Below are 144,179 nucleotides of genomic sequence, written 5' to 3'. Positions count from 1 at the left end.
AGTCCACATAATGTGCCACATACGTATAGTTGGAGATTTTACCTTGTGCATGGCTTTATCTTCGCCAAAGTTCTACAATCATCCTCATGGTCATGAAAATGTTGTCTTAATAGTTTTGTACTTGATAAATATTAACACTTAAAATCTTTGCTCAGAGGTCTTCAGTCAGTGTCCATAAATAATGGTAACCTTGGTCAACTTGAAGATGCACATGAAGCTTCATATTTGATGTAGCTTATGTTTATTCATTCATAATTCTGGCTATAATTTCCAGATTTATGCCTTTGCTTGAAGTCCTAAGTCAACTTACACATCATATTATGACAAAATCATATATTTTAATGTTATAATTATTCTTTGTCTGGTATACATATGTTTTAGTTATCACATGATCTGTTTGGCTGATTATGGCCACTAAGTGGCTGAAACTAGTTCCAAGACTGATGTACTGATATACTATATTGGAAAGGTGGACCCTCTTGTCAAATTATTTCTTTTATTTAATGTAGCTCCTTTGTCAGACTATTCATGTAAGGGTAGAGGAGTGGGTAACATTGTAGCTTCTGTGATCATGAGATTCTGTTAATGTAAAATGTTCCACAACTGATGCAGCACTTGTGAGCTTATGGTCACTCCATGAAGCATTCATGACAGTCAGTAAAATAAATGATTTAATTACTTTAGACCTTTTCAGTCAGGAATATAAGTTAGCAGCATTTTGTGTCGTGTGGTACACCTCTTTAAAGATGTTGGTGGCCAATGGGCCTTTCAGATTCCACTGCAAGTGTCTTTCACACTAGGAGCTAGAAACTTAACTTTTGATATAAAAGCCAAAGGCTGATATTTAGCCTATAGAAAGTGGAGATACATATCCCCCCTGGAACACTCGCTACATCTTCAAAGGACGCTTGTAGTGGTGTCTCAACTCCATGCTGGTCGCCAACAACCTTGAAGGGTGGAACAGTACAGCTAATGAGTCTGCTGCCAGACTGGTAATTCCACAACTGAGAAAGCCCAAAGAGCTTGAATATATTATATTCTCAATTAAATAATGATTCCCTTCTGGGAATTTAACTTCTTAAATTCATCTTCGTCAAACACTTTGTTCAGATTTGTAAAAGGATTGATAGTATACAACATTACTTGATATATATTGTAACTAGGTTTCTTGCAGTTGTTGTGGCCTTCAGTCTGATTTACTTAAATAATTATTTTCTTGTTCTGTAATGCTGCATGACTGATATTTATATTATAGCCTGTTAACACTTTGGCACATACTGTTGTGAAAGCTTTTGCTCATCTTTAAATGTAGTTATCTTGGTTAGCATTGGACTATGGTAGCAATTCACATTTCAATACACAACACGTAGGCTATTTCACATGTGCAACATGGCATTGAATTTGTACTGTCCCCTTAATCATGGTTGACAAAAAAATACAAATTCGTGACACAGTGAAGTTCTTCTCTCCAGTAGAGACATTAATTAAATATGAACATGCCTGATTCTATTATCAAACGTGTGGCATCTATTTATGTAACCAGTACACACAAAATATCATTTTTCAAAACAGTTGATTTGACCGGTCTTTGCAGCGAGGTCTTCAATTGATCACTACGTTTTTGGAAAGAAGGCACCGAAATGTCCTAATACATATTCCATCTGAATTCAGAACAACTCAACAGAAAGTTTTATTGAATGGAGTGGTTCATTAAATTTAATGTAATTATGCCAACTTGGAAGTGATGAAAATATAAATGTTCAGAACAAAAATGTTTAGACCTAAATTATTGAAATTGTATAAGAAGTTAAAAATACCTCAAGATTATTCCACTTTTCCAGACCATTTCTCCTTGGAAATGACATTAGTTAACAAAACAAATGGTTAATGTTCTAGTTCTGAAGGCTAATAGCTTGATTATTTTCTACAAAATTAAAAGAAATTAGTTGGCAACATGCCATTGAATGTTGAATAAGCTAGTTATATATTCACTAAATGAAAGGAATCCTTAGTTGTCGTGTATATGCATAACAATTTCACTTCATGGAAATTTGTGGCTGACCATATTTAGACCATAATAAACTGTGGTAAAACTGTGAAGCGCTCAGGATGGTTTTATGTTAGCCTAGAGGATGTGTCATCACATGCTGTGTAATTGTAGGAATACTCTGAAAGAACCAAAAAGTGGTAAGGGGACTAATAATGTTGAACAGGTAGTTCTTTCAGACTTTCATATTGTTCACAAACCAGTGCACGTATTGTCAACATTGTGTGAATGTGAAATCAGAAAGCTGTGCTTGGTGTCCTACTGTTTAGGAACACTCCAGGTTTTGTGAGTCAGTTGCTCATATTTTTAAGCTACCCTAGGTGATGTACCCATTCTCTGCTGCAGTGTTCTACATTGTATACAGTGTCGTGACCTACCTGTCCTGTGAGACGATCTCGTAGGTTGGTCACCAGGCCGTTGGATGTTGAAGAATTACCTGACCTGCCGAGCGGAATGTAGGAAGGTAATTTGTAGGTATGACTCGTCCCGCAACTCCCAAAATAAAAGATGAAATGGTTTCCCTGTCCTTTATTGCTGAGGACACTAAAACTACTATGTACAGTATATTTACAAGTCTGAATGTAATGATCTATAGAGAGAACGAGCTTGTTCCACGCGCCTACTGTTCTACTACGCGTCTATCTGAATCTTGCCCTGCGGCACTTGGGCTATGCTCGAAAAGAATCTTGTTCTGACAAGTACGAACTACTGGCTGGAAGAAGGCCCCGCGCCATCTTGGCCAGGGGTTATATCTCCGCTCCTGAACTCAAAGTTCTATCCCTACCTCCTTGGGTCTTACGGGCATTGCTAAACTGATCATCCAGTCACTAGCGCCCTCAAGTGGCTATTCTCAATAGTTGTCACAGTAAGTGCTGCTACCTAGGCACTACTGTCTTCTGTCTTACTTTTGTCCTCATCTTTCCTTGTTTCCCTAGTGCATCTGTACTGACCCTGAATGGCCTTGCACTGGACTTTGTTTCTTTGTCGGTTTCGGCGGCCGCCTGGCTCGCCGACATACTACCTCTGTTTGTCGATACACAGTAAATAACTTGTTGTGATCAACAAGTCCCCGCTCTTAGTCAACACTTGTGTAAGCGCACTTCGCAAGCTCTCTCCACTACATGTAACTTCTTGAAATATTTCCCTTTTCTTACAGTAACTAAATCTGACTATAATTATTAATCAATTACCTTAATGCTACAAGGTGTCTCCTGTCTTTGATAATCATTCTAACACTAATTAATCTCCTCTGACACCTTGAGCTCTAGACTCGGCTGCGAATCCCGGCTGCCTTCCACCTGGCAGTCCGCCGGTTCGAGTCCGTGGGAGGTCGGTACACGACATCTCCCCCCTTAGGGAAGAAATGGATGCAACCATACGTTGCGTCCATTTCTGTCCTACACTATTTATACTCTGATGTTGCCGGTACGTAAGGATCGGCGACCCTGTGGTGAAGGGGAAGGTTGTTCTCTACTCTGATTATCACTTGCGTCTATTTCTATTGCTTCTATAGATCTCACAGGCGTACTAGGGCGTCCCCCAGCAGACCTGGAGTGTAATTCCATGATCTCCGCAGACATCTCCGGGCGTCCCCGGATCCGCCTGGGACGTTGGAATATAGTTAAATCCTCATCTGAAGTCTTAACCTTATCTCCCTTCGTGATTACCGTTTGTTTTATACATATATTAGGGCAATGAGCCCGTGCATCATCAAACCATCTCTTTGCTGAAAACCCTAGTTTTGGACAGCAACAATTACAACAATAACAAATTAAAATTAAACTTGTGATACCAACAACTATCCACACAATATATCTGTATACATTAATATGCTGATAGACCATTTGTCTTTGCAGTTCTTCTTCTTTTTGTCTCACCATATCTTCCACTTCTTGTGTCTTATGGGTAGCCCATTGTAAATCGTTAATGTGATTTAGCAAATTATTTAAGGACAACTTATTCATTTCGGGTATCTGTTCTAACTTGATTTCACTACCTATTTGTTCACAACAGTCATAATCAAGTGTGACTTCTGGTACAAAGTCTTTACTTTGTGTAGTGTTCACTTCACCTACACCTTGTATTTTACTATGTGGCCCATATACTGTGCAACCTGCACTTAAAACAAGAATACCAGTGCCTGTTAACCTGATATCACTGGTGGTATCCTTACACATACATGTTACTTTAACTTCTTCTGGGGATACGTATATATATCTGTTAGCTCTGATAGGTATCCACATGAGCTGTTGAACGGGAAGTACTCTTTTATCACAATAATCTGGAATCTGACTAACTCCTAAGATAAGCTGGACTGCACAACTCTTTTGAGTGTACACTGTATTAATAGGGAATTTAACATGACATAGTTTCCAACTGGGTGTTACTACCTTACATTGATTTACCTGATCTTTATCTAACTGAACATAAGTTTGTTTCTCTTTGTCCATAAGGATATAGTCCTTGGTTTCTTGAAGATAAACAAAATGGTGTGGATTACTTTTCATATATGTGGGGAATGGAATCATGTGATACAATGTATAAGTTACCCTATCTGTAAGGGGTGTCTTGATGACGTACACTAGATAATTTTTGTTAGCGAACACTTCCACTGTGGCTACTTTGTAAATCAAGTAGCCGTAAGCTGATTTTAAGTCAAATGGCAAGGACAATCCTTTAGGGAAATCTCCCTGAGCTTTCTTATAACCTTTAGTAATATCATCTGGTGAAATTATTTGCACCTGAATGACTCCTACCTGAGCATTCATTATACCTGATAATACAACACTGTAATGCTCATACAGTTGTATGAGAAGGCCTTCAATCTCAATTAAATGCCTATTCACTGAGTTTTCTAATTCTACTTGCTTAAGTGCTTCTGTAATCTGAAGCGTGCTATTGGCAAGATATGATCTAATTTCTGCAATGTTTTGAGTTAATCTCTGCTCATTGGCTGTGACATCGTAAATGGTGCTGTTCATAGATTGCAATGTTGATTTTACTACTATCATCTGGTCTTTTGCAATTTTCATAATTGAAAGCTGTTCCTGCTCTAACTCACTAATTTTTTACTCATATTTATCGGCATCCTCTTGACTTAATGTTCCAAATAATGCCTTTGCGATGGAACCTACTGCATTAATTAAGCCTCTTTTTCGCCTAGTGTTATCCGTTTCCCCTATTGGTTTAGTAATCCTCGTAATTAATTCCTTCGATTCCTTAATTCTATCTAATTGTGCACTTAGCATTTTAACATCCTGTTGACATGTTAGGTTAGTACTTCTTTCTAACTGTGTACATATTAATTGAGTCCAGTGTATGTGTCTCTTGACATTTGAAAATACATCACTTAATTTATTCAGGTTTACATAGGTAACTAGTGTCCATTCCGTATGGTATAACTGTATCTCACCCTGATTGTCGAAGTATGCCCCTGGAGTACTCTCATATGGTGTCACCTTGACATCCAGTACTTCTCCGGCTATTCTGTAGCGGTGTGACGTCACGACTATCACTGCTACTACGATGGACAACAATTCTAGCATTCGCGCCATATCTGCTGTCTACCTGCAAGGTAAAGACAGGATGTGTGTTACCATTCGCTTCCCAGTTCTCGTTTCTACAAGTACAATTTCAAACGATTCTTATGTACCTTAACCCTTTTTCCCTTCTTGTTCATCTGTAGGGTGCAATTCACCCCTGAAACATCTACTATCTCGTAAGGACCTTCGAATGGTGGGCTTAGCTTTCTGGATTTTCCTCTTCGCAATGCGTCATTGCGCAAGAGAACCTTATCACCTACCTGAAAGATGACCTCATTTTGCTTTTTGTCGTAATGTTCTTTCTCTAATTCCTTTCGCTCTATTAAAGTCTTTCTGGCGGCCTCGTGATTTCGCCTAAGCTGTGCCGTCAGTTCCTCCACCACGTTCTGGTGTTCATTGTAATTCATTTCAGGTGGCTTTTGCAGCACACCTGGGATATTTGCCTTCCTTCCAAAAATTAATTCGTAGGGTGTGAACCCTGTACTTGTGCTCTTTGTGGTATTATACACAAAGCTAGCTGTAGGCAAATACTTGTCCCAGTCATTCTGCTCCCCTGAGCAGACATAATGCCTTAGGTACTCCGTGAGTACCTTATGGGATCTTTCTATGGTACCGTTCGATTGTGGCCTGAAAGCCGTAGTGTGTGTTTTACGAATGCGCAGCATTTTACACAGCGTCTTAAACACATCACTCATGAAATTACTACCCTGGTCAGTGAGAATCAGCTCTGGTATCCCGTAGATACTTATTACGTTATTGATTAGCGTCCGTGCCACGGTTTCTGCCTCCTGATTAGGCATGGCACTCGCTACTAGGTACTTTGACAGCTGATCTTGGCATGTCAGTATGTACCTGTTTCCTGCCTCTGTCAACGGAAGAGGTCCAACTACGTCTAGGGATATCTTCTCAAAGACTGTGTTCGGCGTATCCGTAATTCTCATGGGAGCCCTGACGTCTGGTCTGGTCCCTTTATTCTTTTGGCAGGAGGGACATGTGCGTACATAGCGCTCAATGTCCCCTTTCATGCCCTTCCACTGAATTCGTTCACGTACCCTGGCGTACGTGCGCGCTATTCCTTGGTGGCCTCCCACCAAAGAATCATGACATTCTTTCAAAATGGCTAGCTTTTCAGCTTCGCCTAATTCGTTCTCTTCCTCAGATAAGCTACCTTCGGGCGAAATCTCCTCTGCGTTAGCGTCCTCGGAAACCTCGCTACCGTCCGCTTCAACTCCCTCTGCCGTAGCGTCCTCGGGTTTTGAAGACAGTACCTCCTCTCTATTCTCGTCTGAGGCCTGAGTTTCTACCGTTGTCTCTGAATGAGACCTGTGTTGAGCCGAGTTAACTACTCGCGCTTGGCACTTGGGTTCAGTGGGATTCCTACTCAGGGCATCTGCATTGCAGTTCTGTTTGCCCTGCTTATATACGACGTCGAAGTCGTATTCCGCCAGCTTCAGCCTGAACTTTAGCAGGCGTGAAGACGGATCTTGCACGTTGAAGACCCACTTCAACGGCTTATGGTCTGTCACAACAGTGAATTTTCTACCAAACAAATATGGTCTGAAATACTTTACTGCCTACACTATTGCCAACAATTCTTTCTCAGTTACGCTATAATTCATTTCTGCTTTGTTAAGCGTTCTACTTGCATAGGCTATTGGAAGGTCTTTCCCGATAGGTCCTTGTGACAATACTGCCCCAACCGCTTCGTTGCTCGCATCAGTGGTAACAACGAATGGTTTTTCAAAATCCGGATACTGCAATATAGGTTCCTCAATTAGCTTTTGCTTTAGTATCTGGAACGCTTGTTCCTGATCGTCTCCCCATACAAAGGGAACGTCCTTCTTCACTAACTGATACAGCGGTTTCGCGATTTTGCTGTAGTTAGGTATGAACTTCCTATAGTACCCACTCAGTCCGCAGAACTGCTTGATCTGGCGGCTAGTGGTCGGCCTCGGAAAGTCCTTAACGGCCTGTACCTTACGTGGGTCTGGTAAGACACCTTCGTCAGTAATTACATGTCCTAGGAACGCTACTTCGGTTCTTAGGAATTCACACTTATCTGGCTGGAGTTTCAGCGTGTTCTCTCTCAGCCTTTGAAATACGTCTCTTAGCTTCGCATTGTGCTCCTGGATTGAACTTCCGTACACAATGACGTCATCCAGGTAACACAGACATTTTATACCCGTTAACCCTGTGAGCACATTGTTCATCAGCCTCGTAAACGTGGCTGGCGCGGCCATCAAACCCATGGGCATTTTCCTGAATTCGTACTTGCGTCCTAGCGCAGAGAATGCTGTCTTTGGCCTGTCTTCAGGCTTCAACAACACCTGGCGTTAGCCACTCGCGAGATCTAAGGTCGAAAAATATCTCGCCTTGCCAAGGGCGTCTAACAGTTCTGAAATTAATGGCAGGGGATAACTGGTTCCTATCGTTATCTCGTTTAATTTTCGAAAGTCGATCACGACCCTCCATTTTTGTTTCCCTGAGGCGTCTAATTTCTTCGGAATTAAAAGTAATGGCGCATTCCAGGCTGATGTGCTAGGTGTGATAATTTCATCATTCAGCATCTTGTCTATCTGAGCTTGTATCTCCCCCTTCTGTGCTTCGGGAAGTCTATATGGTCGTACATTAATTGGAGGTTGATCTTGGGGTGTAGGGATCTCATGCTGTAGTACATCAGTGTGAGTTAGTTTGTCTCCCTCAAGATGGAAGATATCATTGTACTCAGCACAGATGGCGTATATCCCTTCCTTATCTACCTGCGTGAGGTGATCAACTCGCAAACAGTCTATCACCCGCTGTGATCGGGGCTTCTGAGTGGCCGGTTCTCTGTTTGCCACTCTACTGTTCTGCTCTACCTTTTGCACTTGTGCCAGGCAGGTTTTATCTACCTCCTGTATGTGCACTCGTGGACTGTGTAAAGTCACCGCCTTTTCAGTGGTATTCATCATGCTAACCACTGCTTCATGGTGCTCTGATTTGGTTAGGCACCCTGCGAGGTACACCCCTGGTATCACCTCTTCCTTCTCAATAATTTCTAAGGGTAGATTCCGATCTACTTCTATAACAACGACCTTCTGGGTCCTTGGTTCGAGACGGATCACCTTCGTCTCTCGTGCCCCCATAGGGTATTGTCGCCCTCTTATGGTGACATGACCTTCCCTATAGTCAATCACACTATCTGTCAGGAGGTCTCGCCCAACTATACCATCCTGTGTTAATTGGAAGTCACTCCCTACCACATGAAATGTGTGACTTGTGTTTCCAATGGCAAAACGTACAGTACCCTGGGTGTAAATTATTCCCTTACTTACACCTGCTAATTCAATTGATTTGCTCCCGTCAATCAGGCATTCCTTGGGTACCGATTGCCTCTTAACTAGGCTGACATCGGACCCAGTATCTATCAAAAATCTCAACGGTCTTCCTTGGTTCGCAACCTGGATCAGCACCGTGCCTTCTACGTCAGAATTCTTGGGACCTTCTGGTGTGCGGGCCTCCGTAACTGTCCCCTTGCTACGGGCCCGTTCTAGTTTGCCGCCTGAGCCGCGGAGGCTTTCGTGGCTTGCGTACTGCCGCCCTTCTTTTTGAACCAACAGTCTTGGGTTCGATGTGACCACCTATCACAATGTTCGCATTGGGCTCGGTATCTTACGGCCTTGCCCCTTATGCGATCACTCTGAGTTTGGCCTTTCATGGCCCTGTTGCCCGTGGACTTGCCTTGGGCTTTTCGACAATTTCTTTGGATATGGCCCTGTTGGCCACACGAATAGCACCTGCGGTTATCCGTACGCATCACCGGAGTGTGTGCACCTTGACTGCGTGCATCTTGTCGACAATTCACCTGTATGTGACCTTTTCGGCCGCAACGATAACAAGTTCTGTTTTCACCTGTCACTGTGTTTGGTTGTGTACGTACTATGCGCACCGTGTCTCGTACCTCTGTTTCCTTGTCCCTCTGTTTCTTTCTACAGTCACGTTCAATGTGTCCTGTTTTCCCACAATAGCGACATTTTAATTTACTGAATGTGCCCCCTGTAGCTGTATTGGAACTAGCGGTCTGTGTGGTGTGAGCCCCCTGCGTTCCTGTGTTCTTACAGTTCCTTGCTATGTGGCCTTCCTTGCTACAATTGTAACAGACCACCCTAACACTAGCATGTGTTGGCTTAGTATGCCACTTTGGTGCTGCACTGTGCTCCTGTTCTGGTTTGCGCTTGCTAAACCCTGAGCTACGTTTGTGTTGTAGGCCCTCTCGTGCCTTCTTTGACATTATTACGGTTTCCTCCTGTTGAGCAAGTGCAACTGCCTTTTCGAAAGTAATGCCCTTTTCTGACTGAACCTTAGCGTGTATTCGAGGGTTGGCTAACCCTTGTATGAAACTAGCAACACATATTTTTCTCGTTATTTTCAACTGCGCGTCACGATCCTCCTCTAATTCATCCTCAAGTATTGCCTCTCTAAAAGAAGCTGACAATGTTTCTATTTTGTGCGCCCAAAGTGCGACTGATTCTCGCGGGTCCTGCGCTGTTTGGAACATTTGACAAATGTACAAATCTAACGTCCTTGCTGGCCATAATATTCTATCAATGCCCGCTTGGCTTTCTCCCAGTTATGTATATCACGTCTGTACAACAACTTATCTCGGGCTCTGCCCGTAACCTTACTTAAAATATACTTGAAAAACAACTCTTGATCCTCATCCTTAATCATACGAACAGCAGCATCTACGTTAGCTATGAACTCATGCAATCTATCTGGTTGACTGCCATCAAACTCTCGTCCAATGAGACGATGTCCTTCTACTACTGTAACAAAAGGCCCACTCATACTTACTGATTCCATCTCGTCAAGCATCTCAGTGCCTTGGTCTGCTGGTACTGAACTATTCTGTCGTGCCATTTGAAATAAATATTCAGCTTACCTTAATCTGCAATGCTGCTTCACTGCTGGGCTGGATGAGTAGTCGGCTGTATTGCTGCGTCTCCACCGGATGGCGTTGTCTGCTACTGGACTGCTACCCCTCTGCTGGGCTGGCTTAGTAGGCTGCGGTAGTGATGCTCCTCTTCTGCGATGCGCGGCACATGAACGAAACTACGCGGTAGCGCGGTTCGGACAATCTTCTGCGAAGTCGCGATTTTCTCACACGGAAATCTTCTGCGAAGTCGCGGTTCTCTTACGGACAATCTTCTACGAAGTCGCGATTCTCTCACGTCATTTCGGTGAGTTGACACTGTTCGAGGATCGAACTCGGGACCTTGCACTACCTGACACCAAATTTTTATACGTGCCTGTCGTGACCTACCTGTCCTGTGAGACGATCTCGTAGGTTGGTCACCAGGTCGTTGGATGTTGAAGAATTACCTGACTTGCCGAGCGGAATGTAGGAAGGTAATTTGTAGGTATGACTCGTCCCGCAACTCCCGAAATAAAAGATGAAATGGTTTCCCTGTCCTTTATTGCTGAGGACACTAAAACTACTATGTACAGTATATTTACAAGTCTGAATGTAATGATCTATAGAGAGAGCGAGCTTGTTCCACGCGCCTACTGTTCTACTACGCGTCTATCTGAATCTTGCCCTGCGGCACTTGGGCTATGCTCGAAAAGAATCTCGTTCTGACAAGTACGAACTACTGGCTGGAAGAAGGCCCCGCGCCATCTTGGCCAGGGGTTATATCTCCGCTCCTGAACTCAAAGTTCTATCCCTACCTCCTTGGGTCTTACGGGCATTGCTAAACTGATCATCCAGTCACTAGCGCCCTCAAGTGGCTATTCTCAATAGTTGTCACAGTAAGTGCTGCTACCTAGGCACTACTGTCTTCTGTCTTACTTTTGTCCTCATCTTTCCTTGTTTCCCTAGTGCATCTGTACTGACCCTGAATGGCCTTGCACTGGGCTTTGTTTCTTTGTCGGTTTCGGCGGCCGCCTGGCTCGCCGACATACTACCTCTGTTTGTCGATACACAGTAAATAACTTGTTGTGATCAACAAGTCCCCGCTCTTAGTCAACACTTGTGTAAGCGCACTTCGCAAGCTCTCTCCACTACATGTAACTTCTTGAAATATTTCCCTTTTCTTACAGTAACTAAATCTGACTATAATTATTAATCAATTACCTTAATGCTACAAGGTGTCTCCTGTCTTTGATAATCATTCTAACACTAATTAATCTCCTCTGACACCTTGAGCTCTAGACTCGGCTGCGAATCCCGGCTGCCTTCCACCTGGCAGTCCGCCGGTTCGAGTCCGTGGGAGGTCGGTACACGACAACAGAATTCTAGGTTAAGTAGTGCACACGTTGTGGGTAATGATGTATTAAATTGCATAGCTCTTAACATTTACCTAGAAATGCGACGGGGAAGTCGTTTCTCATGTGAAGACTCGGTTAGGGAATTTTCAGTGTAATGGCAAGCTCTCCTGCCTACTATCTGTCACAGTCGAGTTGTGCAGTTTTCATTACAGTGGCAGACACTCGCTCTCCACCTGCCTTTCTATATCCTCAGAAAAACTGTCTTTGTGGCTTTCCCAGCTGAAATCAACATAGGTCATTGTAGTGACCTCAGTAGGAATGTTGCATTGAAAGCAATATTACCGTATGAAATAATTGATCAAATGAAAAACCACACATCTCACTTTTAACAAAAAGTACTAAAGTGCCAGTCTAATAGTGCAAAGTTCCAGAGCTGGAATGACCAAGCTGCAGACAGCTGTGAATACTCCTCTGCCATTATTCCATTGTCATGCCCACAGTGCCTCAGAGTAGGAATCGAATAGCTGGAATACTATGATGAAACAGCGTATTATGTACCAGTAGTATGAACCAGAGGAATGGCATTGTAAAGAATAAAGTTTCCCGGGCAAGTTAGCCATGCAGTTAGAGGCGCATCCGGGAGATAGTGGGTTCAAACTAGAGGATTCGATCCCGGGATCCCGGAAACTGGGATCCTGGGATCCCAACCGCTTTTCAATCCCGTAAATTTCGGGATCCCGGGATTTTCGGGATTGACATTTTTTAAAATTTGCAAAATAGACTGCGTGAAGCGAAACACTCAGTGCGTTATTTATGCGTCTTTTCGGTGTGTAAATGCCTGTTCTTGTTTAGCGCATGAGTCCATCCCCTATGTGCGTAAAAGTCTGACCACAATTGCGTGCATTGGTACATTACCTCTCCCGTGTGAGTGAGATGAGTGAGTGCCTTCTTGAAATTTAGCGTCAAAAAGGCGCTTATAGCTTTGAATAATCCAGTGCAGTTGGAAGAGTCCGATTTCAAGCTCATCGATGAAATCCTTGAAGTCTTGGCTCCAGTCAAATTAACTGTAGAAGCACTCTGTCGCAATGATGCGTATTTATGCACAACAGGTGCTAACGTAAAGTTTGTTTTTAAGCTGTTAAATGACAATAGCTCCAAGTTGGCTTCCAAATTCAAGACACATTTACACAAGCGCATGAAAGATCGCCGAAGAAATGAGTTGAGTGGCGTATTATGCTACCTCCCAAATCCTCATAGTGACAACGTGGCGTTGGCGTTCGTTGATGAAATAAAGCGTACATTTTCAAATCTGAGCAAAGTCCTGCTAAAAAACACATTTGGGCCGATGACCTTTGATGTTAGGCCCCTTAAAACAACAAACATCACAAGCAAAAACACATTGTTTCTTTAATTGAGAGATTAAATGGTAAATAAAGACGAAGAGGAAGATCAAAATATGCAAGTCTTGCCTACAAATACAGAAAAAAAAGGGATTTGACGCTCAAAGAAAAACTTCAGCTGGAAATAGAAAACAGCAAGAAAATTATGTCTCCTGGAGCATTAAATGAAAATGAATTTTCCAGAATTGTTAAGAAAGAAAATAACCTATACAAGTCTTCAAATTCTACTCGGAGCTATAACCTAGAGCAGGCTTATAAGTATTTACTAACGATTCCTCCAACTTCCATCAAACCTGAACGCGCTTTCTCAGCAGCTGCATATATGTGCAACAAATTGAGAAGCAGATTTGGTGATGAGACACTGGACGCGTTGTTATTTCTCAGATCATATTTTTGCAATTCAAACTAGAATGTTGCTATTAAATTAGTTTTCTTTATATTTAAGAGAAATGTGAAATGTGACTGGTTAATGTTATTTTTAAATACTTTTTGCTAAGAAACTTTCTACCTACTTATTATTTTGTTACATGATTGTTGTTAACTTCTAAAGTTTATTTGCATAATTTGCTACATAAGGGTTTTTGAACTTTATGTAAGTTTAAAGAGATCTCACTGATTCTTGGAAAATAATAATTTTAACATAGAGACTGAGTGATTTTAAATCTGGTTAGTCTGACTCTAAGTCTGATTAGTTAGAGTGATAAGATTAGCTAGGTGTATACCGTAAAATATGTTTATTCTGTCTAAATTTCGATTTTCTGATTAAACAGCTGATTTCTGTGAGAATATCTTGTTTTTTTATTTGTAACTTTCAATCCCGGGATAATCCCGGGTTCCCGGGACTGACCAAGTGTAATCCCGAAATCCTGGGATTAGAAATAAGGGCTGGGATTGAATTCCATAGTTCAAACCCCACTGTCAGCAGCCCTGAAGATGGTTTTCTGTGGTTTCTCATTTTCACACCAGGCAAATGCTGGGTCTGTACCTTAATTAAGGACACAGCCACTTCCTTCCCAGGCCTAGCCCTTTCCTATTCCATGGTCACCATAAGACCTATCTGTGTCGGTGCAACGTAAAGGATGTAGCAAAAAAATAATAATAATAAAGTAGTCTAATTCCTCAGCTACTTCCCGTCAATGTTCAGGCAGGCTGTTATGCTTGGTACACAGCAGTAATCCCATCTACCGGAGATTAGTGGCAGCAGAAGAGAGAAATCACATCACAACAAACAATGGTCAATACAATGTTATTGTTGATCAGTTTTATGAACTTTTGATATTGTGGGCTTTTACATTTAGTTTTAGTCGGAATCTGTGATACCTACTAGGGCAGACTCTTTCAGACTCCCTCTTGCTGTATACTTCAAGCAATCATTCCTTTATGACTTCTCATTTTTATAATCATCTCCATAATTTTCCTAGCCTATGTGGACTGGAAAGGAAAATGTAGAGTAGATGATAGGAAAAGACAGGTGGAACAGGGTCATGGGAAGGAGAAAAGGGAGGAGGAAGTAGCTTCTGCAGTTATCAGGAAAGATAGGGCTGACCAGGAGGGGAGGGGATCAAACGAGGTGGGTAGGGTTGAGGCTCTGGTCATGGGAGATTCCATCGTTAGACACGTGGGGAAAGTGTGTGGAGGAAAGGGTACCAGGGTAGAGTGTTATCCAGGAATTAGGTCGAGGCAGATGTTGAGGAAAGTAGAAGAGAGGGAGGAGGGGAAGGAGAAGGTGGTAGTGTTTCACGTTGGTACCAACAACGTAAGGCAAGCTGATATAAGTACCAACATAGTTGGAGATGTGTGGGATCTGGTAAATGCAGCACGGGTGAAGTTTAAGAAAGCAGAGATTGTTATTAGTGGAATACTGTGTAGAAGGGATACTGACTGGGGGGTGATTGGGGATTTAAATGAGACTATGGAGTGGGTATATGGGAAACTGGGAGTGAAATATCTAGATCCTAATGGGTGGGTAGGAGATAGGGATCTGCGATCAGATGGCCTTCATTTAAACCGCAGTGGTACGTATAAGTTAGGAAATTTGTTTGGAACAGTAATAGGGAGGTACATTCAGGGAAACGGGACGGCCTAGGGAGCGGTGATAAGGGAACAGGGAACTGGAAATCAAGTAGGGATGACATAAAATTCTTAGTGTTGAACTGTAGAAGTATTGTAAGGAAAGGAATAGAATTAAGTAATTTACTAGATATATATTTACCAGATATTGTAATAGGAGTTGAATCATGGCTGAGAAATGATATAATGGATGCAGAAATTTTCTCACGGCACTGGAGTGTGTATCGTAGAGATAAGATAGGAAGGGTGGGAGGCGGAGTGTTCATTCTGGTGAAAGAAGAATTTGTAACCTACGAAAAAGTTAAAGATGAGACACATGAAATTCTAGGTGTAAGGCTCATTTCTAAAGATAATAGGCAACTTGATATATTTGGAGTGTACAGATTGGGAAAGGGTAGCACTGACGCGGATTCGGAATGTGGGAAACGACATGGAAAGAAATGTGATTGTAGCGGGAGATCTGAATTTGCCAGATGTCAATTGGGAAGGAAATGCGAACAACAGGAAGCATGACCAACAAATGGCAAATAAGTTAATATGGGAAGGACAGCTGATTCAGAAAGTGATGGAACCAACCAGAGGGAAAAATATCCTGGATGTCGTGCTGATAAAACCAGATGAGCTCTATAGGGAAACTGAAGTAATAGATGGTATTAGTGATCATGCAGCTGTTTTTGTGGTAGTTAAAAATAAATGTGATAGAAAGGAAGGTCTTAAAAGTAGGACTGTTAGGCAGTACCATATGGCTGATAAAGCAGGCATGAGGCAGTTTCTAAAAAGTAACTATGATCGGTGGAAAACGGTAAATAAAAATGTAAACAGACTCTGGGATGGGTTTAAAGAAATTGTTGAGGAATGCGAAAACAGGTTTGTACCATTAAGGGTGGTAAGGAATGGTAAAGACCCACCTTATTATAATAGAGAAATAAAGAGACTAAGAAGGAGGTGCAGACTGGAAAGAAATAGAGTTAGAAATGGCTGTGGAAGTAAGGAGAAATTGAAGGAACTTACTAGAAAATTGAATCTAGCAAAGAAGGCAGCTAAGGATAATATGATGGCAAGCATAATTGGCAGTCATATGAATTTTAGTGAAAAATGGAAGGGTATGTATAGGTATTTTAAGGCAGAAACAGGTTCCAAGAAGGACATTCCAGGAATAATTAATGAACAAGGGGAGTGTGTATGTGAGGATCTTCAAAAGGCAGAAGTATTCAGTCAGCAGTATGTAAAGATTGTTGGTTACAAGGATAATGTCGAGATAGAGGAGGAGACTAAGGCCAAAGAAGTAATAAAATTTACATATGATAACAATGACATTTACAGTAAGATACAAAAGTTAAAAACTAGAAAAGCGACTGGAATTGATCAGATTTCTGGGGATATATTAAAGACAATGGGTTGGGATATAGTACCATATCTGAAGTACTTATTTGATTATTGTTTGGTCGGAGGAGCTATACCAGATGAATGGAGAGTTGCTACAGTAGCCCCTGTGTATAAAGGAAAGGGTGATAGACATAAAGCTGAAAATTACAGGCCAGTAAGTTTGACATGCATTGTATGTAAGCTTTGGGAAGGCATTCTTTCTGATTATATTAGACATGTTTGTGAAATTAATAACTGGTTCGCTAGAAGGCAATTCGGTTTTAGGAAAGGTTATTCCACTGAAGCTCAACTTGTAGGATTCCAGCAAGATATAGCAGATATCTTGGATTCAAATGGACTGTATTGCGATTGACCTGTCTAAAGCATTTGATAGGGTGGATCATGGGAGACTACTGGCAAAAATGAGTGCAAATGGACTAGACAAAAGAGTGACTGAATGGGTTGCTATATTTCTAGAAAATAGATCTCAGAGAATTACAGTAGGTGAAGCTTTATCTGACCCTGTAATAATTAAGAGGGGAATTCCTCAAGGCAGTATTATCAGACCTGTATGTTTTCTTATATATATAAATGATATGAGTAAAGAAGTGGAATCGGAGGTAAGGCTTTTTGCGGATGATGTTATTCTCTATAGAGTGATAAATAAGTTACAAGATTGTGAGCAACTGCAATGTGACCTCGAAAATGTTGTGAGATTGACAGCAGGCTATGGTATGTTGATAAACGGGATTAAAAGTCAGGTTGTGAGTTTCACAAGCAGGAAAAGTCCTCTCAGTTTTAATTACTGCGTTGATGGGGTGAAAGTTCCTTTTGGGGATCATTGTAAGTATCTAGGTGTTAATATAAAGAAAGATCTTCATTGGGGTAATCACATAAATGGGATTGTAAATAAAGGGTACAGATCTCTGCACATGGTTATGAGGGTGTTTAGGGGTTGTAGTAAGGATGTAAAGGAGAGTGCATATAAGTCTCTGGTAAGACCCCAACTAGAGTATGGTTCCAGTGTATGGGACCCTCACCAGGATTACCTGATTTAAGAACTGGAAAAAATCCAAAGAAAAACAGCTAGATTTGTTCTGGGCGATTTCCGACAAAAGAGTAGCGTTACAAAAATGTTGCAATGTTTGGGTTGGGAAGAATTGAGAGAAAGACGAAGAGCTGCTCGACTAAGTGGTATGTTCCGGGCTGTCAGCGGAGAGATGGCGTGGAATGACATTAGTAGACGAATAAGTTTGAATGGCGTTTATAAAAGTAGGAAAGATCACAATATGAAGATAAAGTTGGAATTCAAGAGGACAAACTGGGGCAAATATTCATTTATAGGAAGGGGAGTTAGGGATTGGAATAACTTACCAAGAGAGATGTTCAATAAATTTCCAATTTCTTTGAAATCGTTTAGGAAAAGGCTAGGAAAACAACAAATAGGGAATCTGCCACCAGGGCGACTGCCCTAAATGCAGATCAGGATTGATTTGATTGATTGATTGATTGATTGATTGATTGATTGATTGATTGATTGGTTGATTGGTTGATTGATTGATTGATTGATTGATTGATTGATTGATTGATTGATTGATTGATTGATTGATTGATTGATTGATTGAGACACCTTACAACAAAAACCATCACCAGTTAACATTATTGAACCATATTTCCATGTCGGCATTGATATGGACTAAGCAACAAAAGCCTAAATTCATGTACATGAATTCTCTTATAGTCAACTCCCTATGGGTGCGGGGCCATATAACAATACCCCTGCGTCTCTTAACAGGCCACCAAAAGGGAGGCTCTGAACTTGGGAGTGTGAGTTGCTGACCGCAGGACCATTAGCATTGCTTCCACTTACTTGTACTGTCATCTATCCTCTCCTATCTCCTTTGGTCAACTCTTGCTCTTTTCTGACCCCGATGGTATTACTTACATAGGCCTAGGGAGTCTTTCATTTTCATGCCCATGGTGGCCCTTGTCCTTCGTAGGCTGATACCTTAAGTGTCGGACCCTTTCAATTTTTTCTTTCTGATTACTGTTAAATAGAGGATTGTTTTCACTAAGCAACCATGATCACCACAACCGCTACTCTTTTCATTGCCAGTACGATAAAAATGAATAAGACATAAATGATCAGAAATGTAATTCTCTATAACTTTTCTTATGCAGTATTTATCGATAGGACCATTAATAACATAAATATTTGAGAATAAAATTTTAGGCCTACCCCTAAATTACCATTTCACTCAGCGTGAATAAAACAATTTATAGCCTAGATGGGTCGTAAGCGTCTCACTCTAGGACAAAGTGAGAAATGACCATTGATTCATGGTATGGGTTACTATAGTCATGTCCTAGTTTGTCAACCATGGTGGCCTAGTAAGTGGTCCTGAGTGTTGGGAATCCAGTTGTCACGGAATGGGAGTGGGCATTTTGGACGTATTCTGAGTCGTGGCCCTCTTTGTGCTGGGCAGTTAGGACTATACAATCCCCTGGTTGTCCCTAACCTGTTAGAGGAGAGGACTATGTGTAAGTAAGGGTAGCATTTACCGAGCTCAGAACATTTTAGGCAGGCCTCGGACCTATGGGAGTAACGGAGTCCAACTCCCATTTGACAGGTGAGGGACTCCTTGGAAAACACTTGGCGAATGAAATGGAATTTGATGGGGAACTATCAATATTAATGGAGCTTATGGAAGAAAGTAGAACTGGTTGAGTTAGCAAAGAAGCTGGATCTGATAACAAGGAAGAGATAGAATTATAAAGTGTACTTCACAGGTGTTAAAAAGGGAAGGGCAGAGTGTGGGGTAGGGCTGTTGATCAGGAATACTATTGCATGTAACATAGTTTCTGTTAGGCACGTAAACGAGCGAATGATGTGGGTAGATTTGGCAGTTGGAGGAATTAGGACTAGAATTGTGTCCGTGTATTCACCATGTGGGGGTGCAGATGAGGATGAAGTTGACAGGTTTTATGAAGCATTGAGTGACATAGTCCTGGTCAACAGCAAGGATAGAATAGTGCTAATGGGCGATTTTAATGCAAGAGTTGGAAATAGAACTGAAGGATGCGAAAGGGTGGTTGGTAAATGTGGGGAAGATATGGAAGCTAATGGGAATGGGAAGCATTTGCTGGACATCTATGCTAGTATAGGTTTAGCAGTTACAAATACATTCTTCAAGCATAAGGCTATTCACTGCTCCACATGAGAGGGTAGGGGTACCAATCTGTAATAGACTATATCTTAACCAACTTTGAATTCAGGAAATCTTTTAAAAATTTACCCATTTTCCATGGATTTTTCAATGATACAGACGACTATCTCATCTGTAATTAACTATCTTGAGGCCTAGGATAGGGAAAGTGAAATCTGTCTGTAAATGAATAAAGGTAGAAAATCTTCAGGACGAGGAAATTAGACAGAATTACATGGATATGATTACTGAGAAGTTCCGAACAGTGACAGTAAGCAGGGTCAGGGTATAGAAAGAGAATGGGTGGCATACAGGGAAGCTGTAGTAGAAATGGCAAGTGAATGCCTTGGAACAACTGTGTGTAAAGATGGGGAAAAGCAAACATCTTAGTGGAATTATGTTAGAACTATTGCACTAGCATTATGTTACTCTGCCAGTGAATATGCCTGTTCAGCGTGGTACAAATCTGCCCACGCGAAACAGATTGATGTAGCACTCAATGAAGGCTGTAGAATAATTACTGGTGTCCTGAAGCCAACTCCTTTCGAGAAAATCAATTACCTTGCCGGTATTGCTCCTTGTGACGTCAGGAGAGAGGTTGCTGCTAATCACAAAAGGCTTAAAACAAATCTAATGCCTTCACATCCACTCTTTGGATACCAACCTGCCAAACGAAGACTGAAGTCCAGGAAAGCCTTTTTAACATCTTCAGAACACCTGGAAGGATCATCAGACAAAGTCAGGATTACAACAAAGACCCCTGGCCTCTTGAAATGAATGGAACCATGGGAAGTGTTGCCTCCTGGTCACACTGAGGACTGGTTGACGTGGAGGTCCTTAAACAGACTTAGATCTGGAGTGGGTAGAACCAGAGCGAATCTACAAACTTCCCCATCGATACAGCCTTTTGTGACTGTGATGAACTTCAGGCAACCGAACACCTGCTATGCTGCCCCCTGTGTTCATCAAACTGCACAATGGAAGACTTGGTGCCAGCCAATCCAAATGCCCTTGAAGTGGCCAAATTTTGGGCCAAATCGGTGTGTATGGCATATTTTGTTGAAGACCTTTTACTTATATATATAGTTTTTTTTTTTAAATGTAGTATTATTCTATTGTACTTCTGATTTCAATAAAGAAAGAAAGAATGTCAGAGCAGCTTGTGAACGTAAAGAGAAGGCGTATCAGAAATGACTAAAACAAAAGCTGATGCAGACAGGAAATTGTACGCAGATGAAAGAAACGGAGCGGAAAAAGGGAGTTGTTGAATCCGAAAAGAAGGTGTGGGAAGATTTTGGTAATGTGGAAAGGCTTGGTCAAGCAGGAGGGGAATGCTTTTTTGACAAGAATAAAGAATCTTAGGAAGGGAGGGCAAAAAGGAAATGAACAGTGTTTTGGGCAATTCAGGTGAACCCATAATAGATCCCAGGGAATCATTGGAGGGGTGGAGGGAATATTTTGAAAATCTTGTCAGCATAACAGGAAATCTTCCTGGTGGTGTCACGAACAACCGAGCTCATGTGGAGGAGGAAAGTGATATTGATGAAATATTATGCTTGAAGAAGTGGGAAGGATGGTAAATAAACTCCATTGTCATAAAGCAGCAGGAATGGATGAAATGAGACCTGAAATGGTGAAGTATAGTGGGAAGCAGGAATGACATGGCTTCATAGAGTAGTAAAATTAGCATGGAGTGTTAGTAAGGTACCTTCACATTGGACAAAAGCAGTAATTGCACCTATCTATAATCAAGGAAACAGGAAGGATTGCAACAACTATCGAGGTATCTCATTGATTAGTATACGTGGCAAAGTATTCACTGGCATCTTCAAAGGGAGGGTGCGATCTGTGGTCGAGATGAATATGGATGAAAACCAGTGTGGTTTCAGACCACAGAGAGCCTGTCAGGATCAGATTTTCAGTATGCGCCAGGTAAGTGAAAATGCTACGTGAGGAATGGACAGTTATGTTTGTTCCGTAGATCTACAGAAAGCATATGACGGGGTACCGAGGGAAATGATGTTCGCCATATTGGGGGATTGTGTTCAAATTGTAGATCATTAAAATCAATCAAAGGCATTTATGTTGACAATTGAGCTGCAGTGAGAGTTGATGGTAGGATGAGTTCTTGGTTCAGGATACTTAGAGGGGTTAAACAAGGCTATAATCCTTCACCTTTATTGTTTGCACATGGATAATCTGCTGAAAGGTATAAAATGGCAGGGAGGGATTCAGTTAGGTAGAAATGTATTAAGCAGGCTGGCCTATGCTGATACTTGGTCTTAATGGCAGATTGTGCCAAAAGCCTGCAGTCTAATATCTTGGTACTTGAAAATAGGTGCAATCAGTATGGTATGAAAATTGGCCTTTGAAAGACTAAACTGACATCATTAAGTAAGAAATTCAAGAGAACTGAATGTCAGATTGGTGATGCAAAGCTAGAACATTAAAAGTTAATGAACACATTCTCCCAATAATTGATCAGTAGATTCTAATTCATGCATTGTCGCCATAAGACCTAACTGTGTTGGTGCAATGTAAAGCCACTATATAAAAATTTAAAAAAAATTAAAAAAAGATCATTAATGCGTTAAATCTGTCATTTACAGAAATAAATTAATGTGGTGAAGCATCCCCGATCAAAATTTGGTTGATATTGATCTCCCAAACTCGGTGATCTATGTTGTTTTCAGAGGTTAAAGATGGAGACAATATTGTTGCGTTCACCACAACAGTGAAGACGAGCCATTTACTTCACTAAAACAATGTTACAACATTACAAAGTATCATTGTACTGTTCTCGTAACATTTTTGTGATGCCAGATGTCTTCCTTTTCTCAGTGTCAGTGTGGAAGACAACTAAATACTATTAGAGATAGACATGGTCTTGACGTAGGCCAACTCTTGCTGATGAAAGGGGCTGAGCGCGTCAACATGGAGAATATGATGCAATCACTTCAATGAATGAAGGGTATTTTTCTGTAAAAGGTGTAGAAATCGTGCTCGTGAGAGGTTCAGTTTAAACTAAATCTGCTGTCAGTTTCAGTTCTTGAAACATTCGCACTTTCTGAAAATTTCTGCGAAGGACGGATAGACATGCTGTCGTCGGTCTGATAGCATGTAGTTGCCAATGACGACCACCTACATTGGCCGCAGAAATTACACGTACACCAACATTTGTACGTATATCTTGTACAGCTGAAAACAAAATGGCTGTACTTTGTCAGTATATCTGATTTCCACTTCAGATCCCGGTGATGTTACATGATGTTTACGCTTGTAGATGCTCGGTAGAATCAAGTAAGTGGAACTAGGTGAACTACGCTGAACTATGGTACAGTGTTTAAGGAGGAGACATTTGATATCTGCTTCTCGTGGAACAGTGGTAAAGCGCTCGCTTTATGATCCTATGCTTGCGAGTTTGAGCCTTCAAGTCATCACTTTTATGTTATTGTTAGTTAGAATTATAAGTAATATAAATGTTAGATTTGGAACAATACAGCTGTGTATTATTACTGTTGAGTTTTTCCTTCTTATTACATTATACCAGCATGTAACAAATAAAACTAAAAGGACCAATGGGAATTTGAACCAGAGACGTTGCCATGTAAATTCACTGAGCTATACAGGATTTATTTTGTACTGATGCAATTAAATGCGTTTGCAAAATCACTAAAACCTATAATTTTTTAAAGATTCCATTCTGATTGTTTAATAATGTTATACAAGTAGTTTTATTTTATGATAGTAACATATTTTGTGGTAGCAAAATATCTTAGAGGTTGACGTTAATCAGGAACTAATATTTAGAGGCCCCATGAAGAAAAGAACATATTTTGTAGTTTGGTAGCATCTGCAGTCGTAGGAGTACTTCTTAACATAAAGCAATGATTAAGGAATTATTTTTGTGGACACAGTTACTGTACTTTTGATACAGTTCTTGAGGTCAAGGTAATGAACTATATATTGTACGAAATCTTTAGAATTTGTGTCTGTGAATAATACAGTAATTGAGGCTGTAATTGCAGTTAGTTCTTCGGCATATGTAGCGGCTAAGCGTATTCACATTTCAGAGAGGACAGCTTAGAGATCAGTGCAAAATTTTTGATGCTTGGGTAATTTCTCCTGAACAGCTGTAAGGGGTAGGAAAATTTCAACACCTCAGCAGGACGTCACATTAGTGGCAGAGGTTGAAAGGAAACCCCTTCATTCCACTGCTAATTTGAAGGCAGTTGTTACTTTCCCTGACCACGACCAGACACAGTTGTTATGTTATATGGTTCTTTATACTGGGTCTTTATATCCAGATGGAATTCTTCAGTTTCAGCAGAATATTCATCCAGCACGCATCTCTCAATTGACTTGACTGGTTTGCAAACACAGAATACTGAATTGATAGGCTGGCATCATTGCTGTCGGGACTCTAAGCACAACTGAGAATATACGGGCACAAGTATAGGATATGAAGAAAAAATGTCCCAATCCCTCTCCAAGATATCCTGATAATTGTAGAAGCTCGTCCAAATACTGAATAAAGCCTGGGATGCTGTGTCTAACAACAGTTGTTATTTGAATTTATTTATGTATCATATGGCATACATGAAAATTATTTATAATTCTAGATCAAGATTACAAATGTCTTGAAGTGCGTGTGTTGTCCCTAGGAAGAAGTCTTAATTCACCACTGTAAGATGTTTGTGGACGTCTTTGAACTAAGTGCCTAACAGTCTGTCTTACAGCGCCACACTCGCAACATGGTGAATGTCTTTTCCTCCACTTGTACAGGAGATTCTTACACACACCGTGATTGGTCCAAATTCTATTTAATTTTGACCGGATCTTTCTAGGTTGAATGAACCATGCAGAGCATTTCTGAACTCTCTGGAGGGGCAAACGATTTCCAATCATGAGACCATCTCAGCCAGATTGTGCAGGTAGGTGGATGTGGTGAACGTAATCGTTTCACATGTAGATCAGCAACATCACCATGAATAAGTAGTTATTTGTTGGTCTGGATCTTCCGATGTTCCCTTATCAGAATTTTGTATCGCCGCAAATGAGGTGGAGGGATGTGGCTGAGCTGAGAATAAGGAGCCATTGTGTGGGAGTTGACATAATTGTTCCTGCAATCACGTGCGTGGTGTTATTCAGGATTACATCTATTAAAAGAAATAAGTTTCATAATGATAGATCCGTATTGAACTGTGATTACAATAGAGTAAACTAATATATTATTATTGGTCCACCTTTTCAATACAAAATGAAAATTACATAGGGACTAGTTTCGACCTAGTAATAGGTCATCATCAGCCTGAAGTAAATTAAAGCGTAAATATCGAAGAAAAACATAAACAATGTAAACACAAGTACAGTCTTTTTAAAGGTACATACCATGTGGGAATTTGAGTAGAGATATATTAAAAATAATAACTCTTCCAATTGACGAAGCACTGAGCGGAAGTTATGTAAAGTTCGGTGCGCCGTATATTATAAAAGACCACTGTGCACTAAATGATGTAATAAAGAAGAAGAGTAGGTTGAATGCTGGCTTCTTCTTAGCTGTTGTATATTCGAAGAAGATTACGTCGTATTTTGTAAGGTATTGAAAGACGTCAAAATACATGGATGTTGGAAAGGCTCTTCATTTTTTGGAACAAGGCAATTGTTGCGCGAGGAGGCTTAGGAAACCAGAGAAGCGCTATATTATGTTAAAAAATAGAGATCCTTAAAAAAGTTCCGTGCGTCGTATAAATTGTGGAAATGGAAATCGAAAAAACTTGGTTCTTAAGCGATAATGTTGTTCATTCAGAGATCAATTGAAAATAAAGAATCGTAACATTGTCTTCTCAAGATGTTTATAAAGTAGAATTAATAGACGATGCGAAGTATGATACTAGGAGAAAGCTCTTCTGCTTCTAGAATCTTGAAGGACGATGGATGTTTCACGAGGTGGAATAACATATATGGAGTTAAATAAAGGTGGATATAAATTCGCAGTTCAATGCGGACCATAAATTTGATTCTGAATAAAAGACAGTAAGATTTTTTTTTTTTTTTTTTTTTTAGCTGAAGAGAGAAACGGAGGTAGGTAAGGATCAAAGGAAAATTTTAGAGGAGGTAAAGGAAGGAAAATAAAGGTATGAGTTTTTTTTATTATTATTTTTTTTTATTTTTATTTTTTTTAATTAGCTGAAGAGAGAAACGGAGGTAGGTAAGGATCAAAGGAAAATTTTTGAGGAGGTGAAGGAAGGAAAATAAAGGTATGAGATTTTTTTTTATTTAGCTGAAGAGAGAAACGGAGGTAGGTAAGGATCAAAGGAAAATTTTAGAGGAGGTGAAGGAAGGAAAATAAAGGTATGAGGTTGTTTTTTTTTTTTATTAGCTGAAGAGAGAAACGGAGGTAGGTAAGGATCAAAGGAAAATTTTTGAGGAGGTGAAGGAAGGAAAATAAAGGTATGAGGTTTTTTTTTTAATTAGCTGAAGAGAGAAACGAGGTAGGTAAGGATCAAAGGAAAATTTTTGAGGAGGTGAAGGAAGGAAAATAAAGGTATGAGATTTTTTTTTATTTTTTTATTTTTTTATTTAGCTGAAGAGAGAAATGGAGGTAGGTAAGGATCAAAGGAAAATTTTAGAGGAGGTGAAGGAAGGAAAATAAAGGTATGAGGTTGTTTTTTTTTTTTTTTAGCTGAAGAGAGAAACGGAGGTAGGTAAGGATCAAAGGAAAATTTTTGAGGAGGTGAAGGAAGGAAAATAAAGGTAGAGATTTTTTTTTTTTTTTTAGCTGAAGAGAGAAACGGAGGTAGGTAAGGATCAAAGGAAAATTTTAGAGGAGGTGAAAGAAGGAAAATAAAGTTATGAGGTTTTTTTTTTTTAAGGTGGGGCTGAGGGATGTGGGAATATGGAAGAATGATTAAGAAAAGTAGTAAAAATAGAATGAACAATCGGACCTTTAATATTAGGTTTTGATTGTCTGAAAAGTTGAATTAGCAGGTCAAAAAGAATGTTTGATTTATCGGAAATGTCATTGAGATTGAAATTGGGATTGAAATATTGGTCTAAATTTATAAAGCAATTCTCTGTTATGTTAAGGAGGGGTCCTTTATTCATAATTTTGAGAATTGTCATATATTGTTTAATGTCAGTAAATTTATGATTATAATCATTCATGTGTTGACCAACTGCAGAAAATTTATTGTGTTTTTGGGCATTGACATGTTCAAGGTATCGTATTTTAAAGCTTCTTCCTGTTTGTCTGATATAAGAAGAATTGCAGCTGTTGCATTTGAACCTATATACACCAGATTTTGAAAAAGGATCAGTTCTATTAATAGATGATGAGTTGTGTAAGACATTAGCGTTATTATTGTTGGTTCTGAAGGAGATTTTAACATCATGTTTTTTGAAAACGTTAGTGACCTTGTAAATATCTTTATTGAACGTGAAGGTAGAAAATGAAGAAATTTTTGGTTTTTCTTTTTTTCAGAGTGGTTATAGGACGATGTTTGTATTTATTGATAATACTTTCAATGAAAGAACTATTGTAACCATTGAGTTTAGTGATCATACGGATATTGTTTAATTCTTTTTTTAAGATCACATTCAGACATTGGGACTGTATAGGCTCGATGAACCATACTATTATAAGCCGCTCTTTTATGGATTTGTGGATGAGAAGAAACTTGATGAATAGTGGAAGAAGTTTGGGTAGGCTTTCTGAAGATGTTGAATTTTAAGGAATATCGTTGCCTAATGATGGTTAAGTCTAAAAAATTTATTCTTTGTTCAGATTCAGATTCGAGCGTAAATTTTATGTGTGGGTCGATATTATTAAGGTTGATAAGAGTAGAAGCTGCGTCTGTTGTGCTTTCATCTAGAATAACCAAAGTATCATCAACATATCTAGCCCAAAAAAGAATATTAATGAAGTTATTATTATTATCAATTTTAGTATGTTCTAAAAAATCTAAGTAGATTTCAGCTAAGATGATCCTTACCTACCTCCGTTTCTCTCTTCAGCTAAAAAAAAAAACTCATACCTTTATTTTCCTTCCTTCACCTCCTCAAAAATTTTCCTTTGATCCTTACCTACCTCCGTTTCTCTCTTCAGCTAATAAAAAAAAAAAATAAAAAAAAAATCTTACTGTCTTTTATTCAGAATCAAATTTATGGTCCGCATTGAACTGCGAATTTATATCCACCTTTATTTAACTCCATATATGTTATTCCACCTCGTGAAACATCCATCGTCCTTCAAGATTCTAGAAGCAGAAGAGCTTTCTCCTAGTATCATACTTCGCATCGTCTATTAATTCTACTTTATAAACATCTTGAGAAGACAATGTTACGATTCTTTATTTTCAATTGATCTCTGAATGAACAACATTATCGCTTAAGAACCAAGTTTTTTCGATTTCCATTTCCACAATTTATACGACGCACGGAACTTTTTTAAGGATCTCTATTTTTTAACATAATATAGCGCTTCTCTGGTTTCCTAAGCCTCCTCGCGCAACAATTGCCTTGTTCCAAAAAATGAAGAGCCTTTCCAACATCCATGTATTTTGACGTCTTTCAATACCTTACAAAATACGACGTAATCTTCTTCGAATATACAACAGCTAAGAAGAAGCCAGCATTCAACCTACTCTTCTTCTTTATTACATCATTTAGTGCACAGTGGTCTTTTATAATATACGGCGCACCGAACTTTACATAACTTCCGCTCAGTGCTTCGTCAATTGGAAGAGTTATTATTTTTAATATATCTCTACTCAAATTCCCACATGGTATGTACCTTTAAAAAAACTGTACTTGTGTTTACATTGTTTATGTTTTTCTTCGATATTTACGCTTTAATTTACTTCAGGCTGATGATGACCTATTACTAGGTCGAAACTAGTCCCTATGTAATTTTCATTTTGTATTGAAAAGGTGGACCAATAATAATATATTAGTTTACTCTATTACATCTACTAATCTTACATGAGGATTGTTTATCCACAATCTTCATTTTGGCAACAGTCGTTCGCAGATGCTCTGTCCAGTGTTACACCCAAATATTTGGGATGTCTGTTATGGCGAAGGAGGGTGTAAACTTAAAGTTCCTTTGTTGCCATTGTATTGTTCAGGTGGAAACAAGGAACTTCTGTCTTAGTGATACTTGGTTGAAGTCTCCATTTTCGGAAGTAGTCTCCCAGAACAGAGAGATCATTTGTCAGCATCTCTTCTGTTCTCTCAAAACATGGATCTCTAGCAGCAATTGCCCTATCATCAGCATATCCAAACCTCCTGGATTTTGTGGAGGATAAATCTGATACATACAGGCTGAACAAGACTGGGGCAAACATTGATCCTTGATGAAGTCCAATGTTTAATTTACTTGGCTTGCTGATTTCACTGCCAATGATGACCTGGAAATGTCTATCATTCAAGATGAGCCAGTGTCTTACAAGGGATAACCTGAAGTAGTTTGTAAATAATACCCTCTCTCAAAACCGTGTCATAAGCTGGCCTTAAGGTCTATGAATGCCACAGATAGATTCTGGAACCCTGCCTCAATGTATGTGGGTAATGAGAGTACTTCGTCCGTGCAACTTTTGAGGCAATTTTGTTAAGGATTAGTCTCTCAATTAACTTATAGCATACACTCAACAGTGAGATAGGTCTATATCTGTCTAGTCTGTCACTGGGTTTCCGAGGCTTCAATATGGCAACGATCTTCGTCAATTCAAACAAACGAGGTAGCTTGCCAGTCTGAACAATATTAGTGGCTAGCTTCGATAGCCAAAGTTGAGCGTGTTTGCCACAATTTATCAAGAATTTGGGATGTATTCCGTCAAACCCTGGTGCCTTACCGCTTTTGACATCTGTCAGAGCTGTGTCAATGTCCTTGGTGGTGAAGGGTCTAGTATATTCTGAACCAGAATTACTTGTGGCTTTTAGGTTGGCCAGGCCTGTCTTGATATATCTTGTGTGTTTTCTGTCTCTAGCTGTTCGAGACATAGAAACTATATGGGTAGCAATCATTTTTGGGGTGACAGTTTGACTTCCACGAGCAATTAGGATACCTCCTCCAAGTTTTCTGAGGAGTGACCAAGCTTTCCTACTGCATTTACTGAAGTTGATTCCACAGTTTCAACCCACTTTTCCTTCCGAGCATTATCAAGGCTTCTAAGTACACTGATTCTTCTGCAATTTCTTGTTCACCACTGGCCAAGAACTCTTTGCACAGCTTTTCACTTGTCAGTCCATCTGGGGTCATATTCCTCCCAGAAACCTCTTGGAATGTGTTTTGGCTGTGGCAATTACAGCTCCTACAAATCTCCCATAATCATCACTTGTTGGGGCTATCCATTGGACACATTTATCTAGTTCTTCTGAGAAAGCTTTCCAGTCTGCTTTTTTGAAATACCAGCGTGGGCTAGGATGTGAAGTCACAAGAGGAATCTGTATTCCAACTTCAAGATAAACTGGCGGTGTTGACTGGGTGGAAAAGCTGGAAGAACTTTCTACGTAGCACACAAATACCAGGTCTGGCTCTTATTCCTTTTTCCAGGCAGCTGATCTAAATGTGCCTCTCTTTACATCCACCTTGTGTTCGATGCTAATGTTCCTCAGCACAACTCATGAAATTTTCTCCATTGACATCATACTTCTATTCCTCAAAATTGCCTATATAAACAGCAGGATGGTCTTGCACCTGAATGACTTGAGGTAGCCATGTAGAGACTGAAGGCTTATAAACGTTAGTAATGACGATCTTTATGACAAGTGTATGAATGTTGTCATCGATGTTAGCTTTCAACAGTGAAACATTATCAGTGGTACTCTGCACATAGGTGGTATGTTGGGCCAATTATATCATATCCTGGTATTTGCTCTCTTCATCGCAGTTGGTCTTCATCTGCAATATGAGTTTCCTGAATGACAACTGCATCTGTTTTTTCACATAATAAGAATTTTGACAAATATTGGCACTTAGAATTTGTCAACTACTGTAAATGTAGAAGGCCTAAGTAAATCCGAGTGTAGGTCGTATACACTTTGTTAGCTTGTTGTTGGTTCTGAAAATAACCTTTTGTATCATGTTTTTTCATTTTCATGGTTGATAGCCAGGAGATCATAAGGATAGTCTGGCTGCCTGATCGCTATTGCTCATTTAGCACCACCTGGGGGTCACGTGTAGGGCAATTTAAGGTTATACCTACGGACGAGAGCAATGTTCAACCCCCTCGTTATTTGAAAAGTCTAGTCAACTCCATGCCCACTTGACTGCAAGATGTAATGGTTTGGAGGAATATGGACTAAACATTGAATCATGTCTTTGTGTTTTTAAAATTATTTATGCTATAAAATATATATTTGTTGAAAATAAAATGTTTTATTCCTTCTATTTAAAGCCCAAATGTCATAATAAATGATGGTCAAGTCATTGCATAATGAATTTGTGACCTTGGTGTTAATTACTAAGAGTCACAACCATTTGTTTTCTCTTCCAACATATGACCTTATGAATACCAGTGCAACATGTTAGCACTACGCCCCCATAGTATCTGGTAGAGCGGCTCAACTATAGATATCAGGCTATGACAGTCTTTGGCTCATTGGTTGTCCCTAAAGACAGGTGAAGGGACCCAAAGGAGACTTACCTTCAAGTGGTCATGAAGTGACATGAAGGAAAAAAACACCCTCTGCCGGAAATACTGAGAAAGAAAAAAAACTCTATGTACAACACCTATTAATTTACAATGATCAACAGAGAAATGTTTTTCAGCCTACCAAGCTGGAACTGATACAGTAGGACACGCTAAATATTTTGTGTGCAGTCCTGTAACTTTGACGAATTGCTCCAAACGTCGTGTATTGTTCAGAGAGAGCACCTCTTTAAGATATGTGCTAGGAGAGCTTCGCCCAGGTCATCCCAGAATTTCTATACTGTGGCGGATTAACATATGGTCATAAATCATCTAGGGACATTATCAATGCTCGCTCTCAGGTTGTTAAGCAACAATAATTCTTTGGATCATTGTCAGCTGGAATCAGGAACTGTGCATATTTGTAGGTATCCTTGTTGAGAGTTGGGAAAATTCATAACTGAATGAATGGGTAAAACATTACATCTTAATGATAAATTGAACAACAATTACACTGTAATGCTAAACTGTTTATAATTAAGACAAGTGTAATGGAGTGTGCTAGTCAACCGTCAGAAGATTAATATTTAATAGTAACAGTAATTGGCAATTAATCAACAGTTTACGGTAAACAATAAAACATTAGTAAATCAACAAACCAGTTCCCCTCACTATGTATTCCCATCATTTGAAATTATCAGTTTCTGCATTGTTCTACCTCCAGGATGACTTAAAATGATAATTATTGGAGAAGTCTCCTTTGAATAACACGAGTAGTTTTCTCCTTGAAAAGTAAAGAAATATGAGCGAAATTATTCATATGAAGTATTGCATACTGGATGTCTATCCCTGTGAAGGTTAAATATATTTAAGTCATATTATTATATTCTTAGAGAACAATCCACTGAGCCATAACAAAAATCAATCAATCAATACTGATCTGCATTTAGGGCAGTCGCCCAGGTGGCAGATTCCCTATCTGTTGCTTTCCTAGCCTTTTCCTAAATGGTTTCAAAGAAATTGGAAATTTATTGAACATCTCCCTTGGTAATTTATTCCAATCCCTAACTCCCCTTCCTAAAAATGAATATTTGCCCCAGTTTGTCCTCTTGAATTCCAAGTTTATCTTCATATTGTGATTTTTCCTACTTTTATAAACGCCATTCAAACTTATTCGTCTACTAATGTCATTCCACGCTATCTCTCCGCTGACAGCTCGGAACATATCACTTATGATATAGATGTTGATTCCCATAGGGAATCTGAAATATTTGTCCTGAATGAGCAAATTTATAATACCAATATAAATGGTCCGTTATTGGACATTATAAATTTTCCAGCTAGCTCATTTCAGATTCCCTATGGGAATCAACATCTATATCATCTGATGGCCAAGCAGGCATCAATTTTTAGTGATGAGACAAAGTCTCTTAGTGCATTGGCACTGCCGGTGGCTCCAGTTAGCCTACGCAGTGGCCTCTACGGTATGCACTAACCAGCGTATTGGTAGGTGTGCTAGGTACCAACTGATGAGCCCACCCTAGCACACGAGGGCGAAACGCTGGCAACCAAGAATGAGCTAGCTGGAAAATTTATAATGTCCAATAACGGACCATTTATATTGGTATTACATATCACTTAGTCGAGCAGCTCTTCTTCTTTCTCTCAATTCTTCCCAACTCAAACATCGCAACATTTTTGTAACGCTACTCTTTTGTCGGAAATCACCCAGAAAAAATCGAGCTGTTTTTCTTTGGATTTTTTCCAGTTCTTGAATCAGGTAATCCTGGTGAGGGTCCCATACACTGGAACCATACTCTAGTTGGGGTCTTACCAGAGACTGATATGCACTCTCCTTTACATCCTTACTACAACCCCTAAACACCCTCATAACCATGTGCAGAGATCTGTACCCTTTATTCACAATCCCATTTATGTGATTACCCCAATGAAGATCTTTCTTTATATTAACATCTAGATACTTACAATGATCCCCAAAAGGAACTTTCACCCCATCAACGCAGTAATTAAAACTGAGAGGACTTTTCCTGCTTGTGAAACTCACAACCTGACTTTTAACCCCGTTTATCAACATACCATAGCCTGCTGTCAATCTCACAACATTTTCGAGGTCACATTGCAGTTGCTCACAATCTTGTAACTTATTTATCACTCTATAGAGAATAACATCATCCGATTCCACTCCTTTACTCATATCATTTATATATATAAGAAAACATAAAGGTCCGATAATACTGCCTTGAGAAATTCCCCTCTTAATTATTACAGGGTCAGATAAAGCTTCACCTACTGTAATTCTCTGAGATCTATTTTCTAGAAATATAGCAACCCATTCAGTCACTCTTTTGTCTAGTCCAATTGCACTCATTTTTGCCAGTAGTCTCCCATGATCCACCCTATCAAATGCTTTAGACAGGTCAATCGCAATACAGTCCATTTGAATCCAAGATATCTGCTATATCTTGCTGGAATCCTACAAGTTGAGCTTCAGTGGAATGACCTTTCCTAAAACCGAATTGCCTTCTAGCGAACCAGTTATTAATTTCACAAACATGTCTAATATAATCAGAAAGAATGCCTTCCCAAAGCTTACATACAATGCATGTCAAACTTAATGGCCTGTAATTTTCAGCTTTATGTCTATCACCCTTTCCTTTATACACAGGGGCTACTATAGCAACTCTCCATTCATCTGGTATAGCTCCTCCGACCAAACAATAATCAAATAAGTACTTCAGATATGGTACTATATCCCAACCCATTGTCTTTAATATATCCCCAGAAATCTGATCAATTCCAGCCGCTTTTCAAGTTTTCAACTGTTGTATCTTATTGTAAATGTCATTGTTATCATATGTAAATTTTATTACTTCTTTGGCCTTAGTCTCCTCCTCTATCTCGACATTATCCTTGTAACCAACAATCTTTACATACTGCTGACTGAATACTTCTGCCTTTTGAAGATCCTCACATACACACTCCCCTTGTTCATTAATTATTCCTGGAATGTCCTTCTTGGAACCTGTTTCTGCCTTAAAATACCTGTACATACCCTTCCATTTTTCACTAAAATTCGTATGACTGCCAATTATGCTTGCCATCATATTATCCTTAGCTGCCTTCTTTGCTAGATTCAATTTTCTAGTAAGTTCCTTCAATTTCTCCTTACTTCCACAGCCATTTCTAACTCTATTTCTTTCCAGTCTGCACCTCCTTCTTAGTCTCTTTATTTCTCTATTATAATAAGGTGGGTCTTTACCATTCCTTACCACCCTTAATGGTACAAACCTGTTTTCGCATACCTCAACAATTTCTTTAAACCCATCCCAGAGTCTGTTTACATTTTTATTTACCGTTTTCCACCGATCATAGTTACTTTTTAGAAACTGCCTCAAGCCTGCTTTATCAGCCATATGGTACTGCCTAACAGTCCTACTTTTAAGACCTTCCTTTCTATCACATTTATTTTTAACTACCACAAAAACAGCTTCATGATCACTAATACCATCTATTACTTCAGTTTCCCTATAGAGCTCATCTGGTTTTTATCAGCACGACATCCAGGATATTTTTCCCTCTGGTTGGTTCCATCACTTTCTGAATCAGCTGTCCTTCCCATATTAACTTATTTGCCATTTGTTGGTCATGCTTCCTGTTGTTCGCATTTCCTTCCCAATTGACATCTGGCAAATTCAGATCTCCCGCTACAATCACATTTCTTTCCATGTCGTTTCCCACATAGTTGACCATCCTATCAAATAATTCCGAATCCGCGTCAGTGCTACCCTTTCCCGATCTGTACACTCCAAATATATCAAGTTGCCTATTATCTTTAGAAATGAGCCTTGCACCTAGAATTTCATGTGTCTCATCTTTAACTTTTTCGTAGGTTACAAATTCTTCTTTCACCAGAATGAACACTCCCCCTCCCACCCTTCCTATCCTATCTCTACGATACACACTCCAGTGCCGTGAAAAAATTTCTGCATCCATTATATCATTTCTCAGCCATGATTCAATTCCTATTACAATATCTGGTAAATATATATCTATTAAATTACTTAATTCTATTCCTTTCCTTACAATACTTCTACAGTTCAACACTAAGAATTTTATGTCATCCCTACTTGATTTCCAGTTCCCTGTTCCCTTATCACCGCTCCCTAGGCCATCCCGTTTCCCTGAATGTACCTCCCTATTACTGTTCCAAACAAATTTCCTAACTTATACGTACCACTGCGGTTTAAATGAAGGCCATCTGATCGCAGATCCCTATCTCCTACCCACCCATTAGGATCTAGAAATTTCACTCCCAGTTTCCCACATACCCACTCCATAGTCTCATTTAATGGAATAGTAAAGAAACAAATCAACCTTTTAATGGAGCCATTCCTAACAGTAGCTATAATAACTTGCATAAATACCAATGTTCTCAATTTCCAGTATATTATTTTTGTCAATTACATATGGTCTTTCTGCCAAAATCGTTGCAGATCTATAGTTACAATCATATTAACATCACTGCACCCAAAGTTCAGTAACTGAACGGGCACAGTCGAACATATCACAACTTCAAGAACTCTTGACATTTGTTAAGGTAGGCTACTTTTGAAGTGGTGCCTTTTTGTTTGTGGAATACATAGGCTGGTCTAGCTCCTTTATATATACTGTACTTTAAACAGGACCTAAACCTTCTGGAATATTCTTAAACTACATAAAACCTTGTAACTTTGAATATTCTTGAAATATTTGAAACACTGACATGCCAAAATATTGGTGACCATTCTGGAAATTCTGTGAAAATCAGGAATATTCTGGAACATTCTACAGGAATCCAGAACCTTCTGGAATGTTCTGGCTATTTCAAGCAATTTGGATGCTTATGGAGAAATCTGGAATATTTCAGCATATTCTGCACAATATGTCTGCTATGTTACAAAGCCAAATTTTCTAGAAATAGCTTTTGACACAAGAAAGCCTATTTACAAACTATTAGTTGATGGTCTTTCAGGTTATTGACAAAGCAAGAAACCAAAAGATGTCTTGTCTCCTAATGCAGGCCGAGAAAGCGTCGATCTGCAGTAAATATTAGTATGTAATTTGTAAATTGTATAATTTCACGAATCAATAATTCAATTATTCTCAAATGGCAGTATCAGATAATTGAATTGAATGCAGTACACATTAATTAAATTACATTATAAAACCGTAACACGGGATGATCTTGTAATGCATTACCTGTCACTGGTAATCTGCACTTGCATTACTTCTTCGTGCAGTCCTGCTTAACACTGCTGATAATGTTGCTCTGAGGAGATGTCATCTTTCAAATGAAAGATGTTTTACTAATATCCTGTGTATCACACTGTAAGTAGACACTGAAGTATTTTTCTCAGAGTAATTAAAGCGCTAACATTTTGAGTGAAGGATGTGTTCCTATATACCCTAAGTAACCAATGTTATGTAATTCATTGTCTAGCCGAGTTTCCTGCCACTGGCCAGCACTGTTCGGAATACAGTCGTCTCCATCCTATTAACACAGCCTTTCAAACTTTACTTTTTGTCAAGCGTATAAAATCAGGCTGATTACAATATTTCAAGCTCAGTTTCAGATGTGCTGGAGAAGCATCAGTAAGGGAGAATTGTGAAGAGTGGCTTAGCTAGGCAAATAGGGTGGTCTAATACTTCCCTCTGGACTGTACATCATCTGTTGGAGAGGAAGAAATCTTCATGGTGGTATAGGTGAGTCTGTCTCTCAACTATGTTCACTTCCTTCTAAAAAGAGCATTTTCAGTTAGAAAAATAATTACATAGCTTTGATATCTAGACACTTGTGTTTTAGTTCAGAAAGGTAGCATTGAAAATGATTTTCCGTTTGAGAGAAATATTTAAAAGTAGTTGTAGTTTGGTAAACACGGATATTATGAGTTCTATGAATCTCTTTCCTTATAGATCATCCTGAAGTCAGGATTTATTCAGCGGCCCATATTAAGCTGTCCTCAGAGAAAATAGTCTTTAGACTGGTGGCTGTGGTGGTAAGTTTTGGACTCTGTATAGAATATAAATTATGACAAGGACAAAGTGTTGGGATTGCTTTGGTTCTGCTTTCTGGCTGGGATATTGTTCAGTGTTGCCGTTTCTGATATTTTACAAATGTTTCCATTTCTTGCAAGGTGTATGTACAAAAGTAGCTTTGAACATTATCTTCCTTTTGAACAGAAATATTTAATAGTAGTAGTCTGGTAAACAGAGCTTCCATAGCTCAGACGGCAGCACGTCGGCCTCTCACCACTGGATACCGTGGTTCAAATCCCAGTCACTCCATGTGAGATTTGGGCTGGACAAAGCGGAGGCCGGACAGGTTTTTCTCCGGGTACTCTGGTTTTCCCTGTCATTCTTCATTCCAGCAACTCTCTCCATACTCATTTCATAGCATCTATCAGTCATTAATAAATCACTTTGGGAGTGGCGACCCCACCGTACTAACAGCCTATATCTGCTTCATTCATTACATCCCTGACCCGGTCAATGACTGGAAAACAGGTTGTAGGTTTTCATTTTTCAGTCTGGTAAACAGAGATATTGTGTATTCTGTGAATCTGTCTTCTTACAGATTGTTCTGAAGGCAGCATTTATTCCATGTTAAGCTGTCCTGAGGTCCTTTGAGATTATTTATTTACGTAACTGTCTCCCAATGGAGGTAGCCCCAAAGGACTCGGTATACCCACAATACAGCCAGATGCAGGTCTTCTTGATTTGACACCCGTTCGTGACCAGCGCATTGTGATGAGGTTGAAACGATGATGAAGACGACACATACACCCAGCCCCCGTGCCAGAGGAATTAACCGGTTGTGGTTCAAATTCCCGACTCTGCCGGACTCCTGTGACCAAAGGCCAACCGTGGAGGTGGACAGGACAGGAATGAAGATATGTCTCCCTCAATCAGTAAACAGGTGGAAGGAGTTAGGGAAAACAGGTGGCTAATTTTTAAGACCAAGGAAAATGGGGGCTAAGGGAGTGGGGTCAGGAGAGGTAATGGTGAAGAATCAGCATGAGTCACTGCAGGTGGAAGATGGAGATCAGGGAAGTGTTAAAGAAGAAAGCGAAATGTAGAGAAGAGGGAGGTGGAACAGGGTAATGACAGGGTTAAAGAAGTGGGTTCTGCGGGCATCTGGGAAGTTATGGGAGAACAGGAGAGGAGGGTAGAGTTGAGGCTCTGGTCATGGCTGACTCAATTGTCAGGCATGTGAGAAAAGTGTGTGGAGGAAAGGGAACCAGGGTAGAGTGTTATCCAGGAATTAGGTTAAAGCAGGTGTTGTGGAAAATAGAAAGAAGAGAGAGGGTAAGGAGAAAGTGGTAATTTTCCACATTGAGGGCAGCTGTATCAGAAAATGATGGAACCAACTGTAATCCTTCATCACAAACTTACACCAGAATCATGGTTTCAGAGTTAATCTGCCTGCATGGCACGCAGGCCGCTGTCAACAATCACATAGTTGAAACAAAAGAGTCACCATAATACCAAATTACTATCACTAGAGGAACAAAATAAGATAAAAAAGTATTTAGGTCATAGCCTAGTCTATCTCCCGCCTAGCCCAGGAGTATCCAACTCCATTGTGCCAGTCTTCAAAGTCTTCTACGGAACAAGGCTAATGGCATCCGATCTCGGAGCTCGGTACCAATGGAACTGGTTGGTCGCTAGCAGGCAAGGCAGAAACAACTGCAGAGCGCTCAGTTCAAGAGAGACTGCACACGCGCAAGTCAAGGATTTGCTTACTGATCGAATGTAGAAAATCAAAGCTATTGACGTAATAATTGCAGGTCACAGTTTTTAAATTAAATATGCGTGGTAGACTTCACAAATAGACGACATTTTCAAACAATGGGTGATGACGTTAGATAATATTTCGACACACAAGTAGACATGCCAGATAAATAAATATTCGTAGATGTTGTCACGTTACACCAACTAGAGAGAGAAATATTCTAGATGTGATGCTGACAAAACCAGATGAGCTCTATAGGGAAACTGAAGTGATAGATGGTATAAGTGACCATGAAGCTGTTTTTGTCTTCTGTTACCATAGCTGATACACTAGTAGTGGGTACCGGTATTACATTTTCTGTGATTTGTAACTAAGCAGCAAGTGTTCGGCTAGAGAATGAATGTCTTAATAAATGAAATGGCATATGACTTTTAGTGCCAGGAGTATTCGAGGACATGTTTGGCTCACCAAGTGCAGGTTGTTTTTTGATTTGGCGCTCGTAGGCGACCTGTACGTCATGATGTGGATGAAATGATCAAGATGATGCATACATCCCGCCCCCGTGCCAGCGGAATTAACCAAGGATGATTAAAATGCCCAACCCTGCCGAGAATCGAACCCGAGACCCCCGTGACCAAAGGCCGCATGCTAACCATTGAGCTGGACAATGAGTTAATAAGCCGCATTCGTCCTCTATGATAACTGAATCTCCCTTTAATAACAAGAAAGCCACAGCAAGCAAAAGACACGGTCCTGACAATCACCACTGAACACTGCATTTGATTGCTGTTAAGTTAGCCTATCGACTGCGGCAAACACATGAGCCTAGTAGCCAGCACGGTGAGCTCTGTGCTGTTTTACCGAGTGTATCGAATGTGCAAGTGCGGCCTGACAATCACCACTGAACACTGCATTTGATTGCTGTTAAGTTAGCCTATCGACTGCGGCAAACACACGAGCCTAGTAGCCAGCACGGTGAGCTCTGTGCTGTTTTACCGAGTGTATCGAATGCGCAAGACACGGTCCTGACAATCACCACTGAACACTGCATTTGATTGCTGTTAAGTTAGCCTATCGACTGCGGCAAACACACGAGCCTAGTAGCCAGCACGGTGAGCTCTGTGCTGTTTTACTGAGTGTATCAAATGCGCAAGTGCGGCCTGACCAATTAAAGCTCCTCGTGTTTGCCTTGGAGAAATGGCAAACAGAGCGTACAGTCGACAGAGGCAAAGCTTTTGTCACTTAAAGTGATATTTATGCGGAAGAGAATGAGGTTTTATGGTTGTTATAATACAATAGTAAGTAAGCAATTTATATGCCATAATATTATGTAGTCGTATTCATTGATCTTTCGTTTTAGATGGTGTTAGCCCAGCTAACATGGCAAACATAGACCCACCATGCGTGATGGAAGGGCATGTATAGATATTTTAAGACAGAAACAGGTTCCAGGAAGGCCATTCCTGGGATCATTAATGAACAAGGGCAGTGTACGTGCAAGGAGTTAAGGAGGGCAGCGTATGTAAAGTTGGATATAAAGATTTTGTCCAGATAGAGGAAGTGACTAATACTGGTGAATTACTGGAATTTACCTATGGTAATAAAAATAATTGAAAGCGAGCTGGGATTGATAAGATTTCTGGGGTTATATTAAAGGCTACCGGCTGGGATATAGTGCCAAATCTGAAATACTTATTTGATTACTGTTTGAGTGAAGGAGCGATACCCACTTAATGGAGAGTTGTAATGGTAGCCCCAGTGTACCGTACAAGGGAAAGGGTGATAAACATAAGGAGGAAGAGTTATTCCAGTGAAGTTCAACTTGTAGAATTCCAACAAGGAATAGAAGATATTTTAGATTCAGGTCAAATGGACTGTATCACTATTGACTGATGCAAGGCTTTTGACAGGCTAGATCATGGGAGATTACTGGCAAAAATGAGGGCTGTTGGACTAAATAAGAGTGGTTGAATGGGTGGTTATATGTCTAGAGAGTAGAACTGTGAGAATTCGAGTAGGTGAAGTGTTCTCATCCTGTCACGATGAAGGAGGAGTTCCTGCAGGGCAGTGTTACCGGACCTTTTAAGACTAAATATCACAGAGTAGGTTATATAAATGAGGTGTTATAGACCACCTCACACGATTATGAGAGTAATTAGAGGTTGTAGTAAGGATGTAAAGGAGAGGGCATGTAAGTCCGTGGTACGATCCCAATTAGTTTATGCAACCTTCACCAGGACTACTTGATCCAAAGAAAAGCAGCTCGATTTGTTCTGGGTGATTTCCATCAAAGGAGTAGTGTTGGGCTGGAAGACTTGGGAGTAAGGAGACAAGCTGCGAGTGGAGAGTTGGCATTAGTAGACGAATAGGCTTGAATGGAGCTTTCACAAGTAGGGAAGATGAAGATGAAGTTGGAACTCATTCATTTATAAGATGAGGAGTAAGGGATTTTTCCAAGTTCTTTTGAAAATATATAAGAAAAATCTAGGTGAAGAATTGATCTGCAACCTGGGCGACTGGTAAACTACCTGGGAAAGAAACAGGTTGAAGTGTTTCATTCTTGAAACAACACCATCAGACCACACTCAAAAGTATTTAGAAATGTATTACCAAATTGTCTTCCTGTTTAAATGCTTAAAACTTGGAATTTTGAACTTATCTAATGAAGTCCTCGTTTCCCTCCATCCTAGCATTAGAATGCAAGTTGTAGTCTGCTGTTGGCGTGAGTTGAGCGGTTCAGTTGACTGGTAATCCGTTAACCTTGCATCTAATGAAGTCCTCGCTTCCCTCCACCCTAGCATTAGAATTCAAGTTGTAGTCTGCTGTTGGCGAGAGTTCAGCGGTTCAGTTGACTAGTAATCTCCGCTTCCCTCCACCCTAGCATTAGAATGCAAGTTGTAGTCTGGCGTTGGCGAGAGTTCAGCGGTTCAGTTGACTAGTAATCCCCGCTCCCCTCCACCCTAGCATTAGAATGCAAGTTGTAGTCTGCCATTGGCGGGAGTTCAGCGGTTCAGTTGACTAGCAATCCTCGCTTCCCTCCACCCTAGCATTAGAATGCAAGTTGTAGTCTGCCGTTGGCGAGAGTTCAGCGGTTCAGTTGACTAGTAATCCCCGCTTCCCTCCACCCTAGCATTAGAATGCAAGTTGTAGTCTGCCGTTAGCGAGAGTTCAGCGGTTCAGTTGACTAGTAATCCCCGCTTCCCTCCACCCTAGCATTAGAATGCAAGTTGTAGTCTGCCGTTAGCGAGAGTTCAGCGGTTCAGTTGACTAGTAATCCCCGCTTCCCTCCACCCTAGCATTAGAATGCAAGTTGTAGTCTGCCATTGGCGCGAGTTCAGCGGTTCAGTTGACTAGCAATCCTCGCTTCCCTCCACCCTAGCATTAGAATGCAAGTTGTAGTCTGCCATTGGCGTGAGTTCAGCGGACTAGTTTACCTCCGGAATATTTTACCCGGGAGGAAGCCATCATCAGTACATCATTCATACAGAGAGAGCTGCATGTCCTCAGGAGTTAGTTACAGCTGTAGTTTCCCATTGTTTTCAGCCGTGTAGCAGTATCAACACAGCTAAGCCATGTTGAGTATTATTACAAGGCCATATCAGTCAATCATCTAGACTGCCGCCCTTGCAACTTCCGAAAGGCTGCTACCCCCCTTTCGATGAACCATTCCCTACTCTGGTCTCTCAACAGAATGGTTGCACCTGCGGCTCAGCTATCTGCTTCATTGGGACACGCAAGCCTTCCCACCACAGCACGGTCACATGGTTCACAATATCATTTACCGAATGATTTCTCTCTTTATTCAGCAGAACTATAATGTATGTCAAACGCCTTCTCTATACACTGCACCAATCTGGTGTGTCTCTCACGCTGGTCTGGGTCGCCAGTCATAATGGTATACACGGTAATGAACAAGCAGATTTCTATGCCACACAAGCTGCTCGTCTGCCAACACCTCCGCTTCGAATATCAGTTCCTCCCACGGATTATTATCCAATCCTCAAAGATAGAGCTTATCGTGCTTGGCAGTAGGATTGGAACATTTCCGCAGTAAATAAGGGCAAATTTTATTATAATTTACAGCCATTAATCCCCCCTAATCCTTGGTACGGTATATGAAAGGCTCGTATTCCCGTCACATCACGCGCTCACACCTCAATATAAATGCAGATTTCGTCTGACCAGCCTTCCTACATGTATATGCGGCTGACGAGAGGGGGACTCCAATGCCCTGCATATGCTTCCGCTCGCCACATCTTTTTACATCGTCTTATGTGTCTCAAGCACCCTTTCCCAACCAGCGTCTTTACAGTCCCACTCCTACCACAGTTGAAGCGATCAATAAGTTTCTAGATTATGCTAAGATTGTTTTGTAAACTTCAGTGTTATGTTCTCCGTTCAAGGTCATATACGCCTGCTTCCACTGGTGTATTTCGTATTTCACTTTTCCCTCCTTTCCTACAAGATGTGGAGTTTATGCGTATATGTGATATGATATGAGAGGAGGTACAGTACGTTTTGTTTGTCATTATTGTGCGAGTGAACCCACTAGCTCAAGATTTGTGACTGGGTGAAATAAAAGTGCCCATTATAATTATATTCCCAAGAAGAAAAGATAACACTTTACTTTTAGGTGCTAATTAAAACATTTTTAATTGCTCCACTTATTATCATTCTATTAAAATTGTTTTGCGAACTATGCAGGGGTTTTAATGAGCATATATTCGGCTGCCTATTATTTTCCGTTACATTATTTTCCGAACTGTCCTTGCAGTATTATTATTATTATTATTATTATGATTATAATTATTATTATTATTATTATTATTATTATTATTATTATTATTATTATTATTATTATTATTATTATTATTAAATTCAATCGGCATTCACTCTATGGAAGGCACGTATATCATAAGAATAAAAATAGTAATATTAAAAAATCTACAAGTGCAGACCAAAGACTTCAACGCAGAACTGAAAGTTACACGTCGAAAATAAAACAAAGCGCATAGGCGTTAGGAAGATAACAGTTAAAAAAAAAAAAAAGGTACGATTATAGATTTTGTATGTGGCATTTCTTTGAGGTCCGTTTTTGTTGCTTGTTAAATACTTCCTAGTTTATGCTAAAAAGACGAGTTGTGGAACCAACAGGAGAGGATTGTGGAGGCACGTAATAAATTCACAGAGGCTTGCAGACGGAATACAGAAAGACAGGACCATCAGTAATGATGATATTTAAAAAAATACAAATTGCAAAGAAATTGTTGACACAATGTTGAAAAACTGCGAGAAGATGGGTTGCACTGCGATTGTAAATGCTCACTTGCTACACTTTCACATCGAAAACTCGGGGGCATATCGTGAAGAGCAGAATACGAGGTTCGTACCCAAAGAGATGGACTACTGTCGAAGAGGGACACTAATATTTGTAGTTGTACGACAGTTCGTGGAGTATTTTAAGTGTGTGTTTAAAAATAGTCCTTATGTAAAACAGTATTTTAATATTTGTGTTTTATTCATCTTTAATACATAGATGTCATCCATAGACCAAAGCTATAATTTAGTGGGTACATCTAAAAACGAAGCATGAGACAATAGTTTGATCTCATATTAAGTGTAGGTGTTTCTGAACTGTGGACTTCACGTTTAGTTTGTTACCTGAGGGTAAAGTGGCCTAACAGAATTTATGTAAGATATCCCGACACTGTACTAATTAATAGCATCAAGAGGGCTAACAAGAAAAATGTCATAATTCTCGGGTGTATCGAAATATTCTGTGCAATACGTTATTTCCGAACTTATGTTTTTACCGTTCGAGTAAAATATTCGCCGTTATAATTTGTCCCAATATTTTACCGTGTGAGCTCTGAGAGAGGGATATTGTTCAGTCGTCATGGTAACATGTATCGAGGGAATTTAGCATCTCATTAGCTTCTGCTAACACTATGGTATAGTAGTTGTGGAAAACAATAAAAGCTATTTCTAGAATCACCATGTTTTCAGAGAATCACCCGACTGGTGTTGTTAGACAACACAATATTTCTCTTCAGTACAGTTCAGGGAGGAAGTGACAAGTGCAGAACCCCACCCCAGGAGGCCGTTCCTCCCTCGCGTGGCCAATGTCCAACACTTGCTATAAATGGTGGCCTAGCGACTCCAAGGATACTAGTGGTATGCAGGGTCGAGTGCATGATCCTCATCTTAGTCACTAAGGAGTAGGCCTACTTAATAGTAATATATTTGCTTTACGAACCACTAAATACAGTACTTTTGCAGTTTTCGGAGATACCGAATTGCCGGAATTTAGTCCCGCAGGAGTTCTTTCACGTGCCAGTAAATCTACCGACACGCGGCTAACGTATGTAAATACCACGGGACGTTAGGGTCAACCGTCTGGGCCACTCAACCCGGCGGAGCATTACAACTTAACACAGTAAAATGTCCGCCTCTGTGGTGTAGTGGTTAGCTGCCACGATACTTGAAAAGTGGTACGAGGGCTGGAACGGGGTCCACTCAGCCTCGGGAGGTTCAACTGTGTAGAGGAGGGTTCGATTCCCACCTCAGCCATCCTCGAAGTGGTTTTCCGTAGTTTCCCACTTCTCCTCCAGGAAAATGCTGGGAAGGTACCTAACTTAAGGAGGAGGGAAGGAAGCGGCCGTGGCCTTGTCTATCCCTTCCAATTTTCACATCTCCCCACGAGGCCCGTGTTCAGCGTAGCAGGTGAGGCGCCTGGACAAGGTACTGGTCCTCCTTCCCAGTTTTATCCCCGCCCCAAAGTCTCACGCGCCAGGACACTGTCCTTGAGGCGGTAGAGGTGGGATCCCTCGCCGAGTCCGAGGGAAAAACCAACCGTGGAGAGTAAACAGATTAAGAAAGAAAAGTGCACAAAACATCTCCTGTAATGTTTCATTTTAATTCTAATGTCTTCTAACTAGGTTATGGTTTTCGGACACGCCGAGGTGCCGGAATTTAGTCCCGCAGGAGTTCTTTTACGTGCCAGTAAATCTAGCGACATGAGGCTGACGCATTTGAGCACCTGAACCAGTATCGAACCTGCCAAGTTGGCCTCAGAAGGGCAGCGCTCTACTGTATTAGAACAGAAACGTCGTTTGTTATACGTGCAGTATATATTTTGGATATTGTGAAAATGAAATGGCGTATGGCTTTTAGTGCTAGGAGTGTCGGATGACAAATTCGGCTCGCCAGGTGCAGATAATCCGATTTGACACCCCTAGGCGACCTGCGCGTCGTGATGAGGATGAAATGATGAAGACAACACATACACCCAGCCCCCGTGCCAGCGAAATTAACTAATGATCGTTAAATTTCCCCTGCAGGGAATCGAACCCGGGACCCGTGTGACCCAAGGCCAGCACGCTAACCATTTAGCCATGGAGCCGGACTTGGATATTGTACATGTAGGATCGCAGCATGCTATTACCTGACTAACGAACTATTTTGATGTCTCCCCGCACAGGCGTTCTGCGCTAGCATCAACCAACATGAGCACATGTCTACAGCATGGCTGGTTTTCTCGCTGACGGCGGTATAGCCGTAATATTATCGTTCTCAAGCCTCCGTAGCTCAGGCGGCAGCGCGTCGGCCTCTCACCGCTGGGTTCCGTCGTTCAAATCCTGGTCACTCCATGTGAGATTTGTGCTGGTCAAAGCGGAGGCGGGGCAGGTTTTTCTCCGGGTCATCTTTCCTTCCAGCAACTCTCTCCAGTTATCACCTAATTTCATCCGTCAGTCATTAATCATTGCCCCAGAGGAGTGTGACAGGCTTCGGCAGCCGGCACAATTCCTATCCTCGCCGCAAGATTCATTCCATCCCTGACCCTGTCAATAACTAGAAAACAGGTTGTAGGTTTTCATTCAGGGCAGTATCATTAAATTTGTGTTATTCCTTCAGTGAATTCATAAGAATAATAATTTACCGCGCTATCGCAGTCCCACTGGTGCGCATGCGGGCAAGGGAGCGAACATGTGACCAACCCAACGTCATGCTGGCAACCAGTCGAGTGTAGACATTGGAGTTGTGTTGTGTGGTCTGGGCTGGAAAGTGTCGAGTGCCGCATCACTATTGGTCAGAGCATACTCCGGTGAGTGACAATTTGCATTTTATTTGTAATGTTATAGGAACACCAGACAGTCGGTTATTGTGGTAATTTCTAAGATCATGCTCTGTTACAGTAAGATAAATTCCACAGAGGTAAACGTGCCAGTTTCGTGCAGAACCTAAAAATTGAATAGGGTAAGTCTCTCTCAGATAGATTTAGATGCATGCCGCCTTTTGACGAGCGTCAGTCCTGTCTCGTTCGACTCTCGTATGGCGCTTTATCGGTTCCGTGTTTTCCAATAAATATTTTCTTGAAAAATATCCGTGTTCCAAATTCCATAGTTCCGTGAAGGCTTGTTGAACGTGTGCTGGCTTCCTGTTGTACCGTTATTGCCTAAACAAACCCTTCCTCGAATGTAGGGATACCATGTACGACATAGGCTGTTAGGAAAATTGAGGCCGTCTGGAAATTGTACTCATACATGTTATTCTCACTTTATATACCAATAACAAAATCAGTCCTACTTGTATTTTAAAACTTTCATATTTAAGAGACGTACCGGTAGGTCTGCTGATGTGTTGCAAAATATCTGACCTGTTTAAAAATATCCATTAAATTCAGAGTTTTTTTTAAGATACCAGATATTTTCGGCTTAATTAGAATGGTACCGTAGCTATTTTACTACTATTAACTCTTCGTGAACCTTATATATTAGGAGATCCTGATAATTTTACACCCACCAATTCTTTAGTAACACCGATTACCATTCACCACAGTTTCTTTGTCTATTGACAAATTCTACTCTTCATTGCACTCCGTGCAAGAATATTCAGCAGTTCAGAATGGCAGGTATCATACTTAATGGCATTAAAATGTCGCCCACTTTTTGTTAGACATCATTGAAGGCCTGAAATTGGTTTAAATTACACAGCTGGTGACCTGAAAAGGTGTACCGTACATATTTCACCCCCAAGCGGTCAAGTTACTGGAAAAAACATTTTGTATACCCTGAGTGTGTTGCATTTCTAAAAGGTGGATATTTGGGAATTTTGAGGAACTCCTCCTGGATGCCGGACAGAAGGTTAAGATATAGGGCATGTCCGGCATGTGTTAACCCTAGCTGCACCCCTTCCATGAAGCATGATCGTAATGGTTTTGTTGCCTAACACTGGAAGTTTGAATGAGATCACTCGCGGACCATTTTGGAGCTACAGTAACGGTTAACTCGTAAGGATGACATTTAATGTATACTTTTTCCGGCTCCTGGTTTAAGGGCCTGCGCCGCTGGTTTGGACGAACTTGCACTGGAATCTTCGGAGCCGCTGTTTCGCGAGTTATCATGATCAACCTTCGTAGGGAGCCGCCGTCATAAGAAATTGTCATGGCAAGTGAAACTAAACACGATGTGCAGTTGATCAGTTCCTAAATACAGGCACCTCACTAAGTTCCGCTAACCGTTGAATGGGACATAACGATGGAATCAGAGACGCACGCAGTTTAGCTGTTCATAACAGTACAGTGGGAGCAGAGAAGTAACGTTAGGGCCTGCAGTGCAGTGGGCTGGGCCTTTAAGGGGCCCGGCAGACACCTCGCGAAATAATAATATACAGGGTTATTCACCTAACATGTTACACGGAAATAACTTTTAAACCATTAACGATATCGGGATTCTGTTTTCATATTCATAAGTGGTACGCAGGGTCGTGTAAAGTAACATGCTACTTAGTCTCATGGGATGATTAATAAGAGGTATTGGTACTAAATCCATATTCTTAAATAGGATGGCACAAATTCGTACAGCTGTCCTAAAAGTTAAATTGCGTACAAGTTCAAATATGTAAGTATTTTTAAAATCGGACAGTTACTTTATGAGATATCAATAAAAACCGCATTTGGGCTTTTGCGTGCCTCATCAGACGGTGTGCAGTCGGCCAAGGACGTATTGGCAAGCAAGCTGCTTCCTGGCATTGATTCCAGCCACAGAACGGATACCAGGCATGTACTGTAAACATAATGTGACGTACCGTAAAACATGCCCTGGGTGTGCAACGTTATTATATGACTGGCAAACACACAACGGGGAAGGGAAATTAAAGTTTTGTTTTTACATCCATGTGTAATAGGTTGCGCTCAGTTTAGAGTCTTTTTCACTAATGGGAATGGGAAGGTACCTGTCCGGCATTTGCCTGGTGTTGACCATGGGACACCATGAAAATCACTTTCAGGTTGGGCGAGGCAGGACTCGAACCTGCGCTCTCCCGAATGCACGCTACTACAGTCGCTCTTGAGCTCCGCGGAGATTAATGCGTGTAAAATAAATAAATGATAGTGTTGCTGCCATCACACCACGATCAGCTCTGAATATCCCACATAATAAACCGAGCTGTTTGTCTCCTAATGTCTAACCTATCCCAACCCAAATAATCCAGCGTTGGTAACACTGCTCCTTGGCCTGAAATAGCCCAACACAAAACGAGGTGCGCTTTGTACTACACACATACCCATGCAAACGGGGCCACATGACCACGCTGTCAAATCCCCGGAAATGAAATAACAAACAGCCACTCTTCTCCGCAGCCTGTCGAGTTTCTTAAACACGTGTAGCGGCTAGCATTCGTAGCTGTCGCCGCGGTGGTCCGGGTTCAATTCCCGGCTCTGAAAGCAATTTAATTCTGGTAGGAGGGCTGGAACGGGGTACACTCAGCCTCGTGAGGCAAAACGGAGAAGAGATGGGTTCGGTAACCATCTCAGCTATCCCGGAAGTGTTCCCGTGGTTTCCCACCGCTACTCCAGAGAAATATCGGGATGGTTCCTTGCTTACGATAACGACCGCCTCTATCTCAATTCCCCACCTGAATTAAAAATACAGTATACTCCTACAGACATCACAATAACATAGGTTATCAGTCACATTCTAACAAACGCGTGCACACGCACACACACACAGGGCTACACGACCACGATGTTCAAGCCCCGGAAATGAAATAACCACTATTCTTTGTACCACTTCGAGTGTCTTAACCACGTACCTCGGACATTAATTTGCTTTTCTAGGAGCTCTTTCGGTGTTTTGTGTTATGTTTATTTCTCAACTCATACAGTAGTACGTACTGTGCACTGAAACCAGTGACAATTGTAGCTTTCGTTATGTTCCTTTCAAGACAAAGTACTTATTTTATTCCTTTTTAAACGCATCAACCCTCCCTATCCTGTCATGAGTTCGCCTGCCATACACACTTTGCGAACCCATCACATGTATACGATATGCTTACATTCCTGGTATCCATCCTGTGGCCGGAATCACAGCCAAGAACCTGCTTGCGCGTCAATATGCCCTTGCCCAACTTCACGCTGTCTGATGCGGCATGCAAAACCGCTCATGCTGTTCTTACTTATATCTCAAAAAGTACTCGTCTGATTTTGAAAATAATTACATATTTGGACTTGTACGCCGTTGAACTTCTATGCCAGCTGCATAAATTTGTACCGTTCCGTTTAAAAATATGAAGTTAGTATCAATATCTCGGTTATTAATCACTTCATGAGACTAAGTAGCACGTTGTTTTATAAGTCCTTGGGTAGCATTTACGAATATGAAAACAGAATGGCGATATCTTTAATTGTTTGGAAGTTATTTCCATGTAGCATGAATAACCCTGTATATAGCCTAATGTCACTCTGCACGGAAATGGCGACTTGAAATATATTTTTTTCTTTTTCTTTTAAACTTTGTAAACAGAGGAATTGATACCGGTACTTGATTACGTGTATCAGCTGTCATTATAGCACAGCTGTAAACAATGCTTGCCCTTGTTGCACGCTCCTCACAGAAGACCTGCACCAAATTATTTCAAAATAACTGCAGCAGTGAAAATGATACCAACATTTTGTTGTTGTTGTTGTTGTTGTGTAGGTCTCCTTAGATCGTATTATGCACAATTTTGCGGAACATTTTCGTTTTACGACAACATATATTCGACAAGTGTATAACGCCAATAAGAAGTTGGTGTAGAAACACTCAGTCAATTCCGTTTCGAACGAGTTAATAGAAGACTAGGCTTATCGGTGGGGTTCGATATTTAAACTTTATTTGAACAGTTTTTTGTTTTAATTTGTTCTAAATTTTTGTGCTGTAATGAAATAAACCGGCCCCTCGATGTAGGGGTAGCTTGCCTGCCACTTACCCGGAGGCCCGGGGATCGATTCCTGGCCAGGTCAGGGATTCTTACCTGGATCTGAGGACTCGTTCGAGGTCCACTCAGCCTACGTGATTACAGTTGAGGAGCTATCTGACGGTGAGATGGCGGGCCCGGTCTAAGAAGCCAAGAATAACAGCAGAGAGAATTCGTCGTGCTGACCACACGACACCTCATAATCTGTAGCCCTTCGGATTGAACAGCGGTCGCTGAAAAGGCCATGGTCCTTCGGGGCGGCCCAGTAGCGGCGATTTGAGAAGGGGTATACACATCAAAACTGAACAAAAAAGCTCTTTGAGCGAATTTCGACAGTGTGTGACAGTGCGGCAATAATAGCTATACTTTCACCAAAGAAACAGTATTTCACACACATTACAATTACAAGTACGCCGTGATTATAAAATTAAAAAAATCATTTAGTATTTGAGTACACTCGAAGAAACCGAGAATTTTAAAGAGACAGCCAGACTGACGACCGCACGCGGCAAGCAGGTGAATCATACCTCAGTGTCCACGACCTTGGCCAAAATATACCCCTCTTCCCCTTCCTCATAGCATTTGCGAAGTCTCCACTACTCGCTGTGGCGCTGTACAAATCGGTTAGTCGTGACGAACGACGTTCTGTGCGTATTTTCGATAATAAATGTGTTAATAATTAAAAATTTGCACATTTTTTAAAATTCCTATAATTCCTAGTTTCAGCCGGGGGTGGCAGCTAATCACACTAACCACACCACAGAGGCGGACGGCTTTCAGTATTACCTTGCAAATTATACTTTAATAAACCACTTAAGAGAGGGAGTGTACTGTAGATGTCGGCAGCACCACTTCCAGACTTCTTGGATTTACGAATTTTCGTCAGTTCTTGGTTGTAGGTACATCGTATTAAAAAAAAAAAAAAAAATCTGTTTAAGTTCCATAAAACCAAAACCCTCTTTACCCATTTTCGTAATCAAGTCCTCTTCCGCCGCCCGTCTCATATTTTAGTTTCTGTAAATAATGCTGTTTATGTTCCATAAACATTCTTTTTATCGCTGTCTGTTCTACAAATTTACAAAAATTTACAAAAATGCTCAGTTTACTCAGCGGAATACCGTCAGTACACACATGGAAAGAGGCGAATGACGCTCCAGCCTCCAACTGAAGAATCGAGCGTCCTCGGCCTTCTGCGCCAGCTCTCGGAGCTCGGTTCCGGTGGAAGGGGTAGGATAGTGGTAGAGTTACTTTACCACAGCGGAAACCCACTCTACTCTACTGCGTACTATAGCTACTCTACTTGCTACTATCCCAGTAGTTTACACGATGCTAGTAGCTCTACTATCCACTCTAGTGATGGGTCGTTCATGAACGAACTGACTCTTTTGAACGACTCATTGGAGAGAGCTAGCTCAGAGAGTCGACTCTTGTAAGAGCTAGCTGAGTCGGTCTTGCCTCCTTGCTCCTTGAGAGCTAGTCGTTCATTTACGAGTCGACTCTTGTATGAGCTAGCTCCCTCCTTGCTCCCTGAGAGCTAACACGAGCCGACTCTTTTATCAACAGCGACTCCAAGAAAGAGCTAGCTCGTCACATCGACTCTCGTTCATTTCTAGCCAATACCATGCCTCAGATAATCACGTGACGTACAGAAGCCGCTTTCTTTTTTATAGGCTGCCCAGTCTAGCCTCTTCCCGCATTCAGTCAGTGCTCTGAGCGCGGTGGTTGCGGTCTGTTTGTTAGGTACGTTTTTGTGCCATAGTTCTGGCAACTTGCAACGTAACGAAACAATGAAATGAAATAAACATGTTATTGAGCAATACTTACCTGTTCACTTCCTGTATGCACTCATAATCTATGAAGGATGTAGGGCCTAGTATAGATCCAGTAGGTTAGGAGCAAATAAACAACACGAAGTTCGGGTTAACTAACCTCAACTAAGCACGAACAAACAGTCACTATCCAGAATACTGAATATACCACTCGGCAAGTAGAAACGGCGTAGTTTTATTCTGTCTGAAATAATTAAGAAATACTCTGACAAATCCTCACCTGTTTCTTAAATGCGTTCGTAGTTATGAATTAACATATTGCCAAAATCTTTCAGTTTTACGGTACAGTGGATACAATAATATACCGTTGTTTTAAATCGAATTAAGGCAAATAGAAAATAACACTAGTTTTGGCTTTAAAATATAGGCTAAATAACTCATACCAAAGTGTATACCACAGTACATTTTCAAATAATTATTTATTGACGTGTAAGAAGTCCGACTCCTTAGTTGGATGGTCAGCACTGAGGCCTTCGCTGCAGAGGGTCCCGGATTCGATTCTCGGCCAAGTCGGGAATTTAATTCTTCTGGCTCGGGAACTGGGTCTTTGTGTTTGTCCCAACACTTTCCTCTTCATATTCAGACAACACACCTCAATACCAACCACCATAGAAACACGCAATATTGATTACATCCCTCCGCATCAGATTAGCGTCAGGAAGGACATCCGGTCATAAAACAGGGCCAGCCGGGCTGAGTGAATCAAACGGTTGAGGCGCTGGCCTACTGACACCAACTTGGCAGGTTCGATCCTGGCTCATTCCGGTGGTATTTGAAGGTGCTCAAATACGTCAGTCTTGTGTCGGTAGATTTACTGTCACGTAAAAGAACCCCTGCGGGGCTAAATTCTGGCACCTCGGCGTCTCCGAAAACCATAAATGTAGTTGGTGGGACGTAAAGCCAGTAACATTATTACTTATTATAAAACAGGAGCAAATCCACATTTGCGGAACAGTTCGCACCCGCGAACCCACAAGTGTGGGAAAAGTGGTCGAAGCGGAAGTAGAAGAAGTAAGTTTAGATAGTGTAAGGAATGCCAATATATCGAACATATACGACTCGTACGGTTTGATCGTTCTTGAAAAAAATATAAGAGAGTGTGACCATACTGTACACGAAAAATAGGCAAAATGCTATGCGTACTGTAGTATACTTGGTTATATGTACATTTGTGCTGATAGTAGTTTCCATTATTTTCGTTAAAGATCGCGTTTGATCAGCTGTTTCTACGCTCCATTAATGAATGAAAGAATCTGTTGTTTCAACGCGGAATGTCAAGTGAGAAACTTTCTGTAGCTCCAGTCGAAAGAGGATTTTCTGATAACATCTTTTGAGTGAAATGTAAACTACGTGCACAGGATCGAGATTCTTCTTATGGTTATCTGGATCTTAGCCTACAAAGAATACAAAGCCTGTTCACTCGCAGTGCTCTCTTCAGAAACAGTGTCCGCCTGGCAGTGCGCGTCTTGACCACTGCAGCGCTAGTATACCACCTCACGTCAGCACTCGCTAGCATTGCTAACGGGAGTTAAAACCTGCACAAATGTACCTCTACACTATACTTCCTGTATATTATATACGTTACTGAGCAGAATGAAGTAGAAAATAATAAATGTTCACCTTTTCCCCTAGGAGTTCAATTCAGCTGGGGATTTTCATTTCAGACAACACACGTAACTGTTGAAATTTATGTCTGTCATTTAAAAGGATATATGGTCTGCACTAGATATTTTTACTAGCGCATTGTATATTTTGAGTGAAAAGGAACGGCTTTAACCATTTTTCTTGATATTTTCTTCTCATAAATTGTTTTTCTTCTCGAGAATTATTCTCGGCGATACTCATTTGTAATTCCATTAGCGTAGATGGTGACAGAGGGGCGCAGAAACCACTGCAGTATTATTCTGCTTAGTTCCTCAGGATGATAACTTTTCCCATACTGTAGAACAGGACTTCTAGCAATACGTGGCAACAGTATTTCGGTTAATGTTTGTGTTATTTTTGGACTGCACAGCGTTACCGATAACGTTTCGTCCCTTACTTGCCCCAGTTTCATCAGCAGTGAAACAAAACTTGGCTTTCGATACCTGAGACGTGTGACCACCTCTGTCTTTGATTTTTATTAATGACGTTAGTTGAGATGGACTCTGGATATTACTAATTTTATCAACACACTATTGACATGGCATGTGGTCTTTGACAACTCTTACCAAATACCCTCCAATATATGCCATTGCAGCACTCGACGGAGCGGTCACTAGGGTTCCATAACTTATCTTTCGTACCATCTACACAACAGAATAAGGAAATTATCATCTGAACAGGAGCAATAATAATGAGTAACCTAATTTTTGCCGTCACAAGGCCTGCGTATTTACTGTACCATACCTTGTCTGCTTATTGCTTTAATCCATAATTCCCTAGTTGACTCTTGGCAAGGAGATTCATGGAGTCTACTTCCAGAACTTTATTTCTAAAGCCTTGTTTACAGAACGAAACGCAGCAGTACACCAGTGTAATATAATTGACGTATTTTAACAATACCTTTTTCCCGTTTTGTCAGTGTGAATTAAGCCGAAAGTGTCAGGTTCTAAATCATTCTCTATTTACAAGAGTTTACCCATTTCACATCTGATGTAAAAATTATATTCTGTGACGTTAGCAGCAAAGAGGTGAGTGAATATTATTTTATATTTCCCCTTAACGAATTACAATGAATTTAGCAAAATCAACATGGTATTTTCAATAATGCATATTAAGATAAGTAAAACTGCAGCTGCCTAAAAGTATTGTAGACCCTATTTGAGAGTTTGTTTTAGGCAGCTAAAATAACATTTTAGCACCTAAAAATCCGAGGTCTAGTAATCATTATATCAAGTTCCTGTGGTGGTTGGAAGTGTAGTGTGTTGTCTGAATATGAAAGGAAAAGTGTTGGAACAAGCACAAACACCAGTCCCCGAGCCAGAAGAATTAAGTAGACGCGATTATAATCACCAATTCGGCCGGCAATCGAATCCGGGACCTACTGAATCGAAGGCCTCAACGCTGACGATTCAGCCAAGGATTCGGACAAAATAAAATCATTATTGAGTTTCATTATTTCTACCAGTATTAACATTCAACTTTCGTAGTAGACGTCACCAGTAAGCATACAACGTGTAGAAATACCGCCAACCGAGGTGTTCATGTGAGGTTGAATTGCAGCGCCTCTAGCGGCAAATATAGCATCCATAGGGCGGACAGCTATGAGTGGCTATTGGGCAGGCTTTGTATTCGTTGTAGGCTAAGTCTGGATTGTCGGGGTCGAACGGAAGTATTGCCAATGTCTCGAACATACGTCCCGTACGGTGCATTCAATCTTGAAAGACATCATTTTAAGGAGAATGGAACTTAGGCAAAGTTATATTAGATGTTATCGATCAACACTGTATATTTTTGACACGTTTCTTCGTTACTGTGTATAAAACTTTATCATTGGATTAATTGCGAATGTTGCCAGCATTGTACATTTGTTTTATTCCAAGAGTAGCGTACCAAACTGTATATTGTGTTGCCATCTGTTGTGGGAAAGGAGAACTATCTCGCGCCATCTCGCTCCTTCAAATAACATCGAGAGTCATGATTAATCTAGAAAATGTAAAATCACGCTATTTTGGGCGTTTATGAATAAATAACTCATGGCTTAGTGTATACTATAGTAACTTACATCCCATTACATTCTTAAACAATTATTTATTAACGTGTAAGTATTGCCAATATCATGAACATACGTCTCTTCACGGTGCATTCAGTCTTGAAAAGCATCATTTTAAGAAGAAAGTAACATGGGCAAAGTAGTAATATTAGATGTTATCCATTAATACTGTATATTTGTTAAACATTTCTTCGTTACTGTATATAAAGCTTTATCGTTAGATTATTTGCCAATGTTGCCAGGAGTGCATATATTAGTTGTTTTATTTCAAGAGTAGCTTTCTAAACTGGACGTTGTGCTGCCATCTGTTGTGGAAAATATAAACTATTTGCACTACATCATTCGTTCCCGGAAGTCATAAAGAGCCGTCTGCCCTAAACCGGATGAATGAATGAACGAACGAACCTGGAGCGGTGAGCCAACACCACCTATAGGGTGAGCGGCCTCTGACTTCCTGGCTCGCTCCTACTTTCCCGTTCCCAAGAGTCGACTCTTTTGAACGACTCTCAGTTAGGAGCGGGAGCGAATGAGCTAGCTCCCTCAAGAGCTAGCTCGACCCATCACTAATCCACTCTACTCGCCTCGCTACTCTACCCGTGTAAACCAGCCCTAAAGCGTCAAAGAGAATAAGTATAAAGCGTATTAAAGTATTTGCCTCGATGTGGTGTGGTGTGGGAACAAACCTCCGAGTCCCAGGATTGCCAACGTCAGTGGTTTACCACCAAGTCTGTTAGTTTCTGGTGGTACGAAAGTGAATTTGGCAGCTGGAAAATTCGGAAGGTTTTTGTTTGGTGGTTTTGACGGTGATTTAAAGATTTTTCGTATTTATGATTGTGAATTTTTGTGGCTTGGGTTAATGTAGTACATGAACATGAGATCACGTGACATTTGAAATGAAGCAGGTGAGGGGTTCTGCGCAGCATTGCGAACCGCAGCGAGGGAGTCCCCTCCCTCGGGTAACTTAACTGCGTCATCGTATAGTGCGGCGCGGTGTGGCATAATCTCTTTGATCCAATCAGTTCAATGGTAAAGTGGTCAACGGCCTACGTACGCAGAGCAGAGGTACCGGTAGTCAAGTCATTTTAAAATTTATAAATACGTGCATTTCGAAAAAATGGGGCAAACAAATCAATACAGTGGCTTGCTGTCGTTTCTGAGAAACTAATTTGATATCCTGATCTTGTATATCGTAAAAAACAGTCACCCGGGTGTCGCTGGACAGTTTCACTCATACATTTATCGAGAAAGAACGGAAGCTGGATGTGCTTCATTTACAGTGCGTCATTGTGCGATCCGGAGTATGGATCATCTAAGTGCATCGTACAAAATGCAGTGCGTTAATTATCAACCTCTTGCATCATTACTTTGCAAAGTCCTCACAGTTTTAGTTGTCGAGTGAACGAACAGTTACCTACCGAATAGTTGTACGTCATTCATTTTTCTGAGACTCAAGAGGATAGATCGACGTTCTTGGGTTTGTATGAGTATATGGTTAGTCCACACCAAAGTTAATAAACAATGTTAACGAAACAGTTAATAAAAAATCTTAAACACATTTCTGAACATGTTAACAAACTTTTGTTAATAAAACTCATTCAACATTGTGTCCACACCAAAATAGCTGTTTGTGAGGTTACAATCGATAGGGTCAGGAAGAAGAAAATTCTTACAGTTTCAGCTTTCATTATTTAAATGAGTACAGCTAGAGAAAAGCACAGATGCAAAGTGTAGCAAAGGGAAATATTGGAAAGGCGAGTAGAATTAAGTGTGGAGCATTCTGTTTGGAGAGAACACTTATGTCAGAACTTTTAAATTAATGATGCAGGCTTTCAGAATTTTGAGAATCCCCCCACATCACTCGACAGTAATGTAGTCTGAAGCTGCAAGTAATGATTCCGATTATCGGAAAGCCGGCTCCACTAATGACAGGCTAATTTTTTAATAGGTATAAGTGTAAGATTCCTAGCAACTGGTGATTGACATTTCACTTATATTTGTCTAGAGTATCAAAAGCAGCAATTTGTTACCGTACTGTGCCTGAGGTGTTTGGTTAGGATAGTATTATTTTGTTGATATACAAGCGCGATACAGCATTGTTGGTTAGGTTATTCAGCGAGGAGTGAAGTTGGAAATGAAAGTACATTAGAACACAGCTAAAAGAATGTAATACAGAAATAAAATTACTGTATATAAGAACTTTCACTTGCGATTTGATAGTAAAGTTTTAGAAGAAATAAGAATTCATCATATTCCGCGGTACGAATGTGCGTGCTTTACTTGCGTCCTTGCACACGTGCGAACCGAAATGGTAACGAAAACACGAAAGTTAATGAAAAGTTTAATTCACAAAATTTAAGAAACATTGCTTAGGCCTATCAACAAGCTTGAAAAGTTATTCTGGTTAAATGTGTAGCCTACGCTGTAATGGCTGTGTCTGCTGCAGCTGAACCTTAGAAAACCAATTGTATGATTCACTTATCATAAATTCTATCAATCAATCAATCAATCAATCAGTCAATACTGATCTGCATTTAGGGCGGTCGCCCAGGTGGCAGATTCCCTATCTGTTGCTTTCCTAACCTTTTCCTAAATGATTTCAAAGAAATTGGTAATTTATTGAACGTCTCCCTTGGTAAGTTATTCCAATCCCTAACTCCCCTTCCTATAAATGAATATTTGCCCCAGTTTGTCCACTTGAATTCCAACTTTATCTTCATATTGTGATCTTTCCTACTTTTATAAATGCCATTCAAACTTATTCGTCTACTATTGTCATTCCACGCCATCTCTCCGCTGACAGCTCGGAACATGCATCCTACATACCACTTAGTCGAGCAGCTCTTCTTCTTTCTCTCAATTCTTCCCAACCCAAACATTGCAACATTTTCGTAATGCTACTCTTTTGTCGGAAATCACCCAGAACTAATCGAGCTGCTTTTCTTTGGATTTTTTCCAGTTCTTGAATCAGGTAATCCTGGTGAGGGTCCCGTACACTGGAACCATACTCTAGTTGGGGGTCGTACCAGAGACTTATATGTCCTCTCCTTTATATCCTTACTACAACCCCTAAACACCCTCATAACCATGTGCAGAGATCTGTACCCTTTATTTACAATCCCATTTATGTGATTACCCCAATGAAGGTCTTTTCTTATATTAACACCTAGGTACTTACAATGATCCTCAAAAGGAACTTTCACCCCATCAACACAGTAATTAAAACTGAGAGGACTTTTCCTATTTGTGAAACTCACAACCTGACTTTTAACCCCGTTTATCATAATACCATTGCCTGCTGTCCATCTCGCAACATTTTCGAGGTCACGTTGCAGTTGCTCACAATCTTGTAGCTTATTTATCACTATAGAGAATAACATTATCTGCAAAAAGTCTTACCTCCGATTCCACTCATTTACTCATGTCATTCTAAGTCGAGTACACAGCAGAAATGACGTAAAACCCTGTTCAGCAGTGGCATGGAGTAAGGGTAGTCACAAAGAATGTGGACATTAGAGGGTTGGTCATACTGATAAAGAATTTGAAAGAATTAATTGGATATCTCGCACCGTGGTCGGCCAATCAGTTCGCATTGGGCGGCAATGTGACGTGACTGAAGAACGGCATGAAACACAAACATACCAGCCTGTGTGAGTGTAGCGTCAAACTCCTCCCCTGGTGCTCTCAAGCCCATTTGAATTTTCCTGCTTAGTGGCTCACTCGAGCACAACAGTACGAGATATGAAATTCTTGATCAATATGACCAACCTTCTAACACTGACCACCCTGTCTCTAAGTGAAATATGAGGTCTACATTAACTGCCATTGTTTATATTTAACACGTACGTACCTCATTAGCTGTATTCTTTCTTCTCAATCACAGCATTATAACATGGGTCTCTGTGCAGTAACTACTTATACATTGATAACAAACTTAAGCAAATCTTTTACATTTCTAAATAAACACACAAACAACAAATGTAAAACACAATATTTTATAACGCTATTCAATTGATGAGCAGAGTTGGCAGCTCACACGCCACCGTCCGCGCAGTAACTTGCATCAAAGGACGTTCTGTTGTACGGGCAGGGACCTCGTTCCATTTATCAGGCATAGGCGATGTGCACATCCAGCCAGCAGGCATTTAAAATTATTTAAACTATAATTAAGTAAAATTAGTCTTCAACTTTTTCCAGTGATATTACCACACATTTAAATTGTGATAAATTAATATCTAGTTACATTGCACAAAACAACTTGAAATAAGAAAAATGAGATTACCGAATTTACTGGGTGTCCAGCGCACACCTTGAACACAGTGCGTCACAAATATTGGTACGCTAAGTAGAAATGTACAAAGATGTTATTGTTATTGTTGAAACCAGTGTTAAGTGAGGTACAACACGTTTATGAAGCTTTCCAAGCTGAAGCTACCGATCTTAGAAGATTCCTTAAACCTGGCGTTTGGCCAACGTAGAACTCATTAGTGCCTGCCATTTTGACTAAGGGGCGTAGCTAGGGTGACCCTACAAAAAAAAAAAAAAACAGAAAGTGACGCACTTAATTGTGTTCTACCATCTAATGCGGTAAAACTTCCGTACCCGTTGTGCGAAAGTGAGCTTAGAGATTCAACATGGCGCTGCTCATATAACGCTCGGCAGGCTTGCCAACAGACACTTCATGCATGCACCTTAATTGTGCTCTACCATCTAATGCGGTAAAACTTCCGTACCCGTTGTGCAAAAGTGAGCTTAGAGATTCAACATGGCGCGGCTCGGGCGATCTCGTGCAACGCTCGCATTCTTAGTGACAAGGTCCGATGAGTGACAAAACCATTGGTCTGGATTGGTTAGTCTGGCTAGTGACTAGACCATTGGCCTCAGGGCAAGCAAAGGGGGGTCTGGGGGCTTAACCCCCCCCCTCCCCCCCGGGTTAGAGCCGCAAAGCAGCCCTTAGGCCTCTAGTATCCCGCGTGACACCACCGTTGGTCTGGGTAGCTTAGCAACAAAACAATTGTTCTGTATAGGTTTGGGTAGGTTAGTGAATTGGTCTGGATATGGTTCTCTCACTTTAAGCGAATATGGCAGTTCTAGCCCTGTACTTGCACACGATGCAAGCTCTGTCGGAGACAATACGAAGCTTGTCTGGCGAATAGGAACCCTACTTATGATTATTAATTAATTATTTAACCATCACAAACACTAGCCAGCCAATAGGAACACAGCACATGGTTGCATTCAGCCGATTTACACAGACTTGGTTTTAATTCTTATATATAAGTAAGAATACTTCTTGGGGTGGGATGGTGGTTTTCTAGCAGGCATAAAGGAAGGATTTCTCCTTTCTGCTACTTACAGTATCGTTGCATATCATTTTTATGATTTTTATGATCCCTAAGTCTGTGCACCGGTTACGGAAGCAGCACCCCTAATGCTCCTCCATCAGCTGATCCTCTCTATGCTACTGCTCTCCTAGAACCATGTAACAGTTTAAAACTTATTTAAAGAGACAATACTACCCTTTCGGGAGTAATACATTTTTCTCGTGAGGACACATAATAAACGGAACTTCAGCGCAGTAAATTTTTATTTGATTGGACTGAAGTGTCGTGGTATAAAGATGAAAATAGCGAAAATCCTTTTAACGAACTTTGAAATCTTATACTCCCTTCCTCAAATGCTGAACTAGAGAGGGCATTTAATCAGGTAAATTTATGGAAGACGGGACTTAGAAATAGGATGGGGAATATTTGGACTATCAGTGCTGCCTTAAGATGACTGTGGAAATGCTGATACAGATGTAGATTCCTATAGCAAACCTGATGGTGAGGCAGGCATCAATTTTTGAAAATGAGACAATCTCTCATAGCGCAATGGCACTGCCGGTGGGTCTAAGTAGCCTATGCTGTGTCCAGCCCCGCGGTGTATGGGACAACACATCCGCCTCTCACCCAGCAGCCCGGGTTTGATTCCCGGCCGGGTCAGGGGTTTTTAACTAATGATTAATATCCCGGGCCTGGGGACTGGGTGTTTGTGATGTCTTTAATCTTCCTTTCCTCACACACAACATTCCACACTACCGCCATTCCAGTTGCACGCAGTTTCGTACAATATGGTGCCAGTAGGGGCAAAAGATCCACATGAGTCGACGCCCCGAACAAATAACATTTACAAGTAACAACTCTCATTATTGTTCCGTATTGAAGATGACGTTAGGCGTAGATATCAAGGAAAGTATTGAATAGGTGTTTTTTTTATTAAATTATCCTTGATATCTATGCCTAAATAATATTTATTTAAAAAAATTAAAATTAAGAAAAGAAAAGCCTACGCTGTGGCCACCATGTATGCACTGGTGTTGGTAGGTGTGTTGAGGCCAAGTAGCACACTGGGGCAAAACGCTGGAAAATTTATAATGTCCAGTAAGTACAGTATATTGGTATCATAGATGCACTTCCTGGCAATGTTTTGAGTCACAAATACAACTTTGGGTGTCGATGCTGAGGGTGGTAATGATAGTGAGGTTGAAGAAATTCCATTATAGGAATTCTGGAGTAGGTGTATGTTATTACTTCATTAAATTCTCTTGTGGAAATGAGTGCATATGTCATCAATTTGAAAGGTCATATATTTCCTAATTAAACCTGTTGTTGGTGTTGTTTGAGTCATCAGTCCAGGGACTGGTTTGATGCATCTCTTCATACTGCTCTAATCTGCTTGTCATATTCATACCTTGGTCTACCCATACCATTTTTACCCCCTATACTTCCCTCAAAATCCAACAGAAGTCCTGGGTGTCTTAAGGTGTGACCTATCATTCTATCTCTTCTTCTCCTCAAATTTAGCTAAGTTTAATAACCTAACCATTGTGGGTTGAAATTATAATGGTCCGTATTGACTACAATCTTAACTCCAATAAATACACATTTGATATTTAAAAATCAGAGGTCGATAGCTGCAGTCGCTTAAGTGCGGTCGGTATCCAGTATTCAGGAGATAGTGGGTTCAAAGATGGTTTTTCGTGGTTTCCCATTTTCTCACCAGGCAAATGCTGAGGCTGCACCTTAATTAAGGTCGTGGCTGCTTCCTTCCCACTGCAAGTCCTTTCCTGTCCCATCGTCGCAGTAAGACCTATCTGTGTCAGTGCGACGTAAAGCAACTTCATATTTAAAATCAGCGTTGTCAATACTTGGTTATTTAACGAATTATTTATTTTCATGGAATATACCGTACATGTTTTGAGGACCTTATTGCCCTCTTCCTCAGCAGTTTTTCTCACACTCTTGGACGTTTTCACTTATCAATAAACACCAATCCCCTCGTAAGCCATCTCTTAGTTAATGTACTGTACACTGTCGTAAGTGAGCACTCGACTACACTATTCTATTTATAGTCTTATTTAAAATATCTGATTGTATTGTAGGTACCAATTTATTAAAATAGCGTCTCTTAAAATTTATTAAAATCTTCACATCCTGACTTTTCGTCAGTTAAATGTTGCAACTAGAGTGGTATCTCCTCACTCCAGCCTAAGTGAATCTACTCTTGTCCATACGTAAACATAATTGACTTTGAACTTAGCCTCGGGTAACATGCCTGTCAGTAGAACATAGATATCAGGATCAATATCTACTCCTCTAGCAAATTGGATAATGTTTGTTTTTTGACACCCGAATCTGAAATCTGTCAGTTCTTAGTGCACTCACTGTGCCCTAGACCTCTGTTGGTTGCACTAAACTTGGCATTTCATGACCAAGTTGTGGTCAGAGTCCATGTCTGCTCCTGGGGAAAGCACCTGGTTTGTTAATCTCTGCCTAATCATAATGAAGTCTATTTGATACCTTCCAATGTCTCCACATATACAGCCGTCGTTTGTGGTGTTTGAACCAAGTATTAGCAAGGACTAAATTATGATTGGTGCAGAATTCAACCAGCTGACTTCCTCTTTCATTTCTTTATCCCAGTCCGAATTTTCGTACTGTTCTCTTCCTCGCCTACCACTGCATTCCAGTCTTTCATCACAATTAGATACCTTTCACATATTGTGTTAAATCTTCTATCTCTTCATATGTTGTCCACGTTTATTCGCTCGTTGAAGTGAAGCTTCTGTGGTAATCGGTACAAGGAGATATATTAGAACTGTTCTCTGACAAGTGCATACGTTAGTGCAGTCAAGACAAGCGAAACATATCCCTGCAAAAGTGTAACAAGTTCCTTCACCTCAGCCAGTGCTGCCAATGGTGGAATATAATTACCATTAAACAGCTACTTGAAAATCACCAGAAATGACTAGTCTCCCCCCTCTCCTTCCTTCTTAAAGCTGTATCAACACGAAAAGTATATATAGGCCTATCCGTGTAGTTCAAACTATTTCAAGAATCTCTCCTAATAGTTGAGGCACAGAGGAAGAAACAGTGCAGTCCGTATTTTTTGTAATAATTTGTTTGGCAGCAGTGTTTGTTTCTTCCGTCCTGCCAGAATTGATAAAAAGCAAATTTATCATTTCATGTCTCACATTACTTTAGTTTTGCTAATATTCTACTGACTAGAAATTCTCTCCAGTTGAGCAGGGCAGTGCAAGTGACGAGGATGTTACGACCACTACCTTCGCGGTTCTCCGGTTTGCTAAGGCTGCAGGTACATTACTGACACGAGGCCAAGAAACAACTTAATTTTCATGTATAATTCTGGAAGACGAAGCTTTGATATTGTCCAGAAGCCTTTAAAGGAAGTGCATTTTTAATTGACAGTGAATTTAATGTTTCATTCATCAATTTATCTAAGTGATTTTAAGGTAACGTGTACATGCACCAGATTACCACCAAAATACTTTTGAAATTCACCAGAATTGCCAGCAGATAAAAAAAATTCCTGTCAGACAGGCTTCCAAAAATTGGCAACACTTACCCAACCCCTCGTACTGAGTTTCCTAGCTTCCTGTGTCCTGAGAGAGCATGCTACGGGGATGGGTTGCTAGTAGCCAACAGGGAAGCTGAAAACATACTTAACCAGGTGCGAATCCTTTAGAATTTGAGGCCATGCAGCTTGGTCAGTGCCCTCTTGCTTGCCTGCTTGGCAGCTCCACCTAAAACAGCTTTGTGGGGAGCCGGCCCATGTCATGAGAGTGCTGGCTGCCCTTGTTTACTTTTATCGTGTTGTCATGCATGTTAACGAGTTCAATACAGAGCACTTTGTCATCTATTTTCTAAATGCCAGCATATTCAGTTCGTATTTAATCATGCTTCAGTGCGAAAGAACGTCATCGATTAACTAGCTCATTAAAGACTGTTTGGATTATTGTTTTAAGTGATAACTCTAAAAGATCATTTTGAGAGAAAAAAGTAATGTAAATAGTAAAACAACACAGACAGGTAAATTAAATATATTATTTGTATCTCCTTTTTAGAGGAACTCCCACTTGCCTCAAGAAGAAGAAGTAGTAGTAGTAGTAGTAGTAGTAGTAGTAGTAGTATACTTCTTTCACAAGAGATTAATCCTGATGTAAACAAATAGGTGGAGCCCCTTTCCTTTGCACCTGGACGTAGACATACTTCATTGGAGAAGCAACCATCGCACTCACTCGACTGTATATGACTTCAAATATAAGTAGGACGTCGCATTAATTTTATTTTATTACATTTAGTGTGTTTGGAAGAATATGCAATCAATAATATATATTTATATATGCTCGTTTATAAAATAGCGATTAAATAACAAGAAATGAAGGCACAAGGCGTGGTGTAATACAGGAAGTCTTCTCGTAGTGGGGGAAGGTCCCAAGCTGTACAGTGTGTTGCATCTTCCAGCAGTCAGTGAGTTGGTATTTATAGTGAGAGAAATGGAACATCGCGTATAGTGAAGCACAAAAGAGGAAAACCGCTCAGAAGTGACTGTAGGCAGTGCATTGTGAATGTGTTCAATAAAAAGTAAGTGAACAGAATCCAGGTTTAGTCGTTTATTCAGAAGTTCAGATCTTTGCACTGCTGTATGCATGTGTAGCACTGTTCGTCCGAACAAGAGACGTTGACGGGGTGAAGGTCGGTACTACACGCTCAGCGAAAATAACTTTCTTTGGCGGAGGCGTGGACATACCATGTTTCCATCTGGATTAAACTCTTGTGAAAAAATTATAATATTGTATTATTATTATTATTATTATTATTATTATTATTATTATTATTATTATTATTATTATTATTATTATTATTATTATTATTATTAGTTGCTATTAAGCTAAATTGAATCAAGGTGCAGCAAAGTGAACTCGGAGTTGAGATCAACAGTATTCTGTATGAAATAAGTCGTCCCAGTTGAAATCTTTACACTGGTCTCTTTTCAGACTTTTATTGTACAACAGTGAAAGCTGGGTGTACTCAGGATGTGTTATTCTCAAGTTAGAAATAAGACATGAGAGCAGATAGTGTGTTTGCTGGTACAAACAGATGGGAACAATGGCAGGATGGTACCCTTTATGAGAACACTAAAGTTAAAAAGCAACTGAATGGATCAAGCTTTGCGCATAAAAAAATCTTTGGTATTGAGGCTTTGTGAGGCAAATGGAGGAGGAGAATAGTGGACACGTCTATGGAGGGTAAGAGTAGTAGAAGATGGTTTTTAACGACTACAAGGTTGAGGTGTGGGATTAAACGAGTTCGCTGACCTGGTTACATATAGGGGATTGTGGAGACTGAACACTTTCACTAACTGGACAACTTTGCCCGATTCAAGTCCGGCTTGGTGCTTTAGAGCAAAATTTTATTTACAAGTGGCTAGTAGGAGACCAGTGTCTATAAATAAATTGTCTGTGCTATTTAATGTGAACTATCTTACCTGACTGATGGCTGGTTACAAAGCCAATATCTTCTGCACTAATTGTCTAGGGTGGTGCTATACATATCTCAGGAATTCAATGGGGAGCAAAATAAGGAATGCTCACAGAACATCTTTTGTACTGGAGGGAGCTTTCTAACAGATCCCCACATTTAGAGTCAATTGGCCGATTTAAATTTTGGGCCCCTCTCTTCTTTTTCTTTTGGGGTTGGAGAATAAAGTGTCTAATTCCCCCGTGTTCCCATATTTACCTCGACCATCTTTACTTCAGAGTTACATGTCACAGAAAACTACTTTGGCTATCAGGCCGATAGGTTCTCATTACTCCACAAACTGCCATTTGATAGAGAAACAAGTAAGTTACCTTAAAACTTTGGCCACTTTTTGGATATTTTTACAATTTACAATTAAAATGTGAAATATTCCCTCTAATTTTCTGACAAATATAATATAAATTCTGCCATGTTTGTTCTTCATTTTTAAATATGAACATAATTCTCATTGTTATTCAGTAATGAATAATGATTATTGAAAGAGTGGCCGGAGTTACCCCGTGTTTTGAGGTAACTTAGGCCGCCATAAAAATAACTCAAGACACCAAGTTTTCTTTGATATAGTGTTACTTCGGCCACCGTGAATGTTTTTTAAAAACCTGCAAAACGCCCAGCATCAACAATCGCAAACAAATTAAATTGAATTAAATTAAAACGATTTATGGTAAAACAGATGTATAGTGATCAAATTCACTTTTTCCCCAAAGAAAAAACTATTTTATTTAGTCTAAGCGAACAAGCATTGTATGATATTACAAATTACACAAAAAAGGCGACAAATGAGATCTCAACAACTACGGAGGGATTTCTCTTGTATCAGTGACGTACAAGATACTCTCCAAAGTATTACTTACAAGAGTAGAGGCTCAACTAGACTCCTGCATCGGAGAGTACCAGGCTGGGTTTCGCAAGTCAAGGTCATGCACCAAACAAATCCTGAACCTCAAAACCATCATCACTTACAAAAACCTAAGCGCCTCACCCTACGTGGCAACATTTGTTGACTTTCAGAAGGCCTACGATTCAGTAGTCACTCACTCTTCCAGGCACTTGCTGAAATGGGACTAGATAAGAAAACCTTGAATCTAGTGAAAGCAACTCTTACCAACACTACAGCCAGAATCGAATTCAGAGGGGAACTGTCCCAGAGCTTTGAGATCAAAACAGGTTTTAGACAAGGGGATGGCCTATCTCCAATCCTCTTTAACTGTCTACTTGAAAAAGTCATTCGTGAGTGGACAAAAAGGCCAAAGGGATGACTCTGGATTGAGAATAGGCTACAAGAAAGAAAAGTTAAGTCAACTGTTTAGCCTTCGCAGACGACCTTACACTCCTGGCATCCAGTGTGGAGGAAGCTATCCATCAACTATCCTCTCTCGACCACATAGCAGCTAAAGTAGGGGTGAAGATTGCCATCAACAAAACACAGTTTATCACCAACATCAAAGATGCACCCAAATCAATCCCACTGGGGGACAAAACAGTAAAAAGGACTAACTCCTTCAAATACCTAGGAGAATGGATAACCCCAAACATGAATGAATTTCAGGCCGTGAACAGCGGATGCATCAAATTGGAAAATGCCTACCACCTATGTAACAGTATGTACAAATCCAAATCCCTCTCCCTTAACCTCAAAATCAGGCATTACACTACTGTAGTGAGACCGTCAGTACTATATGCCTCAGAATGCCTGAACATGGTAAGAAAAGGGCAACTTAGAAAACTGGAGCTGAAGGAAAGGAAGATCCTGAGAAAAATCATGGGCCCTATTAAAGAAGGCAAGTACAGAATCAGGCACAACAACGAACAACGAACTGTACCAACAATTGGAGAGCATTACAACATCTATGAGGAAGAGGAGATTGAACTTCTACGGCCATGTCATGGGAATGGACAATCAGAGGCTCACCTCCAGAATCTTCCACACTATCTCTAGAGGGAAAGCGACTTCTGATGAGTCTTGCCCACTTGGCATTAAAGACCTTCAAGAATTGGACATTGCTCCCAGTGAAATTTATGACAGGAATAGGTACAGAACGTTGATCAGAACATCAAACTCTCTCCAGTCACTAACAGAAAAAACAGTACGTCCGGGAGGAGGTGTGAAATGGACTCAGGAGCGAAAAGACATTCACAGTGCAAGAATGAAGGAGTACTGGTCAAACAAGAAAGCCGCTAGAGATAAGAACCACGTGGTCCATAGCAGGCCCAAACGGAACTAAAAAAAAAGGTACGGAAATCATAAAGCCCAATTGTATGGAGAGAAAATGCGGTCGGAAAAGAAGCAATCCTGTAGACTGTCCTCATAATACACACTTCTAAATTAGAAAATATCTGGGCCGTCATAAAGTTCTTTAATGTGTATCGTCCATGTCAACTGATATCCATCTACTTATCATTGAAAATGGAAACAGTCTTTCCCCTCCCTGTCAGGATAAACTTCCCCATTTATTGTTATTGTCGCTTTATTAATGTCTTATAAAGCATTCTTGATTTAAACAGGATTGTGATTACAATACACATTGCTGCATAATGTTTTCCTGTATGTTCTTGGCATGGCCGAAGTTATCCCGGAAGGGGACAACTTTTATCACAAAACTATTCCCTGAAAAACCTATTTAAATAAAATGCATCAAATTAGGTTGATCAGTTACCAGATGTATTTACATTTTGACCCCATAAACCACCAGAATGGAGAATCAAATGCTGGGGCTAGAGAACAGTTCGTTTTCTGCTGTTACCAGACAAGACAATAGTCGGGGCTGCGAAAAAAATGGATCGACTCAACAATGAGCCCGCCAATGTTCTCTGGACTACAGAGTGTTGATATAGCATTCTTTTGTACGTGCATTTTAGTTCTTGCAAGTGGTTTATCTTTTCAGTATAGGAGGCAGGGGAAAATTAGTGTTGCTATTCGTCAGTGGCTGAAGTTACTCCACTTTACAGTACTCACGCACAAAGGTGTTGGATCTACTTATACAGTTCCAGCTTTACCTAGCATTTATTTTGACTTGTCATTCCTAGCGTATTGAATGAACCTTGTGGCCCTTTACAACTTTGAATTTTGAAGTGTTTTCTAGTTAAAATGATGTGAATGTGTTGAACTTTGATCCTTCTGTGAACATTTCCTTGGATTTCCTCCTTAAGATGTTTATTCCCGTAGGTCACACGGTCACATGCCCTGCTATCCTTGAAGCATTTAAAAACTCATATTTATGATATTGGGATTGATTACTCTTCCTATGACTGTTGTAGATGGATATTTCCAAGAAGGAATAGTGGCAGAATTAACTGTCAAAAGTGCTATGTTGGAATTTATGGTTTTAATGACTTTTTTTTTTTTCATTTCAGAAAAATGTTTACTGCGATACACGAATGCTTGTGCCTGAAGGGGAGACAGATTATTAGCGTGAATGTCTTGGGACTACCAGCACAGTTTATGTACAAGAAGGCGTGACCGTTGTCATCCTCCTCAGCATGCGAAGTTGGTAAGTTCATGTGCCAATATTGTTTGGTTGATAATATAAAATTTCTGCTATAATTTTCTAATTTGAAATCTAAATGTTAAAGATTTTGATTTTGTTCAGTCATTGTGATAGTGACAGTGCTTTTTACTACACTATCCACATACTTGTGCCATTATTGTTCTTTCATAGTTTACTTGTCAAATTGCTCTTCCAATAAAGACTTCATTCGTTTCACAAGGGGCATTTTGGAGGTAATTTATTATCTCCGGTTGCATCCACTCACGGAGAAAGATCGGTTTAGTATGTTACTGTTCCTTAACACTTTCAACACCATGCCCGTACGGGACACATGCGCGCTGCTTTCCTGCTTCTGGATGGCGCCCGTATGTGATACGGGCGTGATTTTCTCGTGTGTTTATATCCAGCTGCACGTATCACGTACGGTTCCCGTCCCTTGGTTGGAGGTAATAGTTCATATAGTGACCACTAGAATGCAGCAGTTATCAGGAATTTCGAACTGAAACGATAAACAGGGTATTATCTCATTGCCATGACCTCTACTGAAGCACTCGGTGTGCCGTGTGCTGCGCGCGCCAAATCAGTCATGCCGTCAGCTGTGTTACTGTGTAAACATGTCTTCACGCCGGCTCAATGATAGTGATATTTTGGATATTTTATCGGGAGAAGAGGGTTCAGAGATGGATGAAAGTGATGACGATCTTGCTTACGAACCGGATAACGTATCAAGCGATAGTTCAGGTAAGATTTTTATTTATTACATCACTTTGGAACGTAAGTGTTTAGCTGTATTATTTTACTCTGAATACAAACGATATAAACACTTCGCCTACAGAAACATGGGTTTATTGCTTTCGTTGCATTTAGACGAAGAAACGCAGGCTGACGATTCATCTGTGCCGAGAAAGTCTGCTAGATCATCTGAACCTGATGATGAATGGTCAGAAACAGATGACCAACCACAGCTATCTGTCTTCCAGTCGGCATCTGGTTCAACTGTTGTGAATGGTTTCATTCTATATAAAGAGATCTCAAAATCAAGGAGGAGGAGACATCTCAAGGCTGGAACCTACTCCCTCCCCCAGTGTTGACAGGACTTTTGCTCGACATTTTCCAGAAAAGGTTCCTCCAACGAACAATGAAGTGAATGCTACTCGTCATTGCAAGGTATGCTCAGACAGAGGCAAGAAGGAAAGTGGTAAGAGAGTAGATGGTGGTGCAAGGACTGTGTATAGTCCAATGTTTTCAGGACTATCATACGAAAACAAACTATTCCACTGCATTTGTGTTTATTTGTGGCCTAAGTAATCGCATTAAATGATTATTTTTTATTGTTTGACCAAGTTTATTGGTATAACCTCAATGTAAAAAATTTTCCGTACTATTTTTTTCATGTTTTTCATAAGACTAGTATAATTACATTACTTCAGATATTCACTTGTTGATTAACATCTTCATTTTGGATGGTTGACACCTTCATACGGTACAAAAACAGGCATGTAATATGTTTTGCTGTTACATAATAACGTGTTAGCAAAAAGACCCAGTTCACAGCCAGGATCCATGTTGAAATATGGTGGTGTTGAAAGTATTAAACTGAATAAAGTGGACGAAATTCATCCTTGGCACCTCCAAAAAGTATAACTGGTGCGGGTAAGGAAAACTCCATAGTTGCCAGTTTACTTTTGGACACACTTAAATGCTATTTAACTGGATATGTTTACCAGGTGTATGCATAAGTTTTTGCTGGTTTTTGTAGTAAAGAAAAAATATAATTTTCAAGGGAAATTCATGTTTTGTTTATTCAAAATATTGGCCATTGGCTTCACACGTCGTCCATGTTTAAGGTAAATTGATTACCATGCCAGAAAAGCTGCTTGTCTTTTGTGGCAAACCATTCGTCGAGCCATTTTCCAACTTCCTCAAAATTGCTGAAGTGGTGCTCTTTGAACGCGTTCCCCATGGATACGAAGAGGTGATAGTCAGATGGCACCAGGTCGTCTTCATCATTTCATCATCACGACGCGCAGGTCGCCTACGGGAGTGAAATCAAAAGACCTGCACCTGGCGAGCTGAAGTCCTCGGACACATTCCGGCACTAACAACCGTACGCCATTTCATTCCATTAACCCTTAAGCACACACCAAATTTTAGGACTCAAACACACATGCGGGGTCTTGAAACACCCCAACATTTAAAACAACATATTTGAAAAATGATAGTGATTTGGATTTCTGTAATTTGACATAAAACAACTCTTTGTCTAATCTTATATCACTACTTTATTACACAATTGATCATTGGACATCAGTACGAAGCATAATTTGATATATGCATTTTTTTCAGACAATTTTTCCTAAGTTTACTCTAATTACAGGAAAAAAATGCTAAATTTTTGAGAATATAGTCTATTTTGTTTGTTAAGCAAAAGAAGTAATAAGGCATGAAAACTGTAGAGTTTCAACAGACACTTATTCAAGAAAATGTTTACAAATAACACAAAATGTGGCTTGTAAAATTCCTTCAGCACAGAAAATAGTGAGTCATAAAAAGAATGGAATGCAAAATATAAGGTTAATATTTAAATCATTTGATTTTATCATGCCAGCAAAGAACAATAACCCAAATAATGCCTTAATTTCTTCTCTATTTGTAAGTTTAGCATCGCGAACTCTCTTATAATTCTAGCTCACAGAAAGTATGAAGATTGGTACAAGTAACAATTGCATCAATAATACTGTCATCATAGCCAAGCATCATGAGGAGTATTCGCCTCTTTAGCTGCAGTTTTCACAGTAGGGATGTGCATGGAAAATATTTTTCTTGCACTAGTTCTTACATTTCCTGGCGTAGGATTCTTTTTCCAAACGGTGCCATCCTTTCCTTTCCTTTGTAATCTGTGCTAACGGCAAATCGTCATCTCCATCGCTTTCAATACCTAATTCATCACTTTCACCCTCCTGTTCAGTTTCAGAGTTTGCTCACTTTCATTTAAATTATCCTCTTCACCGTTGCTGAAGTCACTGCCAAGAGAATCTTCATCACTGTCAACGGAATCAAACGTCTTATTCTGTCGTCTTCCGTGGTGAAATTATCCATTTTCATGCGAGATAAGTTTCTCCCTATGAGAAACACAAAATGAAAATGGAAACTCATACAATATTCGTAACACAGCTGTGTTGAAACGAATAAGGGCACATATCTCAACAATACACTGAACAAAAAAGGTGTTACGCAAGCACACGCGCGGGGTGTATTTCACCTCCAGTCCAACTTTGAAGGTGTGCCCTCCTTGACTGCGCGGGAACTGCCTGTACTTGGCTAAGCATTTGGAAGGGGAGGTGCTAGGAAGGTACCTAAAAGAAGAAACAGTTGAAAAACGAATTGCGCACTGCATCAAAGTATCTTCCGCTGTTCGGGTGGATTTCACCCCGGCGTGTGCGTTTGAGGGTTAATTGAAGTAGAGTTGTGTAAGATTGTTGTGTTACTATTGATAGTTTTATAAATCACTAACGTTTTTAAAAAACATCATGTTAAAATAGCTTTAAATTTCTTCATTGAATCTGAAGGTAGAAAAGAAAGTAACATTGGGTGGTTAAGAGGCAGCCGGAGCTGGAACTGCCGGCCACCAGCTTAGTAGTTGTAACATGGGTCAAAAGTTTGTAAGAGTTTTTATAAGGAAGCGGAACAAGATAAAATTGTTTTGTTTTTATAGCGTACGGTAGTCTGTGATACACTTTTCATTAATGTAAAAGCATTTCAAAAAGAAATGCAAATATAGTTATTAAAATGGTAGTTAAAATAATGAATCTCCATATAAAAATGAGCTCTGAACTGCGGTTTTCCTAAACTTGTTTTAAGTCAAGATGGTGTTCAAATTAGATGCAAACTATACCGTAAGAAAGTTTATATTTTTCTCTAATCGGCTATTGTAACATACTTTAAAATTACGGATTCTTTATATATTTAATCGTGATTTTAATAAAGCTCTGCTTATTGACTTAAGAGTGTCGGCCGTACTCTAGTGCTGGTAGTTCAGCCAGTTTCCGTCAGATGCGTCGCAAAGTCATGTCCTTGAAGAGGGATGGTGACAGATAGCTGTGCTAGGCTTCGTTTCACCAGATTGCCACTGCTGTCAACCATGCGTTACTTATCGTATATACTTCCTCACCTCCATATGTCTGGCGTAATTATATAGATAACAGAGTGCTGGCATTTCACTGCCGTTTATTTCTACATCCTTGTAGGAAGAAACTGCAGTACGCCCGGTCACTATCATCAGACGGTGAAAGCACTGGCTTTCGAGCCCCAACTTGCCAGATTCGATCCTAGCTCAGTCCAGTGGTATTTGAAGGTGCTCAAATTTGACAGCCTCGTGTCAGGAGATTTATAGGCACGTAAAAGAACTCCTGCGGGACTAAATTCCGGCACCTCGGCATCTCCGAGAACCGTAATAGTAGTTAGCGGGACGTAAAGCGAATAAGATTATTATTAGTAGATTTACTGGCAAGTTAAAGAACTCCTGCAAAACAAAATCCCAGCAACTTGGTGTCTTTTAAAACAATAAATGTAGTTATTGGGACGTAAAACATTATGTACGTGTGTGTATGCAGTGACACATTTCTTCTGGACCGTCACACCTCTATTTTGCATTCCGTACAATGTCAACACCATCAGCTCCGTGCAAGTACTGTATCACAACTTCCTGGTGACACGATGGTATGACGCTGGAGGGTGAGACGGAAATCGCTCGCTCGGCCTTGGCCTTTCACACTACATCTATGTACCCGCGATGTAACTATCAGTGGTGTTAGCTGTCGACAGCAACGAGACTAGTGGCGATATTTTGAAATAAGATGGATCTTGAGCTGACTACGGCCGCCTCTTAAAGGGCGATGTTTGTATTTATTGATAATTCTTTTAATGAAATAACTGTTGTATCCATTAAGTTTTGCAATCATATGAATATTGTTCAGTTCTTCTTTAAGATCACTTTGGGCATTGGTACAGTGAAGGCTCGATAAACCATGCTATTGTATGCTGCTCGTTTATGGATTTGGCGATGTGAAGAATCTTGACGAATTGTAGAAGCTGTTTGGGTAGGTTTTCTGAAAATATTGTATTTTAAGGAGTCTGGTTGTCTAATGATAGTTGGGTCTATAAATGTATTCTTTGTTCATTTGCAGATTTGAGCGTAAATTTTATGTGTGGGTCAATATTGTTGAGGTTATAAAGAGTGGTATCAATGTCTGCTGTGCTCTCTTCTAAGATTACTAAAGTATCATCCACATATCTAGCCCAAAAAAGAATGTTGTCGAAGTTATTGTTATCAATCTTAGTATGTTCTGAAAAATCTAAATAAATTTCCACCAAGATACCCAAGGCTGGCGATCCCATGGCCAAACTTTCCTGCTGATAGATAACATCATCGAAAGTGAAATAGTTATTATTTAAAACTAATTTCAGGATAGACATAAAATCTTGTATTTCTGAAGTACTTACGTGGCTGTATTTACTTAGATTGTTTTCTCTGATAGGGTATAATTTAAGACGTTCGAATACTACGATACATATTTACAATGTCGAACGAGTGAAGGGAATGATTAGGTTGGATACAAAATTTATTTAGTTTCTTTATCAAACTTTTAAATGAATTGAGATGTCTTATATAGAGAGCTTGGTCTATAATTGATGATCGGGCGAAGGGGGGACGCTAAACTTGTGTATCTTAGGAAGGGCTTTAGCAGTGGGAAGGCTTGGGTTCATACTAGTTAATTTTGTTTTTTCTTTATCCATTAAGAGGAACGAAGTATTCTTTAAAGTTTGCTTAAGTAGGTGTTGGATTCTTTGAGTAACGTCCTTATTAACTGTAGTAAATGAACTGTCTGAAAAGAATTCTTTATTTTTACCTACATATTCATTTGTTTCCATTAAAACGGTTGTGTTGCCCTTGTCTGCCTTTGTGACAATAAGATTCTTCTTGCTTCCGAATTTGGCCAATTGTGGCCGGAAAGCATTAAGTTTCACGTTGTCCAGTCTTCTTTTCTCTTCCCAGAACTTCTTCATTCGTTCAATGGTTTATGTTTGTGGGTTACTGTAGCCACGTCCTAGTTCGTGAACCATGGGCAACGGCTGAGTGGCCTAGTAAGTGGTCCTGAGAGTCGGGATACCAGTTGCTATGGAATGGGAGTGGGCATCTCGGACATATTCTGAGGCGTGGCCCTCCTTGTGCTCAGGACTATACAATCCACCGGTGGTCCATAACCCGTTAGAGAGATCCTCACTTGGACTATGTGCAAGTAGGGTAGCATCCGCTTCATGAATTTACCGAGCTCAGAACATTCTAAGCAAGCCTCGGACCTATGGGAGTATTTTTCTCTGCTCCTCAGATAATAAAAATTTGGGTCTGTTCTTCCACTGCTCTTCATGGAATTTGTGGTCATCTACTAGAGTTCTGAACTTCTTTCTGTCGAGGATCAATTCTGGTGTTAATTTCTTCTGCGTCCTTCTTAACCTCCTCCACCCATTTCGTTGTCCTCCTCAATCCAATTATGTATATTTAAATATTCTTTTCGTCAGGCGGTTGTCATTCATTCTGACAATATGTCCGTAAAATTTCAGTCTCTGTTTTTGCATTGTGTCCGTGATCTTTTCGGAATACTTGTAGAGATCCTCATTTCTCCTTTTCCTCCATGTCCCATCCATCGTTTTCTGAGAACCAAGAATTATCCTCAGAATTTTCCTTTCCTTCTCGATTTCTTTCAGTTCCCCTTTTTTATTTAAGATAAGGCATTCTGAACCGTACAGCCCCTCTGGTTTTACAACAACGTTGTTGTGTTTAATTTTGGCTTTGTAGGATATTGCCCATTTATTGTACCTGTTCTGTGTCAGTCTGTAGGCCAGTTCCTATTTTTCTAGCTCTTTCCTTGTTTGCTCCCTTGTCTAGTCCATTGAGTTGGATCAGTTCTCCAAAATACTTAAACTTTTCTACTCTTCTAATTTTCCGCACTTTACTTCCATCCCGGAGTCCCACTCCCATTTGATAGGCGAGGGACTCCTTGGAAACAACTTGGCGAACGAAATGGAATTCGATGGGGAGCTATCAATATTAATGGGGCTTATGGAAGAAAGTAGAACTGGCTGAGTCAGCAAAGAGGATGCATCTGGATGTGCTATGAGTAAGTGATATTCGGGTAAGGGGAGATAACGAGGAAGAGATAGGAGGTTATAAAGTGTACTTGACGGGTGTTAGAAAGGAAAGGGCAGAGTCTGGGGTAGGGCTCTTTATCAGGAATACCTTTGCACGCAACATAGTTTCTGTTAGGCACGTAAATGAGCGAATGATGTGGGTAGATTTGTCGGTTGGAGGAATTAGGACTAGAATTGTGTCCATGTATTCACCATGTGAAGGTGCAGATGAGGATGAACTTGACAAGTTTTATGAAGCATTGAGTGACATCGTGGTCAGGGTCAACAGCAAGGATAGAATAGTGCTAATGGGCGATTTCAATGCGAGAGTTGGAAATAGAACTGAAGGATACGAAAGGGTGATTGGTAAATGTGGAGAAGATATGGAAGCTAATGGGAATGGGAAGCGTTTGCTGGACTTCTGTGCTAGTATGGGTTTAGCTGTTACAAATACATTCTTCAAGCATAAGGCTCTTCACCGCTACACATGGGAGGCTAGGGGTACCAGATCCATAATAGACTATATCTTAACAGACTTCGAATTCAGAAAATCTGTTAGGAATGTACAAGTTTTCCGGGGATTTTTCGATGATACAGACCACTATCTGATCTGTAGTGAACTAAGTATGTCTAGGCCTAGGGTAGAGAAAGTTAAATCTGTCTGCAAACGAGTAAGGGTAGAAAATCTCCAGGACGAGGAAATTAGACAGAAGTACATGGATATGATTAGTGAGAAGTTTCGAACAGTAGACAGTAAGCAGGTTCAGGATATAGAAAGTGAATGGGTGGCATACAGGGATGCTGTAGTAGAAACAGCAAGGGAAGGCCTAGGAACAACTGTGAGTAAAGATGGGAAAAGGCAAACATCTTGGTAGAATGATGAAGTGAGAGCAGCTTGTAAACGTAAAAAGGCTTATCAGAAATGGCTCCAAAAAAGGGCCGAGGCAGACAGGGATTTGTATGTAGATGAAAGAAATAGAGCAAAACAAATAGTTGTTCAATCCAAAAAGAAGTCATGGGAAGATTTTGGTAACAACCTGGAAAGGCTAGGTCAAGCAGCAAGGAAACCTTTCTGGACAGTAATAAAGAAACTTAGGAAGGGAGGGAAAAAGGAAATGAACAGTGTTTTGAGTAATTCAGGTGAACTCGTAATAGATCCCAGGGAATCACTGGACAGGTGGAGGGAATATTTTGAACATCTTCTCAATGTAAAAGGAAATCATCCTGGTGGTGTTGCAAACAGCCAAGCTCATGGGGAGGAGGAAAATGATGTTGGTGAAATTATGCTTGAGGAAGTGGAAACGATGGTAAGAAAACTCCATTGTCATAAGGCAGCAGGAATAGGTGAAATTAGACCTGAAATGGTGAAGTATAGTGGGAAGGCAGGGATGAAATGGCTTCATAGAGTAGTAAAATTAGCATGGAGTGTTGGTAAGGTACCTTCAGGTTGGGCAAAAGCAGTAATTGCACCTATCTACAAGCAAAGGAACAGGAAGGATTGCAACAATTATCGAGGTATCTCATTGATTAGTATACCAGGCAAAGTATTCACTGGCATCTTGGAAGGGAGGGTGCGATCAGTCGTTGAGAGGAAGTTGGATGAAAACCAGTGTGGTTTCAGACCACAGAGAGGCTGACAGGATCAGATTTTCAGTATGCGCCAGGTAATTGAAAAATGCTACAAGAGGAATAGGCAGTTGTTTGTTTCGTAGATCTAGAGAAAGCATATGACAGGGTACCGAGGGAAAAGATGTTCGCTATACTGGGGGACTATGGAATTAAAGGTAGATTATTAAAATCAATCAAAGGCATTTATGTTGAAAATTGGGCTTCAGTGAGAATTGATGGTAGGAGTTCTTGGTTCAGGGTACTTACAGGGGTTAGACAAGGCTGTAATCTTTCACCTTTGCTGTTCGTAGTTTACATGGATCATCTGCTGAAAGGTATAAAATGGCAGGGAGGGATTCAGTTAGGTGGAAATGTAGTAAGCAGTTTGGCCTATGCTGACGACTTGGTCTTAATGGCAGATTGTGCCGAAAGCCTGCAGTGTAATATCTTGGAACTTGAAAATAGGTGCAATGAGTATGGTATGAAAATTAGCCTCTCGAAGACTAAATTGATGTCAGTAGGTAGGAAATTCAACTGAATTGAATGTCAGATTGGTGATACAAAGCTAGAACAGGTTGATAATTTCAAGTATTTAGGTTGTGTGTTCTCCCAGGATGGTAATATAGTAAGTGAGATTGAATCAAGGTGTCGTAAAGCTAATGCAGTGAGCTCGCAGTTGCGATCAGCAGTATTCTGTAAGAAGGAAGTCAGCTCCCAGACGAAACTATCTTTACATCGGTCTGTTTTCAGACCAACTTTGCTTTACGGAAGCGAAAGCTGGGTGGACTCAGGCTATCTTATTCATAAGTTAGAAGTAACAGACATGAAAGTAGCAAGAATGATTGCTGGTACAAACAGGTGGGAACAATGGCAGGAGGGAACTCGGAATGAGGAGATAAAGGCTAATTTGGGAATGAACTCGATGGATGAAGCTGTACGCATAAACTGGCTTTGGTGGTGGGGTCATGTGAGGTGAATGGAGGAGGATAGGTTACCTAGGAGAATAATGGACTCTGCTAAGGGGGTAAAAGAAGTAGAGGTAGACAAAGACGACGATGGTTAGACTCGGTTTCTAACTGTTTAAAGATAAGAGGTATAGAACTAAATGAGGCCACAACACTAGTTGCAAATCGAGGATTGTGGCGACGTTTAGTAAATTCACAGAGGCTTGCAGACTGAATGCTGAAAGGCATAACAGTCTATAATGATTATTTATGTATGTATGTATGTATGTACGTATTTTACTTCCATGCTTTTCTCTCCCTGATGTCGGTACTCCATGTACTTCGTCTTTTCGTAGGAGACTTTGAGACCTGTTTTCTTTGCATTGTCAGGAAGAAGCTCCAGCATCCTTTGGACATCCTCTCTGTTTTGATCTAAGAGAGCAATATCAGCAAAAACCAGACATTTAATTTCCAACTTTTGTCCCTTGTGCCCAAGATGAATTCCCTGTAGGCTTTCTACTTTCAGAGAGTTTTCCCAAGTTCTTATGACTTTCTCCAATACAATGTTAAACAGGATGGGTGATAATCCATCTCCTTGTCTGACTCCTGTCTTTATTTGGAATGGACCAGAGATTTCTCCAGCAAATTTAATTTTTGAGATGGTGTCTGTCAGGGTTTGTTTTATTATTTCTCTCGTTTTCCTGTCGATTCCAAACTCTTCTAGGACATTAAATAATGTCTGCCTATCAACTGAGTCGTATGCTTTTTGGAAATCGACGAAGATTACCACTGTGTTCTGGCCCCTCAATGCTTTAGTCCTTAGAATACCCTTGAGGTTGAATATCTGTTCTGTACACAACCTCCCTTTCCTGAAACCAGCTTGGTATTCTCCAATGAGGGAGTCTATTTGTTCTTCGACTGTGTTCAGTAGCACTTGGGAGAATATTTTATATGCAACTGAAAGTAAAGAGATACCTCTGTAGTTACTAATATATCCATACGGCTACCTTTCTTGTGAAGTGGGTGGATAAGCTCACAATTCCAGTCGTTCGGATTCCTTTCAGTTTTCCAAATCTCTTTTTTTTTGAGGTGATGTATTCTTTCTGCAGCCACTTCTTCTTTGATCTTCCACATTTCTTCCGCAATGCCATCTTCACCTGGTGCTTTGTTGTTTTTAAGCTCTCTGATTATACATTTTATCTCGTCTAGACTTGGTGGTTTGGAATTTGCATTCTCAGGCAATCTTTCATGCGGTTCTTCACAGTTGAGCAGCGTTTGGAAGTTGTGAGCCAAGAGCTGGCAGTTTCCTTTATCATTTGTTGCTATGCTACCATCTGTTCATCTGAAGCACAGATTTGGTGGTGTGTATCCCTTTAGGTCTTCTTTGAAGGTTTTGTAGAACTCCCTGGTGTTCGTTTTGTATTCCTCTTCTAGTTTCTCTATCCTATTCCTGTCATATTTTCTCTTCTCGATCCTAGTTGTTCTCTTCCTTGCTTCGTTGAAGTCTTACAAGTTCTCGCTGTTGCTGTTCGAATGCCATCTCTTCCAGGCCTTTAGTCTGCTTTCTAATGCGTCACATTTTTTGTTCGACCATCTATGTTTCCGTTTCCTTGGAGGATTCCCCAAACCTTCAAAGCTTTATTCATGGAATCTGATTTCATCCCAGTAGGTCATCCTTAGTTTGGAGAGGTTCTGCTGGTATTTCAATTTATTCTGCTCCAGAGTTTCTATTGATCCTAGGCTTCCTTTGCTGTCTCGGTTTAGATCTATTCGGCTGGAATGTTACTTTTATCTCGGAGAGATAGTGATCCGAATCATTGTTCAGACTTTTCCTTACTTTGACATTTAGGATTTCTTTCTGGTTTCGTGCTGTTATTGCGACAGGGTCAATCTGAAATTCACCCAACATTGTATTAGGAGAGACCCAAGTTTTCTTTTTTGGGAGAGCTTTGAAATGTGTGGACATGATTTTCAGGTTGAATTGTCTACAGTAGTTGGTCTTTCGCCATTTCTGTTCGTTCTTCTGTGTGCTGGGTAATCTCCCACGACTTTTCTATGTTTCTTTTCTTCGCCTATCTGAGTTTGAAGTCCCCGACCAAAACCTTTACATGATGATGTGGAATTTTGGAAGTTATATCTTCAAGTGTTTCCCAAAATTCATTCACCTTTTCTGGAAGTTTCGTGTTATCTTCATTTATAGGGGCATGTGCGTTGATGATTGTGTAAGCTTTGTTGCCAGATCTAAAGGAGAGAAGTGAGACCCTCTCTGTTTGACGTGAAGTTTGACGGACTCAGCAATGCTCCTTTTGACTACAAAGGCCGTTCCTAGAATCGGTATGTTGGAGTTGTTTCTTACTGCAGGTTTTCCCTTATAGATTCTAAAACCATCTGACTCGAATGAATTTTCGTCCAGAAGTCTCTTCTCTTGTACCGCTGATATGCAGATATTCCGATCCTTTATAATACTGGTAAGTTGTTTTAATTTCCCGGCCTGTAGTAGAGTGTTAATGTTCACTGTTCCTAGAAGGTGTTTTTTCTTGGGTCGAATCTTCTGCCTTGAAGTTCTGGAAAGCTCCGACTCTCTCGTACATGATGTTCCAGGCTTTGCTTTTGGCAGTGGGGGATTTCCATTTCTTGGTACGCTCTGGAGTAGTTCTTCCTGAAGACATTTCGATCATGCCTCAAGTTGGGAGGGCAGGAACAGCCTGCTCCTCAGAGTTAAAACTGAGGTTGTAAGTCCCAGAGTTTGTTCTAGGCCGCCCCTTGCATGGGGAACAGACGTCCTTGCAGCCGCCCCTCACCTGGGAAACAGACGCTGCTGTTAGTGTACTCATACTGTTCCCTGAGAACTGGGCTGCCTCTTCTGCAATCTCCACCATTCCGAAGTCCATCTTCTCCGCTGTAGATTCCATTGAGGTTTCCACTCGTAACCCTGAGCTGGGACCCTTACCAGATGTTACACACTGGGTCAGTGTGCTCTGGGACTCACATAGGCAGGGGCGCCAATCCCTGGGCAGGGCTGCCTTCGAAGAGAGTCCCTTCCTGCTACCTGGTGACAATAAGATTATCAGTAATCTTTTTAAGAGCGCATATTCGTTTCTGTTCAGCGACTGATTCTTTATTGCTATTTTAGTTAGGGGGGTTGCTGTTATTAAGTTAAGAATGTTATTAATCCTTAGTTTTACTTCGAACCTCACTTCAGCCTGTTTTCCTATTGGTAACTTACTGGCTAGTTCAGATTCTAATACCATAGTGGTGGTGGTATTAAGTATATTAAGGTTAGGACCTTTGGCTAGAATTCTTTTCGTTGTCATTCAAAGGTACATTGGATAAATTAATCAGTGGATGAAATGATTCGTTGTGCTACTGAAATTTCTGTTTCCATTAACACGGCTGTTGCTAGCTTTAGAGTTCTTTACTGCACAGAGCTTCTTAGCTAATAAGGTGAATAGTCCATTATCAACGAGTTTGAAATAAATTCCATTGAGCACTTGAAAGTAAATTTGCAGCTACGAGGTGAGTCTCATACAATCTATGATTTAAGAAACATTTTTTCTTGAATAGGAATTTAATTTCTTCTCTTAGCCAAATTTTATTAGTTCTAATTTGGGTCTTAGCGATTTGAGGAGAAAGTCAATATCATTTCAAGTTACCTTTGAGAAAATTAGATGTCAAATTAGCTAAATTGGGCAAAGATAGTTTCTTAATGTATTACGTATATTTTAACTTTTAAACATAAGTATAAATAGGCTTTACGTTTTGCCTGGTTGGCCATATAATTAAGATATAAATTTCGTTATGATTGATCCGTATTGAACTGTGATTACAATAGTATTTAAATATTTTATTATTAAGGTCCACCTTTTCAATCCAAACTGTGCAATGTTTTGCATTACATTTACGTTCAGGGTCTAGTTTCGACCTAAATGTAGGTCATTATCAGCCTTAAAGCAAATAAACACAAATACATCAAAGAAAATAATGTATGGACACAAAGGTCTTAAAAGAATTGTATGCGCAGCTCATAGAATTGAAGTTAAGATTGGTTATATAAAATAAAATTCTGTTGAAAGTTCAAGCAGTTTTAAGACACAGTGCAGTGTCAATGATATAAAAATGAAATATACATACCAAATAAGAAATTAAGGTAAGGTTCAAGAGATGCGCTGCACTACGTTATCAAGTTGCTCTTTGATAGAGATTCATGAAAATCTGGTGCGCCGCACTACATTAAAAAGTTGTTTAAGATAGAGATCCTTAAATTGCTGGTCAAGGATGATGCGTAGAAGTTCAATAAAGGCTGGCATACAATAGCATGGTTTAGAGCCTTTACTGTATTAATGCCCAAAAGTGATCTTAAAAAAAAGAATTGAACAATATTTGTATTATTGCAAAACTTCATGGATACAGTAGTTATTTCATTGAAAGAATTATCAATAAATACAAACATCTCCCTTTAACCACTTAGAAAATAAAGTAACATTGGGCTTTTTTCAACCTTCACGTTCAACGAAGAAATTTATGAAGTCAATAACGTTTTTAAGAAACATTTTAAAATAGCCTTTAAAACTATCTATAATAATGCAACAATCGTACACAACTCTACCTCTATTATAAGACTAATAGTTTTTCAAAATCAGGAGTATATAGGATAAAATGCAACAGCTGTAATTTTTCTTATGTTCCCTCCAGTCTGCCCAACATGTCACTGTCTTAAAATACAATAAATTTCAGTGCACGATTACAATCACAAGTTTACTGACATTAAGCAGGATATGGAAATCCTCAGTTATGAATAAAGGATCCCTCCTTAACATAGCAGAAAACTGCTTTATGCATTTGGACCAATATTTTAATCCAAATTACAATCTTAATGACATTTCCAAAAAACCAAATATTCTATTTGACCTGCTCATTCTTTTTTTTTTTTCTTCAGAAAAACAAAATCAAATATTCAAGGTCCGATGTTTGTTCTATTTATAGTACTCGACTTACGCAATCGTCTGTATTGCCAAATCCATCAGCCCTGCCTTGACCCCCCGCGCCCCCCTTTTCTTTCCACTTCACTTCCTTTACAAGATAGAATCATTCCGTATTGACGGTTTTCACTTTACACGGGTGAAAAAATGAGTGTATCCTCGTAATTCAGTAGATCATATATTCCATCATTAGACGGAGTAAACAAATTCAAACGTGTTCTGGCTCGTTTGAGCCATCTTCAGTGAAAAATCGGGGGGGGGGGGGGTTTTGAAATGATTTAAATAATACAAGTTAAAAATGCCAAAAACATAATGAAAGAACAAATGAAAAAAACAAGAGAGCCTAGACCGAAACAAAATTAGCACCAAATACAATATTTACATTATTATGTGGAGCAAAAAACAACTCACTGCGACAAAATTCAGTGCAATAGATGTTAATACAAAACAATAATTGAAACTAAAAACAGTGTTAACCTAAGAAGAAAAGAAATTAAAACAAATGATACAGTAAGCGCACATGGTGAGGTTGCGGACCTCATAGTTTACAAAATATTGGTTTTGTAACAATAACAAAACTGGTTGAAATCACTGTCGAAAAGTCAGGCAGAACATTTATTTTTACAGAAACCCATCACATCAAATTGGCTAGAAGGCGAGCGGAAGCGAAAAAGTTGGAGCCTGATATAACGTGCAGGCGAAAAGCCTGTGACAAGGAAGAACACCGATGAAATTTAAAGCTTTAGAACAACAGCATTCTCAATATCTTCCCAGTCTAGCGGTCCCTTTCTTGATTATAGTTTCATAATGTTGGCTGGTTGGTTTGCCTTATAAAAGGTCGGAAGGGCTGCAACATAAAATTGAGAAGCTGTGTTAGGGAGATGACAGATGCATGGTAAACTGTAAGTCACTTCCTTCCTTCCTTCCTTCCTTCCTTCCTTCCTTCCTTCCTTCCTCCCTCCTGTCTTCCTCCCTGCACCTCCTTTGTTTATTTTCTTCAATGTATTGGTGTTGATTTGCTTTAAGGCTGATAATGACCTACAGTTAGGTCTAAACTAGTCCCTGAATATAAATGTAATGTAAAGCATTGTACAGTTTGTATTGTAAAGGTGGACTTGGTTGCCGGCGTTTTGCCCCAGTGTGCCTATTTGGGCTCATCAGTTGGTAACTAGCGCACATGGCTAGTGCATGTAGTGGAGACCACTGCGCAGGCCACTTTAGGCCACTGGCAGTGACAATGCACTACGAGAAATTTGGCCTCATTTACCAAAATTGATGCCTGCTAGGACATCAGATGATATAGATTTTGATTACCATGTAAGTATGTTTAGTATTCGGCTCAAAGGCTTGTCCAATCCTGTATAGCTCCTCCATCAGCTGTCATAGATAGCCCAGGCATCACTGAAGAGGTATACTATGGAAATGAGGAGTGAGGTAGTTTTCCCATTCTTTTCCTCATCAGGCCAGAAGTTGCTATTACATATTAGCCTGCAAAGCGTACTGAAATGCATGAAACCGAGCTCGAAAGCTGAAGTCGCTTAAGTGCGACCAGTATCCAATAATCGGGAGATAGTTGGTTCGAACTCCACTGTCGGCAGCCCTGAAAATGGTTTTCTGTGGTTTCCCATTTGCACACCAGGTAAATGCTGGGGCTGTACCTTAAGGCCGCAGCCATTTCTTTCCTACTCGTAGCCCCTTCCTATCCCATCGTCACCATAACACCTATGTGTGTCGGTGTGACGTAAAGCAACTTGTATTAAAAAAAAAAAGAAATGCATGAACCAACCGACCGTATGAGTAACATTTTTCACACCATTCATAGCAGGGAGTGGCTGCGTAAGGATTGGCATTACTAGCATCACTCATACGTCGGTCACTTTCATATTCTTAAAGCCAAGGATGAGATTGAGACAGATCAATGAAAGTAACATTTTTTTACCAGACGACATAGTGCATTGTAAATACTAGGTCTCACCAGCAAGAACATTGATTACCATTGGGAATCTGAAAGAATTTTCCTGAATGAGTAAATTCACAATTCCAGTATATGCTCCATTATAGCATATTATAAATTTTCCAGCTAATTCATTCTTGGTTGACATCATCTGATGGCCTAGCAGGGATCAATTTTTGTGAGAGACAAATTCTCTGATAATCCATTGGCACTGCCAGTGGCTCGAAGTAGCCTACGCAATGGCCTCCACTACATACACTAGCCATGCATCATGGTAGGTCTGCTAGTTACCAACTGAGCCCAAATTGGCACACTGGGCACAAACATTGGCAACCAAGAATGAATTATCTGGAAAATTTATAATTTCCAATAATGGACCACTTATATTGAAAGCACAGGAGAAGTTAAATAAAAATGAAAACTGCATAATACAAAGAGCATAACAGCGGTGATGACAAGAGAACGAAAAGGAATTGTTAGTATCAGAGGACAAAACCTTGAGGTTGAATGTTTCAAATATTTGAGAAGGGAAAGAATGCAAGCTGTAAGGTTGGATAAGATCAGCAGAAGGGTACAAGTGGGAAATACGTTCTACCAGAATGTTCCTGTGAAATGTAAAGAGATAATGTACAAGATGTACTAAATGTATGAATCTGACTTGGACATTGACAGCAAGAGATGAGAGCAAAATTCAGGCTGATGAGATGAAGTTTCTGGGGAGTATGGTAGGGAAGACGAGGAGAGAGAGAGAGAGAGAGAGAGAGAGAGAGAGAGAGAGAGAGAGAGAGAGAGAGAGAGAGAGAGAGAGAGTAAGAAATGTTGAGCTCAGAAAAGAAATAACGGTAGAAAAACAGAGGATGGAGAAGAATTGAGACATGTTATGACGATGGAGGAGGGAAGAAATAAAATATTGGCTTTGTCCCAACTACTTTTACGGTTTTCGGGGACGCCAAAATGCTGGAATATCACCCCACAGGAGTTCTTTTACATACTGGTAAATCTACCCATACAAGGCTGACATATTTGAGCACAATCAAATACCACCGGTCTGAGCCAGGATCGAACGTGCCAAGTCTGAGCCACTCAGCCCAGCGGGAGAAGAGGATGATACCAAAACTAGTGTTGGAGGCTAAGATGAAGGGAAGAGATGACAAGAGGGAGGCCCAAAGAAAGATGGATATCCTGTCAAGAACAATACAGGGTGAAGAAGAAATGCCGCACTTGGAGGTCGGCATGAGATTCCTCATCCCATTGCAAGACAAAAGTTTCTATAGCCAAATCGGATTTGTTGCTGTTGGAAAACAAGTCGAAAACGACAAGCTGGTAACACGGTCACATCCTGCAGCGCATCCGAATATAATAGTGAAACGTGCATCATCCCGCTCTACCGTACCCGCCGTCGCAGCTCACTGAGTGGACTGCTGGGTTATCAAACCCACATGCACCAAGGAGCTACGGCTCGTATCTGTCAGATTTTTTTTCCTTTTGTGTGTGTGACGTCAGGTCCCTAGTTCCCGTTGTGTAACTGCGTTTGTAAGCATGACGTCCTGTTGTCGCATGACTATAGTCGAACACATGACGGTGAGATCCATTCAACTGAATGCATGAGTCGACTAACCACGCAGTGCACAACTGTACCTGGTCCTGTCAAGTGCATGTATGGCGGCTTCCTGATGGAGTACACAAACGGCTTTTAGTGTTGGGTACATCCGATAACCAAGCTTCTGCTGCTTCTCGTCGGTATGCAGCACGGTACCGTCAAAGGCGCCATCCTGATAAGAATGTTTTTCGATGCCTTGAGCAACGCCTGCGGGGAAACCGGTAATCTTCGTCCACAAGTACTGGACAGAGGTCGTCCAAGGACTAGACGTACTCAACAAACAGAGGACGACGTTCTTGAAGCTGTTCACCAATCACCTCGGTGAAGTACCCGTGATATTGCAAGGCAGTTTCAGGTATCTCAAACACTGGTTGTTGACGTGTTGCACAACGGAAAACTGCATCCATATCATTACACGTTAACTCAACACCAGCGGCCAGAAGACCACATTCAACAAGTACAGTTCTGTGAATGGTTTTTGCAACAAGTTGAAGATAACGAACATTTTTAAAGAATGTGATATGGAGTGACAAATGTAGCTTCACTCGGGAAGGTATTTTCAACCATTACAACAGCCATTATTGGTCTGACCACAACCCAAGTCGCCCGTGAACGTGGCTTTCAGGCACGCTTTGGCATAAACCTGTGGGCTGATATCGTGGGAGGAGTGCTTTTAGGCCCTTACCTATTGCTGGACTAGTTGAATGCGCCCTACTATCATACCTTTCTGGGCAATACTTTGCCTGATGCTTTAGAAAACGTTTCTCTTGGTGTTCGGTGACAGCTATGGTTTCAGCGTGATCGTACACCACCACACTTTGGAATGACTGTGCATGACTAGTTAAATGAAGAGTTTCCAGGGAAATGGACTGGTCGTGGAAGTCCAATGTTCTGGCCTCCACGTTCCCTGGACCTTAAATCCACTAGATTTTTATTTGTGGGGACACTTAAGGGAACATGTTTATAGTACTCCACCCATGGATGTACAAGAGCTAATAGCTCGTGTGCATGCTGCATCGGCAATGGTGGATGCAGGTGTTTTGCGTAGAGTCCGGCAAAGTATGTTCCAGCAAGTGGCGAAGTGCTTGCAAATGGAAGGTGGTCGCTTTGAATATCTGCTGTGAAGTGAACGATGCTCGTAAGTGTACGTACCGGCTCTGTGAAGATAAGGCTGGACGTCACAAGTACACTGTGGAATTATTGTGCGTAGCATAATGGGCAATCCAGTATAGCCTACCTACTGTACTGTATTGTTTCCTTGTACCACATTGGATAGAGACAATTTTATTGTATCCACTGTTATGTTCTACGTATTGGCTTTATTTGTGCCATGGACGATACAAAGTGGTCGTTTATGGCTGTAAGAAGTTCATGTTATGTTTGAACATTTAAATAAGTAACGGTAAGATGGAACATAGTGTATTCCATAGTGGAAGTGTACATTGGATACAATTTGCTACATTAACTGAAAAAAAATTGGCGCGAACGCGACTTGAACATCGGCGCGTCCGCACAACTGGCATTTATGACATTACCTCGCCTCGTTGAGCTAATGAGACAGCTCCGGCAGAGTGCAGAGTTCATGCAACCTGTGCTTGGCCATGCTGCACGCAGTTACAGCGTTGCCAGAGCCTAGTTTCTTAACTCGCATTTCTATTAAGCCTATTGGTGGGACTAGGTTTTGCAAGATGAGCTTTTGTCTTGAATTTTGACGAGGAACTGCATGCCGACCTCTACGTGCAGCATTTTTTGTTTACCCTTTATAACGAAAAGTAGTCTGGAATGGAATAAAATTACCGAAGTGGTGGAAGGAGAATCAAGAGTGGAGAAGTACCATTGTTAAGAACTAGGATTAGGTTTAATGGTCCACCCAATCAATACACTTCACTTTACAAGTGAAAACTATTTAATATCAATATATATTAAACATACTTCGGAACATGTTACATCTCAATTTGAGACTTCTTCAACCAAAATGTCTTGTAGCAGATTGCAATTCTTGTTGTTGCTGTCTTATAATTTAAAAATGAAAGAACCCATTTCCTTTAAGAACTGTTTGAAAATGTGTAGCCAGTCAAGATGATTTGCGCATACACGAACTAATAATAATAATAATAATAATAATAATAATAAAAATAATAATAAAACCAAATAAGGAAAATGGAAAAAATATGTAGCGGCGATTTCACACCTAAGCTTGGAAACGTGACGGATAATTTATCAGTATGCAAAATTGAACCATATGCAAGGGAATCAACTTATAGGCCTAACAATAACTACGGACAGGATTGTGGAACGTGTTGGAGCCCTATTGAGGTCCGCAGGAAGGTATGACGTTAAGGGGAAGAAGAGGTTCGCAACAATCCCTCTCAACTCAAATATTATTAAAATTAACAAATGAAAAGTACAAGAAGCAAAAGTAATAAATGACAGAGCAGCTGGTACTCAACTCGCTAAAACAAAGGATATTCACAGAAGATATAGATCCACTAAACCAAAATAGACATAATCGGGATACTTAAGTAAGTTTGTATAACACAAGGTTTAACATTGTAAGATTATACAGAATTACAATATATTGTCAATAACAAATGCAGGTGACTGTCTCTTTACAAAGGTGAAAAGTGGAGTGTATCCTCCATTGAATTGGGAGGATATACTCAATTTTTTACCTTTGTAAAGTGAAAACCGTCAATACAGAATGATTCTAATATCTTGTAAAAGTGACTGTCCGGCGAAAAAGTCACCCAGAGAATTGAAATTAGTGACACCGGGAATCTAGGGCAAACTCCGACACATTGAATTTAAATAATTGAACGTTATATTAAACGAGAAAATACTGAAACACTAGAAGGAATTAAATAAAATCAACATGATAGAAAAACATAGATATAGCACTTACCAAGAAAGAGGAGTTCCCCAAGGGGAGCCCTCGAGTGTGAACGCTCACAAGGACGGTCAGATGGAAAAGACACCAACAACACACGATACACACAAAGTCGGCAGAAGGCCGGAAATGGACTGATCACAAATAACCAATAGGACACCAAATTTCTAGATTCCTGTTTTTTGCCAATTGGAAAGATTGTTATTCTGACCAATCCAATTACATGACCATATATGGTCATTTTATAAACCGCTGATGCGAGAGGAATTGCATCACCTAATCTCTGCACGTGCAGTACCAACTGATCCAAAAGTTATGTACCACACGCATTTCGCCAAAGCACATTTTATAATCTGTACTTCAAAAAGTGTAATATTAATACCATTTACATTTAGCTCTTCACACAATAATTTAAAAAAACTTCCATTAAATTCTTCAAGTAACATTAAAACATCCAGAATCTTTTCTTCACGCTTCTTGAAATTAATTTAAATGATACGCATAAAATCCAACTACATGAAATTTAAATAAAAGGTCACTTAATTGCTCTTGCAGTGTTAAAAATATTCAAAAGTTCATAAGTCCCAAATAGTGTTGTTGAGGTTTCCCTAAATTGCATGAAAGAAATATTACAATAATATTCAAATTAATATTTTCTTCTAGATACATTAAAATAATTCCTGCAGAGTCCATATTTCTTCATTTTCCACAATACGGTACTAATTTTTTAAGACAAAAATGAAATTCTGCTGTCCTTAACGAGACACAAGTTACAGAATACACTAAAGAAATTATACACACTATTTGCATAATATTGTTCAACTTCATGCAAAAAAAAAATCTTTATCTTCATTGTTAAAATTTCAATGACTTCTTCCTTCTTTTCCTGCCGCTTTTCCCACACCTGTGGGGTCGCGGGTGCGAACTGCGTCGCACATGTGGATTTGGCCCTGTTTTTACGGCCGGATGCCCTTCCTGACGCCAACCCTCTATGGAGGGATGTAAGCACTATTGCGTGTTTCTGTGGTGGTTGGTAGTGTAGTATGTTGTGTGAATATGATGAGGAGAGTGTTGGGACGGACATATACACCCAGTCCCCAAGCCAGGAGAATTAATCAGAAGCGATTAAAATCCCCGATCCGGCCGGGAATCGAACCCGGGACCCTCTGAACCGAAGGCCAGTACGCTGACCATTCAGCCAACGAGTCGGACGTTGAAATTTCAATGACATTTCTTGAAAATATGATGTTTAGTGCTAGTAGCTGGTAGCTTCAGTGTACTGACAGAGGTAGAATTGAATTCTGGTCTCGGAATAGGAAAATGGGATCAAATCAACATGAGAATATTTGAAAGCTTTAATTCATATGGAAATTCCTTTCAAAAAATAAGCTATTTGTGGTAGAAGGAATCTAATGCTTCTGAGATAGCCTGTCGCATGGCAAAGATCTGCGCTGCATGACCACCATATTGATAGCTTAATTCTTATGAATATTCCTTTTTAAAAAAGACAAGGCCTGGAAAGAGATATATAAGATTAGAGAGTTTAACACCCTCGGAAATGTAAGAAATGTAAAACCTTACCATCAAAGTTGGTGAAACTCCCTATAGCTGCTTCACATCTGAGCCTCGCTCTGACTTGCTTAACGCCACGCTACTGCGCATGTTATAATTATGTTTCCGCTCACCCGGCGGAACTTGGCTAGGGGCGGGAGCAGTGCTGTTAATAGGGGAACGGGAAATAGCTTGGCTTATATGTAGAACGGGAGGGTCGGATGTTTTAGAGTAGGTAACTTCAAACTATCAATTTTTCGTGTTGATAAAAGCGACTGTATCTCTTCATATAACGAATATGCAATCTCACCAAGATATACGGGAAAAACAATCCAAAGAACAAAATAAAAACAAACACAATACTTACCGTAAGGGCAGTAGCACAAAATACGAAGCGTGGAGGGCAAAAACATGAAGGAGAAAGGCCAGGTTGCCAGGTCAATATTACTAGCTACTAAATAAGACAAAAGATTAAATTTGCAATAAGGAATTTTTACTTAATAAATTAAATATAAAAATTTAAAATATTATAAGAACAGTTAAATATATCTTTTCTTTTTAAGAACAAAACACTTTTAAAACTAAAGGAAGAAACACTATTTTATAATGAATTTTAAATTTAAAAAAAAATGAAGCTGATATCAACATAGGCTTCCTCAAAATATCAAAGTTGGAAAACTCATAACTGATAACATTAAATAAAATTGTCAATTACGTTACCTTAGTGTACAGAAAGATTAATATATATATATAAAGGAAATTTCGTTGCAACCAGAATTTTTGCAACAATAAACACTAGGTAATTGCTACATGGAAATTCATTTAAAAATATAAAATAGTCAGAGGATAATCAGTATGCTTAAAATTGAAATTTGCTACACTACCAACAAATAATAAGTCACACGCAAAGGCACCCACAAGGACACATGTACAGGAAATCAGTGGCTCCAACTGCGAATTAAAATTACATAAACCAAACCAGAATAAATTATAATAAAACAATAGTGGAAACTATCCCATCTAAATGAAAAATATCAAGGGAAAAATACTATAAACGTTCCCACATAATAAGAGAACATGGAAGCACACCACAGGAGCGACCATTTACCAATGCAAAGCCATCGTCCCATAATAGTCATCAAAGCCCCAAAATTAATAATGTGTCCATCAGATAAGATAAAAAGGGGATGACACATTACGTAATAATAACAAAGGCATGGAACCTCAAACAATGAGTAGAATGTGATGAGAAAACATAAACAGAATGGCATATTTTAAGTTAAATATCGACCAGCAAATTTCAATTTTTCACAGATTTGACGTTATAATAATAATGATGATGATGATGATGATGAGAAGGAGAAGAATAATTTATACAAGAGGTGATAGAATATACATTTTCTTTTGTTAAACAGTTCGCCTACAGCTTAGATAATTTAGAATGAAGGGGGTTTTGGATTACGTGAGGATACGTACATGAGGTGTCATTAATTAAAGACCAAAAATTGCAAAGAAAGATCACATCCAAATAATTAGCCAGCCAAGACACTAGCAACAGTTAGAAGGTAAATACAAATGACAAAAGAAAAATTAGGGAGAAAAATAAACACCAAAATAAAATAAAATAAAATAACATAATAATAATAATAATAATAATAATAATAATAATAAACATCTCAAAGAATGAGTAGGCAAACAAGGTACGAACCACAACATAGTAAGTTCAGAAAACTCACACAAAATACAACCTCATAGACGTATAACTAGCGATTCCAAATTCCCACATAATTTAGTTACATACTTTCACGAATTTACTCCATAACTGATACAATGCATTTTGTTACTAGATATTTACAGTTTTAATTAACGAACCGAAGTTTCGAAGTATGTGCTCCTTGGCTGTACGAGATCTCTTGAATAATATAGACTTCCCAGTACTTACTTGAGTAGAGTTATCCAATACTAAGACTTACAACACATTTAGAACTTCCCATGTTGTTAATGGTTAACACACACAAGGTTTTCTTCTTACACTAGTACAGTAAATATGGGTTGGAGCACACTGATACATATTCAAAAGATCAAGCCCTGACATCCTCACACTTGTCCTGGCGAGTAATTCGCCATTACTAGCACTCTCTGACTGCACCAAAATGTCTTTTTACGAGCGCGGCTAAAACCAGCCATGTTGAATGCTCCAACACAACAGACAGACTGCCCCTCTCTCACACAGAAGGCGGAAGTCAGCAGCTCCCAGCATTCCAAGTCCCCATAGCGCAAGGCCGCATGGCACTCGATCAGTAATCGAGCAAATCAGATTAATCCAGCAAATACGAAGCAATAGGGGATATACTTTTGAATTAAATGTGCATGGTAAATTCCACAACTAGACGACAGTTTCAAACAATGAGCGATAAAGTTAGATAACGTCTCGATTCACAAGTAGACATGCCAGATAAAATAAATAAATAAATAAATAAATACTCATAGATGTTTTCATGTTACAATTCCATTATGCCAAATAAATATTAGTTGCCATTTTCATGTCACAGAATTTTTGTTCTCCTGTACATCGTTCAAATTTTCGTTTGCGTTAATACTCTGGTCCAAACCGATATAAATATTTTCGTAATTGCTGATTAGGTTCCCTTTGCTCACGTTTTTCATAATGGTCAAGTCTCTGTCAGTATACTGGTGACCAGTATCTCCCATATGGACAATTATAGCAGAGTACTTCTTGTGTCTATTGGCATTGACGTGTTCTAGATATCTAGTTTGAAAACTCCTACCTGTTTGCCCCACGTACGTGACAAAACACTGATCGCACTTAAGTTTATAGACTCCTGAATCTAAGTAATTCTCTTTATTGTAATATACACTCTTATGGTTAGAAATATATGACCAATATTGTTCTTTATTGAAAATGAGACTTGATAGCAGTGTTTCTTAAATAATTTTGTGGTTTGAAAAATCCCTGGGTTTGTAAATGCATAAGTCGCGTATTTTGAACTCTTGTTGTGATTCTCTGGTGTTGGTCTTATGTTGTTCTTTCTTTTTACTTTAGTTACAATTTTTTAATGGTATTAACACTGACCCCATTCATAATGGCTATCTTCTGTATGTACTGTAATTCTTTTTCTCTTTCTGTACGAGATGAAGGTAAATTGAAGGCTCGATAAACCATACTGAAATAAGCAGCCCTCTTATGACCCCCAGGATATAAAGAATCATCTTTAATGGTCACTGGAGTAAACGTACTTTATAAGAGAACTTACTGGGTTCCCTTTTAATGGTCACATCCAAGAAATTTAAAGAATTGTCCTCATTTTTAAATGTAAATTTTATTCTTTCATGTAATGAATTTAAAAACTGTAAGATATTGTTACTATTGTTATAATGTTTATCTATTATTACAAAGGTAACGTCCACGAACTGTGCCCAAAAATCCAAACCTTAAATATGTCCAATTATTTTTGCGGTGTTCTAGATGGTCTAAATATTGGCTAGGATACCTGAGGCTGGAGCTCCCATTGGTAATCCCTCTTGATTATAAACAGTGTTGTTGAATGTAAAAGTTGTTTCTTGTGACTAACTCAATAATTTTCATGAATTTTTCGATCTCGTAACTTTCCTAGATGACCTTGACTAGTTAAATTCATTATAATATCATCTATTGTTTTACTGACCGGGATATTTGCTTACTTATTAGTTATGTCCTATGAACATAAGTAATGATGTGGCAGAATTTTGACCCTTTCCAGACTTTTACAAAAATCCACTGAATTTGTTATTGATTTATTGTGAAACCTATAGTTGTTAAAAATTAAATATTTGAAAGGGAGGTTCAACCTATTCAATACTTAAAAGAAAGAAATGCAGTAATCACATTCCTATTTAAATGGGACCGGTTTCGACCTTAGTCCAGGTCATCATCAGCCGTAAAAACATGTACAATGTTTATGAATATTGGAGGTCAGTTTCACACTCTGATAGGCACAAAGACACGACACCACATTCTGTCATGCACAAAGTCACAACACTATCAACTAATATACGAAGATCAAAAATAACTTGAAGTCGCAGACGAATAGATTTGTAGTAGAAAGCCGCCAGCTCCTGGTGATCAGCGCGGCACATTCAAGGTCATGCGCAGCGGTCGGACGCCAAAGTAGAGTGGAAAATGTTTTGAAGGTCCAGAATTTGTCACGGTTGCGGGAAGTTAAGTACGTATATAAAAATATACGACGCAAATCAGAATAATTGAATGAGTACTTGTACTCCTGCTAAGTTCTTGGAAAACAGTTGACTTGAAAAAACAATTGTAGAGAGAAGAAAAAAATGTAGTAAAAAGCACAATATCGGAAAACAAATGAAAACTTATATGCAGTGTGCTATTTTTTAAATGAAAAATTTTTAGGTTATGATTGAAGTAGTCGAAGTTGGCGCAAGACAAGAGTTAAAATTTGAAAGAGGAGAACCGAAATGAAGGTCGTGGTTTTTTTTTTTTTTTAAATAGAGAAGGAAGAATAAATTAAACGAGGAAGAGTGATAGTGAAATAAGAGAAAGAATAAAATAAATTGAAGTTAGATGGTAATGAGGAAGGATAAGATAGGGAAATGAAGGAGGGGTAGTTTAGGGTGGGTTAGGAGGGTGGGTTATTGGAGGTAGAAAATGTGGGTGGGAACTATGTAAGGCATGGAAAATAGAATTGGGGTTTTGGAATTTGGAATTTTTGAGAAGAAGAATTAGGAAGTCAAAAAGGATATTGGGTTTTTCAGAAATGTCGTTTAAATTGAAATTAGGGTTGAAGTACTGGTCAAGGTGGATAAAGCAATTTTCAGTAATGTTTAAGAGGGGGCCTTTGTTAATGATTTTAAGTATATTTATGTCATTGTCAATACTGGTGAAACTATGCTTGGAGTCTTGTATGTGCTGTCCTATGGCAGAGAATCTGTTGTATTTAATGGCGTTGACATGTTCAGAGTACCTGATATTGAAGTTGCGGCCAGTTTGTCCGACGTAGGAGGAATTGCAGTTGTTGCATTTAAATCTGTATACACCAGATCTAGAAAAAGCATTAGACTTATTTAGAGATTTAGAGTTATGTAAGATATCAAGACTTCTATTGTTAGTTCTAAAAGAAATTTTCATATTATGTTTTTTAAAAATATTAGTTATTTTATAAGCATCCTGAGTGAAAGTGAAGGTGGAAAAAGCAGTTGGTTTAATTGTGTCTTTAGATAAAGTGGTTTTTGGACGGTGTTTGAATTTGTTGATGATGCGGTTAATGAAGGAGTTGATAAAGCCATTAAATTTAGCAATGTTGCGGATGGTGTTTAATTCATTATTTCCATCTTTTTTGGACATAGAGGTGTTGAAAGCACGAAAAATTAAGCTGTTGTAAGTAGCACGTTTATGAGCTTGGGGGTGCGAAGAATCTTGTCTTATTGTAGTTGCTGTTTGGGTTGGTTTTCTGAAAATTTTGTAAGATAAAGAGGAAGGATGTCTAGTAATAGTTAGGTCTAGAAAATTAAGAGTTTGGTTGTGTTCTGATTCGAGGGTGAATTTAATGTTAGAGTCTAAGTTGTTGAGATGAAGAAGTGTAGAGGCTGCATTGGTTGGTTCCTCATTTAATATTACTAATGTGTCATCGACATATCTCACCCAAAAGAGGAGGTTGGAGAAGTTATTATTATTATTAATTCTTTTGTTTTCTAAAAAGTCGAGGTAAATTTCAGCAAGAATGCCAGAAGCAGGTGAGCCCATAGCCAAGCCATCTTGTTGATAAATTGTGTTGTCAAAGGTAAAATAATTAATGTTGAGAACTAATTTTAAAATAGACATGAAGTCTTGAATTTCAAGTTTACTTAGGTTACTGAATGTGTTTAGGTTGTTGTTTATAATGGGGAATAATTTTGGAATTGGAATACTAGGGTACATGTTGACAATGTCAAAAGAATGGAGAGAAAAATTAGGTTGGATTTCAAAATTCTTTAATTTGTTGATTAGATCAGAAGTGTTTTTGATAGATTTGTTGGATAAAAATCGATAATTTTTTAGTAAAAATGTTTGGATGAATTTAGAAGTGTTGTATAGGGGACTGGGTCTGTAATTGATAATTGGACGGATAGGAATGTTAGTTTTGTGAATTTTAGGGAGGGCTTTGGCAGTGGGTAGTCCAGGGTTCATGTTTATTAGTTTAGTTTTTTCTTGATCTGTGAGGAGAAAGGAAGCGTTTTTTAAAGTATGTTTGAGTAGGCGTTGGATTTTTGTGGTTGGGTCTTTTTTTATTATAGAAAAAGAAGGGTCACTGAAAAAGTTTTTGGTTTTATCTAAGTAGTCAGTTTTATCCATTATGACAGTAGTGTTGCCTTTATCAGATTTGGTGATAATGAGATTATTGTCATTGATTTTCTTTTTAAGATCTGAAATGGTTTTATTATCTTTAATTAAATTATTATTATTATTATTATTATTAATAAGAGAAGTGTTTTTGTTATTGTTAATGAAGATTTTTTCAAGTTTCCTTTTTACTTCATATCTGATTTCATCTTGTTCATCTGTTGGCATTTTGTTAATGGCTATAATAATATTAATAATAATATTAATTTAATTAAAGATAATAAAACCATTTCAGATCTTAAAAAGAAAATCAATGACAATAATCTCATTATCACCAAATCTGATAAAGGCAACACTACTGTCATAATGGATAAAACTGACTACTTAGATAAAACCAAAAACTTTTTCAGTGACCCTTCTTTTCCTATAATAAAAAAAGACCCAACCACAAAAATCCAACGCCTACTCAAACATACTTTAAAAAACGCTTCCTTTCTCCTCACAGATCAAGAAAAAACTAAACTAATAAACATGAACCCTGGACTACCCACTGCCAAAGCCCTCCCTAAAATTCACAAAACTAACATTCCTATCCGTCCAATTATCAATTACAGACCCAGTCCCCTATACAACACTTCTAAATTCATCCAAACATTTTTACTAAAAAATTATGGATTTTTATCCAACAAATCTATCAAAACCACTTCTGATCTAATCAACAAATTAAAGAATTTTGAAATCCAACCAAATTTTTCTCTCCATTCTTTTGACATTGTCAACATGTACCCTAGTATTCCAATTCCAAAATTATTCCCCATTATAAACAACAACCTAAACAAATTCAGTAACCTAAGTAAACTTGAAATTCAAGACTCCATGTCTATTTTAAAATTAGTTCTCAACAATAATTATTTTACCTTTGACAACACAATTTATCAACAAGATGGCTTGGCTATGGGCTCGCCTGCTTCTGGCATTCTTGCTGAAATTTACCTCGACTTTTTAGAAAACACAAGAATTAATAATAATAATAATAATAATAATAATAATAATAATAATAATAATAATAATAATAATAATAATAATAATTTCTCCAACATCCTCTTTTGGGCGAGATATGTCGATGACACATTAGTAATATTAAATGAGGAATCAACCAATGCAGCCTCTACACTTCATCTCAACAACTTAGACTCTAACATTAAATTCACCCTCGAATCAGAACACAACCAAACTCTTAATTTTCTAGACCTAACTATTACTAGACATCCTTCCTCTTTATCTTACAAAATTTTCAGAAAACCAACCCAAACAGCAACTACAATAAGACAAGATTCTTCGCACCCCCAAGCTCATAAACGTGCTACTTACAACAGCTTAATTTTTCGTGCTTTCAACACCTCTATGTCCAAAAAAGATGGAAATAATGAATTAAACACCATCCGCAACATTGCTAAATTTAATGGCTTTAACAACTCCTTCATTAACCGCATCATCAACAAATTCAAACACTGTCCAAAAACCACTTTATCTAAAGACACAATTAAACCAACTGCTTTTTCCACCTTCACTTTCACTCAGGATGCTTATAAAATAACTAATATTTTTAAAAAACATAATATGAAAATTTCTTTTAGAACTAACAATAGAAGTCTTGATATCTTACACAACTCTAAATCTCTAAATAAGTCTAATGCTTTTTCTAGATCTGGTGTATACAGATTTAAATGCAACAACTGCAATTCCTCCTACGTCGGACAAACTGGCCGCAACTTCAATATCAGGTACTCTGAACATGTCAACGCCATTAAATACAACAGATTCTCTGCCATAGGACAGCACATACAAGACTCCAAGCATAGTTTCACCAGTATTGACAATGACATAAATATACTTAAAATCATTAACAAAGGCCCCCTCTTAAACATTACTGAAAATTGCTTTATCCACCTTGACCAGTACTTCAACCCTAATTTCAATTTAAACGACATTTCTGAAAAACCCAATATCCTTTTTGACTTCCTAATTCTTCTTCTCAAAAATTCCAAATTCCAAAACCCCAATTCTATTTTCCATGCCTTACATAGTTCCCACCCACATTTTCTACCTCCAATAACCCACCCTCCTAACCCACCCTAAACTACCCCTCCTTCATTTCCCTATCTTATCCTTCCTCATTACCATCTAACTTCAATTTATTTTATTCTTTCTCTTATTTCACTATCACTCTTCCTTGTTTAATTTATTCTTCCTTCTCTATTAAAAAAAAAAAAAACCACGACCTTCATTTCGGTTCTCCTCTTTCAAATTTTAATTCTTGTCTTGCGCCAACTTCGACTACTTCAATCATAACCTAAAAAATTTTCATTTAAAAAATAGCGCACTGTGCATATAAGTTTTCATTTGTTTTCCGATATTGCGCTTTTTACTACATTTTTTTCTTCTCTCTACAATTGTTTTTTCAAGTCAACTGTTATTCTGATTTGCGTCGTATATTTTTATATACGTACTTAACTTCCCGCAACCGTGACAAATTCTGGACCTTCAAAACATTCTCCACTCTACTTTGGCGTCCGACCGCTGCGCATAACCTTGAATGTGCCGCGCTGATCACCAGGAGCTGGCGGCTTTCTACTACAAATCTATTCGTCTGCGACTTCAAGTTATTTTTGATCTTCGTATATTAGTTGATAGTGTTGTGACTTTGTGCATGACAGAATGTGGTGTCGTGTCTTTGTGCCTATCAGTGTGAAACTGACCTCCAGTATTCATAAACATTGTAATGTTTTTACGGCTGATGATGACCTGGACTAAGGTCGAAACCGGTCCCATTTAAATAGGAATGCGATTACTGCATTTCTTTCTTTTAAGTATTGAATAGGTTGAACCTCCCTTTCAAATATTTAATTTTTAACATCAATAATTTCAATACGGAACAATGAAATTTTTATCTTTAAATAAACCTATAGTTGTTAAAAAAAAATCTGTATAAATTTGGAGGTTGTATACATAGGACTGTCCTTACAGTTAATAAAAAGGATTAACAGGTACTCCTACTTCATGGAATTTTGGCAACGCTCTAGCTGTAGGTAACCTGGGATTCGTATTTATAATCTTATGAATTTAGTCTTCATTGAGGATTAACATAGAATTTTTCAATAATGATTTTAAACTTAGTTGTATCCTAGCTGTGGGGTCCTTATTAACTCCGGAAAATGACTAACAAGAAAAATCTTTTCTGTCTTTTCAATGTAATCACAGAGCTTGAACATCAACAAAAGGCCCATCACATGTAACAGTACGGATGACAACACCAACTTTATACAATTTAAAAAGACAAGTTTTTATTAACACTAGAACGGCCGACACTCTGGCACTCATAAAACGGCCGCGGCGGTCAGTTTGACCGCTGTATTGAAATTTAGTGTTTGGAAAGATTATACGGCATATCTTAATAGCACAGATTCTCAGGAAATATTTCCAAACTATGTCATCACTATGCTTTATTTACTGTTAGTATACAACAATATAGAACTGTACATTATTGGTATGAATTAAATCCTTTCATCCTACAGGGTAGGCCTACAAGTCTTTCTTGCTGTGATTAGCTACCTGACATTACAATTCACGCACACAAGCTCTCTCTTGACCTTGTCCGTGCATTTTCCGTACACAGCTTTGTTACACAATGAGCACACATCCATTGTTTTGTTGCCATTACAACGTGCTATCTGACACTGACGCCTTTTCATTGTAGTAGGTTCTTCCTTGTTGCCTCATGACATTTCTGGATCATGGATTGCTGCCTTTTGTGGTTTCTTCCTTAAGTACGAGTCTCTTACTCCCTGAGCCAACTGAAGCAAAAATGTTCTTCGACTAATTTCCTTTCCAGTGACACCTGTATAGAGTACCCGGGCATTTATCCCTGCAAAATCTAGCATATTGTAGAAAACCTGAACCGGCCAACGTCGGGATGGTGCTTTCGTTGTGTAAAAGCGCGCCATTTGATCTACTACGTCCACTCCGTATTTTGTTGCATTGTAATACTTATTTGTTTCAGGCAACTTCTTTTTGTGACTGCTGTCTACACTTACATTTGGATGCACCGTACTCAAAATAACATTCTTTCGTTTCTTCCCTTGATACACAGTGAGTGTAGCGTCACCACGCTTCAACACTAAGGTGGTATATAAATCAGCATTCGAATTTCGCACTGCCTCAGGAACTTCTCGCCGCGATTTATTCACTGTACCCACAATACTTGTTCTCCTCTCTTTCAGTTTTTCCGCAAGACTCGCCTATGTAAAAAAAAATTGTCAGTTGTTACATTTCTTCCCTTGTCCATGAATGGAGCAACAAGACGTAGAACTACATTCTCAGATAATGTCTGGCCAACTGGTCGTAATTCGTCCTTTCCAAGGTAAGGAAACGCATTCAAGGTATATTTAGAATTTACATCCACGTTGACCCAGAATTTGTTACCAAACTTGTCAGGTTTGTTTGCCAAGAATTGGGTGAATCTACATCTGCTTTTAGTAGGAAATAGTTGTTCATTAATGCACATGTTTGTATCTGGCTTGTAGCATAGTTGACAGTTATCTATGAACTTATTCCAGATCTCTGACCTAAGCGCAAACTTATCATTCTGCAGACGCTCTGACCTTGTAGATTTCATGTCGAAACGCAGGTAACGCATAATACTTTTGAACTTCTGCCGTGACATTGTCTCACTAAAGAAAGATGGGCCCCAGTCTTTCGACCAAAGAAAGTCGACAGATTTTCCCTTCATACCATATACACCACGAGCGTAAAGTAATGCAATAAATGCATCCAACTCTTCCAGTGAAATGGTCCAGATATTCTCTTGAAGTCTCCTCCTAGCCTCTGCCTCAGTACATTTTTTTTTTATGACGAAGAATTGATTCGTCAATCAACAGCCAAAAAGTACTCGCTACATTATCACAAACACTGCGTTTAGCAAATGCAGTAGGACCACTAGCTTCACGTAAGATGTTCTGCTCAGTACGTTTTGATGTTGAAGAAGCACCAACTTCAATAACATCCCATGGTAAACCATCACGAGCAATCAACTGATTGTTGACATTGTTCACAAGGACTGTAATATTAGCTTCAAGAAGAGCTGACAACTGCTGAAGTGCACTTTCAACTGTAAAAAGGGAAAGAACTATTTTAGCAATTTGATGATTCCCTCATATTACTGAAAGTAAGGTTCTATAACTAACAGAACAACGAAAGCCGTATGCGAAACCCTACAACTAGAACAAAATAATCATATAAGTGCACTAACAATAAATCACGTCATATTACATCATGATTTTTACTAACCTGATTATCCTGTTTTTTGGGGTGCATACATTTCATTATCCCACTCCATGACATCATCACTATCCGCACTTTCACTCTCGGAATCACAGTGAACTGTACGTGGAATGTATTCCAGATCATCACTGTCTGCTGAATCATCGGATTCTTCAGGACCAAACTCATTTTCTGCAATATTTTGCAGTCTACGGAGTATCTCCTGCTCACTGAGCCCACGTGAACGGCGAGACATACTACTCCCAGTACACAACCACCAGTGCGCGAAAAGAATGGGTTGGAAGTGTTTATCTTGAGCAGGATCAAAACCATTGTCGTAACGGACTTATTTATTTGTACAGTTCTAACAAAGTGCAGTGCTCCATTATTGTGTATAAATCTGTATTATTCTATAACAATATCCTAGCTCAAACACGAATCCATCGATCTATAAAATATTCCCGGTCAGTTTGACCGCTCCGGCTGTTCTAGGTAGGTCGATGATTTTTACGCCACTGCTTGAAGTTTTCAGTCTAAATAAAACGTTAACGAGAAGAACAGCTCACCACATGAGCATTTCGTAAACCTCCGACCATAGGAATAAAAATCGTGGACCTGGCAAAGTAGAGACTAAGGAGGTGCAGACTGGAAAGAAATAGTTAGAAATGGCTGTGGAAGTAAGGAGAAATTGAAGGAACTTACTAGAAAATTGAATCTAGCAAAGAAGGCAGCTAAGGATAACATGATGGCAAGCATAATTGGCAGTTATACGAATTTTAGTGAAAAATAGAAGGGTATGTATAGGTATTTTAAGGCAGAAACAGGTTCCAAGAAGGACATTCCAGGAATAATTAATGAACAAGGGGAGTGTGTATGTGAAGATCTTCAAAAGGCAGAAGTATTCAGTCAGCAGTATGTAAAGATTGTTGGTTACAAGGATAATGTCGAGATAGAGGAGGAGACTAAGGCCAAAGAAGTAATAAAATTTACATATGATAACAATGACATTTACAGTAAGATACAAAAGTTGAAAACTAGAAAAGCGGCTGGAATTGATCAGATTTCTGGGGATATACTAAAGACAATGGGTTGGGATATAGTACCATATCTGAAGTACTTATTTGATTGTTTGGTCGGAGGAGCTATACCAGATGAATGGAAAGTTGCTATAGTAGCCCCTGTGTATAAAGGAAAGGGTGATAGACATAAAGCTGAAAATTACAGGCCAGTAAGTTTGACATGCATTGTATGTAAGCTTTGGGAAGGCATTCTTTCTGATTATATTAGACATGTTTGCGAAATTAATAAGTGGTTCGATAGAAGGCAATTCGGTTTTAGGAAAGGTTATTCCACTGAAGCTCAACTTGTAGGATTCCAGCAAGATATAGCAGATATCTTGGATTCTGGAGGTCAAATGGACTGTATCGCGATTGACTTGTCTAGGGTGGATCATGGGAGACTACTGGCAAAAATGAGTGCAATTGGACTAGACAAAAGTGACTGAATGGGTTGCTATATTTCTAGAAAATAGATCTCAGAGAATTAGGGTAGGTGAAGCTTTATCTGACCCTGTAATAATTAAGAGGGGAATTCCTCAAGGCAGTATTATCAGAGCTTTGTTTTCTTATATATATAAATGATATGAGTAAAGGAGTGAAATCGGAGGTAAGGCTTTTTGCGGATGATGCTCTTCTCTATAGAGTGATAAATAAGTTACAAGATAGTGAGCAACTGCAACGTGACCTCGAAAATGTTGTGAGATGGACAGCAGGCAATGGTATGATGATAAACGGGGTTAAGTCAGGTTGTGAGTTTCACAAATAGGAAAAGTCCTCTCAGTTTTAATTACTGCGTTGATGGGGTGAAAGTTCCTTTTGGGGATCATTGTAAGTATCTAGGTGTTAATATAAGGAAAGATCTTCATTGGGGTAATCACATAAATGGGATTGTGAATAAAGGTTACAGATCTCTGCACATGGTTATGAGGTTGTTTAGGGGTTGTAGTAAGGATGTAAAGGAGAGTGCATATAAGTCTCTGGTAAGACCCCAACTAGAGTATGGGTCCAGTGTATGGGACCCTCACCAGTATTACCTGATTCAAGAACTGGAAAAAATCCAAAGAAAAGCAGCTCGATTTGTTCTGGGTGATTTCCGACAAAAGAGTAGCGTTACAAAAATGTTGCAATGTTTGGGTTGGGAAGAATTGAGAGAAAGAAGAGCTGCTCGACTAAGTGGTATGTTGTTGTTTATAAGTTTCATTTCCGTATTGATAGATATTACTTTACAAAAACAATATAAATATAAGTCACCACCTTATCAATACAAAATTTATTCACATTCAGCTAGTAAATATGTGAGTTGGCGTGGAATGACATTAGTAGACGAATAAGTTTGAATGGCGTTTATAAAAGTAGGAAAGATCACAATATGAAGATAAAGTTGGCATTCAAGAGGACAAACTGGGGTAAATATTCATTTATAGGAAGGGGAGTTAGGGATTGGAATAACTTACCAAGGGAGACGTTCAATAAATTTCCAGTTTATTTGAAATCGTTTAGGAAAAGGCTAGGAAAGCGACGGATAGGGAATCTGCCACCTGGGCGACCGCCCTAAATGCTGATCAGTATTGATTGATTGATTGATTGATTGATTAAAGTTCCCCATCGGTCATATTGACCGCTGCGGCCGTTCTAGTGTTAATTATGTCAGTAGATCAGCAGGAACTACAAAAACAATATGCCACTGGACACTTTAACCTTTTCCTCTATGACACAATTTGAAAAACTTGAGCTTCCCTACCCAATTCATCTACCTCTGTTAAAAGCATGTGACCAAAATTAACATAACCTCTGTTAACTTTATCATCCCATAGTAAATCCTTTCAAATCAACATACTGTCAGACACCAAAGCACATTCTTTTAAATGTGATAACTTATCAGAGTTTTCTTTCAAAAATTCAAACACCTCAAACAAATCCTGGTCCACATTTCACTGATGAAATCCATGATGTAATGCGGTTCAGGTGCGGCAATGGAAACAGTGTTCTCGCATATCTGTCGGGGAATGGAAGTGCAAACTGTTTCATGACATCACTGTACCTTCTTGCTGGTTTTCCTACCTCAGAATTGTGAAACTGGTTAATTATGAAGGGCAGTGGAAAGCCACTGAAATGAAATTTCAAAATGCTTTCTAAGTCAGTATTTAGATGCCCCTTCTTTTTGAAATTGGAAATTAATTCGGCCATGTTACTTAATTTCTTATTCCTGTGATAAACAATCATCTGAAGCCTTTTGATCTTTTGAATTCTGTTTTCACAGGAGATTGTGTGAGGTTATCTGTTTCTATTTTCATATTTACAGGGAACTCTTGGTCTTGACCTGTCACTTCCTCTTCTCTCTGCAATTAAAATGTCTCATCATACATTTACATGCATAAGAATACTATGTTTGCAAAGGGAACTAGGGTAGAGTGTTATCCAGGAAGTAGGTTGAGGCAATGTTGAGGAAAGTAGAAGAGAGGGAAGAGGGGAAGGAGAAGGTGGTAGTGTTTCACGTTGGTACCAACAACGTAAGGCAAGCTGATATAAGTACCAACATAGTTGGGCGTGTGTGGGACGTGGTAAATGCAACACGAGTGCAGTTATCAGTGGAAAACTGTGTAGGAGGGAGACTGACTGGAAGGTGATAGGGGATTTAAATGAGACTATGGAGTGGGTATGTGGGAAACTGGGAGTGAAATTTCCAGATCCTAATGGGTGGGTAGGAGATAGGGATCTGCGATCAGATGGCCTTCACTTAAACCGCAGTGGTGCGTATCAGTTAGGAATTTTTTTTTGGAAGGGTAATAGGGAGGTACATTCAGGGAAACAGGGTTTTCGAGGGAGCGGTGATAAGGGTTCAGAGATCTGGAAGTCAAGTAGGGATGACATAAAAATGTTAGTATTGAACTGTAGAAGTATTGTAAAGAAAGGAATAGAATTAAGTAATTTAATAGATATATATTTTCAAAATATTGTAATAGGAGTTGAATCGTGGCTGAGAAATGATATAATGGATGAAGACATTTTCTCTCGGAACTGGAGAGTGTATCGTAGAGATCGGACAGGAATGGTGGGAGCGGGAGTATTCATTCTGGTGAAAGAAGAATTTGTAAGCTACAAAAAAGTTAAAGATGACAAACATGAAATTCTAGGTGGAAGGTTCATTTCTGAAGATAATAGGCAACTTGATTCTTCGGAGTGTACAGACTGGGAAAGACACGGATTCAGAATTATTGGATAAGATAATCAGCTATGTGGGAAATGACATGGGTGTGATTGTAGTGGGAGATCTGAATTTATCAGATGTCAATTGGGAAGGCAATGCGAACGACAGGAAGCATGACCAAGAAATGGCAAATAAGCTAATATGGGAAGGATAGCGGAGTCAGAAAGTGACGGAACCAACTAGAGGGAAAAATATCCTGTAGGTGGTGGTGATAAAACCAGGTGAGCTCTATAGAGAAACCAAAGTAATAGATGGCATTAGTGATCATGAAGCTGTTTTTGTCGTAGTTAAAAATAAATGTGATAGAAAGGAAGGTCTTTCACATAGGACTATAAGGGAGTACCATATTGCTGATAAAACAGGCATGAGGCAGTTTCTAAAATGTAACTATGATAGGTGGAAAACAGTAAATAAAAATGTAAACAGACTCTGGGAAGTAAATAGTATGCAGGGAACTATGTCTACAAGTTATCGGAATAAAGTAATCAGCTGATTTTGTATTTATTTACACAACTACCATGTGCATGTAGCAACAATTGTCAACAATCCAAGAACTGTAATTATCCAGTGAAATTACAGTGTATTCTCTTTAACTTCTTTTTAAATCGAAGTTTACAGGTGTATAGTGTCATTTAATTTAATAAATTATTACTTTTGTAATAGTTGCAGCGGAAGATACAATGAGTTACAACTCCTTGGTATAATACAAAGGCAGATTACCATAACGAACCTACAGATATTTAAAAATATTGTTTTAAAAATTAATATCATTACCTAAAGTATTTCCTAAATCTAAATTCGAAACAAGGTAAACCTAGCTAGAAAACGTAATCTACTGAACACCAACTGAATTACTTGTTACTTATTTGAATTTTATATCACTACTCAATTTCTACAAACGAGCACTAAACACAAATATATAAGTAGCACTAAATGGAACAAACACACACACACACACACACACACACACACACACAAAATTTAAACAATTTCAATAGGATTTAACTACTTTATCACTACAATAATGCAAGAGCTCTCTCAAGATCCAACCGTTCACAAGCGCATCTATCCCAGGCGGACTGACAGGTAAGCGCAGAAGCGGCTCGAACCCGTGCCATCTGAAAGAGGTCTCACGAACGTAACATGTCAGTTGCAAAGAGATTAAAACTGAATTGGGACAGACGCCCTCTGCAGCTGTAGACCAACATGCAACCACGCTCCGGGGCTATGGAATTAAGTTCTCTACCGAAGCCTTACCCAGGCCACTTGTTATGGTGGGAGTTACGAACGTACTAAACAGTGTCGTAAATGTGCTGTCCAGGTTTCTTTAGCATGCATTTAATAGGACACGTCCTGGGACTTCGGAATAATGGCATAATAACCAAGGAAACACACTTGTGGGAGACGTCTTAACCAGTTTCGACTGTGTATATTTAGCAGTTACTCAAAGGCTATAGTCCTTGATTCACTTTTCAAACATTTTTGAATACATACCTATAAAGAACTAAACTTGTAAGATTATCAGATCACACAACATTTTAAAAGTTAAAACATGTTTGCACCCTGCACTGATGATGAGAAAACTAGATATCAACCATTTAGAAAAAAATATTTTGCAGCATTTAAGCCCATATTTCAGTAATGTTACTCAAAACGAATTAAGTAGACATCCTTCAATACCTTATAGAAGGGCAGCTTGGCATATAGTGACAACTCTTGTACCTTTTTCATTCTTCTCCGCGGGTGGAATTGAAGTGTGTGACAAGATTCATCTTCAAGCATCAGGCGCGAAAGACCTCCGATTATCGCTTAACACATTCTTGTAAAAAGGAAACCTCCTTTCTATGTCACAAGACGTTATAGTTCATATTTAAATAATGTAAAATCACTGCTATCTCCTCTAAGAACATCATTTATCTTGCACACACATAGCAAAAACCTCTATTTCGATTAAGTACATTTTGAAGTTTCAGTTTTAAACTGTCACCAACTATTCCATGTGATTGTTGTACTGAAAGTTCAACACTTCTCACAATTTCAATACTTGCATGAATTTATAAGCTAGCAGTTTGTAAATGAGCAATTGCACTCTATATAATTCCAAGGTTTGACTCCTGCACAATCTTCATAGAGGAGGCAGAGTATTCCACTTGTATTAACTGCACATGATACCGAGAAGCAGTTTTGTGAATACTAGTTCGCATTCAGTAAGTTGAAGATGACTTTGCACAGCAGCAGCTGTCGTCAAACTGCCAAAATATGACATTTCTACGAAAATAGCTAAAAATATGACCTTATGACAAAAAAAAAGCCAAAATAAGCATTTATATGACAAATACACTTGATTGTGACAATAGTCATCTGGTTTGCACCAAAATCCAATGGGAGACAAAGAAAACAATGACTTTTCCTCAATATACAAACCCTAGTCATGTTTGTCTGGTAGGCTGGTTGGATCCTCAAATAGCACCACCAAAGGTTATGCGGTTATAAGGAAACCCCAAAAACCAATGGCAGCACCAAAATGAGGCGTACTAGGCAAGATGAGTAGTGAGGTAGTTTGCCATTGCTTTCCTCACTGGGTCAGAAAGTACTATTGCAGCACGACTGACCCTGTGAGCAGCACCTTTCATAATACTCAGATGCACTCGTCGTGCTCTGAATGTCATTTCTCAGCACTACCCAATGCCCCAGCAGCTTCCATATTGTCTCAGCCATGGATGATGACTGGGACTTCAGTGGAAGCTTCACTTTAATCTGGCCTGTGCCAAGAGATGGGTGCAAAAGTACTGTTGTTTTTGTTTGGGTCATCAGTCCACAGACTGGTTTGAAGCAGCCCTCCATGCCACTATCCTGCGCTAACCTTTTCATTTCTACGTAACTATTGCATCCTACATCTGCTCTAATCTGCATGTCATATTCATACCTTGGTCTACCCCTACTGTTCTTTCCACCTACACTTCCTTTAAAAACCAACTGAACAAGTCCTGACTGTCTTAAGATGTGTCCTATCATACTATCTCTCCTTCTCGTCAAATTTACCCAAATCGATCTCCTCTCGCCAATTCGATTCAATATCTCTTCATTTGTGATTCGATCTATCCATCTCGCCTTCAGCATTCTTCTGTAACACCACATTTCAAAACCTTCCATTCTTTCTTTCTTTCTTTCTTTCTTTCTTTCTTTCTTTCGGAGCTAGTTATCGTCCATGTTTCACTTCCATACAATGCCACTATGCTCCACAGGAAAGTCTTCAAAAACTTTTTTCTAATTCCAATATCAATTAAGTATCAATATCAAGTAAGCAAATTTATTTTCTTAAGAAAGCTCTTCCTTGCTTGTGCCATCCTGCATTTTATGTCCGCCTTACTTCTGCCATAGTTAGTTATTTTACTACCCAAATAACAATATTCATCTACTTCCTTTAAGACTTCATTTCCTAATTTAATATTTTCTGCTTCACCTACCTTCGTTCGACTGCACTCCATTACTTTTGTTTTGGACTTATTTATTTTCATCTTGTACTACTCACCCAAGACTTCGTCCATACCATTCAGCAGCTTCTTGAGCTATTATGCAGTCTCAGATGAAATAACATCATCGGCAAATCTCAAGGTTTTGATTTCCTCTCTTTGGATTGTGATTCCCTTTCCAAATTCCTCTTTGATTTCCTTTACTGCCTGTTCTATGTAAACATTGAAAAGGAGGGGGGACAAACTGCAGCCTTGCCTCACTCCTTTCTGGATTGCTGCTGCTTTCTTCAAAGCCCTCGATTCTTATTGCAGATTGATTTTTATACAGATTGTAGATAATTCTTCGTTCTCAGTATCTGATCCCAATCACCTTTAGAATCTTAAATAGCTTGGTCCAATCAACATTATCGAATGCCTTTTCTAGATCTACGAACGCCATGTAAGTGGGCTTGTCCTTCTTGATTCGATCCTCAAAGATCAGACGTAAAATCAGGATTGCTTCACGTATTGCTACATTTCTTCTGAAGCCAAATTGATCTTCTCCCAACTCAGCTTCAACTTGTTTTTTCCATAATACATGTTAAAATTTTGCAAGCATGAGATACTAAACTAATGGTGCGGTAGTTTTCACACCTGTCAGCACTGACTTTCTTGGGAATAGGTATAACAACATTCTGATGAAAATCGGATGGAACTTCTCCTGCCTCATACATCTTACACACTGGCCTAGCCATGCTGGTTTCTCCTAAGGCAGTTAGTAATTCAGAGGGAATGTCATCAATTCCAGGTGCCTTGTTCCTATTTAGGTCTCTCACAGCTCTGTCAAACTCTGATCTCAAAAATGAATCTCCCATTTCATCAGCATCAACAGCCTCTTGTTCCAGAACCAAATTATCTACATCTTCACCTTGATACAACTGTTGGATATGTTCCTACCATCTTTCTGCTTTGTCTTCTTTCCCTAGAAGTGGCTTTCCCTCTGAGCTCTTAATATTCATACACCTAGATTTCCTTTCTCCAAAGATTTTCTTGATTTTCCTGTATGCAGCATCAACCTTTCCTAGGCCCGTACAACCTTGGACGTCCTTGCACTTCTCCTTCAGCTAGTCTTCCTTAGCTACCTTGCACTTTCTATCCACTTCATGCTTTAATCGCCTGTATTCTTTTCTGCCTTCTTCATTTCTAGCATTCTTGTATTTTCGTCGCTCATCAATCAGGTCTAGTATCTTCTGAGTTATCCATTGATTCTTAATTGATCTTTTCTTCCTTCCTAACATTTCTTCAGCAGCCCTGCTGACTTCATTTCTCATGACTATCCACTCTTCCTCTGTGTTTCCTTCAGCCTTTTCATTTAGTCCTTTTGCAACATGTTCCTTGAAGCAATCCCTCACACTCTTTTCTTTCAACTTGTCTAGATCCCATCTTATTTCATTCTCTCCTTTCTTCAATTTCTTCAACTTCAGATGGCATTTCATGACCAACAAGTTGTGGTCAGAGTCCACGTCTGCTCCTGGGAAAGTTTTGCAATCCAAGACCTGGTTTCTGAATCTCTGCCTAATCATAATGGTCTATTTGATACCTTCCAGTGTCTCCAGGTCTCGCCCACGTATAAAGCTGTCGTTTGTGGTGTTTGAACCAAGTATTGGCAAGGACTAAATTATGATCAGTGCAGAATTCAACCAGCCGACTTCCTCTTTCGTTCCTTTGTCTCAATCGGAATTCTCTTACTGTATTACCTTCTCTTCCTTGGCCTACCACTGCATTCCAGTCTCCCATCACAATTAGATTCTAGTCACCTTTTACATATTGTATTAAGTCTTCTATCTCTTCATATATTCTTTCGATTTCCTCACCATCCGCTGAACTGGTAGGCATATAGACCTGCACTATTGTGGTGGGTATTGGTTTTGGTGTTTATCCTGACGACAATAATTCTTTCACTATGCTGGTCGTAGTAACTTACCCGCCGTCCTATTTTCTTGTTCATTATTAAACCAACTCCTGCATTTCCTCTGTTTGATTTTGTGTTGATAATTCGGTAGTCGCCTGACCAAAAATCCTGTTCTTCCTGCCAACGTACTTCACTTATACCAACTACATCTATCTTTAGTCTATCCATCTCCCTTTTCAGATTCTCTAATTTATCACGATGATTCAAACTTCTAACATTCCACGCTCCGACTCGCAGAATGTCAGTATCCATCTTCCTTATGATCGCCCCCTCTCGTGTAGTCCACACCCGGAGATCCGAATGGGGAACTAGTTTACCTCCGGAATATTTTACCCGGGAGGAAGCAATCATCAGTACATCATTCATACAGAGAGAGCTGCATGTCCTCAGGAGTTAGTTACAGCTGTAGTTTCCCATTGCTTTCAGCCGTGTAGCAGTATCAACACAGCTAAGCCATGCTGAGTCAGTCACCTAGACTGCCGCTCTTGCAACTTCCGAAAGGCTGCTACCCCCCTTTCAATGAACCATTCCTTAGTCTGGTATTTCACCGGGCGAGTTGGTCGTGCGCGTAGAGGCGCGCGGCTGTGAGCTTGCATCCGGGAGATAGTAGGTTCGAATCCCACTATCGGCAGCCCTGAAAATGGTTTTCCGTGGTTTCCCATTTTCACACCAGGCAAATGCTGGGGCTGTACCTTAATTAAGGCCACGGCCGCTTCCTTCCAACTCCTAGGCCTTTCCTATCCCATCATCGCCATAAGACCTATCTGTGTCGGTGCGACGTAAAGCCCCTAGCAAAAAAAAAAAAAAAAAAGTCTGGTATTTCAACAGATACCCATCCGATATGGCTGCACCTGTGGTATCCATCAAGAAATGACAGCAGGCAGAACCCTAGTCATAATATTTCATTTTGATGAGCTTCCAAATGGGCTAACATTAAATTTTGTGTGAAATATGTAGTGTTCACTTTTTTTTGCCAATAAGTGTAGTAGGACATTTGTTATTCATGTTTTATGTAAGCATTTCTTCCTGAACGAGACTAAACTGTTAAGAGTCGATAAATTGTTTCACGTACACAAGTTCTGAGAAAACTGTTTGGTAACATTCTTTGAATAATGAAGAAAGAATTATTAATTTGATAATTTCAAAGAAATGTTCATTTGATATCCCATGGAAAGGTGGCCTTAGTGGAACTGTAGGACTGCTAAGTAAACATCTTACTGGATTAAGGGGAAGGATGGATTGCATTCTACGAAGTAATATAATCGCTGGTAATTAATTTTTGTTTATAAATGTTCATTGAAAAGTATATTGGTGTGTTGAGGAATTACGTTTAAATTACTAGTTGGATTATTTCTAATAGAATGTGAATGTTTTCATAAATGTTTATTAAAATATCTTTTATTAATCCTCCACAAAAAGAAAAATCTTAAGTCTTCATTATGATTGGGCAGGGATTTAGAAACAAAGTGGTGAATTGCAAAACTTTCCTGAGAGCAGACTTTTTGGTCAAAGAATGCCATCTGAAGTTGAAATTGAAGAAAGGAAGGAGACAAAATCAGTCTCCCAGATGATTGGCCGCTTTTTCATTCAGTCTCTAGCACTTTCCATGCATTTCAGTTAATGCCATTTTGTGGATACAGCAGAAAATGTATTGCTATCAGAAAAATTATTTACATGCTTTGATCAGACTGAAACAGTCTTAAGATAATTTAGTATACAAAATACTGTATTAGAGTTCTACTCGGCAAAATATTTAGCTTGTTGAAAGACTTTTACTTCGAAAAATTAAAACGCATTTGAACATGATGCTTTAAAAAGTAAATACTGAACTCAGCTGGGACTTACTGAAATCCCTTGACTGTACGACCCTCTGCTCTCCTTCACTCACTGTTTGAGCTCACACTGAACTGAACTCCAGGGTTGCTCCTGCCTTACATACACCTGGGCCAATGATTGAGATACGTCGGTCACTCGAACCATACAGAAATCTCCAGATATGGAAAGTTCTTAGCCTGCAGCCAAGTCGTTTCTGCACCCCTCGAGGCGTCAGCGATGTAGCGGCACTTTGGAGCTGGGTCTGACCAATGAGCACTGGCCATCTCCCACGAGGCTCCGGCCCGGTGCTGTCGCACGCTGGCCCCACCCCATCAGAGGTTAAAATGACGGATGTAGAGGCCACACGCGCTGCATTATCTATTGGCAAACAACTTCATTAATGTTTGTAAAAATTTCCCTCTGTCTATACAGTTTTGCAGCTGTGATAATTTCACTGCATTAAAGAAAGTAAACTCGTGTCATTGTCCCAAGGTGGTGCAGCCCTTTTAAAGCACACCCCCAATGGAGGTGAGCTGCGTGTACCGTTCTAACCACCAGCCATTCTTAAATCTATGGAATTGAACCCGGGCCTCCGAGGATGGCAGCTAATAGTGATAACCGTTCCACTATGGAAGCACACTGGCCCGAAGGAAAACACGGACCCGTCGATTTATGGTAGGCTCTTACTGTCCGTTGTTGGCCGGTATCCAGGTTCAGTCGTCGTTTACATGCATGGTTCAAGGACAGAAACAAAGGTGGGCTGTGCGTTCGTTGTCGACAATGATAGGTTTATTTTTGCTCCCCCAGAAACCTGTAGTGTACACAGCAGAGCTCTACGCTATCTGTGAACCTGTGTGGTATGCACTGTCTGTTGAGCGCAGACAGTTTCTTCCTTGTGTTGACTCCTTGAGCTCGCTACAGTCTATTAATAGCCGTTTCCCTTGGCACCCTCTGATGCAGCGGGTCCAGGACCTGCTGGCCGGGTGTTTGGATGCCGGCACCAGAATCCCGTTTATGTGGCTCCCAAGCCACATGGGTGTAGAGGGAAATGAATTAGCAGATAAGGCTTCCAAGGAGGCAGTAACACTGCCCCCGTTGCCTTACAAGGTTCCAGCAAGTGATATTCGCACTCATGTGAGACATCTGGTTATGTCCCATTGGGAGATGGAGTGGCAGGTCATTCCACTTCCAGATAAGCTGAGAGCGATAAAAGGAACAATGAAGGTATGGAGAACTTCCCTTCGGGCTTCTCTTAGGGAAGCAGTGGTATTATCTCCTCTTCGGATCGGCCACGGTATCCTGACGCACTCCCATTTATTGAAAGGAGAACCCCCTCCGGTGTGTACTTGCGGCGATCATCTTACCGTAGTACACATCTTTATGGAGTGCGTGTACCTGGTTGATCTGCGCCTGTAGGCTTAACTTCCCGAGTACTATCTCCCTCATACTGCGTGATGACGAGCAGTCAGCAGACCTCGTCATCCGTTTTATGAGGGATAGTGGTCTTTTTTATTGTGTGTAATGATGTCCTTTGTCCTAGTGTATTTTTGTTAGCTGCGCCTTTATCCCATTCACTTTATTTTAGTTTGTGTTGCATATTTTAATGTGTTACTTTGTCTAATGTGAATTATATATATAGGGGAAGTTGCCCCAGTGCCGGACACTTAAGCCGTTTGTCTATTTTATGGAAACCTTCCCCATGAATTAATATGGAACCCAGTTCCAATGATAAAGGATAACATATGTAATAAAGTAATACGAGAAAATTGGGTATATCTGATATTTTAATAGTGTAATTTTGAAATATAAAAAGGGGTACTAATGACGTCGTTCAAAAAACTGTTCCCAGTACCGGACGCATTATCTTAAGTACAAAAAAATATCAATAGTCAACAAGGACATACAATTTCAAATGACATTATGATACAGAAGTTAGTTATTTACGTCAGGTGAATCACTTAAGTCATAGCTTGCAACGTTCACATACAAAGTGATCAATGTTATCACTATCAGCACACGCAACGTGAGCCCAACCACTACAGGTGCAACACTGTACCCAGTCCTCTTCAAAACACTCTCCACAAATGAGACACTCAGTCGTCTTGGAATCATTTTCATCTGCTTTCCTATCCCAATCTTCTTTTCCGAACTCAATCCTCCTTTTCGCAGCAGTGATATCTGACCTTGACTCCTTTTTTGACCTCTCTCCAATGTTTTCTTTTTTCTGCCTTCGTTGTTCTTGTTTTTCTTTCTTTAGCAACTTCACTTCTTCTCTCTCTTCCAGCAACTTTTTGTAAGGCGTATATGTCAAAATCTCGCTTTTTTCTCCTCTCCTTTTTCTGACAGTGATTTTCCTCTTCAAAACATCAGTCACAGGGGAGATCTGATCGATGGCGTTTTGAAAGGCTTTAGAAGTGGAAGAAACAGGCATATTGACTAGGGGAGTTTTCTGTTGTGGGACGATCACAGGAAAGGTGTTCAAGTTCCCTAAGGTCACTGCTTGTGGCTGATCAGAAGCACTACCCACTCTGGCATCTACTTCTGGCACTGACCTGGTGTTTGACGCTGGGAGGAAGTCCAGTTCTGTAAAAATATCCTTATTGAATGGGTAGATCCCTGTGCACTCAAATGCTGATTTTGCTAGATCCATTCTGCAAATTTTTGAAAAGGCAGTTTCAACCAATCTGCAGATGTGTCTTTCAGTGATTTTCAGTCCATGTCTTGCATACTTGCTCATCCACACCTCACATGCTGAATTGAATGCAGTTATAAAAGGCTTCATAATTGCTCGATCCAAAGGTTGGAGCTTGTGTGTGGTGTGGGGGGGCAAACTCAACATATGAACATGGTGTTTCTTTGCGTACAGAACGACTTCGAGATCTTTGTGAGTACTATGACCATCCAAGATAAGAAGAACTGGACTTTCTTCTGATGGAGTAGTTCTCTCAACAAAAGCTTTCAACCATTTCAGAGCGCCTGAAACTGTGATCCAACCGCTGTCTTGAGCATCAAAGATGCTTCCGTCAGGTGCGTCCTTGGTCAAATTTGGATCCATTCGAATTCTGGGAAAAACGAAAAGAGGGGGAATAAACTGGTCCCCTGCAGCGTTAATACAAAGCATAACTGTAATGTTCCTCCCTCGTTCACCTGACGTCAGCTTGCTGACTTGTTTTTTTCCTTTAAGGGATAGAACTTTCAATGTGTTCGAATGCACAACACTGACACCAGTTTCGTCACAATTAAAAATTCTGCTTGGAGGAAAGGAATATTTCCTTAATAGTTCCTCTAATTTGACATAAAAAGCATCTACTTGTTCCTTGTTAAATCCTTGTGCTCTCTGTAAACTTGTTGATTGAGCACAACGCAAAGAAAATTCCGGATGCCGCTTGATGAATCCACGATAAAACTTGTTTCCCGCGATTTTTTTTTGTTTTGTTAAACTGGTGTGGTAACTGGAAGTATTCAGCAAGGTCATACGCTAGTGTTAGAAGTTCGGTTTTGTTCACGGATAAAAAACAAGCGTCAAGATATTTGAGATGGTTAACAAGTTCATTTTCCAACTCGTCGTCGAATGTCTTATGAAATCTACCCATTGATGGCGCCATTTTAATCGAGTCGCCCTTTTTAAGGGCACAAATACGATCTCCCAAAGAGCTTTTGGGGACACAAAAGTGTTCAGATGCTCTCCTAATGCTGAATTCCCCTGCGAGCACACCATCAACTGCCTTCTTCATCATTTCATCACTCCACTTTCCCTTTTTGTGTGCATCCATCTCATTAAGTATCCCTAAAAAGAAACGACAGCATTAGTATGTTTGTCACAGAATTCTGTCTTTCTGTCCGGTACTGAGACCACGCGAGAGGTCAAATAATATTGCTATTAATACCCAATGAATATTTCCTTTATCGAAGCACATTATCCTGTTCTCTATTCACAAAGAATATTGACTAATGTATACATAATTTCTTTAACTCACCTAAAGAGGGTAAAAAGATGCTGTAAAATTTAACTGCGTAGTACAAGTAGTATGTGACGCGCACTTCACAACGAATATCTCAACACTGGCAAACCCTACAAGCAAGTCGTGCGAACGTTTGCTTTCCTCTGTGTCTCCCTAACACATGTTTGTCTATCAGGTGCTTCCATCTAGCGAAGGAATGTGTAAACCTCCACTGTCCGGTACTGGGATGCGTCCGGCGCTGGGGCAACCTCCCCTATATATTACATATCTCTGTACTTCCAGGCAATGCCTTATTCCTTTGTTAAGTACGTGTATTTTCTATTACTTTATTATAAAATAAGGCATTGCAAATTAGATCCATTGATTGTTTTAATCTCCTAACCTTTTTCTTCTTCACCATCTTTTAAAAACTCTAGTCAGTAGATACATTTTAAAATTTTAATTATCATATATCGTGTCGTCTATCTCGTTCCATTATTGGCTGATGACCTTCGATGTTTGGTCCCTTTAAACAAAAAACAGCAGCAGCATCATAATCATCATCACACTATGGAAGCGGACTTTGCGGCATTAATTAGTATTGTATTTATTATTGTTATTGTATTAGTATTTAAATTTTTTGTTGATATGGAAACATGCCAAACATGCAGTGTTTTTTCATTTTGTGTCCATGAACCTAGAATATACATAGGAAGAAAAAAGAAGAGAGAAACTGAAACTGATTTCTAGACTCTGGCGCTACCCACCGAGCCACGCGCTCACTTGGCACTTTCTACAACAGCTAGTATAACTCATCATTAACAAACGACGGGACGATTCCTCAGCATGTCTCTTTGTCACCCCCTCAAGTTGCTCCTGAGATTTGGAGACGAGGGTGAACACGCAGATGTCGCGATTTACTTGCTTCCTGGCCCTTCACACCATCATCCTTTTTTGCCCTATTGCTGCACTTATTTAATTTCTTCCTTGTGGTTATCAGGTTAAACTACACACAGATGTAATTGTAGCCAGGATGACTTTGTCAGGGTTGTATCTTGGCATTTCCACTTGACCAGTAAATGATACAGGACAAAAGTGATATTGTCATGAGGAATCTTCCTTTAAAACAAAAATTAAAGAGATGCATTGTGTTTTATGTTTCAGGCAGCATTCCTACTCTCCCTTCATGAAAATCCACCAATCCATTCTACTGTGATCCTGCAACATATGTCCTGTACAGTATGAAAACTTGAAAAAACCAAACCCCAACAGCTCCAAAGGGTCATCATGCCTTACCAAGCGACTGCTGCTCAGCTCGAAGGTCTGCAGTGCTCTGAGATGTCATGTGGTCAGCACAACAAATCCTCTCGGCCATTATTCTTGGCTTTCTAGATCGGGGTCACCATCTCACCGTCAGAATGCTCAATTGTAATCACATAGGCTGCGTGGACCTCAAACCAGCCCTCAGTCCAGGTAAAAATCTCTGACCTTGGACGTACGAGTAAGAGGCAGACATGGTTAAAAGAACACCACAGAGCCGGTACTATGAAAACCAAGTACCAGTTAATATTAAAAAATAACAGGTGGGACTGCTGGAATCTCTCAAAGCCAATTTTCTCTAGAGTGCCTGGTGATCTGGCAGAATTGCCATGGGACATTCATATTCAAGGGGTCACCTTCAAGTGCTGTGATATATCTACTTGAAGGTCCCACTGGAAGTAAGTCTGTGTCCACTCGTAATAAGGCATCCAGTAATATGCTATTCTTTCATCATGGCTTCTGTGATCGTGACATATATTCCACAAATCGAAACTAAATGGAATGAATTTGGGCACCTGTGTAATGGAAATACTTGTGTAATAATCATATCAAATGCAATAAATAGTACACTTTTGCCTAAAGAAGTGAAACTTCATCAATTATAATCAACAAGTGTATGCATCACAATATGTTCAGTGTTGTTTATCAAGTTATATGTTTTTCAGTCTACATTGGAGTAGAATGTGGCCTTTTGCTTCACCCGACTTGCTCACACGAGACATAATTATGTCATTATTTTGTCAGTTGTGAAGCCAGAACCTCGCATTGTAGATTATTTTATCAGTCTGTGTGGCTAGGATAGAAGAGTGCAGGCTTTCTGAATCCATGTTGGCGGTTTTGTTTCCAGTTCTGTCTGCTGCTGTTTGATGGTGCTCTATCTTCATGCCGGTAAATTTACCAGCACTTAAAAGAACTCCTGTGGGAGAAAATTGTAGCTCCCCCTGAGGGTGGGGGATACAGACAAAGAATACACCCATGGTATCCCCTGCATGTTATAAGAGGTGACTAAATGGAGCAACCGAGAGATAATCAAATTAGAACCATGAAACTACTTGTCATTAATACCATCACGTGGGGAACACCATGGGTCGCTTTTACATGCGAGTAGTACCACTATGTTGGGTACACCATAGGTTTGTGATTAGTAGCAGCAGAGAGTGGTTTACTGTTGGTTTGATATACCTGTGATTATTACCACTGCATGCGGAATACCATGAGCTTACGTTGCCTGAGATTAGTTCCATTATGTGAGAAACATCACAGGTCTGGTCCTCCTGCGGGGGGTGCAGTAGAATATCACCCATGCTATCGTAAGAGGCGACTAAAGGGGCCCCAGGGTCCCTGAACTTTGGGGCATGGGCTGGTGATCACGCTGCCCTTAGCAGAGTCCTGGCATTGCTTCCACTTACTTGTGCCACACTCCTTACTTTCATCTATCCTATCCAACCTCCCTTGGTGAAATCTTATTCTTTTCTGACCCAATAGTTTTTGAGCACTTAAGACCTAGGGAGTCTTTCATTTGATCAATGATTTCCTCAGAGCCTTCATTTTAGGTGAGGATAGCCTATAAGGTGAAAACTTAACTGGAATAGAATAGGTTAAGCTAAATCTTGTATTTTCATATACACGTGGCATCACGGACCTTACTAAATATATCAGGAAAGGACTGACACAACCTTCTAATACTTTCAGCCTGCTCCTCAGGTAGATCTCACCCTGGGTCGGCAAAACAGATGAACGTGACACGGAATTACATTTCAAAAGGGGAATGTTACTAGCAAACTTGAAGGTGCATGACTTGCTCTGAATGTCGAGCACTAGACCAGTCTTAGACATGAAATCTGCTCCTAATATTACAGGGCAAGAAAATTGTTTAGCAACAAACAACTTCACTTTCCAGGTAAATTTTGAAATGCAAACTTTAGCAAAAAGGAAACCTAAAATTTCTAATGGAGATGAGTTTGCCAAATCACATTTAACAACCGAGGAACCATTGTCTGGAAATTTACAAGAAGTTTTAAATTTAGAGTACCACTTCTTGGAAATAATAGAACTCGCACTTCCCGAGTCTAATAGAGCTGTGACTGGTTCGTTATTCACTTAGATTTTCAGAAATGGCACGAATCCTCGAGTCTATGCCGCAATTCTGAGGCATTCTCTAGGGCCTTCAAATGACAAATTAGAAGAAATTTCACCCTTAATATAACTATCACTTGTTTCAACGGGGCCTAAGCCTCGGGAAGGAGAACATGCTGACTCAGCCGATGACGCTAGTCAGGGTTAGCGGAGGTAGTACCAGAAGTGGAGCAAGGTGGTGTGCTGTTAAGATTTGTGAAATATCACCCTTAACATAACTATTACTTGTTTTAACGGGGGCTGAGCCTCGGGCAGGAGAACATGCTGACTCAGCCGATGACGCTAGTCATTTATCAGGGTTAGCGGAGGTAGCACCAGAAGTGGAGCAAGATGGTGTGCTGTTAAGATTTGTGAAATATCACCCTTAATATAACTATTACTTGTTTTAACGGGGGCTGAGCCTCGGGCAGGAGAACATGCTGACTCAGCCGATGGCGCTAGTCAGGGTTAGCGTTGGTAGCACCAGAAGTGGAGCAAGATGGTGTGCTGTTAAGATTTGTGAAATATCACCCTTAATATAACTATTACTTGTTTTAACGGGGGCTGAGCCTCGGGCAGGAGAACATGCTGACTCAGCCGATGACGCTAGTCAGTTCCTATTATCAGGGTTAGCGCAGGTAGTACCAGAAGTGGAGCAAGGTGGTGTGCTGTTAAAATTTGTGAAATTCTTGGCAAGGTGAGAAAACTAGCGGTATTTAAAGCATCCTTGAGAAGGACCATCTCCATTCCTATTTCCACTTGTTTTATTAAGGGGCATTTGTTTCAAAGATGTTCCGTAGATCCACACGCATAACACTTGCGTGTTGGGAAGGTTCGGCGAGGTGGAGGCCCAGAACTGTTAGATGACGGAGGGGCGGGTGGGGGTGGGTCCTTAGCAACTCGTAAAGTGTCGGCGTACCTTCCTCCTTCGGCTGACACAGCCATTGTCTCTAATTCTAAGGTTTGAGGGCAGAGAAATACCTTCAACAATAGTCTGCACAATTCGGTCTTCCAGGAAATGAAGAGCGAATATATCCTGGCTAGTCTGCCAGGTTCTCATCAAACCTCTGCACTCTAAAGGAATACTTCTGAATTAATGATGACATAGCTCTAGCCGGAATGAAGTTATTCACTAGCTGGGCATGGAAGTCTTCTATACATTTGATCAGCTATTGCTTTACCTGTTTTGTCCAAAAGAATGCCTACAGAATAAGGATAAATAATTTGAAGTATTTCGGAATGAGACAGAGGAAACACTAAAGCATGGTCTTGAAATTCCACTAAAAATCTTAAAAAAGAAATTACCTCATTAGTTGAATTTACTGAAAACCTGGAAATGCCCTTAAGTAAGGCAAACTACGAAACCGGATGACAAAACAGGTGCCGGCATAGGAGGTTGAGAAGGCTCAAACAGTGCATTAGTCAAAAAGAAAGGTGGAAGTTGTCTTGGATGACCAGACTGTTTCCGATGGGGCAGATGTTTGTTGAGTAGCAACAGTTTTCCTACTCTCAATAGATTTACTAGGATTCTCTTCCGGAGATAAATTTACCATAGGAACTTGCTCGGTCTTAGGAGTAGCGGCCCCGGTCAACAATTGACTAACTCTTCAACATATCGGACGTATGTTCAACTAAATTGCTAGTCTCCTTAGCATGATCCTCCTCCAATTTTAGAGACAATAAGTCCCTAGTCCTATTGTAGAAGTGAAACAGCCTAGCCTGCACTCTTTTTAGTTGGTTAGCGGAAGGGTCACTCACTAAAAAAAAAAACCAACTACAGACGCTAGCTCGGTAGTATTGTCTATGATAGTGGATAGAGCCTAATCAATTTCTTTCTCCCCAAATACTGGGATACAGATAGGAAATTCTAACGACTCTTTAAGCTTAGCAGTATCTACCACAACTGTGTCTCCAAATTGGACCTTCCTAATTAAAAGCTTGTAAATCAGTTCCTCCTTGCGCAAGTACCCGGGAGCGAGGACTTTGCGAGGACCAGACATGTTGACAGAAAGATTAATAAATTTGGAAAAATTCCGGCAACCGAGAAAATTCTTAGTTCAGAGCGAATTCTATGTTTAGACGTAAAAAGGGGCTTTATCTAGACCCATGCAACCACGCTCTGCTACCGCTTGTTCCGGGGTATTCTGTGGAGCGCAGAGGTGAAAGAAGGTGGGGGTGGGAATGGGTTTGTCTATGATAGTCAAAGATTTATTTATTATAACATTAAAATAAAGGTTATATTTATTTTCATTTATTAAATTTTAACAGAACTATTCACTTGGTGAAAGAACAAGATTTCAGTTACAGAGCAGTTTGGTACAAAATCGAAAAAAAAAGCAAAAAAAAAAAAAAAAAAAAACAAGAATTGGTAAGTTGCACTTTGGACCTTTGTAAATTATGAGCTTGAAGCTCAAACATTGCTAATGTTGTGTTTAGTAGATAAGCAAGGAGACGAATCTCCCAACTTGTTTCACAGGAAATTCTGAATAACAATTTTGAAGAGCACTTTGCTCCAACGGTTACAAGTGAAGGCTTTCCAAAGGCACCACTCAGTATTACACAAATATCTATTACATTACAAGAAAGGAGCCATCAATGGTCCACAATTCTACCCATGAGACTATGTTCCCAAACCCTTTGCAGCCTACTCAAGGCAACCATAACCTTTTACAATTCAGATGAGTGTCTTTGCTTGACAGGCCTCTCGTAGGCACAACCTACAATTTACAAGACCATATTGGTAGTCTTTTAAGTTTACATGAAAGAAATATTACAGGGGTGTTGAGTACCCACTCTACCGGGCCTTTGTGGAAAAGCACAGGTTAAAGTTACCGGCCCAAAAATCAAAATGTATGAAGGCTGAAACTTGTTCTCATTGAAATCAAAGATTAAAACTCTACTTGGACTAGTGGCCCGACGATGCAGAGGCTAATCCCACGCTACTGAGGTGACTAGATGGACAAGGTAAGTTGCAAATTACAAGCGAAAACAGTTACAAAATCATAGTCGCCTCGAGATTAATTGAAGGGGAACTCGAGAGGATAACGCACTCTCCATCCCCCGTTTTCAGTTAAGTACTTTGACTTACTTGGACTTTTACATGAGAAGGAAGAGAAGTTTACATATTATTAAATTGACTGTTACATAGTTAAAGACAGGAACCTTCTCCTCGAGTCGGGTTGTGGAGATAACTACTGAGTTAGAAACTGGTGGCCATTATCTTATCTGATGTTCTGACTGCCAAAGAATGAAGCCCCCACCTGTTCTCTTAAAACACACACTCGGTAATTCGACGGTCAATAAGACAAGTTAGCTCGAACAGGCGTCAGCTTTTATACCCGAGAGTAAGGTTCGAGAAGGCTCTGGACTAAATCAGGAGACGCCCTCTCATGTTTATTGCCAAAAAAATAGGTCCAAGAAAAGTTTGATTGGCTGAAAAAAAAATACACAAAATTTGATAGGTCAGACTCCTAAGCTGGCAGGATGAGTAATAAGTGTTGCAACCCTTGAAGTATCAAAAATTTCAGTGCAGTTCAGAAAACCTATATACACAAAATTTCTTTAACTTTCTAGTTATTTCACCATGCACCAGAGTGCATGACACCATTCTTTAATCGAGATATCTGCGGAGAAAAGTCCAAACTTCTTGAAATAGTTGTTGCAACCTGTGGATACGCACATGCACGCACACACACAAAAGAAATCCTGTCAGTTCAGGAAACTTTAAAATAATACATTACTCTAATCCTTCAGTAGTGACATCTCTTAATCAACGTCCCAACTTCTTGCACTAGTTGTTTCAAGTTTTCTAATGTTAGATAGCGTTCAAGGTGCTTCATTCAAATGCATGGGGATTACCGTAGGTGTACCTCCCGGTACAGAAGTAACACATGAAGGCCTATATATTAATTCGGGGAATGGCGTTTATTTCGAAATATGCATATTTAGAACTAACCAACTTCAAATTAAGGACTTTTAACTGTATAACATTGGAATGATTTTTCCACAAGTTGTATCTTAAGTAAAACTTTTTTTTGCTATTTTATGGTTTATCCTCATTATTTAGCGTACGGCTTATACAGGCAATATCAGTAATATATATATACGAGGGTTGGGGCAAAAGTCATGGCAACTATTTTTTTCTTGAAGATACCAGTCCGGCTGGAAAATGTGACATATACAGACGAAAGGACAAGGTGTTAACTACATGTGTGGACAATGAATAGCACTGAAATATCATAACATACTAATTTATTACGGTAGTATACAGGACAATATGGCTTTCCTGGTGCAAAAGAATGACAACACAGTGCACACAAAGTTGACATAGACAAACCTGGGCCTAAAGACCCTCAAAGTAGTACCCTGCGACAGACACCACACGCTGCCAACGATGTGGGAGGCGCTGAATACCATCTGCCTCAGCATTTGCCGCTCAATGTGTGAATCAGGTCACCTGTTGGCGCACAGCAGTAGAAATGTCCTCTCGTGTTGCAAACCGCCTACCATGTGGTGGTTCCTTAATCTCTCGAATGAGATCAAAGTCGCAGGGCGAAATGTCGGGAGAGTACGATGGGTGCTCCAATTCTTTCCATCCCCAACGTCGCAGTAGCTGCCCTACACACTCTGCTTTATGTTGTTTTGCATTGTCGTGCAGGATTATTGCACCGTCCACAAGATCCGGACGTTTCTCACGAACGCCACGTCGTACCTGTTGCACCAAGAAGTCCTTGTAGTACCGTGCGGTCACTGTTCTGCCATGTGGAACAAAGTGGCAACCGATGACACCCCTGACGTCAAACGCGACGATCACCATCAATTTGACTGGGGAAGGATGCTGACGGACCTTCTGCCTCCTTGTTGACCAGCATGTCGCCACTCCGCGGACTGACGTTTCAGTTCTGGTTCGTATGCCCTGGCCCAAAATTCATCGATGGCGATTATTCGTGACAAGAATTGATCGTCGTCCTGTTGCCAGCGTGCAAGGTAGTCGGAGCATATTGCATAGCTAGCGCACCCACCTTTGAACTTCCGTCAGTGCATGCGGTACCCACCGCGATGCGATTTTGCGCAGTTGCAGGTCATTACGTAATATCCTGTGGACGGTGCATTTCTCGATGCCACTTGCCCTCTCTTACTCCAGTAGCGTCTATCGTCTGTCTTCATCCAGGAGCTACTCGATGATGGCACGTGCCACGTCTGTCCGCACACTGACAATTTTTTCTCTCTGATTTATAACACTAACGATCGGAAATTGTATTCTGTATGACTTCTGTTATGTAGTGCATTACGGTAGAACAAATGAAGTCTGCATTTACAAGTTGAATTTAGGCGCCTTCCCCTAAACTGCCATTTCATCCAGGTGAATACAATTATTTATAGCCTAGAGTGCAGTTCCTTATTCCCCGACTTTACATACCGAATTTGATTACATTCTGTTAGCCCACTTTGTCGTGGTTCGGCGTTCTTGTGGACTTACATGAATATCTCCGTTATCACAGCCGGTACGGTAAAAATGTATGTCGTATTTATCGATAGGACCAGTAATAACATAATTTGAGAATTAACTTTAGGCCTTCCCCTAAACTGCCATTTCACTAAGTGTGAATAAAATAATTATATCCTAGATTGTAGTGGCTCATTTCTCGATTTAACATAGTGATCTTGAGCCGTTTATTTCTGTGTGTGTACGGACATCACGAATAAACTCTCAGCAATGTACAGACAATACTTAGAAGTTACTTTTTTATATGGCGTTCAAATACAGTCAAATCAAACTCTATTGAATGCAGTTGTACTTTGGCGTCTGCTCGTGAGAAAGCTGCATACAACTGTGTCCAAAACGAATCGACAGCGTCATATGCGCTCAGAGCACTGCGGAGAGTCTTGGAATTAAATCCAGGCTTTTGGCACGCATTCTATGGCACCCCCTACCGGCCAACATTCAACGGACGGTGCTCGAACCGGTTAACCCTGGCCACTGGGTGGGCCGCAGAATGGAAAACAAGATTTATTCGAGAGAGAGCATTTTTCACTGTACAGTTCATATTTGATGGCTTGTATATGTGGAAGGCAACAGAAGCCAGGAGGCACGTCGATAGATTTAGCTGTTTACGTAGGTCATGATGGAACGTACGTGAGGTTTATTGTATTTTACGTGTAAAAAAAGACAAACCTTCTCACTACCGCTGTGACATGTAAACAATGAGCGTTCGAGCGTTGGTCTCGCGCCCTTGTCAGCTGCTTCGCGGGCGATGTTGCTAAATGTGCACGAGGACCATGCCAGCCGGTGCTTGTTATCAGCAGGGAGGCCCTTCTTCTATTGGTACTCTCAAGCCGTGCACATTTAGCAAATCCCATCTGAAGTCTCCTGTGAAGCGATGTGACAGGTGATGAAGCGATAACAACCCTCCATGGCTCGTATGCCCGGTTCACCCTTCGCTGTCCTGTGCTAAGAGAACTGTCATGAACAAAATTCTATACATATGCACATTGTGCGCATTTTTCAATAATAATAATAATCATAATAATAATAATAATAATAATAATAATAAGTGTTGGGGCGTTTCAACAAGAGCTGAGTTACTGTGGAAATGAGATTTCTTAAAAAGGTGCTCCAGGAGTGTTTTTGTGTTTATGCGTGTTAATCATCGACTTAAGAGCTTATGACAAAAACACCACTTTCTCCAATTTACCCGACTGATCAATATTTCCATGTTATCGATGATCTACGCTGTTATGGACTGTGCAAGAAAAGTCTAAATTCATGAATGTCTGTCTTATCATAGCGCCACGGCAAAACTGTAGATCGGTGTTGTATTTTGTATGTTATTTATCCATAGAACCTCTAATAACGTTAATATTTCAGATTTAAATTTTGGCGTCCCCTAAACCACAATTTTGCACTGAGTGAATGAAATCATTTATAGCCTGGAGTGTAATGCCTTTTTCCCCGACGAAACGATTTTCATTTTCTGATAAGTAATTTTCTTGTGATGCGTCGAGAGGCAGACGCAGACAAATAAAAATATATTTTCCCTGTCACTGTGGGCACAGCCAATACAGAGGTACATATCTAAAAAATATTCGGAGCAGTTTTGACACAACTGCGGTATATGATTCTGGCTGGTGTGTGAACGGATCTGTCGGGACCAACCTTTCTCATTCTCAGGTCTATCATGTTAAGTTGTTTCCTTTTTGTTAATTCAGACGAAAATAATAAGGGTGTATGGGTAACATGACTCGGTGTGATGAGTGCGTTCGGTTTCCCTAAGTTCTATTCGAACAAGAAACACTGACTAGAATCCTACGGCAGGTCTTGTTGTCCATTCGCATTAGAAAAACTGGTTTCTTTTGGTTATCAGTACAATCTCACTGAAGTTTTTCATTCAATCGGATGCATCAGAGTTTTGAGACATCCGACTAAAAATAGACAGGACGCTTTAATCTGGTGCTGAAAGGATTTAGATTGGAACATGTGCGTGATGAACTGGGTAGGTTTGCTTAACGACCGGGACACTTAGTAGTGTTGAATTTTTTCTAGAACCCACCTTCACATCAGTACTAGACATTTTCATTTTTATTTGCATTTCAATTTACTGAATAAAATGGGATATTTAATTCCGTGCTAAGTTAGACAAAAGGAAATATTTAATGTTCGTTTCACTTGTTTTACAGTGTTTAATCATTTAAAATGTTTATTTTCAAACAGGTAAATTATGTGAATGCGTACACATTCATGTCACAGCTAGCATTATTTCAGGAGGAGAAATCGTTCCACATATTGGTGTCTTCATATTCCAAATGATGAACATTTTTAGTAACATGTCAAATGTAAATATTTAACATGCTTTGGGTCATTCTATCGTAGTTTCTGAAACAGTGTGCTCAATGCATGAAATTTGTATCTGTTTTGCAACACAAGATGCACCCAGTACCTTCTTTTTTTTTGTAAAAATAGTATACTGCGTTATGCATTCTGTCTTACACCACTGACACTGCACGCTTGCAGTCTCCGTGGACAAGAGGCCTAAGCCGTAATTTATGTCTTCCACAATACCGCTAAACAGATTTGTACGACTTGCCCCGTGGTCCTGCATTACTAGTATGTCACGCTGGTGGCCTCATGCCTACATCGCAGGCGCAGTGTGTTTATGCATACCCGCCATACCTATCCATACGATTGGTTGCATATAGAAGTGCTTCAGGGGCAGGACAAGGTATGTAGACCCGCACGACACTCTTGCTATGGAAGTTGCCTGTCGAACGATTCCAATGGGGTTAGTCATATGTATAGCACTTATGTGCAAAATTCGTTGAGACTTTACTAAGGGCCGCCTTCCAGTACTTCCGAATTCGACTTACTGGGTCTATCCTGTTCAACTGCCTGGGACCTCAGTTTGTTGATCAATTATTGGTGTGAAAAAGCCTTCGAGGTTTCCGTATGGCTTAACATGACCAGTTGCTTTGACTATCCGTTAGCTCTCGAGTCAGACGTCTTATATATGTCAGGAATGCGGAGAGGCAGTTTTCACAACCGGAAGATGATTTTTTTCTGTGCATTCGAAAATATGCGAAGTTTCAAGTACTGAATTATTGAGCTTTAGGCTCGTGTGAGTTCTTGATGGTGTACTTGAGTGTGACAAATTTACTGATTGGGTTTGATTTTCAATTTTTACTTGCATTTATTTTAAGAAATGGATAATGTCCACAATGATGCTAACACATGCAGAGCCATTGTTTTCTGGATTTGACATTAAAACTCCTACCAGGACATTTCTTTTATATAATTTTAATGTGAATAAGTGTTGCGCATGAAGCTATTCATTTACTTGTCGGGGATTGTATTCTTTACTTCGGAAATGTTTTGACTTGTCAAAAGATATCGGGATCTCGCCTGAGGAAAGCGGACATGAAGGTTAAAAGAATAAATTGGCGGACTTGTTTTCCGCGACAGATCTACTCGTTGTATGGTCCAATTTATATGTAAATAAATGTTCATCGAAATTATTGGTGACAGCATAACGATCTTGACAAAGTTGTGAGATGATCGTCAGGCAATGGTATGATGTGTATCGAAGTGAAAAGTCGGGTCGTAAGTTTCGCGAAGGGGAGAAGTCCTCTCGGTTTCAATTACTATGTTGATGAGACGACACGAACCGATCTGTTCATTGTAAGTACCTACTGTTAATATAAGAAAATATCGTTATTGAGGTGGTCACATAACCGGGATTGTAAATTCGTGTGACATTGCTATGGGGTTATTCAGGGGTTGTAGTAAGGATGTAAAGTACAAGGCGTGCGACCCCATTTAGAGTATGTTTATATTGTACGGTACCATCACCAAGATCACTTGATACGAGGGCTGGAAAAGATCCCAAGGACAGCAGCATGATTTGTTCTGGATGATTTCCGATAAGAGTAGTATTACGAAAATGTCGCAAACATTAGGCTGGGAATTAGATAAGGTGGTCGACTAACCGGTATGTTTCCAGCTGTCGGTGGAGAGATGGCTTGGAATGATATTAATAAACGATTAAGCTTGAGTGCAGTTTTTAAGAGTATAAAAGATCAATAATCTGAGGAAATTGGAATTCAACAGCCCAAATTGGCGCGAATATTGATTTATAGGAAGAGGAAGTAGGGATTAAAATAATTTATCACCGAGCGAGTTGGCCGTGCTCGTAGAGGCGCGCGGCTGTGAGCTTGCATCCGGGAGATAGTAGGTTCGAATCCCACTATCGGCAGCCCTGAAAATGGTTTTCCGTGGTTTCCTATTTTCACACCAGGCAAATGCTGGGGCTGTACCTTAATTAAGGCCACGGCCGCTTCCTTCCAACTCCTAGGCCTTTCCTATCCCATCGTCGCCATAAGACCTATGTGTGTCGGCGCGACGTAAAGCCCCTAGCAAAAAAAATTATTTATCGAGGGAGATGTTATGAACAACCACCCTAAATGCAGGTCACTGGTGATTGATTGATTGATCGATCGGTTATTTCGTAAAGATTAGTATAGATTAATGGGCTATTGCCCTACACCTATTGATAAAAGGATGGTATTATTGTTTTGATTAAATTTTGGGGTGCTTTGAATCAATGTTGTGGATTCAGAATCAGTTATTTCTTATAGAGGATCAGAACACTTGTTAGCCTATGACCGCTATGCTGACTCTTAAATAGATAAAAGTATTTAACTCTTCTGAAAAGATAGAAAAATTAGTTTTAGTGCCTTGTGTTCTCACTTCGATTTTAAAAATTAGTCAGCGATATACATGACTATTCAACAACCTTAGCCTCATTTTATGCAAGATAGTTTGGAACACTAAAATGTTGTCCAAAATATTGAACAAATTCTTATTGTTTCGGCCCTTTTTAATACAAGAAACATGTTTGATTCGTCCGTGGATGTAGTAACGTGATAATCCCGAGTATATTTCGCTACTGAGTTTGAATGAATTAGATTACTAACAGAATTGTATATGCTGGGAGCTGTTTTTTTAACAGTGGAATCAGCTGTCTTAGAGTACAATGATCCACTTTCAAGTGTAAAATCTAAACGGACTGGTGGTTGTTCTTCTATTGAGAGGAAGTGCAACCATCGTCAAAATCCGTACCTGAGGGGCTTGTGGGGATTTTGTTCCTTGTGACCCTGCGTTTTAATGTCTGCAGAATGCAGGATCTTTTCATTACACAACGCCGTAAGAGAAGTCGACAAGTTTAGTTTTGAGTGAATCACGGCAATGAAGCGGTGAAGTCCATCCTTTGTACAGCGTAAAGTGATATTTGACGTCAGACACAGTATCGCAGGACCTGCATGTCTTGAATTTTTTCCAAGCAAAGTCCGAGCCCGTGTTGTCCATGGGAGGACTGTATTCCATATCGGATATCATAAATATTCCTTGTTATTAACATCCTCATGGAGAACAAAGTGGACTGCTCACACCCGCTGGTTCCGGATCGCCTGGAAAGAGTAATCATTCATTGCAATCGATACACGAGTAAACCGCCTTTAAACATTACACTTACTTATCCGGCGCTACAGCTCTGTGTGAGCCTTGGCCACTTCTGCGATAGTCCGCCATCGACCTTGATCCTGAGCGGCTGCTCTCCATTGCCCTCAGGTCGGCTTCAACTTCATCGCTCCATCTATTACGGGGCCTTCCTTGTCGCCGTCTTTTATCTATTCGGGATTTAACTACTTTTCTTGGCATTCGATCTTCGTCCATTCTTTCCACATGGCCAAGCCATCGCATTCTCTGTGCCTTAATAAATCTAACTATATCCTCCTGGTCTAATATGTTCTGTATTTCAGCATTTGTCCTTATTCTTCAACCATTCTGGTCTTGAATTGGGCCATATATACGTCTATTGATCTTTCTTTCAAATATTCTTAACTTATTTTCATCCCAACTAAAAGGTTCCGGGCTTCTGAGGCATATGTCACTACAGGTCTAATAAGAGTCTTATATTTTGAATTTTGTAGGTTTAGACAATAGACGAGATTTAAGTAATGTGAGATTTGCGTAATGGGCCCTTTTTCCAGCTATTATTCTACGGTGTATCTCCTCACTTATACTATTATTGTTTGTCAACATGGTTCCCAAATACTCAAAACTTCGTACATTCTCAAAACTATGCCCATTTATTGTCAGATTATCTTGACTTCTTCTGCCCTCTATAACAGTCACAAGCACATACTTGGTTGGGATTGGAGGTGAATGACAGTAAATCCGTTTTCCTGCTTCCTCCATTTCAAGAAACATTTCCTTCAAATATCTATCATTTCTGGCCATCAACACTACATCATCTGCATATGCACAAATTTTGTTTAGATTTATATACAATATTTCCGGTATACATAATTTTTGCAAGGACTTGGTTAATTGCCAGATTAAACAAAGTAGCCGAGAGTGCAGCACCTTGTCTGACTCCCGTATTAAGAGCAAACTCATTTCCAATTCTTCCATCCACCATCACCTTTGCCCTTACTTCTCCTAATGTCATTCTGAACATCCTAATCAGTTTCTGTGGTATTCCTATTGTCTCCATATATTCATATAGCTTATCCTTGTATATACTGTCAAATGCTTGTCTAAAATCTACAAACAAATGTAGATCTATATTATAGCATTTTTCCATCGTTTGACGTAGCACGGATATTTGATCTACTGTGCTCCACATTGTGCTTCATCCAATCTCTCTTCAGCATATGGAGTCAGATATTGTAATAGGATATTTGAAAATACATTATAGATATTCAGTAATGTAAATCCCCTACAATTAGTGCATTCGTATTTATTTCCCTCCTTATATATTTGGAAATTGATTCCTGTATTCCACTCATCAGGTATCCGTTCTTCCTCCCAAATCTTAATCAGTTCATGCACCTCTTGTAGCATTTCTTTGCTACAATTTTTAATCAGTTCACTTGTTATTCCGTCTTCTCCTGCTGCTTTGTATGTATGTATGTATGTATGTATGTATGTATGTTTAGTCCTCAGCCCGAAGGCTGGTTGGATCCTCAACAGCTCCGCCATCAGCTGTCATAGATGGCGTAAGCATCACTGAAGAGGCGTACTATGGCAATGAGGAGTGGGGTAGTTTCCCATTGCTTTCCTCACCGAGCCAGAAGTTACTATTACATATCAGTCTGCCAAGCCCACTGAAATGCATGCACCAACCGACCCTATGAGCAACATTTTCACACTATTCATAGCAGGAACTGGCTGCAGAAGGGATGGCATTACTAGCATCACTCATACCTGTCACTTTCATTTTGTCAAAGCCAAGGATAAGACAGACAGATCAATGAAAGTAACAAGATTGCTCTAGGTCATACCAGAAGACATAGTGCACTGTAAACACTAGGTCCCGCCAGCAAAGGCATCCTGCTGCTTTATGGTTGTTTAATTTTGCAATAGCATTTTCTACATCTTTCAATGTGGGGCATTTATCCATTGTTCTGGCCCACTCTGCTCCATATGCTTTTCACTTTCTTCCACCTCTTCTCTTTCCTTGTTAAGGAGCTCTCGGAAGTATTCGGTCCATCTTTCACTTATTTCGTCTTCATTCTGTAATAGCTTACCTTCTTTATTCTTACAGCCATTCAATCTTGGCTTATACCCTTTCCTGAAATAACTAATTTCATCATGGAATTCCTTGTCCTCTTCTGTAACCTGTGTGTCACTTAATTACTATTTCCACCTAACCTTTAAATTGTAGTTTAATAAAGACAATTATGTTTGTGCTAGGCATTAAGAGTGACAACATGTATCTTAACTTTATTAATTGGTGCGAGTACAGTGACCGTCGTAATGTTTCGGACAGGCAGATCTTATGTTAAATATAAACACATACAATTTAATTTTCCTTACTCCAAAATGAGTAGTTACACATACAGATACCAAAAATAAATATGCACTTCATTTAATGATACACAAAAATATTGCAATTGATGAATGTAATTCCAGTAATAGAAAATTCTGTTCATAAATGCTCGGATAAAGGCGGCTACACACGTTACGGTATAACTGCGCAGTAAAACTGTCTCCACACGGTACAGATCGGCAGTACTCATCAGACATTATTAAAGCGACATGTCATTGAGGGACGATGATGACGTACTAGCGGTGTTGGGCCTATGTGTGTGAGCAGCGTGTGGTCTAAAGATTGGCTACTACAGAGAACACACGTCAATCTGTTAAATGAGTTACGCTACGTACCACAGAATAACAGCACGTTAGTCCTGTTTGCTTCTGTTTCATAGCTAGCGTGCTGGCCTTTGGTCAGGGGGATCCCGGGTTCAATTCCCGGCACGGCGTAACGTTGGAAATACAACTGTCACATGGAAATTTACATGATATTGCAGAATTTTCTTTAAGCATATTATATTTCGGGGAAAAGACTCCAAGACAGCTGCAGATAAATAATACATTCCAGTTATCGGTTTCGCACAGTTATACAATAACGTGTGTAGCCGCCTTAACGTTGATTTTACGAGAAAATTATTCTTAGCGTTACATGTAGTATGTGTTGTTCATATAAGAAGTCCAATAGATGAAAGTACCACAAACGCGGAGTGTATATCTCGTCAGTGCCTGACCCAGTTATTTTAGATTGTTCGACTTTGTTCAACTCCTTTTTGTAAGAACTCCTAAGATTATTAATCACCGAGCTCGGTAGCTGCAGTCGCTTAAGTGCGGCCAGTATCCAGTATTCGGGAGATAGCAGGTTCGAACCCCACTGTCGGCAGCCCTGAAGATGATTTTCCGTGGTTTCCCATTTTCACACGAGGAAAATGCTGGGGCTGTACCTTAATTAAGGCCACGGCCGTTTCCTTCCCACTCCTAGCTCTTCCCTGTCCCATCGTCGCTATAAGACGGTGCGACGTACAGCAAATAGGAAAAAAAATATCTTTTTTTACAACTACCGTACGTCTGTTAGCTTTGAAGTCAATTTATATTTTTCAATCAACTTACTGTAAGCGGCGTCTTTCCTGTTCCGATTGTGATAATCTTTAGACTTCGTCTGCCAGGGGCAATATTCATTTCTATAGCATTCAATGAAAGCTTCTAAATGATCACGATATCCGCTTTGGTCTTTCTGAGACATGTTGTGATAACTTGAACTGAGCAATCGGCAGTCGCCACGGTCCACACGTTGCGATAAAACTGTGCAAACTCAATGGACACAGTTTTATTGGTTAGAAAAATGAACTTGCTCCGATGAACTGTGCAAGCCGAAATATCTGCAACGATTTACCATCCACACGTGAGATAAATCTCCGCAGTTCGGTTGGTGCAGTTAAATCGCACAGTTATACAGTAACGCGTGTAGCCGCCTTAAGAGTCCATTAATACTTCGTGATTGTGTCCTTCCTGCGAAGCACTTCAGTCAGGCGTCTCGGCATGCTCTGAGTTTTCTTGTGGTGGAATGGGACAATTTTTCCCACTCTTGCAGTCGTCTCTTCACATCAGCTTTGGAATTTATGGGAAGTTTCCGGATGTTTTCCAGTACATCCCATAGATTCTCTATGGGGTTAATGTCAGGATTTTCTGGGGGAGAATTCACAATTTATGAACAGTTGTATAACCACCATAGCTGTACATTATAGGCGGTATGTTACGGGTCGTTGTCTTAATAAAATTTAAAACAGTCCCCAACTCCCATGTTTTCTGCACTTTTCTTCAGGTTTCTTTTAAATCTGTAGACATTGGCGGTGGTCCATATTTCCGTCTATAAAAACCAGCTCACCTACTCCATGAGCCGACATACAGCCCCAAACCATAACATGTCCCCCTCCATGTTTTACCCTTGCCTTCATATTTCTTTCTTCAAAATCTTTATTGGACTGTCTCCAAACTATGATGTGCCGTTCTGAACCATAAACGTTGAATTTCGATTCATCGCAGAAAATTACAGCCTTCCACCAGGTTCATGTCTATCCGAAGGTGCTCCTTAGCAAAACGTTGTCGCTTATTGATGTAGGGCTTCCTTCTTGCTGATCGCTTCTACGTAGCACCCTCCGGATTGTACTTGCACTGATCTTCTTTCCAAACTCGTTCTCAGCTGCAGTAGTAGTAAGACGTGTCTGTCCTAGGAAGGACCCTGTCTGTTTTAATTCTGTCTTGCAGTTTGTATCGTTCACAGTACTTTTCTTCGTGTTTAGACAATCTGCGATTTGTCGATATGTTTTCCCTTTTTCATGATGGGATATTACTAATTGCCTTTGGTCAAATGTACTGTTCTTTCCTCTGCGTTCAATTTCACCCGTGAATCGTTGCGTCTGCTTTTTGAACGATGAACACACTGACTGGGGCCTGCCTGCACAGTGCGTAACATGTGCAGAGCATGCCTTGAGTAGCTAAACATCTCCTCACGAAAAATATTGACCAGCAAATTTTTGTCTCTCAAATAAGTAAAAGGTATTATTACTTTGTAAACTCATCTTTTGTGGCTCTAATGGTATGGAGAGAGAATATAGGGAAATACAGGGAGGATAAGAGTATTTATAAGCCTAATTCTCATGTTTAGCGGGAGCGCATTCTGATATTATAGTGGATGGAGCTAGGCGTACACTTTTCTACAGACATTGGTGATGTGTTCCCCCCAGTTAAGACTCTCATTTATAACAACACCTAGATTTCTTACCGATTTTTCGTACGGAATAATTTTACCAGATATAGTTAGTGGAGGAATGTTTTTTGCTTTTTAGCGCACTGATTTGTTTCATCTGCCCAACAATAATAGCTTTAGATTTTGATGGATTAATTAAGATATAGTTGTTATGAGCTTATGTACACATATTATTTAAGTCAGAATTCATATAAACTATTCCTTGATGTACGAAATTTTGGAGTGGTAATTTGTAAGTCGTCAGCATACAAGTGGCATTTACAGTGTCAGCCGTGTCGATATATCATTAATATAGATAACAAAGAGAAGCGGTCCAAGTACTGAGTCCTGTGGCACTCCTGAATATTTTGTTAACATTTCAAATGACCTATTCTGAAAAATTACACCTTTTTTTCGTTCGGTAAGGTATGAGTGAAAGAATTCTACAGCTGTCGGTCCGAAGTGAAGTGATTTCAATTTAGCATCCATTATTTCTATATTTACTGTGTCAAAGGCACTGCTGAAATCAAGAAGTGCAAGTAACGTCACCTGCCGTTCGTCCATCGCACGTCTCCCAACTTTCAGTGGGGCAGTGTCCTTACTGTGTTTTTTTGAAACCAGACTGTAAAGGGTCAAACAATTTGTATTTATTTTGGTCTGTTAAATGCACGTGTGTCCCGCGTTCAAGAGGCTGAGGGAGATGAAAGTATGTAAAAAGGTCGATAATCTGTTATAAGTACAGGTGTGAGAGTTTTTGGAACAGGTTTTACAAAGGCATTTTTGGGTATTTCATAAGGTCCTATAGCGGGTGACGTGATTGATAGTAGTTCACGTTTCACGTCAATCTCTGACTTCACGATATTCAAAGAATGGCATATTTGGTGGTAGTTGGTTCAGAAGAGAGTTTATAGTTCTACATATTGTTTGCATTTCTGATTGTTGTTTTATAATTCTTTCTTGAGTCATTGGGATGTTTCTGTTGGCGTTATTCTCGCGCATCTTTCCTTGCTTTATAGCACTTGTGAAGAAACCAGGGTTTCGCTTTTCGATTTTGTTGATTGTTATATATGACGGTATCTGTGATACATCTTTCTAAATTGTCAATGGCATTATCTATATTGCCTTCCTGTTATTGCATCTGTGTCCATTTCAGCTAATCTAATTTGGTCAACTCTTCTCCCCCTCTTGTTTTTTTTTTGTTTTTATCATTTTCGGTCTTTTGCAACTCGTCCACTGGTAGGTCCTTCCTTGCAACTATATTTGATAGTATCTTCTGTTGCATTGCTGAAGACTAGGTCAATTGTGCTGCAACTATTTACACACACACACACACACACACACACACACACACATATATATATATGTTTTAGTCTCTTTTATTTACCATTATCAAGCCTTCGCTTTCTAAATACTCGACTATGTTCTCAGATTTCTTTTGACTAATGTCGACTCTGCAGTTTAAATCTCCCATTAATATGGTTCTTTGGTTCCGATGTATCATATTTATTACTTCGGCCAGCTCATCGAAGATATCTTCTTCTTTATATTCTGGCTGAAAGTAGACAGCGATTATTATGTATAGCTTTGTTTTTACCATTAGGATGGTATCGGTTTCAATCATGACACCGACTGGGTACAGTCTGATACCGCCCTTTGGTCTGCCACGTAGATCTCGTGTTGCGTGACAATGTGTGGAGTAAAAGTTTTTGGTGTTCCATTCTACGGTGAGGAATGTTTCAGTTAAGATTACTGTATAATATGGTTGGAATAAGTTTTCTGGAAAGGAAGAGGCCTCACAATCATTCCTTAAGGCCAAAATCTTGAGTCTTATGTTGCAGAAAGTTTTTGACGCTTTCTGTTGTGATGCTTTTGGATAGTTGACCCAAGTACAGCCATGCATTCCTTTCTGTTGCTTAAATCGTGTTGTCCATAGAGGTTCCTATGACCTATTGGTAGCGCTTACTTCTTCTGTTATTGATCTCTGTATAACTGTTATGTTCACCTTTATTAACATTTTTATTGCAAAGGTGTTCGAAGTTTTGGCCTACATATTCTATGTTCGAGTGGTGGAGGTAGCTTTTGTTTCGCTGATGATAGGTTGCTCTACTGATTTTGATCTTTCCTCCGTCATTTGGTTTGTCGTTGCCTCCCGAGGGCTGCAATAAAGTTATATATTGATTTTGTCTCGTTCACTTTTCTTTGTGAGGCATTCTACAGTTAGCTCAGAAAGTGCTTCGGCCATTTCATTTATTTCCATAGTTAGTTACTTACGCATGTCTTCCAGTGCTCTTTGCATGTTCTTTCCTGCTTTATGTAGGGTGAAATTTTGTTCACAGCTAATACATGACGATAGAAGTTTTGACTTCTTTTTATTGGTTAATTTAAGAGCGTTAAATTGGCCTTGTTTTAGCTCCTCACATGCGAGGTGGTGCCATCGCAAGTCACAGCAGCATTTTATTCAACTCTTTTGTCTCTTATTGAACAGATTTCATGCTTATCAATTTCCTCGCTAGGTGTCGCAGTGTGCTGGTGGCTTTTTATCGGCATGCCTGGTTGGTATATCGGTCCTTTCCGTGTTCTTCGCGAAGCAGGCTCCAAGGTGGCAGATCCTATATAAATCTTGCCTAGTGCGCTTTTGAAATAGATATTGTCTATTCTACACCGGGATTATCAAAGGTTATACTTCCTAACACAAATATCACTTAGGCAGATTTCACTTACTTTTGTGAATTGTATCACTGTTTTATTTCGTATTTGGAAGACACCATTTTAATTGCGTGCTCATCAAGGAATAATCGATATATATATATATATATGATTATATACGAGTATAATATTTGCATTATCTCGGTCAAAATTCTGTGAAAATGCTTAAGAGTATATCCTCTACTTACGCACATTGTGCGAAATTAAATTAAATATTGTTTGCATTGTCTGTTTACTTTTTATTTCAGAAAAATGAGCATTTAATCTCTCCAGAGAGATGTCTAGATTACACGGCTGGGGCAAAACTTTCCCAGTTCTAATGGAACGAAGTTGTTTCCAAGTATTTGATACATTTAAATTTCCAGCTGGGTGTTAATAATCCGAAATAAGATTTTCTTTTTACTATTTGCACTCTATTCCGAAGTGTCCGGTACTGTTCAAGCGCACGGGGTTAGAGTGCGTCTGTAGAGCCGGTGTAACGCGTCTCGGTGAGACATCATTTGCTCTATATCCTCGGTCAGCCATGGAGGAGGTCGGGAGACTTTGGCCGTGCGCTTAAGTGCATGTTTGTCCAGGAGGCGAAGTATGAGCGAACTATTAGTTTCAACTGTCTTATCGATATCGACGTCATCCCATGGACTATTCAAGGCATCAGCTCTTAGGATGATCTAAGTTTAC

At 39.8% G+C, this 144,179-nt stretch overlaps 1 long non-coding RNA gene across 2 annotated transcripts; it reads left to right on the top strand.

Annotated features, from left to right (window-relative positions):
- The first annotated feature begins 58,076 nt into the window (after positions 1 to 58,076).
- Positions 58,077 to 123,128, top strand: LOC136884843 (uncharacterized). 2 transcript variants are annotated; one of them, XR_011018907.1, is made up of 3 exons: positions 58,077 to 58,123; positions 71,296 to 71,432; positions 122,413 to 123,128. It is a non-coding gene; the product is annotated as an uncharacterized lncRNA (long non-coding RNA). The 2 variants fall into 2 exon arrangements; XR_011018906.1 differs by having other exon boundaries at positions 58,083 to 58,535.
- Positions 123,129 to 144,179: the final 21,051 nt, after the last annotated feature.

This window comes from Anabrus simplex, chromosome 13 (genome assembly GCF_040414725.1).
Source record: "Anabrus simplex isolate iqAnaSimp1 chromosome 13, ASM4041472v1, whole genome shotgun sequence".
NCBI lineage: Eukaryota > Metazoa > Arthropoda > Insecta > Orthoptera > Tettigoniidae > Anabrus > Anabrus simplex.
The sequence above is the reverse complement of the archived record's forward strand: the minus strand, read 5'-3'. Positions and strand labels throughout refer to the sequence as shown.